The 144,179-nt window shown below is 41.1% G+C and overlaps 2 protein-coding genes across 3 annotated transcripts; both read right to left on the reverse strand.

Annotated features, from left to right (window-relative positions):
• Positions 1 to 1,621: 1,621 nt before the first annotated feature.
• NEK7 (NIMA related kinase 7) lies at positions 1,622 to 119,177 on the reverse strand. Of its 2 annotated transcripts, none has more exons than XM_060232351.1 (10): positions 118,905 to 119,177; positions 80,692 to 80,774; positions 72,753 to 72,893; positions 61,638 to 61,700; positions 59,233 to 59,343; positions 30,063 to 30,171; positions 28,545 to 28,652; positions 23,734 to 23,828; positions 17,785 to 17,898; positions 1,622 to 6,784 (listed from the first exon to the last, which is right to left on the reverse strand). In XM_060232351.1, the coding sequence occupies exons 2-10, from the start codon at positions 80,746 to 80,748 to the stop codon at positions 6,674 to 6,676; spliced, it is 909 nt and encodes a 302-aa protein (XP_060088334.1). In that variant the 5' UTR covers positions 80,749 to 80,774; positions 118,905 to 119,177; the 3' UTR covers positions 1,622 to 6,673. The 2 variants fall into 2 exon arrangements, with proteins under 2 accessions (XP_060088334.1, XP_060088335.1); XM_060232352.1 differs by lacking the exon at positions 118,905 to 119,177 and adding an exon at positions 114,074 to 114,152.
• LOC132567803 (c-Myc-binding protein-like) lies at positions 85,492 to 85,894 on the reverse strand. Its single transcript, XM_060233485.1, has one exon. It carries the CDS (start codon positions 85,892 to 85,894, stop codon positions 85,526 to 85,528), a length of 369 nt encoding a protein of 122 aa, XP_060089468.1. The 3' UTR covers positions 85,492 to 85,525.
• Positions 119,178 to 144,179: the final 25,002 nt, after the last annotated feature.

Consider the following 144,179-nt stretch of genomic DNA (forward strand, 5'->3'; position numbering starts at 1 on the left):
ATTTTCTGCATTTCATGTGTGACACCATTTTCTTTTCATGTTGCTTTTCCCTAACTTGTATGTTCCTAGTCCTATTGCCTTTTTAAAATGTCTTATGCTGACTGATTACATTGCTTTACATTGTGTGATCCACCTTGAGCCTTGGCAAGGAAGGTGGGCTACAAATAAAGCAGATTAATAAAGTTATCTGAAACCGTTATATAGAAATCAGTAGGCTAAGACAGAATTGGTATAGGGAGGGTTAAATAAGCAGCCCTGCAATGAAGTAGGGAAACCCCATTTATAAGCCTGGGGAAGGAGGAAAAAGTGCATGGGCTCTGGAGAAACCTTTAAAGGCCAGTTACAGTTGAGAAAGACTTCTTAGCATAGGACAAAGATATAAGTGCACTATTTAGCCCTGTGGAAGAACTGTTATGAAGTCTAGGGAATCAAGAGGAAGGTTTTTACTATTAAAAGACATTACCAGACAGAAACAGTTAGTTTAAGATAGAGAGTATCAACATATGAGTTAATCAAAATGATAAAGAAATATATATGAAATAATAGGTGTAACTATGTTCATTCAAATTTTGACTGAATATGATCACATGTTGTCAAAATGCATAGAGGGGGAGAAGGTATGAGTGAAATTGACTGCACCTCTACCTCCATGTAACTGCAGTTATCTATGGCTGCAATCACACATACTAAATAATGCACTTTCAATCCACTTTACAACTAGATTTTACTGTGTGAACTGTTGGAAAGTGCACTATTTAGTGTGTGTGATCGCAGCCTCAGTCTGGAAGAAGTATATGCCTGTAGACAGCATCTCCTTGATCAGGAATGCTGCTTTTCAAATGTTCCAGTTATGAGGAGAGAGCCCATATGTGTGTACTATTCCTTTGTGTGTGGATACTGTGTTCACAAGGTAGGGCTCACACAGAGGCAGGGCCTTCTATGTGTGTTGACTGAACAGGCAGCAGGGGGTCATGTGAACAGGACTTAAAATTAACTTCTTAATCCATACTCATGTTGCTAAAATAGTTTTCCAGTAAAGGGGCAGAACCCATGCACTTTTATCTGACCCCCCTTCTATGAGTGTTGACTGATCACACAGCAAAATGTCATATGTACTTCCTAATCTATTTGCTCATGTTGATAAAAGTTTTCAAGACTAATACAGGTTTTTAATAGTTTTTTAACAGTTTGTTTTTAAAGAAGCTGGTTAAAATCTTATTAGCCACAGCCTGGGAAATTGTGCAAAAAGTGATTTGTTCCTTAACTTGGTCTTCACAATAAACTCAAGCAAAGCTGATACTGTGTAGTGAGAAGTTAAGGAAGAGCTCTGGGTGGTGGCAGTAAGAAAGATCATCTGCCTCATTTCACCACGAACAATGGCGCAGTAGGGGGGAAAGGCCATTTCTCCATCAATACTAATGTCCTGCAATCAGCAGCAGCCATTTTAGGGTGACAGCAGGAATAGATTATTAAAATATTCCAATACAGTTGCTTTGAGGACTTCCCTTCTTTACTTTACATCTTTAACTAAGCAGATCCATTTCCCAAAAACAATGAATAAATTGTTCTATTCTCAGTTAATATTCTTGAGGGAGACAAAAAGACACTGAGGTTGTTTAACTTTATACTGTACTTAACTTTTGTTTCCTTTATTTATATTAAGATATCATACAACGTATTTTTTCAGAACAAAGCAGAATCTCTGTGACAAAACACAACAAAATAATTTCATAAAGTCAAATCTATTACAGTACTACTGAGACATGAGGCCAAGGGAAAGCATACATGTTTTGCTTATTAAAGTAATACATTCATTTGAAAGAATAAGCATTCTTAATAGAAACAACAGTTTGGTTAAATAAATAGCATAAATTTTAACAGAGACATCCACAGATCTGTTGATTCTAGAATAATATTCTTGCTAATACCCCCAAAAGTAAGGTATTATTAAATTGTATTATTTCTATATACCGTAAGTATACACTGTTGGAAATCTTACTGTTAGATTACCTAGCAGTTAAGCATGTAGCTCTGTTAACAAGAAACATAATAGCTGCATATCCTGGCCTTTGTTTAGCCCCAAATTTAGAACAAGATGGAATTTTTGTCACTATGTCTACTACCACTGCACCTTAAACTATATACTTCCTAAAATTTATCTTATAGGTTTCTTTCAGTAGGTTCCTATTGTCCTTCAGGCTCGCTCTTTTTGTTACTTGCTCTGTAGCAAATAGTAAGATCATGTGTCCAACTGCCTGGCAACACTCTCATCTCATTTAATAGAAGAATTCATTAGAAAAGGTATCTACCATACAGCAAATGAGCACATGCCCAACCACACAGTTCTTATGAGCAATAAAAAGCCTTTGCAAGAGGGGTGGTAATTTCCATTAATTCATCCTCTCTCTGCTGACCCCCATGTGTCACCTCTGCTGTTCCTGGGGGTCTATTGACCCCCCCAGAACACAATCTCAGGGGGCTTAGGGGATTACAGCAGCAGGGGGAAGCAGGTAACTCCTGCATAAGGTCCATATATAATTGGATACACAAAAGTATCGCCAGCCTTTACAGATAACATAACACCATCTCCTTCCAACTTTATGGAGTTGCAGATCAAATTTTGCCCTGATACAAGAGAAGCGGAAGTATAAGCCATTGTGCTCCAATTCATTAAAATAGTCTTCTCCAGTAAAATTTAATAGAATCCCTCCCCAAGGAGTAGTGATACTAGCAGCAGAATTCACCATGTTGACATCCTTAAACATGTAATTACATCATTCAAATACATGCTATAGGGATGTGGAAGTGGATATTCTGCAGTGACAGCTTCCATACTATTGCTGCTAACTTACTAATTAGACCCTTGCTTGACCAGTTTTTCCCATAACTTGTGAAACAGGCCTTTCCCATTTAGCCTATGGGTTTTGGGCCTTTTTGCAATTCTGGACTGTGTGAAGAACAACACACTCAACTGACCTACTGGCAGGACTATTGTCCTTAATATAGATTTCCTCTGCTATCTCAAGTTATTTCATTTTTTGCTGCTGCACAATGTCCAAGACTGGCTCCAGGCTTGACCCTCTCTGCCTAATACAAGAGTGCCTTTCTGAGACCAGTGGCATCAGTCTCATGTATTTGTATGCTAGCTTGTAAAATCACATTATTGGTAATTCAATATAATTAAATTATCAACACTGGATTTCTTTTAAATAAAGGCACTCTTGCTTTTCAGGTGAACTAGCTGAATGTACGTCATAACAGTTTCCAATCCTTTGCAAAGGTATTTCTTTTTAGACACTATGGATGTTAAAAAGCATGCATTTTTAGCAAAGTGCACATCTGGACTAAAACTAGTTAAAGCTGCAATCTTATGCACACTCAGCTGGGAGTAAGCCTCGAAGAACTTGTGGTACTTACTGATAAGTAACCATGTATAAAATTGGGACTTTAAGAATATTTCCTGCAAACTGTGTTAAGCCGCTTGTACCCAAACCTTGATAATGCTGAAAAAAGGGAAAGTATATATTTTTTTAATTCCTGGAATATTTTTGCATAGTAATACATGGTAATGAGGATCTAGCAATTACTATCCTATTCTCTGCTTTAGCAAATGAAACTTTGGCCCTCCTTATATGTATATATAATTAAAAGCTCATCATGGAATAGAACTAATTTTTAATGCAAACTACTATATTGCTCTCAAATTCTGAATGTTGACATTAAAGGCACAATTGTGCTATGGGACAGGGCACCATTGCAATTAGAATAGTAATCTTATATGAACAAATGCTTTCCTAATACTATGACCCTGAAACAGAAAAAATAGTTGTGCAAAACTGCCCACTTTTGGCTATAAAAAATAAAGATGTATGAGCATAAACAAACTCAAATTCCTCCAATGAAAAGGTTCTGACTCAAGGTTGTGATGACCCAGCTAAATGCATCCCACAAACCATACATGACAGGTTCCGAAGGAGTCCAAAAACTTAAATGTTGCTTCCCATACGGGACTGACAAAAGCAGGGGGGGGATTGGTAAGCACCTGGTAGCTTACCAACGTGCTATTGGGCTACATTTTATTTGGTAGGTCAGAAACTGAGCAGGGTTGCTGTCATTAAACTAGGCTGCTGGACAGGAATGGAGCATCACAGACATTAAAACAAAACCATTTAAAGAAGCTTCTAAGGGAATCCTGTAGCCATAAAAAAGCTTCTGTTTACTCAGTTCTGTTGTTAAGTAGTAACACAATAAGGACTTGGTCAATCAGCACTTATTGGACATGATCCAAAGCACTGTGAGTTCTGTTCTGTTTGTGCTATGGAACTTTCACACCTTATCATCTTCTTGCAGCTCCCACCTCAACATTGATGCCTAGTTCAGGGACCCCCACCCCACCCCACCCCAGGAACAGCAATATGCCTATCTGCCAAAGCAAGTGTCCTTGGACAATGGAATATGAAGCTTGGATCTCATTGCCTCCAGCTGGTTAAACATATCTAGCTAGATTGGGAATAGGGATGTGTGAACATACCACTGTGCTACTCTTATTTAATCATGGGAGGGAGCCACAGTTCTGAGCACAGAGAAGAGAATCAGCTGCAAGTACAGCTGTTATGGCATGTTGGTGCTATGGATGCTACAAATGTGACTCTCCCTTCTAAACTTTTACCTACTGGCTCTTATACAGGAGACAAATGCTGCATATGTAGCCTCAGCAACACCATTGCCATTCCTGATAGGCTCCACAGCAACAGCAAGTGCATTGTAATAGGTAACATCAGCAGTTGTATTGGAAGGAGCATTTCTGTCTTACATATGCTTTTATAATGAACGCAACCAAACAGATAAGAATACTAACTGCATGGTGAATTAATAAAAGAAATGCTGCAGCATTTCTATCTGGTTTTCCCTGTTACCAAGCCACACTATCAAAGGCCCAATCTGACACTTCAAGGGACTCCCAAAATTTTGAGAGATTACAGCTCTGTATACATCGAATTTTGTAATTACAAAAAATCATGCTTTCACTAAAAAGAAAAACCATTCATGCCTACGCCCATGAACTTAGCCTGCCTCTACTTTAAATGTTTATGGCTACTGTATAAAATATATCTCTATTTTTAAACCTTGAGCTAACTCTTTTCAAGAAACAAAATAATGTTTTGTAAATTAAAATTAATACAAAAGACACACACATTGGTGATTTAGAAAGCAAATGTCTTCATTATAAAAGGCTATTCTTATAAAAGTTTGGCAGCCACACTGATTGCCTGTTGCTATGAGGTTCAGCCCTATGTATCTGAAATACATTCCTGTTGCTAGTTTACAATAGTGTAGAGAAAGCCATTTTGGGGTCTTTGACCCACATGAGGTGCTTTAGCACTTAAATCATTTTCCACATGGAACAGTTGTCACATGCAGGCAATCTCAAGCAGTCTCTATGCAGCAACTGTTTAATTTCTTAGTGTAAACTAGCTTTTAAAACTGCCAGCGTAACATGCAAAATCTTCCAAGATATTTCTTTTTTTAAAAAAGATGTAGGAAGAGGGACACAGAATGATAGCCTTTGGAAGCAAATTATGCCTCAATGAGAAGTACTGAATCACAGCCATAAGGATTTACACAAGCATTCCACACATACAGTGCAATCCTATGCAGAGTTATATCTTAGAAGACAATAACATTACATAGGATTGCAATGGGCATAACTGAGTCCTAAAGTAGGTACTTGTAAAATCCATAAAAGGTGGGCATAACTGAGTCCTAAAGTAGGCACTCGTAAAACCCATTGATTTCAGCAGAAGAGTTTAGAATGAGAGCTTTCTCTTTCAAAGAAGAAGAGTAAGAAGAATTTTGAAACCACTTAACACTGTGGAACTCAGCCTTGAAAACTACAGATTTGGGGAATGATTAGTCCTAAGGTCTATATGCTTGCACTATTCTCCTCCAACATGGCACCATAAACATCTGAAATTTTTTAGGGATGTGAATTAGGATGCTGTGCAAAGATAAAGAAACAAAAGCTCAACAGGATTATTTTTCAGTGTTGGACAATTTCTCCAAAAAGCATCCTTTCACATTCAGCAGCTGTGTTAAAGTTCAACAGCTAATAAAATGGTTTCTATCTGCATTTATCTTGACAAGCAAAACTGTAAACTACATAACTCATTAAAAATTCCTATTAATTAATTGCCTCCAGGGGAAAGGGGGGGAAAGGCAACAATAAATCCACTAATGAACAATAAATTCACTAATTGTGCTGATTCATCACATCTATAAATTATTAAAAACAGAGGAACTGATTCAAGAGTTAAGCTTATAGTAAACAAGTAAAACAACAATTCAGCTATGTAGAACTGAACAGCAGGACGTCATACAATTTTGGAAATTCATGTACTAATGTTTGTAAATTGCCAAAGTTTCCAGTCATTAGAGACTGCCAGTTTTCCGCTCATGCTTGTCAATTTAGAAATTTTTTGTATTCTACGAACTTAAAAAAAAAAATCCCTACAATATTTTAAAGTAACACTTCTGTAACAAAATTGTTAAATGGGCTAACTGCAAATAGTTAAACTGTAGGTAACAGATGGAAGTCAAGGTGGAAGACAGTTTCTGCAATAATTCTTGGAAATTGCAAGATTAGTTGTATCCTCTTCAGAACTTGATGAGTCTTTTAGCTGCTCGCAGTGAGTGCATGCATACGTTTTGCTACATCATAAACATAGGTTACATCTGGTCGCTTCTCTGGATCGGGGTTAATGCACATGTTAACTAATTGTCGCAGCTGGAAAAAACAAGATAAGTAACATGTAAAGAAACAAAAACAATAATAATTGTGTCACCAGGTGCTGGTGTTCCTCAGCCTCCCCCCATTTTGGTTCTTTAATTAGAAATACTGGGAAATACAACAATGTAGCAATAATGGATTCTACTAAAGGTGCACATTCTTGTAAGCATGATAGTCTTCTAGAGAGTTACAGTATTTTTCAACCAAATTTACAACACAATGATGCTATGCATCCATTTGCACACAGTTACCTGAAAGCACACTGGACTCTATTTATAGACGTTGGGGGCAGATATCTGGTGGTGACTGAACACAAGATTCATATACAAGCTATAATCCTAACCAAGGTCATTCTTTTTCTTTTTAAATTTTTGTTTACTATATTACAATCCAAAGTAATATACATACATATATAGAATGATTACTAAAATTACAGAAAGAGAAGGTATTACCAAACATTCATTACAACTACGAAGGAATAATTAATTTCAAATTAACAATTCTGTGGGAGAAAATAAGAGAAAATCTTCTACTTTATATTTACCATAACTGGAGTGTTGTTACTATCTTAGGGATCTCGCCATATTTCTGTAGGTATTCTAATATCGGATACCAGATAGAAAAAAATATATCTGAATCTGGGTCTATTAATCTTTTGTTCATTTCAGTTAGATTGGCCATTTTATATATATATATATATATATATATATATATATATATATATATATATATATATATATATATTCCATATCTTCGAATGCCATAAAGTTAGAGAAGGAGCTGCTTCTGCTTTCCATTTTTGTGTCATCATGAATTTGGCTGCATAAATTAAAAATGCTATTTTTTATGATTAATTGAGGATATTTTAGAGTCTTTCCTAAAATTTAGCAAAATGAACTCAGGAGCTAAATTTATCTGCACATCTGTGATTTCTAAAATTCTATTTATTATCTTCTTCCAAAGATTATTTGGACCCCAGAACCACCAGTGTAAGTAGGAACCTATTTGCTTACACTGTTTCCAACAAACAGGCTTAATTTGAGTATTTATAAAAGCCCATTTTTGTAGGGTAGAGTACCATAATGACATAAGTTTGAAATTCTGCCATCTAATCGAAATAACGCTAGTTATATTTTCATAAGCATTCCATATAGAATCCCAATCTTGAGGTGAAAATTTAATATTGCATTCTTTCTCCCATTTCTGCTGATTTCTGCACTGTCAATTTATTTTAAGGTATTCTCAAAGTTTGACAGTGGATGTCTTATTCTTTTTATTAATTTAATGGAAGAGGATAGGTATTGAAGTTGCAAATATTTGTACCATGGCATTGGAACCAAGGTCATTCTTATTGGATTTAAGATGTACAAATCCATGCTAGATTGTGGCATACTTATATGAAAGTAAGTTTTATATCTCTATCTATCTATCTATCTATCTATCTATCTATCTATCTATCTATCTATCTATCTAACAAGAGAGTGAGGAAGGCAGTAATGGGATACAATCTCAAAAATGACAGAATGATCGTGGTCCATATCCAAGGAAAACCATTCAATATCACAGTAATCCAAGTCTATGCCCCAACCACTGATGCAGAAGAGGCTGAAGTGGACCAGTTCTATGAAGATCTACAACACTTTCTAGAATGAACACCAAAAAAAGATGTCCTTCTCATCATAGGGGACTGGAATGCCAAAGTAGGAAGTCAAAAGGTGACTGACAAGTTTGGCCTTGGAGAACAAAATGAAGCCGGGCAAAGGCTAATAGAGTTTTGCCAAGAGAACAAGCTGGTCATAGCGAACACCCTCTTCCAACAACCGAAAAGGCGACTCTACACGTGGACATCACCCGATGGGCAACACAGAAATCATATTGATTATATACCCTGCAGTCAAAGATGGAGAAACTCCTTACAGTCAGCAAAAACAAGACCTGGAGCTGACTGCGGCTCAGATCATGAGCTACTCATCGCAAAATTCAGGCTTAAACTGAATAAAACTGAGGAAGCCATTAGGCCGTTCAGGTTTGAACTTGATCACATCCCTTATGAATATACAGTGGAGGTGAAGAATAGGTTTAAGGAACTAGAGTTGATAGACAGAGTGCCTGAAGAACTATGGATGGAGATTCATGACATTGTACAGAAGGCAGCAATCAGCACCATCCCAAAGAAAAAGAAATGCAAGAAAGCAAAGTGGCTGTCTGATGAGGCTTTACAAATAGCTGAGGAAAGAAGGAAAGCGAAAGGCAAAGGTGAAAAGGAAAGATTCACCCAACTGAATGCAGATTTCCAGAGAACAGCAAGGAGAGATAAGGAGGCCTTCCTGAAGGAACAATGCAAAGCAACAGAGGAAAATAATAGAATGGAAAGGACAAGAGATCTTTTCAAGAAAATTGGAGAAATCAAGGGAACATTTCGTTCAAAGATGGCCATGATAAAGGACAAAAATGGTACGGACCTAACAGCAGCAGAAGAGATCAGGAAGAGGTGGCAAGAAAACACAGAAGAATTATACAAGAAGGATTTCAATGTCCCAGACAACCATGACAGTGAAATCAATGACCTTGAGCCAGACATCCTGGAGAGTGAGGTCAAATGGGCTTTAGAAAGCATTACTAACAACAAAGCTAGCGGAGATGAGGGTATCCCAGTTGAGCTATTCAAAGTCCTAAAAGATTATGCTGTTAAAGCGTGCACACATTATGTCAACAAATTTGGAAAACACAACAGTGGCCACAGGATTGGAAAAGATCGGTTTATATTTCAATCCCAAAGAAGGGTAATGCCAAGGAATGTTCAAACTATCACACCATTGCACTCATTTCCCATGTTAAAGATCCTACAAGCTAGGCTTCAGCAGTATGTAGATCGGGAACTACCAGAAGTTCAAACTGGGTTTCGGAGAGGTAGAGGAACTAGAGATCAAATTGCCAACATTCGATGGATTATGGAGAAAGCACGGGAGTATCAGAAAAACGTCTACTTCTGCTTCATTGACTATGCTAAAGCCTTAGATTGTGTGGATCACAACAAACTGTGGCAAGTCCTTAAAGAGATGGGAGTACCAGACCACCTCACATATCTCCTGAGAAACCTGTATAAGGGTCAAGAAGCAACTGTCAGAACAGGATATGGAACAACTGACTGGTTTAGAATAGGAAAAGGAGTTCGACAAGGATGTATATTGTCACCCTGCTTATTTAATTTTTATGCAGAGTACATCATGCGGAATGCTGGCCTGGATGAAGCACAAGCCGGCAAATAGAAGGGGAAGACATGGAAGTAGTGACAGACTTCACATTTCTGGGATCCAAGATCACTGCAGATGGTGACTGTAGCCATTAAATTAAAAGACGTTTGCTCCTTGGGAGGACATCTATGGCGAACCTGGGCAGTATAATAAAAAGTAGAGACATCACCCTGCCAACAAAAGTCCATATAGTCAAAGCGATGGTATTTCCAGTAGTAATGTATGGCTATGAGAGCTGGACCATAAGGAAGGCTGAGCGCAGAAGAATAGATGCTTTTGAGATGTGGTGCTGGAGAAGACTCTTGAGAGTCCCTTGGACTGCAAGAAGATCAAATCAGTCAGTCCTAAGGGAAATCAACCCAGACTGCTCCCTGGAAGGTCAGATGCTGAAGCTGAAGCTCAAATACTTCAGCCACCAAATGAGAAGGGAGCACTCCCTGGAGAAGATCCTGTTGCTAGGAAAGACAGAAGGCAAAAGAAGAAGGGGACGGCAAAAGATGAGATGGCTGGACAGTGTTACTGATGTAACAAACACGAATTTGAGCAGACTTCGGAGGATGGTGGAAGACAGGAGGGCCTGGCGTGATTTTGTCCACGGGGTCACAAAGAGTCGGACTCAACTGTGCGACTGAACAAAAAAAGTTTTATATTCCGTAAGTTTTCTTTCTGAGTTCTCTAATAAGGTTCGTATATAAATGGGCCCAGTGAAATGTGCAAACTTCAGACTTCCACAGTGAATAGGTCAGGGACACAGTCCATCTTCCATGGGTAAACAAAGCCCTACACTTGCCTGGAGATGGCTCATGCCCAAGATTTTTAACACTCAAAACATGCAAGGTGCTGCAATGCAGAATGTTGTCTGGATGTTTCAGATTCCCTTTTAACTGAATCTCCCTGTGGCATCATAGTGATTTTAAAATGGTTTTGTATATGAGTTGCATGAAGTAAACAAATTACTTTCCATTTTGAGTAACTAGCTTGCAAAAGGGCTCATAGCTGAACTGCTACGGCAGCAGACACTGGGAGCTGAGACACCAGGAAGATGACATAAACTTTCATGATCATGGAGGCCAATAGCAATGCAGACTGACTTTTTAACATCTAAGAACTTCTGATGCATATGCTGAAGATAAAACATTGACTCCCATCTGAAACACATGATGACCTTAAAACATATATTCTAAAAGCACAACAATGGGCAACACTTTCTTTGGAAAGATGTGCAGAAAACTGATAATCTCTTACGGAATAGCCTGATAGATGACTATAATTGTTTTGCCTGTTCTTTGAAGCTGGGAAGCTATCCTATTAACATGAGCTCATCGCATCAGTAGCATGTGCCAGACCCAGGGGATTCTATCGTGAATTAGGCTGAGCTGAGCTGCTAGGATAGCAATATATTCTTGTCAGGTATGAGATGATCATCATGCTCTACTGAAGGCAGACTGGGACAGTAGTCAAGTTGGGGGGTGGAGAGGCTCCTGTTGCATCCCTGAACAGCATCCTCCTTCGGCTCTGCTTATTCTCCTTAACCTCCTCTGTGAACTTAGCACAAATGACAGTATTTTGCCTGGAGCTTAGCCTGGTAGTAGGGAGCAGCGGGACACATTTCTTTTCACTTTAACAAGTTTGTAGTCTCCAAGTAAGAAAAAAAAATAGTGTCCCTCAAGTCATAAAAAAGACAAAAAAAGAGAAAGAACCACCCTAAACCACAACACTGACACAGGTAAGATATTGTTTAGAAATTGCTGTGATGACAAAGAACCTAGATTTAAAACATTAAAATGTCACTTATCCAGAGCATAGGCATTCACCATCACTGTTCCAGTGAGCACAGTGGCCATGAGGGGCTTTGCTATATTGGTTGGAACAGGCTTGAATTTAAGAGACCCTCCCTGAGCTCAGTGGGTCACAGTACATGGCCTCAAATCTGGCACATTGTTAACATGGAATAAAATCTATCTTTAGGCATTAGGGTCACCATGGCTTTGTCCTGGTTGAGCTGCCTCTCCAATGATTTCTCCAAGTTAACTTTTTCCTGATTAAGTAAATTGGTGGCACATATTCCTATGTGCAATAAAGAAATATTAGTGATATTGTTGTGATGGAGGCAAGTCCCACTTCTCCACACCTGTTATTATTATTTATTGAACTTGCAGGGGTTATAAAATGTGTTTGCATGCAAGGCAAAATGTGTTACAATCCACCTTGCAAGAGTTCCAAAATGTATTTACATGCAAGGCACACAGAGATTGATTGTATGTGAATGCACACGAACACATACCCAAACACATGGACTGGATCAGTTAATCATCCATAGAGTAAACGGAGAAGAAAAAAGTCTACCAGGTAGTATTTGGATACCCAACGTAGTAGCTTTTTCATTAAAATTATAGTTTTCTACTAGAAAAATGAGAAAGTTATCTGAACATCAGGATCTTTACACAAAAGTTCTTATGGAAATCATTATCATTCTGTTGTTCTAAGGAAGATTTGTATGCTAAACTATTAGGAACCATCTACTGAAGTCCATGCCGGTATAAGAATAGAACACTGCAAGGTCTTGGAAGATAAGGATACTTCATCTATTTTGGCTTACATCCAGGACAGCAGATGATGCTAAAGGGCTCTGAACAACTTGCTCTGGATAAAGGACAAGACCAAGAAAGGCAACCTAGCACTGAGTTCCACTTCTAAAATGAAAAAAAGTTTTGTTTAAAGAATGATCCCTGGATCACATATTCACTAAGGCCTGCAGCATCCTTTTGTGGTGTGTACTCATCCACAAACTCCACCACCACTCCGATACTTTCTTTTGTGAAATGGATGATTCATGTCAGTGCCCAAGCAACTGATGCTTGGTTAGCATGGTACTTCTGATTTAAAAGGAGAAGGAAGCGCATGTACCAGGTCTCACCATAATGGGATATTTGCAGAGTTAGAGGAAAAGATCTGACCTGTTCCATATCATGTCTCAGTCACTTTAAGCAGGACCATGAATGTAAAATTAAGCTCATTTCCTGATTTGTTCATACACATATGCACAGTAGTTGCTTGCTGCTTATCTTTGGGATCAACATATACCCTCATTTTAACACACCTCACGGAGTTGTTGTAAGGATAAAGCAGTGGACACAAGAAAAAAGTAACTTGCTTTGGGTTGCCATGAAGGAATCTAAATGAACTAACAAAATAAATAACTTTTATCCATCATTTGATTATACAGCACTTCAGGACTTTCTGCAAAACTGGGAACAGTGTGTGTTGGAAACACAAGACTGCACTGAGGATATAGAGTGATCTGAAAGTTTTATGTGTGGTGATTAAACTGTCAGGCAAATATGCAAATCATCATTGCCGATAAATGAATGTGTGTGCGTAAACTCATCCTTATTTTTTTGAGCATTCTGGCCTGCAGGATTCCAAAAACCACTTTAGCAGCTTAGATATACTATGTTCATCAACAAGGTTAGAGTGACCTAATCAGCACTTAAGAGAGATATGGATTTGGGGGTACAAACTCATTACTAACAAATTCTTCCACAGCATTAAATTAAACAAAAAAAGGGTGCCCAAAGGTATCTTTGGCAGACCTCATCTGGTGGAATATCATCATAACAAAGCATGTATTCATATAGAGGAAAAGCTTTGCTATCTGGCATTCATGGGGATAGGTTAATCAAATGCCAGACATCCAATCTTATTGCTTTGCCCTACCCACTATCCACAGCAGAATCTGCAGTGACAAAACACCACACCAATGAGAAGGCCATGGCAACAGTCCCCACTGGCAGAACCCTCCCCACCCCAATCTTCATATGCAGTAGCCAGGAACCTTCTAGCGTCCAAGAAGCTCAAGACAAGATGAATGGGAAGTAGGCACCAAAGGATGATGTCAGCTGGCATCATTGCCTGTGAGAAGCCCCACAATGTCCTGAGATGGCCAGCTGGAGATGTGGGAGTGGACTGTGCACATGCTTGAAAAAGTAGAGGTACGCAGAGCTTGTCTTCTGAATGATGCCTGTTAATGAGACTGTTCTGGATAATCAAGTGCCTGATAACAAAGCTTATACTGTACTAGTTTTGTAGAATATCTAGGTAATAATCTATTTATCCATATGGAAGTCAAAGTCAGCTGTGTATAATGTTAGGGCACTCACTGTGATTGCATAGAGAGATCATTAAGGTCCAAAGAAATGCACCAAACAGGAAGCTTTTCAGAAAAACATTGGCTCATCAGTTTGCCCCCCAAATCAAAAATATTTAACAAAGGGGAGGGGAATAACCTGCAAGGAATGCAGGCTGTAGTCTTTGTAATATGTGTAGTTAGTATTGACTTCAGCATACTGAAACTATATTGAAATGTCCTGTCCTTCAGTTCAGTGGCTGTGCTGTTCTGAGAGGATTCTAACTGTGCAGGAGTTAAAGAAAAGCTGCTAGCACACTAGGTCTAAGGAACAAATGGAACTGTTGGAGAAACAGAGTAAAGGAAAGGAAGAGCCAGGTTTATCACAATAGAAAGCCACGGTGTGTGATAATGACTTGCAAGAGAGAATAGCATGTGAGAAGGGTGACTGGTATCACAAGGAATATCACAAGTACCTCCCCCCCCCAAAAAAAAAACTCTGCATCTTTTCTGTCTCCACTTAAAACACTTAATTAATTACACTACAGTTTGTAAATTCAGTGCTTTCTAATCAATAATAAAAGGCCCGGAGTCCTTATTACAGTGTGGCAGTTTGATCCATAATCAATCCCTGTAAGTTAGGTTGAATGCTCAAAACAAGATCAGTTTATAGTGAAACAAAAAACAAATACAGAGAAGATATAATAAAACAGATCTGAGGCTACTTTGTCATTAGTTTTAAAATATTCTTATGTGAAAGCACATAGAAACCATGCAAAGCAATTTTATTCCTTCATCAAATTTATTCGCATAAAAAATTCAAGTGGATTTCATTGTTCAGTGATCCCTGAACTCAGCTGCTGAACTGAGTGCACTTTTCAACTTGGATAACAGTTTGAAGTCTAAATTTTCTAGAAGAAGTCTTTAGGATACTGCTGCATTTTGACAGTTACACTTTAGCCTTTACTTCTTTTGCAGTTCCAAGTCTGTACAAGACTCTGAAAATGTAGAACTATATTATGAAATACAAGAAATCTGTACATATATTCCCTTTTTTAAAAAATAAAGTTTTATATCAGGTATGATTTTCCAGCGACAAACTCATTACAATAGTAATTTACCCACTCTGCTAATGGTATGCATGTCTTTTACTTATTTTGTTAAGAAATTATATCCATACTTATGACAGAAAACATATCCCGCTTTCTCCTAGGCTGTTACAAGGCACAATTATATTAAAAACAAAGGATGTTAAAAGTAAATCCCTCAATTTCTGACTGAAGGAAACACGTTTGTTCTGTGACCCCCCTCCCCTCCAAAAACTATGCAAACTAAGTTTTTTTTAAAAAGAGTTCCTAAAACCAAAGGTAGGATCTATTTCCCTTTCCCAGTACCGAGACCTTCTATTCGGGCCGGACTTTGATATTTGCCCCTTGGCTGAGAATCCATATATCCAACTTCACACTTAGCTGCAGTGAAGTAGCCCTGCAGGCAGGCCGACTTCAACGAACCACTAGTGGTATCATCATTAAAATCCTGCTGAAGGTCACCATGGCAACCGCCTGCTGAGGCTTCACTGCTGCACTCGGCATCTCCTAATCAGCTACCATGTGAAATGCAAATTCAGACAGTCTGAAAATTAGTCAAGAAGAATAGAGGATGAGGATGCAGATACGTGAAATATTCATGCGCTTCGTGGAAAAAGGAAGACAGCATGAATGACACAACAAAGAACAGCCCCTGACATTCTCGCTATCATTTTGCATTATTGTTCACACCCTACTGTATTTCTAGGCCTCCGGTTCTGAAGTTGCCTATATGAAGTGCCATATTTATATTCTGCAAAAACATAATAATTAAAAATGGCCACTGAAAAACAGCTAATTGGGAAAACCACATTAAAAATATGCTGCACATACTGTCTATTGGATATAATTATCTCACCTTGTAATGGTCTTTCTTTCAAAAAAAGACCCTCTTTATTCAAACTATAATAGAATTATAAGAATTGTCATATACGACAAAGAATTTTTTAAAAAAAGACCAACAAGTTCTCGTCTGCTCTATTAATTATCAAAAAAGTGAGAAACAGGAGATACTTGGACTAGAATTACAAATTGCTTCCCAGCTGTAACCTAAGCAGTGCAAGACTTTAATACTTACAAAACATATTTCAGAGAGGACGTTTATATGCGTTTCAACATTATCTTTAATTCATGTAACTAGAATAACTTCCTATAGCCTCTTTGTTGGTCTGCGGCTGCAAGGAGCTATTATTTTGCCTTGCCTAAACTCAAGCAGAATGTTACAATATACACTTGAACAAATATGCATTCTCTCATATACAAAAGAAAGAGATATACATATCTCTTTGTGTCTAGTTGTATTAGTTAACAATATAATACTTAACCTGTTCAGCATTCAAAATGTCCTGCTTTAAAAAAAAAACCCTTCAATATTTAACACAAAGAGAAAGATCACTAACACAAGTTTTGACACAGAGGACAGTTGTACGTTCTGAGATCACCACTGTCATGGCACATTTGTTCTCCATGTGGGTGCAGCAGCTACAGTGCAGAGGGATCCCCACAGGGCATAACAGAGACCTGTCCGTCCAGCACCCTCATACGGACTGCATAGATGGGCTCATACCAGGCCATCACAGGAAATGGAAACTTTGAGCTTGTATTTCTTGAGCAAGCAAAGTAGGAGTGCTGGCTAGGTATAGGGAAACTGATCACAATCAGCCTCCCATTATTTAATGATATGATGAAGCACCTGTGCATACTACATGGGAAAGGAAACAATGCTCTGTTATATGCCCTGTAAGAACCCCTTCATATGGAAGCACTGTACATATGCAGGGAAGGATCATGCTCTTTGTGTCCCCTTAGTAAGGGGTATGTTTATAATGTGACAAACAATTAGAAAATTATTTTTTTCCATGCATCCTTTAGTGATTTAGAAGGGCTTACACGAATGCAGATGAATTGTCTTTTGGCAATACATAACAATTGTTTGACCAGATCAATTCTGGCATTTAGACCATGGTGAACAAATGGAAATTCTCTTTCCAAATTACTGGAAGGTTATTTAGGGATTGTAGATTGCCACAGGATAAATACCTCAGAAAACACGCAATAGCATAGGATCATGATAATGTGATCATAAAGAATGTGGGTTTGGAACAGCAACTGCTTACCATGCTGTAGCAAACTAAGGTGCTAAGAGCATCTATTTTCAGTGATTTCTCCTTAACAATGTTCCTTAAATGTTAATCTCTTGCAGAGGATCACAGTCACAAAAGAAGACAGAGACAAGTATCATCTATTATGTTGCAGCAGTCTTTGCTAGCACTTGAGCCACACATAGAAATGTGCTTCAAACCCAGAACCAAGTTGATAGCATGCCACTTTCTCCACTTTCAGGGATCAGAACAGGTTCCTGTTACTCAAAATGGACAAGTCCTCTGCATTGAAATAAATGAGAACTGTGAACAGCTGTGGTTTGTGCCCCCAAGATTCCAGGACAAATGGGGAACTTTTTAAAAAGGGGCATCTCTGAATATAGGTAATTTATCTCAAAAGCCTCCCCCCACCAAAAGACATTATACTCACTTCTTCTGAATAGTGATCTGATGGAAGAGGTGGATAGTCACATTGTTCGATCTTTTTACATAAAGAGTATAAGTTCATTTTGTCACCATAGAATGGACTTTGCAATGCAGCCATCTGTTTGCAAGAGAAACAAAAAGACAAATACAGCCAAACACATTTAGTTCCTTGGAGACATTTTCAAGAAACCCTATATTTTGTTTATATGTCCAATGCACATTTAAACTGAACAAATACTCCATCATCTTTTCTGCTCTGCCATCAGCAGTTGTATTTATTTTAGAGCAACTTTTATTATGAGACATTTGTTTTTGAAATGATATATATTGACTATAACATTTAATATTGTTATGAACTGTTTACATACTATAGATGAATTAAAATTAGTTTCTGAAACCAGATTATTATGAACAAATGTTCATTTTGTAGTCCTTAACCTGCAAACAGGGCTTTTTTTGTAGAAAAAGCCCAGCAAAAAGTCATTTGCATATTAGGCCATACACCCCTGATATCACCATTGTTTCACACAGGGCTTTTTGTAGAGAAAGCCCAAAACTCATTTGTATATTAGGCCACACCCCCTGCCAAGCCAGCTGGAACTGCATTCCTGTGTATTCCTGCTCAAAAAAAGCCCTGCCTGCAAACAAAGAAAATGTTAAAATGCTGATTTATAGACATCAATCAATATAAATGTTGGTCTGCTTCCATACAACTTTGGAATGGCTTCCTTGTGTTTCTCAAAAATAATCTCCTACTCTAAGCAACAACCCAAACTACTTTTAGAGCTGAGAGGAGTTTCAAAAGAGCTTTATGATGTGGTATGGTACTCAGCAGTACTAAGAAAACTGTTGGAAAACCCCACAGGGTGTGTGCAGGCCCTTAGGCATGCCTAAAGTAGCCCTCTGGATCTTGGCCTTATTTCATCCTAAATACTAAGTTATGTTTCAAATAATATACCAAAACACAGCACAATGAACCTGCATGATCTAAAATTACAACAGCAGCAACAAAACAACTCTGAATTTCTACCCTGAAACATTTCTAGCAGTTAGGGCAGTTTTAAAAGATTGCCAAGTAAGAAAAGATCACCTCTCTATGTACATTGTTTAAATGGATATGCACATTTCCCTAAATCATCCATGTTGACTTGAGCCCCAGTTGCTTTTCTGGAACCAACAGGAAACTGGATATTCCTGTCTTGACACCTTCTTGGGTAAAAGGACAGATTTTTTAGCACTTTCTTTATTGTGTCCTAGTTTCAGAAATTTTAATCTCTGTTATTCATACATCTAACTTTTTAGTTATGTGGTTCTCTTTAATACAATTTCAATATCTCTTTAGCCAAATATGAAAAAGTGAGCATCTAAATTTGAGGTACAGAACCATTTTCTGTCTTAAAAGAACTCTGCTATACATAAAGGATACAGTCCAAAAATCTGCAGCTAGTGATACCTATTACATCTCAGAGAAATCAAACACATATATTGTAATCACATGTACAGCTACATATACAACAACATATTCTATCTAAGGGGAAATATACATATATTTTGTAAGGTGTTTTTTCCCCAAGAAAAAAAGAGAGCAGCTTTAAAATGTCATTAATACATCTAATACTTATTTCGCAACCATGTTAGAACCTGACATTTCAAAGGCAAACAAATACTGTGATGAAATTTCCCAACTTTAAAAGGATTTGTAGAAAGAAAGAAAAAAACCCGTTTGCATTGGCTTCTAAACCCTTTAAATCTCTGAACCAAAGCAGTGTGAGCACTACTTGGAGTGCAGCGCTGCCCCAAAGTCAGTCACCCTTTTCTACATGTGCTAATAAGTTTGATTTTGGAAGGACAATGTGTACATTCCCCAGACAGGCAGAGTGTGTGTGAAACACGCTAGTCCATGCTGTGCTACTCAGTGAGCTTCAGCAGGGACAGGACAAGCTGAAAATGGCTCTCATCTGTCTTGTGGTCTTCCAGATAGAATGTTAACTCTTTCATGACCAAATTCTACAGTCTTAGCAAGGGTACACTAATAAAAGGCCACTCTGGTGAGGAAAATGCCAAGAGAAATACAACACAAGAGAAGAACAAGAATACAAAAAAACCCCAACAACCACATTACAGCTGTGCATACTAATTAGGAAACATAAATACTCTGCTCATTTTTAAAACCTCACAAGAGCACAAGGGATACAAGTTCTGAAGGAAAACCCCATTTTCCAACTGTATTCCTCCTCCAAAATATTAAATCTTGAAACAAACGTAACTTGTGCCATATTTTTAAGAGTAATGACAAAAATCAAAGCTAGAAATTCCAATGACAGAATCTGCTCATATGCAGAAATTCAAAATAAATGCAAAGATACTCATTGCTGGTACGCTAGGTGTTCATTAAAAGTACTTTTGTTTGAATGCTGCAGTGTTAAAAGAGAGAAAGAGAGAGGGAGAAGCTGAATGTCCCCTAAGGAGTTAAAACAGGAATACTATATTTTCATGCATCTCCTGCTTTGACAGATGAAAAATGTCAACTGTCCTGTTTTTATTTTCAAGCTTTTGCACTATTCATCTGGTTCATTAGTGCATCTCGCTGCTGCCCCTGACAGCTGCTCGCCCTCTCCTCCCAGCAGCTGAATTTTTCAGGCTAATTTGATCCTCCACACTGAGACGATCGCTAGAATGATTGACTTGCTCCCTGACCTCCAGGGTCTGACTTTCCTGATTAGTATTCTGGGGGTGTCTGAGGGACGAAAGCCCACTGTCTGTCTTCAGGGCTGGTGGCAGCGCTCTCTCTCTCTCACTCTCTCTCTCTTTTTTTTGGGAACTGTAAGCCACCAACCTACGACCCTGTAAGGATGCAATTGCTGCGCTGAACAATAAAGGAAATGTGTAAAACCTACTTTTCCATGTAAAGGTCCATGTAGCGAAAGCATGGCATCTTGATTTTAATTAGTAAAGTCTACTTTGTTGCATATCAATTAAAACCAGTGATTAGAGGATTTTTAATATGTCTCAGGAATATTTGAAAGGCTAATTCTCTGAGTTTAAAATGAATCTTTAAAAAAATCTTAGTAATATGGTGAGGCTGTAATTATTGCTTAAATCGTAAACAATACACCATACAATAGCAAGGGACAGAAAGTAACAAATTTAGTTGAAAATCAAATTAAACTGCCAGAAATTAAGAGCTGAATTAAAACATTAACTGAAGAAAGATTTCATGGAAAGGTCATTAGGGACTTTATAGAGATCTCGTGAACAAATTTCAAGTGTTCCTTTGGTTAATTTGAAGAGACAAATGGAACTTTTAAATGCAAAAAAATAATGATTGAAAACAATTTAAAATTTACCTTACAATATACATGTAGGGGAAATGTTGCAATTAAAAATCCAGTTCATTGTATTCTTCAGTTTAAATATTTGTATTCTTTGTTAATAGAATTAAGTAGTTAAAATCTAGCTGCTTAGCTGAACTGATTTGCAAAGAGGCCTAGATTTACCTCTTCCCACCACTAATTTTTATAACAAAGAATCATGGCCACTGTAATTCCATTCTACAGAATTATGGCTGACTGAACTTCAGGTTAGTGAAGTCTGTTAACCATCAAACAAAATGGACAAGTTTGCTAAGTAGCTGTGATATATCCAAGACCCTAGCACCAGAAGCCATGTTTGTTAAGTCTGTAAAACAGAAACTTCCACTTAATAAAAAAGGGGGGGATCTAAATGCATGAATAGATGGTATCCTGATAAACTCTAATTATATGCAAAAGTACTCTACTGCATTACAGTGAGAATAAAAATAAAAAGAAAGTATTGTTAATGAAATGCATAAATGTTATGAGTGAATGCATCAAAGAAAACTCTACTTCACAGAACTCCCACAGTGAGTCTTAGAGATGTGCAAAGGAAATATTTCATGGGCCATTTTATTTGATTGTAAAGCATTTATTAAATTATTTCTTAAAATCTATATACAAAAAGTAACATGAGAAAATCTGTATATGAAGGACTTTTTCCTTCTCTGATAGAGAGCCCTCCAAAACAGACTAAACGCAAAAGTGGCCTACTATACAGCAGAAAAATCCGCTGTAACAGAATGAGACCACTGAGTGCACACAAATTTTTGCAGAGGTGCAAAGCAGGCTCCCTAGATCAGTGCCCTTCTACAAGAGCTTCCTAGTAGGAGATATAGCTCCAATTTTACAAGTGTCTTGGTTCAAAAAGTCTCATGACTTCTAAATCCTATTCATCTCCATCTGATAAATTTAATCTACATAAATTAACTATCTCAGGACCCAGACACTTCATTTTATTGATTGTCTTTAAACAGCTACAGGTTCATATCACTCAGTCACAATATCAAAGGGCAGCTGGAAGGTCATCTGCTGGAGTTATCAGTTTGATTCACATAATGTTTCCAATAGTTGATGGAATCATTATTTAATAGATGCTGATGTATATGGGCCTAATAATTTCTTTCAAATAGCTCTCATGTGTGCAATTCACATTGTAAAAATTAGAAGGCAGCACAACTGTTTGTAGAGCTATAATGGACCATGAAGTTAGAGTGAGACTCTCTGTATATGAGAGCAGGTAGAAACTTATTCCAGCACTTTAAAAAAGTAAAAATGTTTGTAGCACAAAGTAATGCAAAACTGATAAGTCACATATACAAATTTTGTGCTTGCAGGTGTTTATAGTGACTGAGAATGAATTCTGCTGAATCATGGAGGCAGGTGGTTTGTTACCTCACCTGGATGCTTTTGAAGGCCCCTCTGGAGAGCATTTGGGTTGCAGTTGTATAGCCCAGTGGGAGAAATCATAGCAGCAGCTGTGCATGTCCTAAAGGATTTAGTTGAACTTGGTTATCTTGTTGATTTCTGTATAATTAGCATTAAGCTACTAGAATGGTTGGAACTGCAATTAGCGTGTACAGGACCAGGAACAATGTCTGCTCACTGTATTATTTGATGCCAGTCTTCAGGAGGTATGGTTGTTATATATCAACTATACAAACAATAATGTTGTTCCTTTAACAGCGGTGCCGTTGTAAAGATTTTGACAGCTACATTCTAAGCAACACTTAAAAGGTACAGGAGTGTTGTCCCATATTGGATCCAATATTTTTAAACAGGAATGTCCTGCAAATGTGAGACTGCAGTGTTTCTAGGATTTCATTTGCAGAGAAGTTTTCTGAAAATCAATAAAAGGTCAAATAACCCTTGTCAGTTGTACTACAAACTTGGCATGTTCATTAAATGTCTGAGAAATGTTTCCATTTAGACCTGTTACCTTGACACAGCTAACCTTGGTGCTGAATGTGTGCTGCTAAGGAGGATATACTACAAATACAATTACTGCATTCAGACCTTATGGCAAACTATGATTAAACAGAGTTTCCATGATGGGCATAACACAGTTTTCCTGTTTTGCCTTCTTTCCTCTGTTGCTTCCATGGGGAGACTCCGGAGTTTGAGAACTCTTGAAACTAAATCCAGTTCCCCATGATGTTCAAAAGTAAGAGCATGAGCAAAAGGAAGTTTGTTTGTCGCCTGACAGCTTCTCAAGCCCAGAAGGCTCCATGGCACTCTGCATGGAAGGGAGAGAAAGAGTGAGGGCAGGACAAACTGTGATCTGCAGAAAGTCTCCGTTTAATTACAGCTTCTCATGACATCTAAATGCTGACTTCATTTCCACGTAAGATGAGGATCCATTACAAATCAAAGTGAATGATGACACTGTCTCATTGATCTTGATTGATCTTGAGGAATGCGTTTTTTGCTTAATTTTTGTCACTATTGGCATGAAAAGATTCTGTTTCCTCCAGTTTTGTTTCATACCAATTTATAACTAAAGGAATACAGAAGCAAAAACACAGAGAAGATCTTAAAAAGAGGCCTTTCAAAAGCAGCAGTCATCAACAGATAGCGCTTACTAAAATTGCCAATATTACCTCGTACAACAGACATCCTAGAGACCAGATATCAGATTTGAAGTTGTATCCATTTTCATGGATTCTCTCTGGAGACATGTAATAAGGTGTTCCCACTGTAGCAAATTCAGAAATATACTTTAATTAATAAACAAATTCTGAAAACATTGTCACAATACTTTCAATAAACAAATATTTCAAGAATTTGGTTGGGGGGAAAACTATTACTTGATGTAAGCTAATTAAAACAACTATTAGCAACATAAATGAGGCCATGCACATGGCTGCAGTAAATGATTATAAACTTGTGCAATGGCAAATGTATTTAAGTAATGTAACCATGCTTTTATAAAGTCAACTTTTATTATTAACGTTTTTGTATTTCTATTTTTGAAATAAACCTGCTATAAAATACAAGGACAAAATTATCAACAAATCCCACCAAAGATTTAGCAACATACATTCTATATTACTCAGTTGCAATTTATAAACTCATCATATAAAACTGTAGTATGGGCATATAGTAGAACATTTCCTCATCTGTACAGCATTTATTACAAATAAATTTCTCAGTGGTAGTGCAACTAAAGGGAATATCTTCTTCAGCAAACGAGACTAGGCCCTAGTATATAACAAGGATGACAAGCAAAGAACCTTGGTTTTACAGTGGCTAAAATCCTATTTTCTTTTTTTTTTAACCTCATCTTCATAATGTTTACAAAAATCATAGAATGCTATAGGAACAATTATTGCTTTAATGAAAGATTATTTAAATAACCATACACATTTTTGTTTTAAACCACTGGCAATTCCATTTGGCACACGCATTCTAATGGTCTCAACTTATGCAAAATTATGAAAAAATGTTATCTGCATGATTTTTTAGTAGCTGTTCCAATGATATGGTATAGTCTGCTATTTTGGAGGGAATGCAGGACTGAACATTTTGGAAGAGTTTTGACTTGTCCAGATGAGCATTTTTAATGCTCTGGCTTAGAATTTGTCACAGCTGGCTATTTTAATAGTGATTCTTTAATATTTAATGATGTGTTCAGCTTTCTTCTTGTTACCTAGGTCTAGAAATGTTATAAATAAATAAAAACATGTTATTTATACAAATGACACTCCCTTCCAAACAGAAGTATCTTTTAAATCTGTCTTGTGTCCTCTTCACCTTTCAAGTGAGGGGGCACATCTCAAAAATTTACATTAGAGTAATGGTGTGGATTTTTTCCACTTTTTTTTTTTAAATAAACTTTTTAAAGTTCAGCTTTATGAAGGCCAATATGGATGTTTCATCAGTGACAGTTCTCCTACCACTATGTACCCTTCCACTTCTGAAAAACCATTTATTTTGGATACTTGATTCATGTTCTGATAGCACTGCTATCATAGCAGAACAAATACTCTCATCACAACTGAGATGTGATAGTACACATTTTTCCCTAGACACCATCTCTACATAGTGAAAGAGAGGGGAGAGGGGACATTACAAGAAATAAAATAAATAAATTGGAATTAACACAACTTGCTTCCAAATAGAGGACTGCCTCTTATCATTCTGCTCAGCTACAGATGGGGCCTTCTTCTGTCCCAAGGTACACTTTTCTAGCAGAAGACATCTGGAAGAAGATGCTAACTTGGAAGAAGATGCTAACCTAGCTGAGTAGTAGAATACACATAAGTGCTTAAAGATGGTTAAGAACATTTTTGAGCAGAAAGTCACAAGTCAAAGTTTGGGTCCTATAAAATTGATTAAAAAAAACCAGATTCCGTTTTTATTTATACACTGCCTAAAATTGTATCAGCACCAGTGGCAACTGCAGTTGCTTCACATGTCAACATGTGTCCAAATCACTTCATGTGGTGGCCACTACCTCATGGAGAACTACATAAAGCAGCTTCCCACTTAGATTGAACTACTGGCTCTATGCAACTACAAACATGCAACATGAAAAATTAACCCTGGCATGATGGAAAAAAAACATAAATGTGAAATTTTAAAGAATCTATGTTCTGGCATGACTCTAGTATGGTGTTTCTGGGATCCATCTCTGCCCTCTAGGCATGATGCTGTTGCCTTCCTTACAGGGCAAAAGGTCATTCAAAATGCTGCTTCAGAAGGATGGGGAAACCTCAGGAAGGAAGGAGGTAAGAAAAACATACTCCCATGGTGGAGCCAGGCCCAAGTATGACAGACCCTAAGTCACTTTCCATGGTGCTATATTCCCAATAGTTTGTAAAAAAAAATGCTGTTCAAAAGAAACTGGAAAAATATGCTATCGTTTAGCACCATTTAGCTGTTTTCCTCCTTAAAGTATCTTTTAGTTAAAAGGTATGATTGGGAAAGGCCACCCAGCATTCTCAGCTCATAAACCACAAGGATTTTACAGTGTACTGATACAAACCCTGATGATGCAACATTATCTATCTATCTATCTATCTATCTATCTATCTATCTATCTATCTATCTATCTATCTATCTATCTATCTATCTATCTATCTATCTATCTATCTATCTATCTATCTATCTATCATACAGATCTTCAGTATGTCTAACAAGAGGGACGAACTGATGGAGGAGGATTTTACAGAATTGGCAGAGGCACCTGAAAACGTTTAAGATTTGAAAGTTTATAGTTTATGAAAAGCAAAGGTATCTTTAACCAGTAGTTCTCAGAAGCCTGCTGTTACATTAGGGGGTTGAGATGAGTGTGAAAGATTGATGATGGGGGAAAAAAAGAAGAGCAAATGCTTGCATTTTGCAGAGTTTAGCCTAGTATAACACCTTAACTATAATACAAATGGAAACTTTCAATAACTGCCTTCTGACATCACAAACAACAAAAAAAAACTGCTACATCACACAAAGTTCAGTTTAACAATAAACAGGAGACGCTTTAAAGAGTGAATAATACCTTCTTCCAGCATAAGCTTTTGTTAACTACTCCCAAGTTTTTTTAAGATGTAATGAGAGCATCCTGAGTAAGTATGAAGAAAATCACAATGAACAGCAAGGCCAAAGGGCCAAGAAATGCCAGAAATACTGGATAAAAAGCAATTATGTAAAAATAAAATCTGATCACACACACAAAAAAGACAGAGATCAGTTGTGCTAAGCTAATTCATTGGGGATTAGTCTATCTCTGGCTATTAACCAATAACTAGAAATGAAGTCTCTATATTGCCTGGATCAGACGTAACATGAAACCACAGTTTATTTTAACTACAGTTAGTTTGTAAAACCAGAACTGAGCTTGCAGGTGATCATGTAAATTCTGTTTTGCCTCAAGAAATGCTGGTTTCATCACCTTCACTCTTTTTTCTGCCTCTCCCACACTTATCAAGCTGGTATCTTAGCCTGAAAAAAGGAACAATGTCAAGGAGTGTGGGATTAAACCAGGATATCATGATTTATGTATTCTCTGAAAGTGCAAGGATGACTAACTGTAGATATTCAACCAACTTAAAACCATGGTTTCCAATTCTTGTTTGATATATTCTAACTAACCATAGTTAATGGAGTGGTCCACATCTGAATGACCACAAATTAATAACCACAGATTAATCAAACCACAGTTTCAGGCAATGTCTGAATCAAACCTATATCTCTGATTATTGGACAGTGGTAACAAACAACAGAGGAGGGGCCTCATTATCTTGTGCTGCTTGTGACCTTCCCACTAACATCTCGTAGGCCACTACAGAACAAATGGCCCTTGAAGTTTGGAAGGACTTCAGTCTGTGCTTCAGTCAGATTTTTGCAATGGACTAGTGCCAATTTGAGGAAAATGCATCACAGATTCATATGTGCTTTATGACCTAAAGGAATTCACAACAACTTTGCCATGCCAAAAACCCTCTTGATGTAAGGACAACTGGCTTTCTAAAATTGTATGTGGCAAGAAACCACTATCTGTAAATGCATTATAAACTACGAACCAACAGTGAATGAGGCAAAAGCAGTATAATATGCAGGTTACAAACAGCCTTGTATTCTTTCTTGGCATTTCCTATTGCTATTGTACGATTTAAAGGATTATAATGTATCACAAAGATGTCCTTTTCCTATTAAAGTTGGGTAACACAAGCCACAAATGCTTTGTGAAGCTGTGGCCTGCACGTGCTCACACACAGGCATCATTTTTATAAGCCATTTTCTCCACACAGGGCCAGGATCCACAGTGATGGTGGAGAACATTAGTTGGAAAGCACTTCTTTCTCTTACAGCTCCAAATTTGCCAGGCAGAACCTTGCTTGTTTGGCAGGTCTTAAAGGATTGTCTCATGTGGTGGCTTCCATCACTACTACTGGAGCTGCACTTTCAGCATGGAGACTACAGTAAACACTGTGCCTCCAGGCATGGTTGTGCGGTAAGCCCTGATGATGATGCATTCCAAGGGCTGGAAGCCTTAAAGGGATCAAGACCCATTTCAAATCACACTGAACCCCACAGTAAAGTAGAGCTCTGCAGTCTGATGCCTCAAAGCAACTGTTTAGAGACACTTCGAAAAACCAAGAGGAAAAAAAGATTGACTTCTACAGCAATGCCTAAGTTTTTAATAATCTAAGTGTTGTCAACAAGCTTGGTTTACAATAAGACTAACTTAAATACGAACAGACATTTTCACTGAAACATCCCAAAGGCTAAGAGCATTTTAAGGATGAAGCAATTTTTTTACAGTCCATACTATGCATATTTGCTAAAATTCATCTTTGATGCAGGAAATTCCATTTTTAAAAAAACAAAACAAAACATTTGTTCACTTCCACTCTTTATTTGTGAAATTAATTTCCACACATCATTATAAAATTATGGAACTCTTTCTGACCTAAAGAATGTGCAGCTGTGGTTTTGGAGCTAAAAAATCTTCCCAGTCCAAGGTCTCCAAGTTTTACTACTCCTGTAGCTGTAATGAACACATTTGCAGGCTTGATGTCTGTAAAGAGAGAATTAAAAAAAAACATGACAGAGGAAAATCTACCAACTGCAACATTATAAATAATGTATGACCAGTAATCTAATTTTGAGAGTTGTCTGTTGTTAAGCAGCAAGCAAATAAAAAATTGCTAGCATCCACTGTAACTTAGATGATAAATGGGTGTTCGGAGTCTCCACTGTTCAGGTTTGCACAGATCAGTTTTGATTGGTGTGGGCACAGCATTTGGTAATATGTTGGCATTTGTGTTTAACCACTGCCTGTTCTGTTGGTACTGATTATTCAAGAAAAGTTGGCCAGGCTGATCCAACTGGTGGCAAACATTCCCACTGAGGAGGGGAGATCTCCAGCTTTCTTCAAAGAGGTGATAAAACCTTTGCTTAAGAGGATCCCCTGCAATCTCAGGCCATGAATAAATACTGGCCAGTTTCAAATTTGCTGCTCTTAGACATAGTGATTAGAACCATTTCATTTTCTTAAAGAACCAAACTTTATATCAGGCAATTGTACTTAGTGGATCTTGAAGAGGTAACTCCTAGTTATGTTTTCAAAATTCAAATGAACCAGGATTACTGATTTTTCAGTTCAACAGAAACTGAAATTCATAGTTGTAAAGTGTCAGGTTGTAAAGATGGAATAGTGTTATCTAATCAAGAATTTGATTTATGTAAGTAAAATGTAGCTGCCTGGTCATATTAGGCCTAATTCCAACAGTCCAAAAATGACAATCAGATATTTCCACGCTCAGCCGGGGACTATTTCTTTGCATTCAACAAGATTTTAACAAGCACTAAGCGCAGTGCTACATCCCAGAGCCTATCAAATACGTCCCTTGCTTCTCAAGCCCCTCCTGTGAGTGCAGACTCATGCTGAGGAAGGTAAAACTCCTTTCCCATGTCAGTTACGGAGGAAAACCAGGTTTCCTTCCTTCACAGTTTTGTGACAGATGATTTATTTTAAATACTGGGAAGGCTTAAAAGTTAAAAAAAGAATTCTTCTAAGATCAGTAAAACCTCTTATATCTCATAAACAGAAACATATTTATGAATACATGGTAGACCTATTCAGAACCAACAGCATACAAAATAGCACGTAAGTGTATGTAGATTGTTCATTTAAACCACATTTTCTAACTTTCCAAAAGAAAAAGTTTTCTTCAGAGGACGAAAGCAAAGGAAAAGGCCAAGGCTTGGTGGCAGAATATCAGCTTTCCATATGGAAGATTGCAGGTTTGATTCCTGGCATCAGCCATTAATGTGCAATTACTATTTTATGTGCTCACCCACAAAATATTAGTCACTGATTCTTAAAGTAAAACAGCAAATGACATAACTTCTGTGACATAACTTCTGCCTTTCTTTTTATCCCAGTTACCATCTTTATGTTGTTAGTTTAACACAATTAAGTTACCTCGATGCATTACACGCCGTGAATGCATATGCTCTAAGGCGCTGCACAGCTGAACAAAATACTTCCAAACGGTTCTTTCAGGAATCAGTCGCTTCTGTTTCTTAAAGTGCTTTTAAAAAGAGAGAAGAGTATTTAAAATCCGAGTTTGTGAATCAGTAAATGTAGAACAACTATGACATATTTAACTATTAAAAGATAATATTTGTTAGTACTTTAAACAAAAACAATTAATCAAGAGGAAATGTTTGTATGTAACTGTGGAAAAATAAGTTCTTCGAAGAACTTTTTACCTTAATTAAAAAAGGGGGGGGGGGTCTGAAAAGGCCAACTCAGTCCTGATGGAATGGCCAGGAGCCAGTATCTATTTGGTATATTTTAATGTTGTCTTTCCATCAGGAGTTCACAGAAGCATTGGTGATTCCTTCCTATCTGCTCTGTTTTATCACAACAAGCCTTTGAGGTAGATTAGGCTGAGGGACAATGATTGGCCAAAGGTTTCAAAGTGTGGAGTTTGAACCTGGGTTTCCCCAGGTCTAGTTCAACACTCTCACTGGTTCTGAGAATTGCAATTGTGATTAAAGATCTACCCCTCCTAGACTCTCTTTAAATTCTGGAATCTACTTTAAGTTGTAATGCCATCAAAACCTTCCTTTCAGTTTACAAGTATTGCTCTATTACATAACATGCAGATAGTTTCAGAGGGTAGCCATGTTGGTGTGTTGTAGAACAGGTACATTCGAGCTGTATCTGACAAAGGGGGTTTATACCTCCAAAATCTTCTTGGTCTCTAAGGTGCTACTGGACTCAAACCTAGCTGATCTACTGCAGACCAGCACAGCTCCCCTCTGAAACTATCTTCACAGAAGGCACCTAAAATGAAAATCCATCATCAACTTCAGGAATAAAATGCAGAGAATGCAGTATACGGTTATCCTTTTTGAATTTGTCTTCATGTCAACCCCATAAATTAAGCTCAGGTGGGACACAGTTTATCAGTTCTGGCCCCACTCTGCTTCAGTTTATTCCTTGATTTCCGCATACATTTTTGTGCCTTTAGTTTTCACTTTAGGTTGTTTTATACTCTTTTTTTTCTGGCTCTTTTGATACCACTTTTACCCTTATCTTTTACTGGAAGCCAAGGCCTAATTAGCTTTTTCTTAGTGCATACTGTTTCTATCGTTTTCGTTGTCTCGGCCACTCCCATCCACCTCCAGTCCACTTTTAAATGACTGCACTGTCATCATCGTTAAACCACTCTCTCTCCCTCCAATACCATGATTTCCATTTTTTTAAATGCCCCTAAAATTGATATAATGCTGTAGTGTTGTAATGACAGTTTAAGCAGGTTCTCTGAATTCCCAGTTTTCATTTATTAAAAAAAAGCAAACCTCTGCACTTTCCTCATGGAGATATAAGGAAGAAGGCATGTCTCCATAAGGGAAGAGGCTAGAGACTTAGAGTTGTTGTTTTTTCTTTCCCTAAATGAAAGCTGGGAATTTAGAGAACCTGCCTAAACTATCATTACAATACCACAGCATTATGATATTTCAGGGCCGTCTTTTTAAAAAATAGGAGGGGGGGTTGATGCCACAGATAACAGCACCCTCCCTTAAATCCTCTTTTTAAAGTAATGTGCAGAAGAAAATAAACTGACTCCTCAACTGTAAAAATGCACAGGGAGGGCAGATATGTGGAAGAATCCTGTCCAAACCGACTTCAATGCTTATGGAATGAGTCCCAGGAAAATCAGGAGTCACTCCAATGAATGGAAAAAGTTCATGATTCATTTTACAGGTGATTAATCAAACCCAGTTTACCTAAATGAATAGTGGTTTCATTGCCTTCTTAGGAAAACAATCTTCAGGAAACATACTGTGTAAACAGCACAATTAACCAGTATCAAGCCAGGGTGTCTATAGAGTTAACCGTTTTCAAGCCAAAATTATTTCACAGGTAGCCCTCAAGTCGGGTGGGGGGATGATAGGAAAGCTAATCCATAATTCTCCATGCACACATGGCTAGTGCTAGCAGTCAGATGATAAGCAAGATGGTGAGGCACCATCATTGGTTGGGTGATGTGAGGTGGGGATAACTTCCATATCTCAGGCAATAATGAAAATACAACCGCAGTGAAGTCAGGATTTGCCATGTTTAGTCAGGACTCACTGATTGACTGCAGACCCAATTCTGGTATTGCTAATTTAGCACAGTTAAAATAGGCTATGGTTTTGTGTTATGTCTGAACTGATTCCCTGACTTCAGATATGGGTTTGACAGATCTTAACCAATCACAATTAGTGGAGTAGCCCCCATCCAAAGCTGAAACAATATCTACTACACTGCACTGGCTCTCATGTAATATTTAATAGCAAGCTACATCTACTTTGCCAGATATAGACTTATATATCTATAAACAATTTATTTCACATATTGTAATTTCAGGATAGCAAAACAACTGCAGTTTCTCTTTTACTGTAGGCTAAAAACCTGTAAGACTGCCAACTCAAAAATCTTGCAAACTTGGCAGATGTGAGGCGACTGTCAGAGATGTTCAAACTGAGAAAAAAAATGCTGCCCATACGTCTGCCACCAATTTTTCCTCTTTATGTGATGCTCTCCTCTGCTTGACAGGACAAGGTTCAGCAGGATGCAAAACAGGAAATTAACAGCTGTGCAATAACTGAAGCAACCAATATTTGAAACAAGTGCCTTGTAAATTACACTGGCAACATATGTCCTTAAAGTAACACAGCCTTGCCCATCATCATTCCAGTATTTCTACCCAGTGCCATTAAACACACGTGCACACATATTCAGTAATCCACAGTTTACAGCACAACTCTGAACCTAAACATATTTATTTGGTGCAATATTGGTTTTTGTGGAACTGGGATTAGATTCAAACAGAAAATAAGCCATACAGCACATTCATTCTAAAAATCACAGGGAAGTTATTTCCTCTATCTGAAAACTCCTTGCAAGCAGAAAGGCAGCATACCAGGAAACACAAATCTACTTAAGGTTTCCTGACCTTGAGAAAAAGTTCCCATCCCATTCATAGAGGTGTAATACGATTTTATTTACATCCAGGTCATGGAAAGCAGCAGCCACCCATTTCCATATGTTAATCCTCTATTAAAAGGACAGAACATGTTTCTGCAGGCTTGTTGGCAACTTCAGACCTATCCTAGTCCTATGCTAGCTTTCTGCCATAAGGGCAGGTGCACATGTAACAGTGCTAAATCCTTTTGCTGCAGTGAAGAAATCAAGAGTCAGTTATGGAACTGCGTTTTCCATGCATCCCAAATCCTTTCTCTATTCCTGGCAGCAATCGATCTTTCTTCTCTCATACTTCCCTCAATAGCGGTAAATGACAACAAGGGTCTCTGCTTAATAGGATGTCAGATCAAATTTGAAAGCTGTTCAAGTCAGCCAGTTAGTTTTCACTGTGGTTAATGTTAGTGTCAATATTAACATTTAGTTGCAATTACAGGTAGCAGGGTGGGGTGTGGAGATTTGCACTAGAAAAGACATGGGAAAAGATGGAGGAGAGAGCATGGAGTCCTGTAGGATCATGTGATGAAGTTGAGAGGAAGTTATACTACATCTGCCCTGACCCCAAGACAATATTATGTACCACGCAGAGTAAAATATCCTGGTGTGTGTGTGTGTGTAAACTTCTCACAGTATTTTTAAAGCTCAAATGAGGCAGTGCTTGAATGCCAGTTCCTTAAATGCTGTCTTCAGTCAAACCTGGATTGAATCCAAACAAACTCTGTGTATCTGTTCTCCCTGTAGCTGGGATTTGCATATCAGAGAATCGTTTGATGTCAACAAGAAGATAGAGACCAGGTTTCTTTTCATTTAAAAACAAATACACAACTTCAAGTATATGCATATAAAAGCAGACTTCCTTGTTTTAAAAATGAATCCTGAAAAGATTTTAATGATGCACTTTTAAACAAACTTCTCCTAACAAAAAAGCCTCCTTGTGATGCTTCCTGTACTTAGATTTTTCAGTTTACCCATCCCAAAATTCATTAGAACATAACAAATACACTTCTATCTCCCAATTTCGCTGTGGGGTGATACGATATTGGGGTATATTCAAAGCCCACATTTTCCTCATAAAACTGAGGTAAAATCACACTGTGGTGACTTTAATACAATAACAAAGTATTGATTAAACAAACCCCATAGTATATACTGAGAATTATGGCAAACATTCACTGCAGTCCTATACACCCCTAAATTCATTGAAGTCAAAGGGTTTACAAAGGTACAAATTTGCTTTGAGTTTTACCTAAGGAAGATTCTGGGGACTGTGGGATATAAATCTTTTAAAAAGAGATATTATTGATTGCAAGGCAGCAATCAAGTTGTGTGCTCACTTGGAAGAGTACAGTATGGCACCAGGCGAGCACCCCTGTACCTTCTTCTTTACAAAGCTATAAAAGGATAATCTTGCCACACAGCAAGCATCATACTTCATATCATACTTTATGAAATATGCAGTCTTCTACCATATAATGTGGGATTGGGCTCTCTCTGTTACAATGCCTCCCACTGAAATTTTTTGCCTAAGGATAAAGTTTGAGTCCAGCAGCACCTTTAAGACCAACATAGTTTTATTCTGGATATAAGCTTTTCTTTAGATTCAGATGCATGCATACAAAAGTTTATACCCAGAATGAAACTTTGATGGTTAAAGGTGCCACTGTGCTCAAACTTTGTTCTGCTGCTTCAGATCAACATGGTGACCCACCTGAATTAATATACTGTATATGAGACTGCCTGGTTCCTTCAGTTTCTATGTTCTGGAAGCACGTTTTTAAAAAGCTCTTCAAGGAGTAGTGCCAGGGATCAAATCTCTCCAAAAGAGGCCTTACTCAGCTTCAGGGACTGAACACCCTCCTTCCCTGTGCCATCATAAAGGTTGGAGGATGCTTGTGAACTTTAGGCCTGTTGGAAAATTCACACAAAGACCTCACACCTTTATGGAAGTGAGGCTTCCTTCAGGCCTACAGACCACTCGGTCTTCAACCTTAATTCTAGGATCATGATAACTACAGAAGTAGGAAATTATTAGAGGAAGACTCTAGTTATCCTCAAAACTAACATTGCTGTGAAAAAATACTGAAGGTTCATTTTCTTGAGGAAAAAATGTGTGGGGATATATTGACATTTTTCAAATATTTAAGTGTCAGAAAAGAAAGAAAAAACAACAATGAGCCCCAAGGCATTTTAATGCCATAAAGTCACTGTTGCATGAGCTTTTTCATCACTAGAGTTGCCAGAGGGTTTCAACAAAAATTCTGGACATGATTGATAGAAAATTTTTCCATCAAACACACACAATGGGAATAGAGTTGCCAACTCTGAGTCACGAAATTCCTGGAGACTTTGGGGGTAGAGCGCTGTGAAAGTAGAGGCTCAGTAAGATATAATGCCATCAAGTCTACTCTCTAAAGCAGCCATTTTCTCCAGGGGAACTGATCTCTGTAGCTTACCAACCCTTTATGGGAAGTTTATTAATGACAATCGGAACACAAAGCAGCTTATATCATTCTCCGTCTTCTCTTTCCCCAAAACAACCCTATGAGGCAGGTCAGGCTGAGATTATGCAACTGGACCAAGGTCACCAAAGTGAGATTCCACAGCACAAAAGCATAACTGTAAATGGGAAGAACATCACTTGGGCAGGACTATCAACAAATTTATTTTTGGGTGAGAACAATTTATAAGTTCTACAATTCACAACAACAAAAATCTTGTTAGCAGACTTGCAAGCACATTTATAACTATTTCAATAGTTATTTCCTCTCCTTGGAGCTACAATCCAGCAAACTGTTTGCTGATGGAGGGATCAGTTAACAGAGCATCCTCACTAATTCTTAGCATTCGTTACAAAAATAGGGCTGCCAGGTCTCTCCTGGCACCCAGCAGGGGGAACTAGGCAACATCATCAGCAACATGGCAATGTCACTTCCAGTGCACGCCAAAGTGATTTCATCATGTTGCAGCAATGCTCTGGAATTTGGGCAAAAACTATGGTAAAAGCTGTTTTTACTATACAGTTTTTGGCTAAATATCACAGCATCTTTCATTGCCAGCAAAGCAATGACAACACTCCCAGTAACACAGAAGTATCTCCCAATGACCAAGTTGCAGCTCCACAGATATCTGAAACAGCACTACTCTGAGAAACAGATTAGACTTGAGATCTTGTGGAATTAAGATGAATACAAAAGGAACAAGGCGCACCAAGTTTGACTATAACATGATTTTATCACAACAATCTATCTAGATAGTATTTAAGACGAAGCATCCCTTGTAAGCCAAAATGCCCTCAAAAGAGGTTGGGGAATTGACAGGTGGGCAACTTTGGCTCAAAAGGACTTAGAATCTATGTATACAGGATTCCACTTCCAGAAATTATTGCTAAATTTACCAAGGACATTAGTTAAGTAAAACAATTATGCTTTTATTACAGAAATTTATAGAACACGCATACAAGGTAATGGATACATATAACACACACACAGACCTAATAAAAATAGAGAGAAATGCACAGAGGTAACACAGGGATAGACAAACAGGGTGATAATTACCGATCGTAGTCTTTGAGGAAGGCTCCAATGGCGACAAACTAGGGCAATGGGGGCAGGGACCCTCAACTGATCAAGAATCGGGGATGTATCTAAACAGCCGGAATGGGGTACTGCTAGATGCACACCTGCGGGGAGCTGGGTCAGAGGTTATAAGCACTACCTTGAGCCCTTAGGGGATGGGAGGTGCAGGGGCGGATGACAGATGACCTCAGAAAAAGGGGAGGTTCCACAATGACCATAAGGGCTGGACTTTTGCGGTGTCCAATGGCCAGTTTATTGGGGGCACTTGATTGGGTACCCATACCTGGCCAATGAGCATACCTGACCCTGGTTACCTGATTGGGCCTTCAGGTAACAATGGGAAAAAGGGGGAGGCTCCAGGATGACCATTAAGGTTTCATTTGAAGACAGATCAGATAGCATCTTGGAACTATACTTGGATTCAGGCACATTCTCCTCCTCCTCAGAGTCAGTAAAGAACCCTAGATGCTCTTGGACCTTATGGCTGGATAGCTGTGGAACTGGAACAGTGTCAAGGTGGATACAACATCCCTGGCTGAAACAGACCTATAAAATACCCCACAATCCAGTTCATATGCAAGAGACATATGGAAGCAATAAGGCTGCCAAGGTACTGGTCAAAAGGCCATAGGCCAAGACAGCCGAACTGTTGGATCTGGTATAAGTAGAGGCCAGTTTTCCCACTGTGCTGGTGGACTGCTGCACCCCCCCAAGCTGTGAACCTGGATTTTCTAGAGCAGTGTAACCCATTCAAGATAGGGGAAGTCCCCGATCTACCTTTCTGCTAACCTAGAGAACCTCTTGTCTTGTCAGGATTAAGTTTCAGCTTGTTCACCCTCATCCAGCCCATTACTGACTCCAAGCACCAGTTCAGAAAATCAACAGCATCTTTAGAATTCGGTGGAAAAGAAAGATAGATATTGCAGCCCATACCTTCTGTTAATCTCTGCCAACCACTTCATATAGATATTAAGAAGCATGGGAGATGGAACCACCCAGGTCAACAGCCATGGGACAGAGCGGGAAGCCCCCATCACTACTGCCCCCCCCAGATAGGACTTGGACACCAAATACAGTGCACCTTAGAGAGATGCCACTGCTGAGAGGTGGCTCAGGAGAATACTGTGATTGATAATTAAGTCCACTGAGAGATCCATCAGTAGGGTCACATTATCCCTCTCTAGTTCTGAAAGAAGTCATCAACTAAAGTGATCAAAGCAGGTTTTGATCAAAATTTTGGCCTGAAGCCAGACTTAAGTGGGTCCAGAAAATCAGCCTCTTCCAAAAATGCCTAGAGCTGACAGGCAACAACCTGCTGTAGTACCCTGCCCAAGAATGGAAGTTTGGAGACTGGGTGAAATTTTTCCAGCATAACAGAAACTGGACTAAAATCAATAAAATGAATTTTAACAGGGATAAATGTAAAGTTCTGCATTTAGGTAGGAAAAATCCAATGCATGGTTATAGGATGGGGGAGACTTGTCTTAGCAGTAGTATGTGCGAAAAGGATCTAGGGGTCTTAGTGGATAATATGCTGAACATGAGTCAACAGTGTAATGAGGTAGCTAAAAAGGCAAATGCAATTTTAGGCTGTATCAGCAGAAGTATAGTGTCCAGGTCACATGATGTGATGGTATCACTTTACTCTGCTCTGGTAAGACCTCACCTGGAGTATTGTGTTCAGTTGTGGGCACCACATTTTAAGAAGGATACAGACAAGCTGGAACGGGTCCAGAGGAGGGCGATGAAGATGGTGAGGGGTCTGGAGTCCAAGTCCTATGAGGAAAGGTTGAAGTTGCTGGGGATGTTTAGCCTGGAGAGGAGGCGGCTAAGAGGTGATATGATCACCATCTTCAAGTACTTGAAGGGCTGTCATATAGAGGATGGGGTGGAATTGTTTTCTGTGGCCCCGGAAGGTAGGACCAGAACCAATGGGTTGAAATTAAATCAAAAGACTTTCCGGCTCAACATTAGGAAGAACTTCCTGACCGTTAGAGCGATTCCTCAGTGGAACAGGCTTCCTCGGGAGGTGGTGGGTTCTCCTTCCTTGGAGGTTTTTAAATAGAGGCTAGATGGCCACCTGACAGCAATGAAGATCCTGTGAATTTAGGGGGAGGTATTTGTGAGTTTCCTGCATTGTGCAGGGATTGGACTAGATGATCCTAGAGGTCCCTTCCAACTCTATGATTCTAATAGGAGGCAGGGACATTTTTTTTTCCAAAACAGGTCTAATCACTGTATCATATAACTATAATATAAATTGGACAAGCAGATGCCGAAGGTACATTATCTGAACATGCATGAGCAGATGTGAGATACTCTGCTGGCAAAGTAAGTGGGAAATTGATCATGGCAGGCCACTACATGGTCAGAGTTCAAGTCCGCAAATCACACAAAACAGCTCAACAGCATGCAGACACAATGATGGCGGAGACCTACTGTCTTTTCTCCATCATCTCTGCCACAGCATAGGCTCTAAGTCAGGGGTCCTCAAACTTTTTAAATAGCGGGCCAGTTCACTGTCCCTCAGACTGTTGGAGGGCCGGACTGCCGTTACTGTACAAGCCCGCGGGCCGTCAGTTCTCCATCTTCTGCATCTCTCTCCCTTCCCCACACCACACACCCCAGCCTGGGAACTCACCTCACCTCGGTATCACCTCACACTCTGTCTCCGCCGCCTCAGCCCAGTGCCGGAAGTGTGCATTGCTAACGCGAGTTTAGGTCGAACGTCACTTCCGGTCTGATTTTGCCATAACCCGGCGAGCCGCATAAATGTCCTCAGCGGGCCGCATCTGGCCCGTGGGCCGTAGTTTGAGGACCCCTGCTCTAAGTTGTGTTTGATCAGTTTCATTCTGAGTTTTCAGCCAGTGGCACTTTAGCCATGATCTCTCCCATTTCATCATCATCAGCGCCTTAGTGAACAAGGGAGAGGGCTTGGCAGTGTCTGGCAGGGTGGGGGGGAGAAGGCATTTAGGGGCAATTATGTCAATAACCAAGGCCATCTCCCTATTCCAGAGAGCAATCAGAACCCTGACAGAATTGTTAGCAACTGAGGTGGGGAAACAACCCTGAACACCAGCAGAAACCCATCAGGATCCATCAAGAGCTTGGGGCAGACTATCTTAACAGTTGCAGCACCCCTGTAGAGGGAAGAGGAAGCAGTAAGTCTGATCTCTATCAGGTAATGATCTGTCCATGTCATGGGACTTCAACTTCCACCTCTAGATCACCCTTCCCCACAGTGTAATAGACTAAATCCAGTGTGTGCCCTGCTAAATGTGTGGGAGATCAGTAATCATGAAGCAGGACCATAGTTGTCATGGAGGTCATGAAATCCTGAGCCACCCCTGAAAGCCTGGCAAGGATGATAAAGTAAAAAAAACCACCAGTCTTGGAGTTTCCAATAGTATGCCCAAGATCAGACACTTCAGGAAGAGAGAGGCTGGGTAGTGGGGTGGATGGTACATTAGCAGACGCCATACCCTGTCTCAGTCATGTCCTCCAGGACTACATACTTAAAACTAGTGGACTGCTGGCTGAGGCACCTTGATAGATGGAATCATGGTAGACCCATCCCTCTTCACTAGTCTACTGCTGTACAGAGAAATCTGGAGGGCAGGGCTGAGTCAAATTTACACCTCCAGCTCATCCAGACAAGACTCTGTAATGCATGTCAGGTCAGCCTCCCCATTCAGGATTAAATCCTGAATGGCAGTTGTTTTTTTCCATTTACTGACCTGACATTCAGCAGCAGAATCTTAATGCCAGGGGGCCAACACAACCAGTGGCCAGACCTCCTTCTCCTGGAACACCCCTGTCTGTATGCCACCATGTCTCTCACTACCCAGGATCAGGGGAATGGCAGCCCCATCCCTAGTGCCAGGGCTTTTTTTGAGCAGGAATGCAGTTCCAGATGGCTTGGTGTCAGGGGTGTGGCCTAATATGCACCTGAGTCCCTGCTAGGCTTTTTCTACAAAAAAAGCCCTGCCCAGGGTACATACCCACCAGCTCTCTCTTTAATAAGGAGGCAGCTGAAGACCAGGACCCCCGTCCTCAACCAACTCATGAATTCTTTGGCCCTCTCAATACCTCTGGCTCTATAAATGATACATCATTTGGGAGAACAAGAATATAGATAAGGTGTTCTAGGAGGGATAAGAATAACCTGCTCTTGTTTTGGTATCAGCTTGTGGTCAGTGACTATATGGAACTATGGCTTCCTTCAGATCCAAGCAGATCTTTTCCTTATCCTTGGTCTTTGATTTTGCCTTCTTAGTAGACAGCTCAGAGGAATTTCTCGGTGAAACAGATTGATGTTGAGGAATGAAACCTTTGTTTCACTTACCATAAAGATTCTTTTTCAGTTGTCCTGGAGTGGGACAGTCCTCACTACTGAGAATATATCCCAAGGGTGGGGACAGCAGCTTCCCCAGGCAGACAGTATGCTGCAGAACCCTCCTATCGAAAGCAACCTCTGCAGAGGCCAGCTTATTTATCCTGTAGTGTCTGGTAAAGGCATGAATCAATTTCCAGATGGCTGCCTTGCAAATAACTTCCAGTGAAGGAAAGGAGCTATAGGCTGTCAAGGTGGCCATTCCCCTCCAAGGGTGAGCTGTAATATTTGGGGAGGATCTAAATCTTCATCCTTATAGGCCTCCCCAATACAGCCCCTCAACCACCAACGTAAGGTGGAAGCCGCAAACTGCTTCCCTAAAGATGCCCTCCAAAAGGAAACAAGCAAGGCCTCAGTGGATCTGAGTCATTTAATTCTGTCTTGGTGGGAATGCAGGATCCTATAAACATTCAAACAGTGCCACTCTTTATTCCTGTCAAGTTGTGGGTCAGAATAGAATGAAGGTAGAACTATGTGTTCTGAATTATGAAAGAGAATTAACTTTAGAAATGAACACCGGAGCTGGGTGTAACACAGTCAATATTCCCTCTAAGCTGTGGGGTCTTGTAAGCAAAAATTCATGAGCTACTGACATTAAAGTTGTGAGCTACTGCACAAATTAGTATGCTCTGGGGCCATTTTTCCTGAGCTAAGACAAGCATGTGTGAGCCAGAGGCTAGAAAACTGTGAGCTAGCTCACACTAACTCACTTTATCAATATGAAAATTACATAATTTCATGTCTATGGACAAGACCCTCAGCTCTGAAAAACCTAGCTGACATAAACCCCAGTAGAAAATTTGTTTTATATGTCAGCTCCTTCAGACTACAGAAAACCATTGATTCACAGGGCTTCTTACATGGAACCTTGAGTACCCCATTCAGATTCCTAGTGGGTGCTATGTGCTTGTGGTGAATTAAGAAGTGCTGCCCTCCTTCTTCTTAACCTGTGGCTGTAAGACCAAGGACTTTCTCGTCTTCCTCCCCTTGATGACTGAAATAGCCACCACCTCTCTTGTTACAGTAGTGGAACTAAGGCCATTCTCTAGACCTGTCTATAAAAAAGGCCATGACATAACCCACTGTGCTGCCTTTTATCTACATCCCAAGACATACAAGAAGCCCTATTCATACGAGAGGCTTACTCCTTTAGGACTCTCCCGGCCCCAAGGATCGAGGGTATTGAATGTGCCGGTCTGGCGTGAGAGGTTGGAGAGGGGTTGGCGATTTGGCTGGTGTACCATCCGCCTAACGCACCAGCCAACGTCTTACCGTCCCTGACCGAGGCTGCAACAGGCTGGGCATTGGAGTACCCAAGGCTGGTAATCCTGGGTGACTTCAATGTCCATGCTGATGACTCAGCCTCTAGTCAGGCGACAGACCTAGTGTCATCCATGGCGACTCTCTCAACTTGTTACATCCCCCACCCACCAGGCAGAGCACATGTTAGACGGTGGATGATATAACCGCAGAAGCAGTGCCATGGTCGGACCACTTTGCCCTTAGGGCTCATGTGGATGCTCCACTCCAAACCCGTTTAGACGACGAGCTTATTATCGCTCGCCCGCAGAGCCACATGGATTCGGAACGGTTCCAAATGGCCCTATGGGATCCCTGGCCCTCTGGCGACTCTCTCGATGATCTGGTTGGTACCTGGCATAGCCGGCTCTCCAGAGCCATTGATGAGATCATACCTCGATGCCCTCTGCGGCCTCGCACTAGGCTGTCCCTGTGGTATACCCCGGAATTACGCCAGCTGAAACGAGGACTCAGACGGCTAGAGAGGCAATGGCGGTGTACTCGGGACGAAGCGACTAGAACATCTTATAGAGAGTTTATGAGGTCCTATGAGATGGCAGTCAAAGCCACAAAGAAAATATACTTTGCGGCTAAGATTGCGTCTGCAAATTCGCGCCCGGCACAATTGTACAGGATAATCCGGAATCTTACGACACGGCCACAAGGCAGGCCAAATGTTAAGGAATTAGAGATAGGCTGTGAGGTTTTTGTGAAATTTTTTGCAGACAAGGTCATGTTGCTCCGCCACGACTTCCCCGCCACATTAGATACAGTATGTGAACTCGAGGCCCCGTGCCTGTCTTCTGGTTTGATCCTGGATTGCTTCGACTCACTCAGCTTGGAGGAAGTTGACAGAATCCTCTCTACTGCACGTCCAACAACCTGTGATCTGGACCCATGTCCCTCCTGACTAATTAAAGCTTGCCAGGAGGAGCTAAGATGTCCTATACGGGACATCATAAATAGGTCTCTCTCGGAGGGCCTTTTTCCAACACCTCTGAAAGAGGCAGTGGTCTGCCCCCTCCTGAAAAAGGCTACATCAGATCCAGCGAGTTGGTGCATTACCGGCCGGTCTCAAATTTGCCCTTTTTGAGCAAAATTATAGAAAGGGCAGTGGCGTTGCAGTTGCAGAGCTTTCGGGATGACGCTTCCACCTTAGATCCATAACAGTCCGGCTTCTGCCCAGGCCATGAGACGGAGACAGTGCTCGTCACCCTCATGGATGATCTCCAGCGGCATCTGGATCGAGGTGGTTCGGTGGTACTGTTGTTGTTAGACCTATCGGCTGCATTCGATTTGGCCGACCACCAGTTGCTGACCCGCCGCCTCGCCGGCGCAGGGATTCAGGGGTTAGCCTTGCAGTGGTTTTCCTCCTTCCTTGAGGGTCAGGGACAAGGGTGGCGATTGGGGGAGAACTATCCCAGAGACACCTACTTAATTGTGGGGTGCCTCAGGGGGCGGTCCTCTCCCTGATGTTGTTTAACATCTACATGCGCCCCCTTGCCCAGATTGCCTGGAGATATGGGCTGGGTTGTCACCAGTATGCTGATGACACCCAGCTCTATCTATTGATGGACGGCTGGACTGACGATGTCCCTGTAAATCTGGACCAGGCGTTGCAAGCTGTGGCAGGTTGGCTTAGGCTGAGTGGGCTGAAGTTAAATCCAGCAAAGACAGAGGTCCTTTGCCTGGGTCGCGGCGGTCTGGGAGGGGAAATCCCCCTACCGGCCTTTGACGGTGCGTCACTGGTAGCAGTGCGCAGTGTCAAGAGCTTGGGAGTGCTACTGGAGTCTTCCCTGACAATGGAAGCCCAGATAGCAGCCACCGCTAAATCCGCCTTTTTTCATCTTAGGCAGGCGAGGCAGTTGGCTCGCTTCCTGGAGTGTGGCGACCTGGCAACAGTGATCCACGCAAGTCACCTCGAGGTTAGCTCTTAATAGTGTCAGATGGAGACTGTCCTCTATAACCACTCTTGGCATCCCAAATTTCTGACAAACCTGTAGAAAGACTTTCCAGTTGAGCATCCAATCTGTATGAATTACCATTTTTCAACTCAATCAGACCACTACCAAGTTGTTCTGACCACCGCATGAATAGCTTTTAGGGACTGAAGATGATGCTCTGCCCATCAGATCAGTTGCCCCATCTCCTTGTGTGAAGTCTGGAAACGAGTCCCCCTCTATTTCTGGACATAAGCTTAGGCTGGACCAAAAAGTGATGTTCCCTTCATGATGTTCTTGAACTGCATCAGTGCCAACTTTGATAGTACTCTTTTCCAGGAAGTTTACACTTTACTGCAACTCTGTGGGAGACCAGATCCCCTGAGTCATCTGGGAAATGTTCCCCCCCAACCCAATGAACTCACATCTGTTGTCATCACCAATCTCTGCGGACCTTCAGTGGTTGCTCCTTGAGGAACGACCTGGGACCATACACTACCGGAGATCCGATCTTAAGTTCACCAGAAAGTGAGGTCTCAGCACCTTTGTGTGTGTGTGATCTAGATCTAGGAACCTAGAAGGGGAAGAGGAACTGCTGAGGACTGTGAGCGTGAAAACCTGGCCCATTGAAGGATCTCCTAGCAGGGAACCCTCATGCCTGGAAGATGGACCGGAAGTACTAGCTCTACGGGATTCTCCCCCATTACCTGCGACAACAGCTGATGAATTTTGTTGTCTTTTTTGTGAGAAGAAGACTATCCCAAACAATGTCAATCTGAACCCTTAGGTGACCAATCAACTGGACTGGAATCAGAGTAATCGTCTTCATGTTGATGATGAGGCTGTGCTATCTCAGGACCTCCATAGGTCATCTGTAAGGACTTGAAAATCTGATCCTGGGAGACCACCTTGACTAGGATGTCGAAGGGAAAGGGAAACAGTTCCACTCCCAGCAGCTGCAGAAAACTATCTGGGAAACTAGAACTTCAGTGAAAAAAACCCAAGGGGAGGACTTCAGACCCAAAGGCAAAGCCTGATATTGAAGGTGAAATCCACTATTTGCAACTGGGGAGGGCAGGGTATGAATTCAAATAATAACAATAAATTGAAAAATCTGCAATGGTCCAGAGCAGGGGTGGCCAGACTTTGGCTCGGGAGCCATATGTGGCTCTTTCACACATACTGTGTGGCTCTTGAAGCCCCTACCACCCCATCTGTCAACTTGGAGCAGGCATTTCTCTCTTTAAATCACCTCTCCAAGCCAAGCCAGCTGGCACCTTGAAGAATGTATTTAAAGTTAAAGTTGCTTTTTTTCTACCTCTTCTTCCCTCCCATCTATTTGCCTTCCTTCCTGCTCTCAGACATCTGACATTCATGTCTTGCGGCTCTCAAACATCTCATGTTAATGAATTGCGGCTTTCAATCATCTGACATTTATTCTATGAGGCTCTTACATTATGCAAGTTTAGCCACCCCTGGTCCAGAGCTATAGAAATGTTGAGATATGCCTCAGATAGATCTATATGAGCCATGAAGTTTCCCTGCTGGAAAGCAGCCATGATGAACTTCAGGGTCTCTAGTCTGAATTTCTTGGTGACTACCCTTTGTTAATCCATTTTAAAACCGGAATGACTCTACCATCCCTGTCCTTTTGTGGACTATGAAGAACACTGAATACACGCCTTCAGGGCTTTTTTGAGGAGGAACTCCTTTGCATTTTAGGCCACACATCCCTGATGTGGCCAATCCTCCTGGAGCTTACAGTAGGCCCTGTACTAAGAGCCCTGTAAACTCTTGGAGGTTTGGCTACATCAGGGGTGTGTGGCCTAATATGCAAATGAGTTTCTGCTACAAAAAAAACCCCTGCATGCCTTGTGATTGCACTTGAAAAGGCACAGGCTCTATACCACCTGCACCCAGCTGATATAGAAAAGCCAGCTAGAGAGGATTGTGTTTGCTCAGGGGATCAGTTCTTGGCAACTTCCAGAGAACAACGGCAAGTACACTTTATCCCCAGAAAGGTGAGTACTCATTGTACCAACCTTGAAAGGATGTAAGGCTGAATGAACCTTGAGCTAGCTACCTGAACCCAGCTTCTGCTGAGATCGAGCTCAGCTCATGAGCATAGCTTGGACTGAAGTACTGCAGCTTGCTACTCTGCGCCACTGGGTTCCTTTGTCGGTGACAGACCAAGTGCCAGTACAATGCAAACCTGTGCAAATGACCCTCCAATTTTGATGCTGTGTGTGGTCATGGCATAGTCATGCTGAATTTTGTTTCTTAATTCCTTTGGAAGCTTGACCCTGTTTGCCAGAGAAGGAAGATGATCTGTTCTCTCTGGATTTGTGCCGCCACTTTCCTTTAAAGGGTTTGTTATAGCCTGGCTTGGGATTGTGTCTGTCAAAAACTTCATCAAAAACGGTTAGCGCCATTGAAAAAGATTGCTGCCACTTTAGCTCTTGTTGTATCTGGTATCTCCCAGAATCTGGTGCTGTTCATGCTGGCCAGGTCAGAAGCCCAGGACTCAGCTGCTCTAGTGAAGGGAGAACTTGTGACAGAGGCTCTAAAGGGATTGTCCAAGGTCTCAGGTCCCTCCGAAGGGTCTGTTCTGTCCTTTGGCCTGCCATCTGTGCCCATGGGAAGCACTGAGAAGGATGCAAAACAACTGATAGGCTCATCCACTGCTGGAAGTCTGAATTTCTTGGAAGCTTCTGGTATGAGAGAATAAAACTTAGCAAAAATAGAAGATTTTGGCTTTAGGTTTTGCAGGCTGTTCCCATTCGGCTTTCATCACTGAGTAAAAACCCAGCTGATAAAGGAACCAAGGTGGATTTATTTCCTGACTTTGGCAGTGATTTTATCAGAGCCCTTGGGAAATTCAGCATCCTCATCTATTATCCCGTTCAGGGTATAAGAGAGTTCCAGGGTTGCCAGGACTTTCAATGAGAGTCTAATATAAAGCTCCTGGGGAAACAGCCTGGTACAATCTCTGCTTCTTCCTCATATAATTCACCCTCTTCCTTAACAGAAGAGAAAGCTGAGGAACCCCCTCTAGATCACTAAACAGAGGGCTGCAATCCCTGGGGAACCTATAATCTCTTTTGTTCAATTTTTAAAAAATATTAAAATGGGTTAAAGAATTTACCCACACCTTTTTTCTGCACTGTTTCTTGGGCTTAAAGAGTCTGTCTCTGTTTTGGAGCCATTTTTACAAAGGTCCCTACAATCCTTCCTGATTCAGCCTACAACCACGAAGGTGGATTGGCTTTGGCACTGCCCCTGACAGATCCATGGTTTGACTCTCAAATTCAGTGTCATTATTGAATGAAGGGGAATTTGGCAGTTGGAATTCAGATGTTGAGTCCTTCATGTTGAATCCCTGGACTGCCACTGAAAGTGGAAGCAGTCTCTCAGTCTAATATAGTTAATCCCTCTAGGACCCAGGATCTGATTCAGTATAAGCAAGTTCATTAGATGGCTGTCTATCCCGCCCTTTTTTCTCACTGAAGGCCTGCTAGCCTGAGGGGAACAAAGAGGTCTTTGCGGAAAAAACCGCATCTGTCTCTCAACCAAACCAGAGGGATGGGAGGAGGGATTTTTTTTAGCCATTTGCCTATCAGGTTCCCTTTATAAATGAGTAAAACTGGGGCCAAGGCAGAAGAAAAGAGAAAATGCTGGGTTGGTGTCGAGGGCACAACCCTACCTTACTCGCAAGGTGCACCCAGCTTCATTGGGTCTGAATAAACTGTCTATGTCATAGTGAAGAGGTCCTCAGTCTTCTCGGCTAGTGCCTGGGTGACGCAGCTACAGAGACTGCTGCAAACTCTACTACTAACTTATGTGTCCCCTACAAGCATAGGATCACAAAGGAACCAGCCAGGAGGGCAGTGAAAGTAGAAATCAGTGAAGCTCTGAGACCACCTAGGAACCAGCTTGCAGCCTCAGCATCAAAGGAACCACGCAGCAGGCTGCCGTAGTGAAGAATGGGATACCAGAGAGGCTTGGGTACCTAGCTACCTTTTTGTCTGGTTCCCTGGTCACCTCAACTTCTTTCTTCTTATCAGGATCTTCAAGCTCAACAGACATTGCTTTTTGAAGCAATAACCTTCCTTGAACTCTGGGGAAAAATCCCTTTTCTTTAGTCCCCTTTTTAACCTCAAATTGTAACAGAGAAAAAAATGATGACTACAAGCTAGAAAGACCTTCTCCTTATGGTGGCAAAGAAGAAACTGAGAGAAGGGGGTGCCATCTTCTCACAGCACACATCTGTTTTGGGAAAACAGCATATTGCATAGTGTGAATGGGAGGGGCAGCCCTTCAGAATCTAGAAAATTGTTCTCTGCAGCAGATCTGCAGCACATGTGAAGTCCTGGTTAAAACAATTTTATTTGGTAACATATGGTAACAAATGATATTTCTTGCAACATTAATAACTTCTTTTATCTATCCCATATATTACTTTCTACCCACCCCTCCCCCCGTTTCTTGACCCCCGCCGGTGTTATTTAAAGTACTAATGTTTAAAGGTACCCTTAACTAATAAAAACAAAAATTAATATTCTTCTTTTTTCTAAGACTTAATCATTATCAAAAATTGTCCAATATCCTCCAGAAATCAAGTAATAACCAAATATAATTCAGACAAGGCGAAAGGATTTACAAAAGCAAATTTCGATTTTGATAAATTGTTATTAAGAGAAGAGGAGAAAATAATTAAGAAAGTTTATAATTATATGTTGCAAATTAAATTAGAAGACGAAGTGGTCAAAAATCCTATGGTGAAATGGGCGCAGAATTTACAACGTAATATTAGTTTAGAACAATGGTCCAATTTCTGGAAAAAGAATTATAAAGTGATAAAGCCAATTAATTATAGGGAAAACTTTTTTAAACTATTCCACAGATGGTATCTTACCCCGGTACAGATAGCTAAATTTAACCATGCAATGTCACCTGTATGCTGGAAGTGCAAAGTAGATATTGGTTCATTTTATCATATGTGGTGGAACTGTAAAGTGGCCAAAACTTTCTGGAAAAAGATACACTGTATGATAAAGGAAATATTAACTAGAGATTTTGTCTTTGAACCAGAAGTGATGCTATTATCATTTACTAAGAATACAGTTCCACAAGCAGAAGAATATATGGTGATTTATATTATAACTGCGGCAAGGATAGTGTATGCTAAGTACTGGCGTCAGGAGAGGGGCCCGAACTTGAGTGAAGTTATAGAAAAAGTCTTGGATGCCGCCGAAATGGATGTACTCTCAAATATGTTAAAAGGAGAGTCTAAAGATGACGCTGTTAGAAACTGGGGCAAGTTTTATGAATGGTATGAGAAAAAAGAAAATATTTCTATCACTGATAAAATTGAAAAAATTTAAAAATAATGATTATTTAAAAATTATCTAAAAACGTTCTGTTGTATTTATAATTTGTTTTCAGTCTTACAGAGCAGATAAAAAGTTGTGTAATTGTAATGTAATTGTAATGTAACGATTCAAAGTTAAACATTTTTTGTATTTAAGTTAAGATAGAAGCCGCTGACATCCTCCTCAAGGAAGTTTAATCAACTCTACTTATGCAAATAACGTGTATATACTATGTGACTGTAAGTTGATGAAGTGGGTGTATTAATGTTATTGATATTGATACAAAGAAAATAAAAAACTATTATGGCAAAAAAAAAAAATTGTCCAATATCCTTTTATTTTCCACTCTTTTTCTACATATCTTCTGAACTTTTTCCACTCCATCTTAAAAACTTCTAAATCATAGTCTCTTAAAATTCTTGTTAATTTGTCCATTTCACTCCATGTCATAACTTTTATAATCCAATCCCATTTCTCTGGTATTTTGTCTTGCTTCCACAACTGCGCATATAATATCCTAGCAGCTGAAAGCAAGTACCAAATTATAGTTCTATCTTCTTTTGAAATTTTTTCCATTTGTAATCCCAACAGAAAAGTCTCTGCAACTTTCTTAAATTCATATCCCAAGATCCTAGAAATTTCTTGTTGAATCATCTGCCAATACTTTTTTGCTCTTTCACAAGTTTACCACATATGGTAGAAAGAACCTTCATGTTTTTTACATTTCCAACACCTGTCTGGTATCTTATTATTCATCTTTGCCAATTTCTTAGGAGTCATATACCATCTATACATCATTTTAAAACAGTTCTCTTTAATACTATGACACGTCAAAAGTTTCATAGAGTTCTTCCACAAATATTCCCAAGTTTCCATCTGTATGTCTTTATTTACATTAATTGCCCACTTAATCATTTGAGATTCACTACTTCATCTTCCGTAGACCATTTTAAAAGTAATTTATATCATTTTGAAATTAATTTTTCGTTGTCTCCAAGCAGAACTTTTTCCATTTCTGTTTGTTCTTTTCTTATTCCTTCAGTTTTAATGTCAGTCTCCACCAAGCTCTTTATTTGTTGCATTTGAAACCAATCATATTTATTATTCAACTCTTCAGCAGTTTTCAATTCTATTTTGCCACTTTGTATTTTTAATAGTTGATTATATGACAACCACTTTTCCTCACCCGTCTCAGCTGTTATTTTTATCACTTCGGCTGGCACTATCCATAACGGTTTTCTCTCATCTCCATATTTCTTATATTTCATCCATGTATTTAGCAAGCTGTTTCTTATATAATGGTGAGAGAAAAAGCCGTCTATCTTTTTCCCCCCATAATACATATAAGCGTGCCAGCCAAATTTATTTCCATGACCTTCCAACGCTAAGAGTTTTTTGTTTAACGATATTATCCATTCTTTTATCCATGCTAAGCAAACTGCTTCATGATATAATTTTAAGTCTGGTAATTGAAATCCGCCTCTCTCTTTTGCATCTGTTAAAATTTTTATTTTAATTCTTGGTTTCTTCCCCGCCCACATAAACTCTGAATTTTTTCTTTGCCATCTATTAAATTGTTTACTGTCTTTCACAATCGGAATAGTTCGAAACAAATACAATATTCTTGGTAGAATATTCATTTTAATTGCGGCTATTCTACCCAACAGTGACAAATTAAGTTTATTCCACTTTAACATATCTTCATCCATTTTACGCCATAGCTTCTCATAATTATTTTTGAACAAATCAACATTCTTCATTGTTATCTCCACACCCAAATATTTTACCTTGGAGGTAACTTCACAGCCCGTTAGTCTCTGCAATTCTTGTTGCTTATTTATGTGCATATTTTAGCTAACAACAAAGGTGTGACTTGTATGGGGTTTTCATTTATAAACATATCATCTGCAAATGCTCTGTATTTGTAAATAAATCCTTTTACTTTTAATCCTTCTATTTCTTTATCTTCTTGAATTTGTATCAGTAATATTTCAAGAGTCATTATAAACAAAAGTGGGGAAAGTGGACAACCTTGTCTTGTACCTTTACTAATTATCATGTCTTCTGTAAGATCAGCCTTGCACGTTGTTCAGTATATATTGCTTTTATCATTCTTATGAAGCTTTCTCCCAGCTCCATTTTCTCCATTACTGCAAACATAAAATCCCAATTTAAATTGTCAAATGCTTTCTCTGCATCCGCAAAGAATAATGCTACTTCCTTTTCTGGATGTCTTTCATAATATTCTACTATATTTACAACAGTTCTGATATTGTCTCTTATTTGCCTTTTGGGAAGAAACCCCGCTTTATCTTCCTTTATAAAATTTATCAAATATTGTTTAAACCGTCCTGCCAAAGTTCTTGTATATATTTTATAATAATTATTTAATAATGAAATTGGTCTATAATTTTTTACGTTCATAACATCTCTATCTTCCTTTGGAATCAACGAAATAACAGCTTCCTTCAACGTATTTGGTATTTTGTTCTTATCACATTCATCAATTTCTGAAGTTTCGGGATTAACTCCTCTTTGACGGTTTTAAAAAAATTAGCTATATATCCATCTGGCCCAGGTGCTTTTCCATTTTTCATTGCATTAATTGCTGCTTCAATTTCTATTTTTTCAATTGGATTGTACAAAACTTTTCGCATATTTTCTGCTAAGGGTGCTATTTTTATCTTTTGTAAGTACTCATCCATCTTTCCTTTCCTTATTTTAACACCTTTAAATAACTTGGCATAATACTTAAAGAATTCTCTTTTTATTCCTTCTTGATCTACCACCTCTCTTCCATCCACCACAATTTTATTAATAATTTTACTTTCTCTCTTTTTCTTCAGTTGCCAGGCCAAATATTTTCAGGGTTCGTTTGCTCCCTGAAAGATTTCTGCTGCAATCTTTTCAGATTCTATTCCAGTTCTTTATTTAACAAATGTCTCATTTGTGTTTGTAATATTGTAATCTCCCCTATAATTTTCTTTTTCCCTGGCCTTTTTCTCAGTTCACCTTCTTTTTTCTTTATTTCATTTTGAATGTCCAATATCTGCACATGTGAAGTCCTAATGTGGCACTGCATACCAATTCCAGGCACTGATTCAGAATTTCTACTGTCTGACCTGGACTAGATGAAGAAGAAAACAGAGCTGGATGTCATCTGCATACTGATGTCTCATCTGAAGTACTCAGATCAACTCACCCAAGAGTTTCATACAGCTGTTAAATAGCATGAGATCACAGAGCAAAGAAACACAGTGCTGTAATACCTCTTTCTGGAAATGCTGTGTTAAATGGCAGAGGAAATGTAGGAGTGCAATTCCCCTAACTCCCAAACCTCTCAAGCTGATCCAGAAAAATACCATGTTAACAATAGTGAAAGCTTCTGAGAGGTCCAGGAGAATCAGCAGTCACATACCTGTTTATTGCCCATCACAAGTCATCCTACTTGGAAGTACAAGGCAATTCAGATACAAAACCAGGCTGGTAGCCAGACTGTAATGGAGCTATACTGAAATGGATTACAAGATGCTCAGTAATGGTAGAATGGCTTGTCTAACAGATTAGGCCCAACAGGCCACAGCAATCAAGATTTACTCTCAAATGCATGGTCTCAATTCTCTGCAACATATAGGAGATACCTGGCACACAAACTGATGTGAAAAAGGTTCCCTGAAGGGCTAATTTTATTGAACTATTAATAGTACCATTGTGGCCTATTCAGTATTTGGCTTGTTAAGGCATAGCATTCCATTGTATTACACTATGGAGATTCACAACACTCTTCCAACAAGAGACACCTGCTACCATCCTTACTGGACTCCAATGTACAGTCCATGTTTCTTAAATGTAATTATCACATTTTCTCCTCTTCATGTGACAAGCAGAGAGAGGCCTTTTCATTGTGTTATATATCCTTTCTCTTAAAACTATCATTTAAAGAGGCGAAAGAGGGCACCACTCCTCACACCTCCTTCCCTTCTCCCTATCCCATACACGCCTAAAACAAACTCATGCTGATCTTACTACAAAAACTATGAAAACATGAATACATTGTGACACCTTATACATATTTAATCATAGCCTGATAGGCTGTCATTAACTTCAAAAAGCAATCTGAGTTCACAATATTAAACAAGATGCCTGTGTTAACAGGACATCATAAATTACCCTCACAAAAAGGATGGGTAAGAAATACCCGCCAAGTGTAACGGGGCCAGAACTTGCTAAATATGACATTAGGTATCTCTGGGGTAAACCAGAATTAAAAATACTCCTCCGATTCACCAGTAGATTAACCGATGAATTCATTAAGCATTCATTACGGAGGAGGGTTTATTTTAAAATCTAATTATAATCAGACTTGGTCTCTGAACAGGACTCCAAGAGGTGATGGCATTGTTGTAAAGTATCCTCTGGCTTTTTATGACTCTGGGAAGATTGTGCAAGGCTACTTTCAAATTTATAAAAAGGGTAAATCCTTAAAAATATAATTTATATTAAAATTCTAGGAAGCTTATTTTAAATCGCTAAGAGCAAAACTGTTAAATTGGCTAAGAGTTAATGATTTGACAGCCCCAGGTAAAATTAAGGCATCAACAGGTCATAATGAAACCTGTCAGAGAGACACCTTGTATTAATAAGAGTTATGTCAAATAGGAATTTTCAAAAGAGAAAATAAATGCTCTACCTTGTAGCAAATTTAAGCATGTAGATTTAATTTACAAGCAAAATAAATACAATTTGATTATAAATGCTAACAGGACATTGCTACATCATATACATTTTTCACAGTCTTAGTTTAACACTTTCATCTTGGAAAGGAATATTCTTCAAGCTCAAAGATAACATAATTTTCTACTGTTTTGCTACAGAATTCCTGCAAAAAACCCACAAAATTAATATTTTTGTAATACCGGATGGGGACTAAATAAAAAGCATTCACTTGTTATAATATATGTATATTATATTATACGCACACACACCACAAGTTAGAAACAAATAAGCAGGTGTGGACATCAAAGGCCTTACAGTAGAAGAATGATTATTTGACAAGACAATAATTTAAAAATATTGCATTCCATGGAATGATGTGGTTATAGTATCTTGAATATGCATTTGAGCTCTTGGAATGACCTTATGCATTTAGTTGAAGAAAACTAATAGTTGAAGAAAACAAACAAACAAAAAGGTCTGTTCTATAAGTTAATCACAAGCAGGGGGAAAAAGGTTTGCACATTTTCCCATAAATATACTTTCACTCAGTTCATCCAATAGTAAACTTCTCATATAAAATTAGCCCTTCTCACATAACATCTTTAATGGCTACTGAAATATTTCATAATCTTTGGAATACATCAGTTTTTTAAAAAAAAAATAAAAAATGTCAGGCTTTAATGTGCTAAAATGATGAATGTTTTTGCTTAAGAGTCTTCACTAAGGCTCAGTTCAGACAATTCCAGTATGGTAGCCGCATTAGTCTGCTGCAGCAAAAAAGAAGTCCCAGTGGCACCTTAAAGAGGGACGGTGGCTCAGTGGTAGAGCATCTGCTTGGTAAGCAGAAGTTCCCAGGTTCAATCCCCGGCATCTCCAAAAAGGGTCCAGGCAAAATGGTGTGAAAAACCTCAGCTTGAGACCCTGGAGAGCCGCTGCCAGTCTGAGAAGACAATACTGACTTTGATGGACCAAGGGTCTGATTCAGTATAAAGCAGCTTCATATGTTCAACAACATTTATTTCAGTATGAGCTTTTATAAGAGCTCACTTCCTCAGACACAAAGGAAAGAAAGAATATAATTTCTGTCATTCCACAGAACACTACAGAATTTTTTTGGGGGGGGCGGGGGGAAACCATGATTTATAGGGCTGAAAACAAATAGGCTTGTGCACTCCTGCCTCCCCTCTTTTTCATGACTTTGCTTTCAAACTGCACTTTAGCGCTAACCATAACTTGCCATCACACCTGAAAACAGAAGAACATGGTCTGAAGTGGCTTTCCAATCTTGGCTTGGGAGGGGGAAGTGGTAACTATAGTTTTAACATCCCTGACAAAATATGATACGTACTATTGCAGAAATTTTGCAGCAACTTTAAATTTCAACTCCAAGGAACATATATGAACATATGAAGCTGCCTTATACTGAATCAGACCCTCAGTCCATCAAAGTCAGTATTGTCTACTCAGACTGGCAGCGGCTCTCCAGGGTCTCAAGCTGAGGTTTTTTACGCCTATTTGCCTGGACCCTTTTTTAGTGGAGATGCCAGGGATTGAACCTGGGACCTTTTGCTTCTCAAGCAGATGCTCTGCCACTGAGCCACCGTCCCTCCCCAAAGCCACCGTCCCTCCGTAAGGAAACAGCAAAGGTTGTAATCAAAGGTTCTAGGCCAAAGGCCAAAATCTGTATTTCTTGGTGGTCTCATGCTTGTAAGAAGAACCTTACTAGTATGATATCAGGCTCAAACAGACTTAATTAAGCTAGAATTTTTTAAAAAAAGTAAATTTGCAATGATAAACTTTAAAATGGGAACTTGGAATACATATATTACTATTATTTACAGTGAAAATTATTGGACTTTAGGGTTGCTGGCACCCCACCTTGGGGTCTTCCCCTAAATTATGCTAGTCCACTCTAGGAATCACTGAAAACTCTATGGTTTGACATAGCTCTTACCACCGAGTTTTATGGTTTTACTTAAGAATTTCAGGCAATTCCTAGAGAGGTGTAATACCACTTTGGGATTTCCTGTTGTCACAATGTCATCCCCATATGTTTTTTTCCACACATTCTCCATCTGGTTGCCAGGCCAGGCTTAGCGACCCTATCTTACAGGTAAACTGGGATGGTGTTTGAGGTCTGTAATAGCAGCAGCATTTCATTGCCTCTGTAATAAAGCAGCATTTCATTTTTGTTTTATATATGTGTAATGGACTCAGGCAGCTAGTCTGAGTAGCTGGAGACAGCTTGCAATGATTGGCTGGGCCATAACCAAGGTTATGAGGAATGTATCGAAATGCAAGAGGCTGACAGCAGAAAAAAATGCCTGAGTGAGAGGGGAGTTGAGTTCAGTTCAGACTGAACAGTTCAGTTCAGTCTGGGAACTGTGTTCAGTCAGAGAACTAAAGCTGGTCAGTTGTGGAAAAAACAACTGGAAAGGAGCTGAGACAGCCTGTGGGCTGAGTTCCTTGGGAGATAGAACAGTTTCTTTCTGTGAGAGAGTTATTGGGCAGAAGGGGGCAAAACCAGGCACCTCCTGTGAGGAAGAACTCTCTGAGGAGATCTGTCAGCACATCAGGGCAGATTCCTGGTCTAAATGAGAACACTCTACTGGGACTAGAGTCTTGCGGCTAGGAAGGAATCCCAAGAGTCAGACTAGAAATCCAGCTGGGTGGGACACACAGGATTGAGGGGCTAGAAGCGCAGTCAAAAGGTGTGAATCCTGAATGCTAATGTGTGAGTCTCAGGGAATGTTGATCTGGCACAAGTCAGAAGTCCTTATTGTGTTTGGCAAAGAGTGTGTGGATTTTTATTATTTTTATGATTTATGAAGTCCAAGCTGAGGACTATTCCATCTCTGTCTAGTGTTCCTAGTGCCAAGAAGGCACAGCCTGTTTTTTTATATGTATTCTTAAACCTGCCTGTTTGTATTTTTGAACTACTTCAGCCTGACAAATCTCTGGAGTTCAGAGATTGATTATTTTATATTTCTGCCTGCCAACTGATTTGCCTTTAAATAACGAATTAATATTATTTTACTCCCTCCCTTGCCTTTTGTGATCCAATAAATATTCCTTGTGCTTTTGAAAACCAATTTTTATATTTTCTGACAGAGTTTTCAGTCTGCCTGAGGTACTGAGGGAAGGTGACTAGGGTTGCCAATCCCCAGGTGGGAACACGGGATCCCCCGGTTTGGAGGCCCTCCCCCCCACTTTAAGGTCATCAGAAAGCGGGGGCGGGGGGGAAGAGGGAAAAGTCTGCTGGGGACTCCATTATTCCCTATGGAGATCAATTCCTATAGGGTATAATGGAGAATTGATCCACAGATATCTGTGGCTCTGGGAGGGCTGTTTTTTTAGGTAGAGACACCAGATTTTTAGCATAGCATCCAATGCCTCTTCCCAAAACACCCTCCAAGTTTCAAAAGTATTGGACCAGGGAGTCCAATTCTATGAGCCCCAAAAGAAGGTGCCCCTATCCATTATTTTCAATGGAGGGAAGGCATTTAAAAGGTGTGTGGTCCTTTTACATGTGATGTTCAGAACTCCCTTTGGAGTTCAATTATGCTTGTCACTACCCTGCTCCTGGCTCCACCCCCAAAGTCCCCAGATATTTCTTGAATTGGACTTGGCAACCCTAAAGGTGACAGAAAAATTTTATAGTGGTCATCCTCCCAAGCTGACCCTGACTGGTTCTTCACAACAGAATAATCAATTCCTTTATTGTGGAGGAACATGCATGCTAAATTAGCACAGGCTACAGGAAAAAAAGAGACCACAAATTATCATAGGAGGGTTAAGAAAGAAAAAGAAATCCAGGCATATTTCCTTTTACTAGATTTGTTTTGCATTGAAATAAAAATAGAAGAAAATAAAAAGAACAGATAAAAAAGATAAAGGCATGGAATGGATTGGTTGGACAGCATTGGTTGCAATAATGATTCAGTGAACCAAGCACTTACAAGACAAATGATGATGGTGCCTAAACCTGTGCTGATTGCTGAATATCTGGATCCCAGTTGTCTGGGAGACAAGCAAGTATTTTAAATAGTTCCTTTAAAATAAATTGCAGGAAGGGCAATGAGCTGAGTTAACATTGGTAGCACCATGCCAAATGGTCAATCTGTATTTCTTTCTTTGTGTTAGCGATTTCTGCTGTTTTGGCTCTGTACCAAATCAACAAACACTGCATGTAATAATCCAAGTGTTCCAGTAATGGCATTGTGCAAACACTGGTCCAAAGCTTTCTTATGTTACCACTGTTGTCACGGGAATCCCTTGCAAAATCTTTGCAGCTAGCAAAATCCATTAATACCGGAAGCAGTCCTCAAAGGCTCCCAGGCTGTTTTTAAAACAATTTTGTAATAAACATATTTTTAGTTCAGTTTGTTGTTGCCAAAATTTTAAACTGCAGCTAGTTTTTTACAGCTGAATTAGAACAGTAAAATTCTTAAAAAGGAAAATTTATAATGGAAATACTGACAGAATATACTATGGTGGCAAAATGCCAGATTTGGAGTGCAGTGCTTGATTTTGTCTCCCTTTCTGTCTTTCCTTGCACACACATACTGAGTGTGTAAATAAGGTGCAAACTTTGGCAGGCAGTTTACACATGTGCAGATCTCAACCATCTGGATAGAATTTACAAATCTGTTACTGGGAGAAAGATCACAATTTTATTCCTAATGCATTCTATGCAATGATCCAAATGCAAATTAAACCCCATGTAATTAAAAGCAAATAAGTTAAGTATTAAAAACATTGTTCATATTCTAAATAAAGAACTGATAAACTCTACTAAGGTTAAAAAAAAAACCCTACCTTGATCATTCTAGAAAGGTCACCAGCATCTGCTAATTCTAGCACTATATTTAATTCATTGTCTTCAATAAACGAGGCGTAGTATTTAATTACATTTGGATGATTCAATTGCTAGGAAAATAAACAGATATTTCAATTTATAGTTGAATAATCACATATGGAAATATTAGCACTTTAATTTGAAGATAAATCTTAAGTATCCTTCCTCATTTAAGACTAGAACCTCACAGCAACAAAAATGAATTCATTTCTGTAGTATACTACAACAATAGCATCAATATAGTAATTATTGTTTAAAGAACAAAATAAATAAAACAGAAGTTCAATTTATTTCAGCATAAGATTTTGAGAGTCAGAGCTAACTAACTTTGCCAAATGCACAGAGTGTCCATCTTGAGTGTAAGTAAAGTAAGGTAATTTTCAAAATTAGGCCTTTCTTCTAAAACAGATAGTAATTTTTGCTTAAATCTAGTGTTGCCAATCCCCAGGTGGGGGCAGGGGGCCCCCCAGTTTGGAGGCCCTCCCCCTGCTTCAAGGTCATCAGAAAGCGGGGCATGGGGAGGGAAATGTCTGCTGGGTACTCCATTATTCCCTATGGAGACTGATTCCCATAGGGTATAACAGAGATTTATCTGTGGGTCTCTGGGGAGGGATGTTTCTTCAGTTAGAGGCACCAAATTTTCAGCATAGCATCCAGTGCCTCTCCTCAAAATGCCCTCCAAGTTTAAAAAAGATTGGACCAGGGGGTCCAATTCTATGAGCCCCAAAGAAAGTGCCCCTATCCTTCATTATTTCCAAAGGAGGGAAGGCATTTAAAAGGTGTGCAGTCCCTTTAAATGTGATGGCCAGAACTCCCTTTGGAGTTGTAAGTCTTGTCACAATCTTGCTCCTGGCTCCACCTCCAGATATTTCTTGAATTGGACTTGGCAACCCTGCTTAAATCATAAGCTATCTCAAAAAAGTATATGTATCTAGCTTCTGGGTATCATGCAAACTCATTCCAGTATATTTGGTTAAATTCCTGCAATGGTTTAAAAGACTGATAGGATCACCATTTCTTTTTCTAACTCATTCTATGCAACAATCCAAATGTGTATTAAACCCCAGGTAATGAAAAGCAAATAAATACAAAAAGCAAGCTATATATCTATCCTGCAGACTTGTATCCGACACAAGTAAGGCAGGATGTTATGTTGCCTTGATCTGTGTCTACCCCTGAGCCTTTCCACGATTCACACTACAGCAAGCAACTTCTTGCCAACATTCCCATGTTTCTCTTTGTGCTGAGAACATCCTGATTACTGGGCCCTGGCAGAGATGGTGACTACTCTAGATTCTGGCCAATGCTAGGGAAATGCTGGTATGGTAAGGCAGAGTCAGATTCAGTAGGGTCAGCAAGGTGAGAGAGGGCCCAACAGGATAAGGCAGAGCAGGTCCATCCAGGGCCCCACAAGGCAATACAAAGGCAGTTGAAAAAAGTAAGTATCGCAGCTTGTTCCTGGTGCAGGGTGGGTGCACTTCAGTAGAAAGCCTAGTGTTGCTAGTCTGGTTCCCCGGTTCGGTGCCTGTTGGGGGCATCAATGGTGCCTTCTAAGAGTTTTTTATAAAGTGGGCTGGGCCAGGTGGGACATTTACCCATCAGAGTTCTTATCTGGCTGTACACATTTTTTAAAAAAAAAATTGCTTTGGCAGCTGCTACTGTAACACAGATATCAGTACTGCATGACTGAAGCTACAGGATGCAAGAAAATATTTTAAAATAATACATTCATTTTAAAAGGCATCCTGTTAAGCTGAGAGTCTGCCTGAAATGCTGAAGCTTTATGCATAACTTTACTCCCTGATATATCTTGGTTAACTCTTCCCTTTTGTGGCAGTCAGTTTGTGGTGGAGCTCATCACCCTGTGTCAGAATGCCAAAGGCACCAAGAGACTCAAAAAGGTTGGGGATCTCTGGTCTAGAGACAACCAAGAGTTTAAATAAGGGCAGAATGTGTCTCAGGCAGACTTATAAACCAGTATTAAAAGCATTTTGTAAGTGAGAAGCACTATAAACGTAAAAATTCTGACATTGATCTCAAGCCAGAATTGAAAAGGAATGTTGATTCGAGGCATACCTCTCTACCACTGAAGGAGAGCATACAGCAGCTCAGCTATGGGACTTTCCTAAACACTTTTCTCTTTCTGCCAAGTTGTCCTATAATGCTTTGCTGCTGCATGATAATACACTATTTAAGAAATCAGTATTATGAAGTTTAATAAACCCAAACTGACTGGTAGTCATTAATATTGTAACCTACATGGAAGGATTTCGTTACCGGACACTGGGAATTTCTTAATTGTTTCCATCATCAACAGGAAAATGCTGAATTTCACATTAATTCATATCATCTTTAACAGATTTACCTTAAGAAGATCTATTTCTTTGATACAGTCAGCACGGGCCTTCGCATCCATTAAATCAAATATCTTTTTAAAGAAAGGAAGAAAAAATATATATGGTTAGTTTTTACTAATTAAGAAAATCTGCAGAAAGTACATATTTAATGTAGCCAACAAGTATGCAATCCAACTGGTATCTTCCAAACTGCTCTCACTTGAGTGCTGCAAGAGAGCTGTGCCCCAAGAAATCAAATAATTAAATTAAAAGCTCCTGGGGATCCTGCACATCAATCTATGGAGGATGTTGTGTCTCTGAATAATTCACAGCTCTAGTTTTACCTTCTTGCAGTCAGCCTCAACTAGAAGGGGGCAACTGCCATGTTTCTGCAATTGTATTATTCAGTCTCTCCAATGCAGACATACAGATTTATATGAATCACTGCTGTAGGCTTGCCTCTCATGTCAGGAAGCATGCCCAAATCAATGACTCATACAGAAACAGTTCTACTATAGGACAGTAACTCTTAAAAAAACCTTGAAGACTGAAGCATGTCTTGAATTTTCACTCAGAAAATGAGTGCACTTCAACCATCTAGTATAAAATAAAACATGATGTTCATTTTAATGCATAATAATTAGTATTATTATAATTAAGATCATGATTTAAGTCTGGATATAATGTAGTGGTTCAAGAGCACCAAACTTTACTGAGCAGCTATTCCCATTTTTGCTCTTCGAAACAGACTCCTTTAACACTGTGAATACCTAAATACAACTGTACTGGAAACCAGGAGGAGCAAAAGCAAGCAGTTTTGCCAACAAATGTATATAACGCATCCTGAGTCCTAATTTTTTTTAAACCCTCTCAATGTAGAGATACTGATAGGGCATAATTTCAACTAGCCAGATAGTTAAGGAAAGTGGAAAGAGGCCCTTTTAACAGGAACACACTCTAGAAGTCTCTCACCTCCCTGTGCTACTAATGCTAGGATGATAGAAAGCACACGCACTAGGCTGCTAGTTACGATTCAGGAAGCTAAGTGGCAGAACAGAACAAAAAGCAAGATAAGTAACATGAATGGAATGTTAAGAGTAAAAAAATAACATCTGACTAATAAGAGGAGGAGAGGAAGTTCTAACTCTGTATATTCAGTTTTGGCTAAAAATTGCAATTCAAGCCAGAGTTGATGGAAAACACAGAAACAAACATTTACGACTTAGGGCTTAGAACATGCCTGGCAAAAGAGAAACATCCCAGTTTGTGTTGCTCCAAATCTGAAAGCCAGAATGAAGAAACCACTTCTGCTTAGATCACCTTGGCCTTAAATCCCAAGACCTGGTACTTATGATTAGCTGCCAAGGGTCTTTTGGGGGAAATGGGAATGTTCAGATGTTACTTTCAGGAAAACTTTTTACCCTGTAAAAGTGTTTTACCCCTTTAAAAGGGTGGCATGTGTAAGACAAGTTCTGTCAAAGACCACTAGGTTCTTGGATCATTAAAGAAAGAAAGATAACTATATCCCAGCCTCACCTCCTTACCATTGTGATTCAGCATTAAGTGATCCCAGCTGTACCATATTTATTTGAATATAGTTCTCTCCTGAACCTCTTTTTTGTTTCCAGAGAGAAGAATTGAGTCAGAGATTGCATTCAAACAAACCTAGTACAGCCTGAATAGAGATTTGGAGGCCCAGGGAGGGAAAATTTCTCCCCCATTCCCCAAAGGGTTCTCTTGCCTTTTTTTTCCCCCAGTAGGAAAAAAACAGTTTAGGAAAAATGAGGGGGGGGGGCGGACTATGATGAAACTCTTTTTTTCAGAATGATGAATGAAATGCCTTTTAGGTTAATGTTACAGCCTTCAGCACAGATATTCCAGTAAATACACATAACCTCAATTTGAGGCCTAAAGAAGAATACAGCCTCATTTATGAAATGTTTCCAAAAAGGCCCAGAAATTAGTAATCATAATTTGATATCATTGAGGATACCATTGCCACTTGACACTTTGGATCTATGGCCACATTCTAGAGATGAGTACTGTTACTATGTGTGGTCAAAAGACACATGGCTCTGAATGCGCCAGTGTGAATATATTTAGTCTCCAATTGGAACCCAAATCCACCCCAGAGTAGCCCTCCCATCCGTAGTTTTAAAGGGAGTTAAAAACAAATTCCCCTCAAGGAGAGAACCTGTCCATGTGGCATTGAAGAGGTAGAATCCATAGAACATGTACTGTTTTGTTGTCATTTCTATCAGAAAGTCCCGTCTAATGTAATTTCCCCTGTGCTTAATAATTGCCTAGGTCAGGGGCAAAACATGCAGTTCAGGGGCCGAATCAGGCCCCCGGAAGGCTCCTATCATGCCCCCGAGCAACTGGCTGTCATTTGCTTCCCTCTCCCTTTCTCTTGCTTCCTTCTGCATAACAGCTTGCTTTGCAAGGCTTGCTCAATCGCACAGGAGCTACAAAGCAAAACTTCTATTTTCTCCATGGGCTGAGGCTCCTCCCTTGGGAAAGAAGGGGAGAGAAATAGCTTGCTTTGCCAGGCTCTCTCAGTTGCACAGCAGAGCTACTGAGCCGAGCCTCTTTTCCTTCTATTGACTGAGGCTCCTCCCCCTCCTGGTCCGCTGAGGAAGGAAGGAAAGAGCCAGAGCTTCCTTTGCCCAGTTCCCTGGAACCCATGGGAGAAATACAAAGAAAGCACCTTTAAGACCAATGAGTGCTAACATTTTAAGCATGTTTTATTTTTAAAATATATATATTTTTTTATTTGTCTGTGTTCTTTATAAAATTTATATCTCCGCTACCTAATCTTAAATAGGTACACACATGGCCCGGCCCGACATGGTTCGGCCCAACCTGACATGGTCCGGCCCAACAAGGTCTCATTTATGTCAGATCCAGCCCACATAACAAATGAGTTCGACACCCCTGGCCTAGATTGCTCAGATGTCGATATTTTAAGGAAGCTTTTGATGGGTGTCTAAAGCCACAGGTTACTATTAGCTATGCTAAATTTTTCTCAGCAGCCTGTAGAATTCGTCGTGAAATTTTATGTATAGATTTTAAATGTTAGAGGTATCTAACCAGTGCCGATCTTAAGTTCTTACGTATGGATTTTAAATGTTAAATTTTAGAGATTTTTTTGGTTTTTTTAGACCAATTGTATTCTTAAATGTTTTACTGAATAGTTCTTGCTTTTGACTTGTACTGGCCATTGGCTGAATAAATTGAATGACTGATTGTAGCCTGAGTTTAAGGAAACCATCTGACTTGCCTGCATCTTCTAAAAAAGTAAAAAGAAGCAAACTATTGACTTGAAAGAATGCAGGTACTATACATCTAAAAGTTCTCCATTTGCTTCCAGTACAGATGAGGAAGTGATACACACAGCTGCAAAACCCATTTTCTATCTTTTATTAGTCTTGATCCTAAATATCCTACAGGAAGAAGGTAGCCTACAGTCCATCGCAGAGATGTGCAATTTTTTTTCTTGGTATTTTTTGGTTCATGTCTACCGGTAAAGTATTTGGATCTGGGATTTTTGGAAATCCCAAATCTTCTTTCAGGTCCAATAGACCGAACTGAAAAAATATAGAAGGGAAAAAAAGCAGTGGCAAAATCGTGAAAAACAGCCAACAGGCAGATCAGCTGGGGCTCTTTTTGAACAGTCCTTTTAAACTGGACTGCCCAAAAGAGCTCGCAAAGCCACTGCTCCTGCAGGGAAACCTACTCCTGCAGGCTCAGCTGTGGCTGTGCTAGGCAGCCCAGTTTAAACCAGACTTTCCAGCAGAGTCCACAAAGCAGCTGATCCTGCAGGGAGAATTCTCTGCTCGGACTCTACTGGGGCTATGCTGGGCAACCTGGTTTAAACTGGACTCCCCAACAGAGTCCGCAAAGCAATGGATTCTTCAGGGAGAAGTCTCCCTGCAGGCTCAGTTGGGGCTTTCTTTGGCAGTTCGGTTGAATAGCCCAAGAGCTCCAGCTGAGGCAGTGGGGAAAGTGCCCCCCCTGGTTGTTTAGTGGGCTGTCTTCTGCAGTCTCTTTAGACACTTCCTGTTTATAGGGACTGCAGAAGAAAGCCCCAAAACAGCTGCAGGAGCAATCTGCTCCAGCCCCGGAGCTATTCCGGGTTTGTCAGTAATTCCCAAATATATCCAAGATGTTTTCAGGAATTTTTTTGTTTTGTTTTCCTGAAAAATCTCAGATACATTTGGGATGCTGAAATACATCCAAAAATACAGATAAGGTGTTTTCTGGGAATATTTTCTGTTCAAGTAAATCCAAAAGCACCCCCCTGGGCCACCACTGAGCCTTCAAACTGTTGCAATTTTTGCAAAGAATACTCACCTGAGGGATATTTGGGTTTGATCCAGAAAGATGCATAAAATCTGTTATTATATATGGAATAAGAAATGGCAATGTTCAAACTGAATTATGAAAAGGAAGAGGCGCTAGAGATCATATCACAAATTTGCATTTGTAACTGGAGCATATGAGAGAATCTCAAAAGAAAATCAGCTTGTGCTTCATAGATTACAGCAAAGCTTTTGACTGTGTGGATCATGAAAAATTATGGCTGGTTTTAAAAGAAATGGCTGTGCCACAACATCTGGTGATTTTGATGTGCAACCTAAACTATGATGTAAAGACACTATATGGAGGACAGTATATGGACAAATGAGAAGCCCTGTGGCACAGAGTGGTAAGCTGCAGTACTGCAGTCCAAGCTCTGCTCATGATCTGAGTTTGATCCCGGCAGAAGCTGGGTTCAGGTAGCTGGCTCAAGGTTGACTCAGCCTTCCATCCTTCTGAGGTTAATAAAATGAGTACCCAGCTTGCTGAGGGTAAAGTGTAGATGACTGGGGAAGGCAACGGCAAATCACCTTGTAAAAGTCTGTCAAGAAAACATCCTGAGGTGACATCACCCTGTGGGTTGGTAACAACCCAGTGCTTGCACAGGGGACTACCTTTACCTTTATAGGGACAAACAGAATGGTTTCTAATTGGCAAAGATGTCAGACAAGAATATAATTTTATCTCCCTATGTATTCAGTCTATATATAGAACATATCATAAGGAAAGCTGGATTGGATTGTGATGGAGGTGGAGTGAAAACTGGTTGAAGGAACATTACAAAAGAGGAAGACCCAACGTGAGACAGAATAACGCCAACAAGAAAGCCACAGTTTGGAAGACCCAAGCAAGTCTGTTAATGATAGGACATTTTGGAGGTCATTAATTCATAGGGTTACCATAAATTGGAAGTGACCTAATAGTCTTTAACACATGTACACACCTCCAGAAAGATATATTAGCAAGAGAATATACTTATGCTGTTACTGTAAAGAGATCCTGAGCATGTACCCTTGCTACATTTCACAGAAAATTAAGGACCACAAAAGTAAGTAGACTATAAATGAAAGAAGCTAGCCCATCTGTGACCTAAAGGGTAGTGTGTGTGTGACAGATCCTGTGAATGCCAACTTCATATTTTTATTCTAATCTCTGGCTGCAGAGGGTAGTCATGTTGGTCTGCAGAAGAGCATCTAGATTTGAGTCTGGGGCACCTTGGAGACCAACAAAATCTTGGAGGTATAAGCAGGACTTTTTCTGTAGCAGGAACTCCTTTGCATATTAGGTTACACCCCCCCCTCCCGATGTAGCTAATCCTCCAAGAGTTTACAGTAGGCCTTGTAAGCTCTTGGAGGATTGGCTACATCAGGGGCATGTGGCCAAATATGCAAAGAAGTTCCTGCTACAAAAAAGCTCTGGGTAACCATTGATGTTTTATTTCTTCTCTCCTATCTCCCAGCTGGAAGATATCCACAATTTCTGTGGCTGAGTAACTTCAAGGGATGACACTACTTATACTGTGCTTTGTGCATTCACTGTCACAATTGAACCACAATTATCATACACTGTGGTCAACAAACCAGGTACAAACACTAACTGGAAAACCAACCAACAAAGTCTAGTTTCTCAGATGACTGAATTCAAATGTAACAACTAACCAGAATGTTATCAAACTACTTATCAAGATGTCTAATTGCCACCTCTGTGGTTGGTCAGGTTCCATTTTACAGGTGAACCTTATCTATACTAAAAGTTTTCTTCAGTCTGTAGAAGAAGATTTTACCCGTGGAGAAAAACACAGTTTTAAAATTGTATGGGGAGAGAGTGACCATTATTTTTTCAAGGAGTTTAGATGCTTACGGACATCCTTTCAAGTTTGTCCATGCAACACAAACACCTGGCACTGATTAAATTGATTGCCTGAGGAGAATTCCAAAAGACCCGATTACTATTTAAGATAAGTCGCTCTTTGTTTGTGGTTTACTATAGAGGAGCCCATTAGCACACTATTAATAAGGTTGTGTTACCATTTCTCTGAGCAATCCCTAACTACTGAAGTCTTGCAGTTTTATGACAAACACATCAGTTCTCTTTGGCTAATATCAGTCAGCAAAGGAGCTTCAAATGCTTGAGGAGTACTTTAATTGCAATGCTCCTAGTTACTGTTTTAGTCATCTACAATTCTCACTTGAAATGTTTTCTGCAATCTTTACTTTTCTCACAAAGAACCCAATAATACGTGGAAATGACATTAGCCAGCCTGAAACTGTGTGTCATATTTTCGACTCTGGGGTGACGTCGCATCATGACGTTTTCACGGCAGACTTTTTTATGGGGTGGTTTGCCATTGCCTTCCCCAGTCATTTACACTTTACCCCCAGCAAGCTGGGTATTCATTTTACCAACCTCAGAAGGATGAAAGGCTGAATCAACCATGAGCCGGCTACCTGAACCCAGCTTCCGCTGGGATAGAACTCAGGTCATGAGCAGAGCTTAGGACTGCAGTACTGCAGCTTTAGCACTCTGTGCCATGGGGCTGCCTGTCATATTAATAGCTACCAGAAAAATGTTGGACTTTAAGGTGCTACTGGACTTTTACTGTTTTCTACTGCCACGGACAGATTAACATGGCTACCCATCTTGATCTATACTAATACCAATTATTTTTTCATGAGGACTTTCATAAACTTGAGAACTCTTAATATAAACTTGTGCATTCCACTTAGTACCTGCACCCAAGTCTCCTGAAAACAATGAGTCATGTACTAATGAAGGCATCAAGAAGCCCTTTTAAAATTTCTTAAGTCTTTTTGTTACTAACTTTGGATGCATTGTAAATGCTGTTTGTTTCATTATCTGCATGTTGCAGCTGAATACAAATATAACCACTATTAAATACTGAGCGCAAGGCTGAGCTAGAGAGAGGTTGCAATCATGAAGGTTCCATCCATCAGAGAAGGGCAAGTGAATTGAAAGCAGAAGAGAACATGTAGTTAGTTGCGTTATGTCTTTGAACTACCTAGTTTTTCCTTATTCACTATTGCCCCCCAAAAGTTGCAACCTACTTGTTTGTTTGTGAGCACTTACAATAAACTTGTTACTGTTATATACTACCTGGGTCTGCACACTTCTTCTGTCACAGATCAAATACGCTTACTGGGAAGGAAGATAAAGGTGGATGTTCTAGGTGGGTGGGTACTCTAGGCCTTCCCAGATAGACCCATACCAGAGTGGTGGCAGCCTTTAGAGGCCATCCCTCATCCCTTGCTTGTGACAATTACCAAGAGTTTTGAACACAAAATCTAACAAATTAAGGCACTCTATATATTTTTGTGCAAGTCACTACATTCACATACTTTATGAAATTTTACTGATGCACTATAAATCATCTCCTCTGCACCCATAGCTCCAAAAGAGTTCTAGAAGATTTTAAAAAGGAGAAAAAATTTCAGGACTCTGTCATATTCACATGCTTTTTTTCTTTTGTATATGGACATTTAGGGAAGAAAATTCTGTTTTCTGATGGCAAGAACTAGGTTAACCAGAAGATGGTGGCAAGTGTGAGACTGGGCAAGGGTTATACTGAAGGAGGTATTTAAACTCAGTGATGGAATCTTTGGGGTAGGGATAGAATGCGGGGTATTTGCACCTAGGTGAGTATATATATATATATAGTTTTGGTAAAGGATGGGAGTCCATAGTGAGATTCATGGGGATGTGGGTTTTAAGTAATGGGTGTGGGGATTCTGAATTGCCACTGTGAGTTTCCATTCTAGCTTCCTGATGCCTCTGAATCCTGATGTGAGCCAAGAAATTACCTATAATAATGTAAGCAATAGAGAGATACTCAACCAGCCTAACAAAATAGCTAGTTACAGTTTTCAGCAGTATAAAACTAGAAATTCTTCTTTAAGATTAATTAGTTCTAATTTAATCCTCAAAAGGCAATTCACTGACAACGAACAATGAATAATTAATTCATGTGCTTAGATCAAAGGAATCCTTTTATGATCCCCTAAAACAAGGTATTAAGAGTTGAAATGAAAAAGACAAAACATGGAACTGTGTAAGGCGCAAAATTCTATGGATTTAGTGAGTAGAATTCTGGTGAACCGTTTCAGCCTTCTTTATTCCTGAGCAGATGAGGCTGGTTAAAAATTACAGAGTTCACCATCAAAGACAAAAACATACTGTTGCTGGGCAGTTATTTATCCTACAGCATTCTTAAGGGTTTTTTTTTAAGTTTAATAAAGCACAGCAAATTTTACTTAGCTGTGTCCATTTTGACACTTTATGTTGTGATTTAATGATACCCCACCCCACTTACAATACAACCAAAGAGCTTATAACTTAGATTTGTCTGATAGCTTTTTTTTAAGATACTTTGCAACATGTAAGCAAGTTGGAGACTGTTTAAGCAACATTTTAATGCTTCACAGACTTCCAGACAGAAAGTCTGCTGATGAGTAAATAATCTGATTTGAACAACTTTTGTAAGAATAAGTGGCAGGGTTTAATCCCATATTTTTGCTTAACTGAGCATAACTGATTCAGAAGGCACTAGCCAAAGAATGCTTCAGATGGGATGGGGTCCCAAACCCGGTCTACCAGAATACCACCATAATATGCTGCACTGAGCACCAGCAGCACAACAAGCTACCCCTGAGCATCTTGCTAAATAACAGGATGGATCCACACCACGGCAACATAGCAAAAGGGTGAGAGGACTGACTGAAACAAAATTACACAGGGACATTCTGTTCTTCTTGGGAAATCATGTGATGCACTAAAAACACATGGAATGGAGAGAGGCAAATAATCCAGAGAAAGGAAAATGAAGTTATGTCACTATTTATTAAATAGTAGGAAAAGAATTAAACCTAACAAGGGAGAAAAAGGAAAAGAGTTCACAAAGTAACAAAACCTAGAAAAGGTCCCTTTGCTGCTATTTTCCTAAGGCACTGAGACACTGAGCAGGGAAGAGCTTGCCTGCACCTAGAAGCAGGCATGCAAGGGCATATCTTCCTATCCAAATGAAGAGTGGCTGGTTCCCTAAGCAAAGCTTTGAAAGGCTCCATACTGTGGTTTGTTCATTCAGAAGACTACAAAAATAGTTATGGCCTTGGAATGACACATGACAGAGGAAGATGATTTTGTTGTACACAGATTGCCACTGAGATTGTTTTGGAGTATGTCACTTCCATTTTGACCATTGCTGTCTTACATACCTTGAAGATTAGGACAGAGAAGAGGAGGGGCTGTTCATAAAAAATACAGCTGCCTCCTGAAATAATTTGAGCGATGTAGTGAGTAGATGTTTCCCGCACAAGTCTATAGACTGGTTTAGTTCTATTGAAAGAAGGCTAGGGGGTTCCTCTAGCACTTTACGGGTTTTTAGAAAAAGAGAAACCACAATTCAATTCCAGTCTTACTAGGGGTTATTTTGTAAAAAAATAGGTGGTGGAGCTCATCCAGAGATTGTTATGCAGCTGCATATACTATTCAATGGACAAGGAGATGGAACTCTCAGAAAGGTTCAGGAGCTGTGCTTTTGTGAGCTCCCACTGAATCTGAGACCTGAGTCTTACAAATTTTCTGCTCATGACAAGGGTGATCCTGTGCAACAGATCAGCCTTGTTCTAACCCAGGGATGGCTAAACTGTGGCTTGGGAGCCACATGTGGCTCTTTCACACATAATGTGTGGCTCTTGAAGCCCCCACCACCCTGTTGGCTGTCCTGGAGAAGGCATTTGTTTCTTTAAACCACTTCTCCAAGCCAAGCCAGCTGGCGGCTTGGAGAATGCATTTAAAGTTGCTTTCTTTCTTCCTTCCCCTCCCCCATCTATTTTCCTTCCTTCCTTGTCTTGCAGGTCTAAAACATATCTTGCGGCTCTCAAACATCTGATGTTTATTCTATGTGGCTCTTACATTAAGCAAGTTTGGCCATCCCTGGATTTTAATCCCTAGGCATCAGCACAGCCAGACATGGCAGCATAACTGGTTTAGACTCTAGCCCCTCAAAAAAGAGGTTTCAAAAAGCTTTTCAGTTCCCTGATAACCAGGCAGCGGAAGTTTTAAAAGTTCTGCTTCCATTATAAAATTGTGTGCTTCTTTTGCTTTTAATCTATGTAGCATTTCGTTATAAAAATTCACCCCAACTTTGTACTTAAAAGCACATAAGGCAGGGTACAACAAAAAAAGCTAAAAACAGTCATATTAAAAACAATGGCTTGGCCCCTGAAGTGCTATCCCATCAATGCAGTGGTAGCTTCTCCAACAGCAGTTTTTCCATCTGTGAATGAGGAGTGAGACATTTTTGCTGATTCTGCTGTCCTGAGGCAGACTCACAGTTTGCTCTCCACACTGTTCCTTCGGGTCCAACGATCTGCAGAACCACAATTTTGGAGAGTACAAGAGGCTGCAGTGAGAAGAGGAAGGTGGGGAAGCTGTCTTTCTCTAGCACGACTGATCACATTGCTTAGGCTCCAAGTCAATAAAATTAACATAAAACAGAACTATTCAGCAGCAGAAAAACAATCACAACCTGAGAAGTATACCAAGAACCCACCAATTTAAACTCAAGATTGAAAAACAGATGCAAACATGAGAGAACCGAACTGCCGTAAAACCAAGGCAGACTATTACGATGAAGTCCAACACAGCGGATTTCTATACTGTTCTTCTCTTCACCATCCCAGTGGCCTCATTTATGTACAAGTGTATTTCATCAACACAACATAACCAGTAGCTCAATTCTTCATACATATCACTCTACAGATCCTTACCTGAACCTTTTTTAAGGCTACTGGCACACCGTCCAACAAGCATGTGGCTCTGTAAACTTCACTGAATTGTCCACGGCCAATCTTCTTCTCTATTCGAAAGTTGGCTAAAGTATTGTAGCCCATGTCAGGTCGCAAGGCTTTCTGCAGTCAAAGATTCAAGAACTTAGTTTTACGTTATATAGTGGAGTATATGCAGTCTTCACACTCACACCCCAGCAACTAGCTGTTCATTCCCTCCATTTTAATAACATGAATTTAAGAAATCTATACATACAAAGTTCAGCACTTGTGTGTTGGAGAATAGGGAGAACATTCTTTTACAGTTCAAGGCTCAGTTTGCCCAGCGTCTGGGCATGGTATTAAAATCAAATACCCCCAAACTAAAAGAGACTGTGGGAGGAGGAGGAGAGTTGAGTAATAGTAAATATACTTCCCAGAGACCTATTACCCCAGGGGCTCATCAAGATGGCTTCCCTGGTTAAAGTATCACAGAAGGAAACGGAGACTCAACCATTGAGAGTCAGGAGACAGAAAGGCCAATGATAAGCTAAGACTTCCCTGCTGCATGAAATGGGAAGACTAGATGTCCAATGGGGAGGTATCTCGTCATGGCTGGGGCAGTGGCCTCTGAGGCCAACAGAGAGAGATATTCACAGTCCTATTTGCATTTTTTCAAAACTGTATCTTCAAACTACACAACCAAGTAAATAACAGGAGGAGCATATTCTCTTAGGACTGAGTATCAAACCACAGTCTGAATTCCAGGAATAATGTGTTGTCTACTGAACCATCCAGAGACATCAACAACAGGTAAGCTCCCTTCAGGATTTTAGGGGAAGTGACAAGAATTATCATTCAACTGATCTTACAAACAATTATCTGAATACCTTATGCACTGCAAGTGCATTGCTGCAAATGAATACTCAAGTAAAAATTTATTATGTGACCATGAATATTGTTTAATCCCTTCTGGTTTAATAATTTAAGGTTCTCCTGGCTCAGGGCTTTTTTTGTAGTAGAAACTCCTTTGCATATTAGGCCACATACCCCTGATGTAGCAAATCCTCCAAGAGCTTAGAGTAGACCCTGTAATAAGAGCCCTGTAAGCTCTTGGAGGACTGGCTACATTGGCCGGGGGTGGGGGGTGGGGTGGCTTAATATGCAAAGGAGTTCCTGATACAAAAAAAGCCCTGGACCTGCTAAGTATTTAGGTCAGTCACAAAATCTTCTCAAATTTCTAGACTTAATAGAGACCTGCATCTACCAGAATACATATTGCAAGCCTCTGGAGGGATAGGAGATACTGGTGTGTATTTTCAGTGTGACCTCTCAGCCAATTTACTAGTGACTATGTGACAATTTACTAGTGACAATGTGCTCCTAGAACAAAAAGCACATTAGCCCTTGAGGTGGGAAAAACTCTTCTACTATCTAGTAAACATTCTTATATGACAAATACACAAGGATTCTTCAAGCAATCCAATTAGGTAAAGTAATCCAGAACCACAATAAGATCCATACTTTCGCTCTGTTCTTAATTTTATCTGTTAATATTCTTAAACATGGTATACATCACAAAAGTCACACAGAGCATAACAGCTAGCATTATTCTTTGGGCAGAAGGATGTGTTGTAAGGGGTAAACTGAAAGTCACTGACACTTAGGTTGCTTTCTATTCTGCACCCCGAGCGTTTTATAAACCACAGTACAAGTAACATCTATTTTTATTAAGGATCTGCAAAACGGCAACAATTTTGTCACATTTTGCCTTTGTGTTAGAATTTAAAAGCACAAACAGCAGTGATTCAAGAACCCTTGAAGTATGCAACTGGTCCTCTTTGAAATGTAATGGATACTGGAAATATGTCTAGGCTCTTGGCTCTCTGAAGCTCTCCGTCACACAACCAAAAATAAATGAATATTCAACAGAACCACCAGCGCCTGAATATATAACTGCTTTGATAGAGATGGCACTGCACAGATTCAATGATGTAAATTCAAAAGGAACCTATGCAGGCTTAATGAGGTGATCTGTAGTGTTTGTAGTGAAAATACAGAAACTTGGGGAGTTCTCATTATTCAAATGCTCACGTTACAGAGATGCAGAATGTGGCTTCATTAAGCTGGGGTGGGTGTGTGATCCCCCCCCCTTTTTTTTGAAGCCAGCATAGATTTCAAAATTTGAATTGGGAATTGCATCCTCTGTCTGTGCAGTAACTTGACAAACATTAGCGTGAACTACTAAGGCAGTGTGACAACCGCATGCTGAGAGCAAAGTCTCACTAATGTGTTTTGGCATGCAGGTTTGTAATCACACATTTACATATGCAATGACCTACATTTGCATGTCAGATCACACACTGTCTGGCTTTATTAAGACCAGGCACCTCCCTGTGTTTGGCGGCCAGAGTGGCGAGAGAGGGCCAGAGGGCGGTGTTTTTTTGGCAGTTGAGGGATGAACTGCCACCGAGGATTAGGCTGATATGGCCTGAGCATTAGACACTTCATTAGAGGTAATCTGTTTAACAGTGGGCAGTGTATGTAAACTTCACAGCCCATTTGCAGCACCTTCCCCCCCACCCCCAATGGCCTTTCTTCAAAGGGCAGTGCAGCTGACTGACAGCTTGTCTCATCCGCTCCCTTGTCCTGTCATACAATTTCAACGTGGAGACCTGACATGAGAAGCAACATAGCTGCACATCTCCAACTATCACCCAGGTCTCCCTCCCAGCCACAATGCAATTTGGAAATGGAACAGGCTTGCATATAATTGGGGCATTGGTAGGTCAGAGAACATATTACAGTACATTTTAGTCATCGTCAAGCTGCATTTTAACTATCACATTTTTAAAAATCAGCAAGGACTTGTACACGTCAACTAGGGTGATCTCTATCAACTTGCCATCTATATATTGATGTTTATCTTGATCATCAATGTGCTCTCACATTTAGTGCAAACATATTACTGGCTCCTTCCAACTATGGTTTACAAATCAGAAACCAAACACATGCTGCCCCTTTACTTTCCTGTTCTAATGTGAATTCCTTCCTTCTTTCTCATGTCATCCCCAACCATGGCTTACCATTAAAGCTGCACCAGTGGTAACCATGGTTAATGCTAGCTTGACTTTGAAATGAGCTTGCAAACTCCATTTAAGAGAAAACTATACATCAGTATTTTGCCACCATACCTGTAGTGTGTTGTGATCTTTAACTCTTCAGAACATGTGATGGACACTCACCAGGAAGTCATAATTGGCTAAACAACCATGTCTATTGCATACTCCTTCCTTTCACATGTAAGGGCAGCACACTATGGTTATAGAAGCAGCAAAACACAACTGCTGCATGACATGTGGGTCACTTCCAACTACAACTTATGTATTCAGACCCTTGAAAATTGACCTCTGCAGCATGTTTCTTTCTCTTATACAGAGTGACGTGGATCTTCTGAAAAAAATGTCCCATGCTCTAAATTAATTCATGGTAGCCAGTATGGTATAGTGAGTGGTTAGAGCGCTGGACAAGGACATGAGACCTAAGTTGAAATCCTCACGCAACCATAAGGTTTCAGTTAACTCCTCCCCGCCCCCCGCTCTGTTTCTCAGCCTGAACTACTTCACAGGATTGTCTTAAGGAGAAAATGAAGGAGGAAACAACCTCACAGAGTGTTTGTTGTGGGGGAAGAAGATAAAGGAGATTGAAAGCTCTGAGACTCTGATTCAGAGAGAAGGGTGGGGTATAAATCTACGGTCTTCTTCTTTCCAACCCTGAAATCCTTGGGGAAAGGGAAGGATAAAAAGTGAGAGACAGTTGGATTCAGATCTTATTGGACTTGTAAAACAAAGTGGTGGGGATGTTAATTTTAGTGGGAGTTTTAGTGGACGATATTGCTACTATAGCAGTGCCATGGTCAGATCACTATGCCCTTAAGGCTCGTGTGGATGTATCACCCCAACCCTGTTTAGGCGGAGAGCGTATTTTAGCTCGCCCGTGGAGCCTGATGGACCCGGAACGGTTCCTAACGGCTCTACGGGATGTCTGGCCCACTGGCGACTCCCTGGATGACCTGGTAGAGTCCTGGAATGATGGACTCTTTAGGGCCATTGAGGAGGTCGCACCTAGGCGCCCTCTGCGCCCCCGTTCGAAGCCGTCACCCTGGTTTAACCAGGGGTTGCGGCAACAAAAATGGGGGCTCAGACGACTAGAGAGACAATGGCGGCGTACTCGAGACAAAGCGACTCAAACATCCTATAGAGAGAGTTTGAAATCCTATGAGATGGCAATCAAAGCCGCAAAGAAAACATACTTTGCGACTAAGATTGCGTCCGCAACTTCGCGCCCGGCACAATTGTTTGATATAATTCGGAACCTTACGACACTGCCACAAGGCAGACCAAATTCTATTGAATTGGAGATTGGCTGTGAGGCTTTTGCAAAATTCTTTGCGGACAAGATCGCGTCACTCCGCCCCGACCCCCCGGCCATATTTGAGACAGTTAGTGAAACCGAGGCTCCGGGCCTGTCTTCGGATTGTGTTCTGGATGGCTTCAGCCCCCTCAGCCTGGAGGAAGTTGACAGGATTCTCTTATCTGCATGCCCAACAACCTGTAATCTGGACCCTTGCCCCTCCTGGCTTATTAAATCTTGCCACAGGGAGCTTAGATATCCTATACGGGATATCATAAATAGATCCCTGATGGAAGGGCATTTTCCAACGCCGCTCAAAGAGGCAGTGGTCCGCCCCCTCTTAAAAAAAACAAACTTGCCCTTTTTGGGCAAGTTTATCGAGAGGGCAGTGGCGATGCAGTTACAGACTTTCCTGGAGGATGCTTCCGTCCTCGACCCACTCCAGTCCAGCTTTTGCCCAGGTCACGGGGCGGAGACGGTGTTGGTCGCCCTGGTGGATGACCTCCAACGGCATCTGGAACGGGGCGGCTCGGCGGTGCTGATGTTGTTGGACCTGTCGGCGGCGTTCGACACGGTTGACCATCAGTTACTGACCTGCCGCCTCGCCAACGTGGGGATTCAGGGGTTGGCTTTACAGTGGCTTTCCTCTTTCCTCGAAGGTCGGGGACAAAGGGTCGCGATTGGGGGTGAGCTATCCCAGAGGCGAACGCTTGATTGCGGAGTGCCCCAGGGGGCGGTTCTCTCCCCGATGTTATTCAACATCTATATGCGTCCCCTTGCCCAGATTGCTCGAAGGTACGGGCTGGGTTGTCACCAGTATGCTGATGACACCCAGCTCTATCTATTTATGGACGGCCGACCAGTCTCCGCCCCAGAAAATCTAGACCAGGCATTACAGGAAGTGGCTGGGTGGCTCAGACTGAGCGGGCTGAGGCTAAATCCAGCGAAGACAGAGGTCCTTTGCTTGGGTCGTCGGGGCCCAGGGAGGGAAATCCCCCTACCAGCTTTTGAGGGTGCGCCACTGATAGCGGCGGACAAGGTCAAAAGCCTGGGGGTACTATTGGAGCCCTCCTTAACGATGGAGGCTCAGATAGCAGCCACTGCCAAGTCCGCATTTTTTCACCTTAGGCGGGCAAGGCAGTTGGCCCCCTTCCTGGAACGTGACGATCTAGCAACAGTGATCCATGCCACGGTCACCTCGAGGTTGGACTACTGCAATGCTCTCTACATGGGGCTGCCTTTGTGCCGAACCCGAAAGCTGCAGCTAGTGCAGAATGCCGCGGCCCGGCTGTTGTTAGGGCTCCCAAGAAGGGAGCACATCCGGCCGGGGCTCCGGGACCTGCACTGGCTGCCGATAGCTTACCGAGTCCGGTACAAGGTGCTGGTTATTACCTTTAAAGCCCTATATGGCCTAGGACCTGCCTACCTGAAGGACCGTCTCTCCCCGCATGTTCCCCAGAGAGTACTGAGATCGGGAACTCAAAATCTCCTAGATATCCCCGGGCCAAAGGAAGCCCGCTTAAAATCGACAAGGGACTGGGCCTTTTCTATTATGGCCCCCTCCTGGTGGAACCAGCTGCCGGAAGAGGTGAGGGCCCTGCGGGACCTCGCCCAGTTCCGCAGGGCCTGTAAGACAACCCTCTTCCGGCTGGCCTATGACTAGCTGGTACAAGAAACTGAGCGTAGTTATACTGGATGTCTGCTGCCCCCAATGTTTTAAATGTTTTAAATGGTTCAATGTTTTAAATGGTTTAATGTTTAAATTTAATGCTTTATGTTTAATGCCTATTTATGTTAGATTCCTGTGTTGTAAGCCGCCCTGAGCCACTTGTTGGGAAGGGCAGGATAGAAATCATAAATAAATAAATAAATAAATAAAATTTTGAGCTGCATAAATGTCTAAAGCTGGGGGGGGGAGGGTTGTAGCAGGAACTCCTTTGCATATTAGGCCATACACCCTGATGTAGCCATTCTTCCAAGAGTTTAGAGTAGAGCCTTCAGTAAGAGCCCTGTAAGCTCTTGGAGGATTGGCTATACAGAGGTGTGTGGCCTAATATGCAAAGGAGTTCCTACTACAAAAAAAGCCCTGGTCTAAAGTATTTCAAAACAGCAAAACTGAGGGGGGAAATTAAGTGTACCTTAATTTTATGTGGTTTTGATGTAAGTTGTTATATAAGGACTGGATCCAAAGAGCCATAAATGGAGCTCTGCTGGCAAGAAAGACCTTTCCATTTTCCAACCTAGAAAGCTGCTCCTGAGAGTTAGAGGAGCCTTAGGGATAGCAAGAGGTGCAGTGGAGGAGAGAGGACAACTAGACCCACCCCCCTTGAAAGGGTATACTTCTTGCTTTTAGCACCTTGGAATTACAGAGACATAAGAGTCACAAGCACATTCTTGTTATGATTGCTGAAGTCCAAGAAGCAACTTGCTGCACTGCCATCTTTTTCATTTATTCATAGCTGCTGCACCATTCTGCAGTAACTCAGTTATGATACATCATCCCTTAGTGCAACTTTTGTCAACAGGGAAAGAGTGATAACCTGTTAGCATTCCCATGCAATTACATATAAATTTGCATGTTCCAGATCTATATTGCATTGGAATGACATAATCAAAAAATAACCTCACACTGAAATCTGGCTTCCTTCCCGCTGTCAGATTTTACTGCTGATTCTGTGTACTCCAGATTCCAACTTCCATTTTTCAACTGTGGTATTAGGGAGTAATCAAACAAGTGATGTCACCCACATCAACCAGCAAGAGTTCCAACACCTGACTGAAAGTTCCATGACAGATCAGAGGATGACGATATATCTATCCTTTGTTCCATTGCAAGACTTAAAGGTACATAAGGCAGCGAGCCCATTGAAGCTAAGCAAGTCTGGGGAACACCATGTAAACTCAGGTTAATTTCATAATTGAAGAAAGGCAGGGCATAAATATGACAAAATAAACACATATTAATAGGCTTTAAAAAGCCACTTTGCAATGTTAGCGGAGAGCGATCACCAATTAGCAAACAGAGGATAACAAAATGCTCTGTATCATATTTGAAGACAAAGAAGTTTGGACGCACTATTATCTCAGCCTTGAAACACACAATTTTGTAGTGTTTCAGAATTTAACACATGCAATGTCTTTCAAAATTGTTCAGATTATAAAAACAATATCATGTTCAGGATTATTTCCATTCTCTTCAATGAAACTATCCCCACTCCTCCAAAAATACCTTTATTTAAACCTTTTTTTAAATTCTGCAAACAGAACTCTACATTCCATTACATTTTGTAGTCTATCCATGTCATTCTAGTCCTAGAAAAAGTAAATCATTTAGTGGAACAGTATAAAATTGCATGAAAGTCTAGTGCCAACACAGAAGATAAAAGTGGAAGGCATAAAATGGCACCTGTTCTAGGTGAAACGGAGATGAAAAACAGAAGCATCTTTTCAAACACACAATCTTTTATTAGAATACTATCCTAATGCAACCCCTTACTCCCTGTCCTTTGCAGCTCTTAGAATATCCTACCTGTGGCTGAAATTGAGGAACAGGAGGGCCTGGCATTCCTTGGGATTGCTCGTCCATTGCTTCCAATCACACTTTCGAATGACCTGTATAAAATTTCATGCAATTAAATCTTATTACTGGGTGCAACCTTTCCTCTTATTATTTCTATAGCACCATTATTATATATCACATACACAGACCTTACAAAATAATACAAGCACAAGAGTGATGCATGATTCAGAGACAGAGAACCCAGGCAAGAGTAAACAGGGGAAAAGTCTGTGTGAGTGCAGTTACATGTACTTAGGGGTTATTTTCTATAGAAAATGATGAGGGTGATGTTTTTCAAAACGACTTAAGGAGTCTGGGTGCTTATTTACACAAGAGCCATTGTGGTATAGTAGCTATTACTGGACTGGCCAGAGTGTTGAGCTAGGATTGCGGAAACCCATGTTCTAGTCTCTACTCTGCCGTGAACCTTACTTGGGTGACCTTGGGCCAGTCATACAACTCTCTCAACTGGGATAGGGTATAAATCTGCAATTCTTCTTCTTCTTTCCATAAAATGGAAGAGAGGAGTACACCATCCTTTGCTTGGTGGAGGAAGCATAAGGGTTTTTTTTTAAGAAGACCATACTAAATGAATAGTGTGTCATGAAAACATCCAGTGATCAGTGCCCTAATTAAGGGTAAATTTACAGATAAGTGTTCATCAAAAGAAGACAACATAACACAGCACTAGGCATTGCATGTAAGAACAGGCTGTGGAATATATATTGTGACAGGTTAAAGATATACTTGGAACTAAACATGCATAGGATTCTGTGTCAGTCCCAAATCCTATGCATACTTATGTCAAAGTTCCATTGAATGCAATGGGTCTTCTACCCAAGTAAATACATAAAAATCCTGCACACATTTGCTTGGATGTCCTGCAACTCCCACTGAACCAATCTCTGGGGTTCTTTATCAGTACATATGAACTGGGGTGGGATGTAAATTCTAATATGCCTATATAACAGAACAATATTTCTTATCAATTTTTCTCACTTCACAGGTGATAATTTTTCAACACAGACAGCTTCTATGTTCAAATAACATACCAGAGTTCAGGAGGGTGAGCCCAAAGTTCATTTGCTTAGCACCAAGCCATGGTTAGTGTCCATTTGAACCAAATGGTGCAAGACCACTTGAAAGTTGTAATAGATTGGTATAAATATCATATTTAGTGTCAGACAGAAGTCAGAATACCATTTGTTTTCCTGTACTACAGGTGATCTTATTCAGCACCTAAGAGTTGCAATGCCTACCCTATGGTAACTGTGGTACAACTGCAATTCATAACTCATTTAGTAAAAAATAGTCATTCTAGATGCTATGCGGTATGTGAATTGTGATTTCTGGACAATGTTAGCAACTAACAGCATTCTAATCCAATGTCTAGTTGTAAGACAGTTCCAGTGAGTTAAACAGATTCATTTGTGTGAGCAGGATTTCTACCTAGCAGTCCAATATTATACATATTTACTTGGGTGTAAGTCCCATGTAGTCACTGGGCCTACTCACAAATAAACATTATTATATTAGATTTATAACCACCCTTCCCAATTGGGCTCAGGGCAGTTTACATCAAAACACAAAACATGCATAGGAATAGAAACTTTTGGCCAAATACACACATGTTCACTGCCAAGTCAGTGCATAAAATGAAAATAAATTAAGGTTCTGTGCAGTCTGACTTTATGTGGTGAGAGAGCGTTTGGTGTAGTGGTTAAGTGCATGGGCTCTTATCTGGGAGAACTGGGTTTGATTCTCCACTCCTCCACTTGCAGCTGCTGGAATGGTCTTGAGTTAGCCATAACTATCACAGCACTGTCCTTGAAAGGGCAGCTTCTGTGAGAGCTCTCTCAGCCCCACCTACCTCGCAGGGTGTCTGCTGTCGGGGAGGAAGGTAAAGGAGATTGTGAGCCACTCTGAGATTCAGAGTGAAGGGCGGGATACAAATCCAATGTCACCACCACCACCATCATCCATCATCCTAAAATAAAGGTACTTAGGATTGCAATGTAAGAAACAGTGAATCCTAAATAGTTGTACCTTTTAAATCAAGTTAAGTCAATGGACTCAGAAGGGGGACTGCACTGTGAACAAATTGGCTGCTTCTATATAGTGCTGGGGAAGGCAATGGCAAACCACCCAGTAAAAAGTCTGCCATGAAAATGTCGTGATGCGACATCACCCCAGAGTTGGAAACAACTGATGCTTGCACAGGGGACTACCTTTACCTTTTTTATATAGTGCTAAATATGTCAAACACATTGCTTTTACTAACTTATAATAAATGTTTTAAAAATTCTTATCTTTTTTGGTCAAATCTGTCCTCTTTAGACACGAATTGTAATTGTATATGAAGATCAAGAACCATGTAAAACCAACAAATTATTGATTTACTTTTGCTGCTACAGTTTTCCTCCCGACATTTTGTTGCTTCAGTTCATGTAGGTTGAAACAGAATCAATTGTGAAAACATTCTGATCAATATATAAAAACTAGTTGCAAAGAACAAAAAGCTTTCTTACAGATCTTTATTAAAACCACACTAAAAATGTAAATATATTTAACCTTGAAATACTGAAAGATGACTACACAACTGGGAAATGCTATCAAAAGGAAAGCAGTTCTAACAGTCTTGTCACATTTTCCTCTCAAATTTAAAATCCCTTCCTAAACTAAAGTTCATTTTAGTTCTTCAGATATAGGTTTTATGCTTTCCATCTTTCCTGGAGTTTTTAAGCTGCTGAAACCCTTCAGAAGTAAAGTGAATATCAATGTTTTCACCTTTTAACTCTTAAACCAGAAGCAAAGTTTTTCTCCAGCACTATTGTTGTTAAAGGCCTTTGCACTTTCCTTGAACAACAGTAATAAAATTGCTCCATAGCAGATACTTTTTCCCTCCACTTTGCATCTCAAGACAATGGTCACTGGGGCCAGAAATCAAATGCCAAGATGGATACTACTTTGACACAAAGTGAGTTTAATGTTCACAAAGCATTATTTATTTATTTTTATTTATTTATTTGATTTATATCCCACCCTCCCCGCTGAGGCAGACTCAGGGCGGCTCACAAATTTGAAATAAAACAATAAAAACAAAAAACATAAAAACAATTTCTAAAAACATATACTGGTATCAAGGTTTCAGACAGCGATCTGAATGATGGTTAGCCATTCGAAGAGCTCCTGGGATCGCAAAAACGTAAAGAGGTACACCATTGGTGATGTTTCTATGGGCCAATCCTGCTGCTGCAGATGTTATCATTATAAAAATGCATGGCAGAAGAGTGCCGTTTTGCAGGCCCTGTGGAACTGTGAAAGCTCTCGCAGGGCCCTGATCTCTTCCGGCAGCTCATTCCACCAGCTAGGGGCAGCAACGGAAAAGGCCCTGGCTCTTGTTGATTTGAGTCTTGCTTCTCTGATCCTGGGGACTGTCAACAGGTTTTGAGACCTGGACCAAAGTGCTCGCTGGGGCATATGCAGGGAAAGGCGGTCCCTAAGGTATGCAGGACCCTGCCCATATAGGGCTTTAAAGGTAATAACCAGCACCTTGAAACGAATCCGGTACATTATCGGCAGCCAGTGCAGCACTTTCAGGACAGGCTGAATGTGCTCCCACAGAGGAACTTCCATTAACAGCCTGGCTGCAGCATTCTGCACTAGCTGGAGTCGCTGGATTTGGGACAAGGGCAGTCCCATGTAAAGGGCATTACAGTAAACCAGTCTCGAGGTGACCGTAGCATGGCTCATTGTTGCCAAGTCATCGCATTCGAGAAAGGGGACCAACTGCCTTGTCATCTGCAGATGGTAAAAAGCTGACTTGGCAGTGGCAGCTATTTGGGCCTCCATTGTTAAAGAGGAATCCAAGAGCACCCCTAAGCTTTTAAACCTTGGACGCCAGTGTGAGCTGCGCTCCATCAAAGGTTGGTAAGTGGACCTCTGGTCCCAAACCATGACAGCTCAGATACAGGACCTCCGTCTTCATCGGATTTAATGTCAGTCCACTCAGCCTGAGCCACCCCGCCACAGCTTGCAATGCTGTGGACAGATCTTCCGGGGTGGAGTCGGACTGGCCACCCATCAACAGATAGAGCTGGGTGTCATCAGCGTACTGGTGACAAACTAGCCCATAACTCTGGGCAATCCGGGTGAGGGGGCACATGTAGATGTTGAATAACATTGGAATTATCCCTGTTGACCTGTGCCACTGTTTGTTATTCAAGTTATCTAAAGCTCTGGTTTAAATATTTCTGCTCCCTTTTGTGAAGCACTCAGGTTTGTTGTGTTAAGATTAGCTCAGACCAGAAGTTTCCAGACTGTTTGCTGAGGAACCCCAGGGCTCTTTGGAAAGTTATCAATGGTCCTTCAATGAGAAGCAAGTGGTATAGGAACATGGGAGGGGTGACTATCAGTCCCAGGATGCCATCATGGCAGGGGTGCAGCAGTTTCAGCTCATCCGGATGCAGACTCATGACTGACTGCTCCTCAGTATAGTGTCAGGAAGGTGGTTTACCTTTATCATTTTTCATGTATGTCACTATTTGAAGTGGTACAGCAAATATGTCTGTTTCTCGCAAACGAATTCTGTAAATGATCTGTTTTTCAGGTTCATACTGATTTCAACCAATCCTTTGACTAGTTTAAATATGGAGTGTCTTTGAATCTGAGAGAGGGGGCCAAATTGGTAGTTTAAAGTTGCTAGTGGCCCACATCAAAATATGTCAATACTCATTTACCAACATGCACATTGTTCTTTTTTTTTGTGCTTCGAAATGCTTTTTTAAGTCACATGCAAAGGACCTTATTCTCCCCGTTTCTCTTCCTGAGGTGGTTCATATTGAATCAGCTTTGCCTTAAGCCTCTTGTTCTCTTCCAGTACCGCTTTGTACTTCTCTTTCGCCTCAGCCACTTCCAGCCGCAGGGCCTCAATTTCAGGGTTCTCTGGTGCCACAGCTGCCCCCAAGCGGTGCTTCAGGAAGTCAAGGGTGCAGTTGGGCTTCTCGGGCTCTTCGTACAGGGCGACCAAGACTTTGGTGAGTGTGTCCATCACCCCCGACTTTTCCAAGTAGTGCCGGAACTCTTCCCACTTGGAGTCAGCGGCCTTGCTGTTCGCCAGCAGTGCTTCCCTATCGGCAGCCTCGACTGCACTTGTGCCGGCCAACATGCACATTCTTTTATTTTACTTATGTACATTGCGCTTATACCCCACCCTTTTTCCAAATGCGGACTTTGTTCTCCTCTCTTCAATTTTATCACCATAACAACCCTATGAGGTAAGTTAGGCTGAGATACTATGGGTGGCCCAAGACCATCCAGCAGGCTTCCATGGGAGAATGGAAATTCAAACCTGGGTCTCCCGGATCCTAGTCTGATACTGTAAGCAGAGCTTTTTTTGAGCAGGAACACAGTTCCCATGGGCTTGGTGTCAGGGGATGTGGCCTAATGAGTTCCTGCTGGTGATGGTGGTACAGCAAATGAAACAATGGTGATGTCAGGGGTGTGTGGCCTAATATGCAAATGAGTTCCTCCTGTGCTGCTTTGTACCAAAAAAGCCCTGACTGTAATCACTATACAATACAGCTCCTCTGTTAACAGTTGCTCACTTCTGCAAGCCTTACTACCCTCCAGCTTCTTCTGGGGGGCATTTTGAAGAGGCAAGTGAGGGCTGTTGTATTGAGTGCCACTCTTATCATATATGTGTATCTCTCCCATTTTCTTTCAAGAGGAAAAGGCAGGAGAAAAACTAAAGAGGCAAAAACAGAAAGGGGTGTGTGTGCATGTGTGTAAATAACGAGGGGATCCTTCTCTGGTCAGCCAGCTTTCTTTCTTGGTTATATGTTAGTACCTGAAGGGATCCAGGTGTACTTGTTTGGCCTCACCATTATCAGAAATGACTTGAGATTTTTTTCCTGTGTGCTCTGGAGTGCCTCTCCATGTATATATCGCAAGGGAAGATTTGGAAGACAAGAAGAGCTTGATCTTCTCCTCCTCCTCAGTTCCCTGTTCTTTCCCCTTTCTGCCCACTGTTCTGAGACATCCCCTAGTTCAGAAACCCCCCTTTCCCCTCACTTAACTTTTCCACACCAAGTAGGATTGCAAGGCACAGACTGGCAACCTGCAGGAGAACAGGGGGATGACATGAGGGAAAAGCTGTGGGCAATGGTGTGACATTTTACCACAGAGCTTCTGGCAATTCCTCAAGAGGTATGACATCACTTCCAAATTGTCCCCAGAAGTGATATCACACCATCAGCCTGGCAGCCATTTTTGAAATTTTTCTGCTGCTGCCAGGAGGATGGGAGATCCCCTGCCCCATTGGGAAACTGGCAACCTGCCAACCCCCTACCATCAAGCCATGCTATAGAACGTTATCACATCTTGACAGGAAAAATGGAGACAGTCCTTTATAGGGCTAAGGTGATAGTGGGGGAATAGTGCACAACAGCACAGTAAAAATCAGCCGAGGCTACCATATAATGTTTTTTAAAGAGAGCATGATCATTTGAACCCCACCCCCCACTAAAACAGCTCCCAAAGGGGACACAATCCCTGGGTGGGAATTTGTTATATGTCCCATTGCATTAGTTTCTAAAAGATGTGGACACTGATGTTGTGTTCACACACTCACTAAATAACATGCTTTGCAACTGGATTTTTACTGTGTAAGAATGGCAAAATACACTTGCAACAGTTACCATGTGAAAGGACCCTGAATTTCATAAACTGTATTAAATACAACAACAAAAGAGGTGATAAAGCAGGAAAATTGCTGGCAATTACTGTATTTTCCCACAACACTTGGGAAACACATCCTCTTATTTAGGATGTGTGATGAAGTCAATGCTGGCAATTCCTTGCAAGATCCCAACATGATTTCTCATCTAATGCTCAAAAGTATAACAACACAGTGCAGTTAACACTTCCACGGAAAAATTAAGTCTCTGTCTCAGCAAGTCTTAAAAGGAACAATTTAAATATCAATTAGGCCTGCAAAGGAACTTACGGCCATGAACTGTCTTACAATCTGGGACCCACTAATTATATACCTCAGATTATATGAGAAGTTAACTGAGCAGGATATCATTGCATCTTTCTTTTCAAAGTACACTAACCAGAAAGGAATGAAGCCAGTGTAATGGAAAGAGTGCTGCGCTCATAGAAACTGAGCCTAAATCCCCACTTGGCCATGAAGCTCTCTGGGAGTCCTTGGACAAGTTGCTCTCTCAGCCTGACCTATCTCACAGTACTATTAAGGGAAGAAAACAAAATAACAGCATCATATTAGCAAGGGATGACTCCAAGGACATCCCATGTCAACTCCAAAGAGAAAGAAGGGGCTATGACAAAGTAATAGCTCAATATAATACCTTTGTCACCACTCACCAGTATCAGAGCTGAAGATGTGTGTGTTTTGACACTACTAAAGCAATTCATGAAATCTTAAGTGTAGACAAAGTTCTTTACGCCTCTGAAATAGGTGGTGTAGACAAAACAGAAAAATAGAAAACTCAAGACACATAAGTCAAGAAAGAAAAGTCCACCAGTTAGCCGCACCTTTTGCATTTTAACAGATGGAACTGTTTTCTGTTTTGGCGTGTTTTAAAAATGAAGACTAATATTTGAATCAGAACAACTGTTCCTAATAACTCCCATATCTCACCCCTTATCCTGCATATTAAAGTAACACCTGAATAAGGCAGCCATTTCCTCGTGGTCCTGCAGTCTGCTACATTTTAGTAAAATTGATACAGTAAATAAGAGGTTCACACTGTTAATTCCTTCATCATTTTAGCAGGTGTGAGGATAGTGCTGCACATTTACAGCTTTCCAAGGGCTAATAACACACATTTCATTACAATAGTTAATCACTTGCTTATCTAACCTGTTGGTTTTCAGAATTTCTGAGTTCAGGGAATCCTTTCCACATTGAGGCATGTTATAGGGAGTATGTACCCAGTTCAGATGAAACATGTATTCACGGCTTCATGGTCTTTCAGTTCAGGGATGCAGAACAATCTACTATACAATCAATGCTCATTTGCAGATGCACATTTCAGCAACTGATTGGTACTGTCCTGATTAGGGAGGGCTCCAACCCGCAAGCAGGGAGCAGGCCACTGGGGGATCCCCGACCCTGAAAAGCCCTGTCGGTGCGCGCCGTCTCCAGCGCAATGACATCACCCAGAAGTGACGTCATCATGCCGGGGACGCTCTAGGACTCATGCTAAAAACTCCATGGTACCATAGAGGTTTACCATGACCCCTAGAGTGTTTCTGGTGTGACAACTCTAGGAATCATGAAAAAACTCAAAGGTATCATAGAGTTTTATTGCAAGTCCTAAAGCATCCCTAGCATGATGTTCTCAGTGCAATGACATCACTTCTGGGTGACATCATCCCGCTGTGCACACAAACAAGTCCCCTGATGCAGTGGTGGAAGGACTTGGCAATCCTAGCCCTGATCAGGTAGTCAATTGGTTAGAGTGCTGGGCTAGCATCTAGAACAGTGGTGGCAAGTGCTGTCAAGTCAATGCTGGCTTATGGTGACCCCTCATGGGACTTTCAAAAGAAGAGATGAACAAAAGCGTTTTACCATTGCCTACCTCTGTGTAGCAACCCTGGCTTCCTTGGTGGTCTCCTATTCAAATTCTAACCAGAGCTGACTCTGCTCAGCTTCTGAGATCTGATGAGATTGAGCTAGCTTGGGCTATCCAGGTCAGGGCAGGATCTAGAGACCAAGGTTCAAAACCCCACTCTGCCATGGAAGTCCCTTGGATGACCTTAGGCCAGTTATTCTCTTGGCCTAATCTACTTCACAGGAATGTTGCCAGTTCTCCCTCCCTGGAGATGTTTAAGCAGAGGTTGGATAATTCAGGGATGCTTTAGGTCATTCTGTATAGTGCAGGGGGTTGGATTGGAACATCTCTAAGTTCCTTCCAGCTTTTAAATTCTATTCTATGAGGATAAAATGGAGGAGGGGAGACAACGTTGTAAGTGTTGGTCCCCAATGGGGAGAGAAGCAGGAAATAAACAAACAAACAAATAATGATCTTGTAATTGAGAAATCCTTGTAGGGAGTGTAAGTATCATTTTTAAAACTGAGGGCTTGAAGACAACCATGTTTTCAAAATTGGTTCCAACCCCTTTAGTAGATTAGTATCTACTAATTCTAATCTTTCAGAGTTTTTTTTTAATAAAAAACCTTTTATATTACAAATTCCTGGAGCAGGGAGTGTCACTTTCTTTAAATCTGCACAGTGCTAACCACAAGGAGAACATTAATGGCCTGCAGGCATTAGCACAACAAAAAATCTTAAACATCAGCTACACACTGTTTCTGGTTCTTCCCTGTTTAAATGTAACAGCATGCAGTCCAAGAATTGTAGCTGCTCAGCTACAAAGCATAGGGTACTCCCAGTTTCTCCAACTAAGGTCGAGCAAAGTTGGATCCATCAGCACATCTCATTCTTATTCCAGGAAAATGACAAGACAAGTGGTGTTTAGAAAAGAACACCACTTGTCTTGTCTTGTCTTGTCATGTTGTTAGCCGCCCTGAGCCCGCTTCGGCAGGGAGGGCGGGATATAAATAAAATTTTATTATTATTATTATTAAAAGAAGAAGAAACCAGGGAGTGGTGCTCTGACTGCTGTTTCCTCCCCACTTTCCTTTGACCACTGATATTCTTAGTTGACCATTAATATCAAAAGATTATTTTTTTCTTCCTCTGGTCCCACAAGTCCATTATTTTTATCCATTTCCACTAGAAGAACCTTCTACCATCTTTCTGCCCAGCTTCCACTAAAAATGGAAGGAAACTGAAAGGAAAGGTAAATACGGTCAAAACCCTTGGGGGAGCTTTGAGACTATTTAAAACTATAATCCTAGAAGCTCAGATAAAATACATACCACAAGTTAGGAAAGGCACAAACAGGCATAAGAAAAGGCCTGCGTGGTTAACAAACAAAGTAATGGAAGCTGTAAAAGGTAAGAAGGACTCCTTTAAGCGGTGGAAAACCAGTCCAAGTGAGATTAGTAAAAGGGAACACAGGCTGTGGCAAATCAAATGCAAGACTGTGATCAGGCAGGCAAAAAGGGACTATGAGGAGCATATTGCAAAAAACATAAAGACCAACAATAAAAATTTCTTCAAATATATTAGAAGTAGGAAACCAGCCAGGGAGGCAGTGGGGCCCTTGGATGACCATGGGGTAAAAGGATTGCTGAAGGAGGATAGGGAAATGGCTGAGAAGCTGAATGAATTCTTTGCCTCTGTCTTCACTGTGGAAGATGAGAACTTTTTGCCCGCCCCAGAACCACTAATTTTGGAAGGGGTGTTGAAAGACCTGAGTCAGATTGAGGTGACAAAAGAGGAGGTCCTACAACTGATGGACAAATTAAAAACTAATAAGTCACTGGGTCCGGATGGCATACATCCGAGAGTTCTGAAAGAACTCAAAGTTGAACTTGTGGATCTTCTAACAAAAATCTGTAATCTTTCATTGAAATCTGCCTCCGTTCCTGAGGACTGGAAGGTAGCAAATGTCACCCCCATCTTTAAAAAAGATTCCAGAGGAGACCCGGGAAATTACAGGCCAGTCAGTCTGACTTCAATACCGGGAAAGTTGGTAGAAAGCATTATCAAGGACAGAATGAGTAGGCACATTGATGGACACGGGTTATTGAGGAAGACTCAGCATGGGTTTTGTAAGGGAAGATCTTGCCTCACAAATCTGTTACATTTCTTTGAGGGGGAGAACAAACATGTGGACAAAGGAGACCCAATAGATGTTGTTTACCTTGACTTCCAGAAAGCTTTTGATAAAGTTCCTCATCAAAGGCTCCTTAGAAAGCTTGAGAGTCATGGAGTAAAAGGACAGGTCCTCTTGTGGATCAAAAACTGGCTGAGTAATAGGAAGCAGAAAGTGAGTATAAATGGGCAGTCTTCGCAGTGGAGGACGGTAAGCAGTGGGGTGCCACAGGGCTCGGTACTGGGTCCCATGCTCTTTAACTTGTTCATAAATGATTTAGAGTTGGGAGTGAGCAGTGAAGTGGCCAAGTTCACGGATGACACTAAATTGTTCAGGGTGGTGAGAACCAGAGAGGATTGTGAGGAACTCCAAAGGGATCTGTTGAGGCTGGGTGAGTGGGCGTCAACGTGGCAGATGCGGTTCAATGTGGCCAAGTGCAAAGTAATGCACATTGGGGCCAAGAATCCCAGCTACAAATACAAGTTGATGGGGTGTGAACTGGCAGAGACTGACCAAGAGAGAGATCTTGGGGTCGTGGTAGATAACTCACTGAAAATGTCAAGACAGTGTGCGTTTGCAATAAAAAAGGCCAACGCCATGCTGGGAATTATTAGGAAGGGAATTGAAAACAAATCAGCCAGTATCATAATGCCCCTGTATAAATCGATGGCGCGGTCTCATTTGGAGTACTGTGTGCAGTTCTGGTCGCCGCACCTCAAAAAGGATATTATAGCATTGGAGAAAGTCCAGAAAAGGGCAACTAGAATGATTAAAGGGCTAGAACACTTTCCCTATGAAGAGAGGTTGAAATGCTTAGGACTCTTTAGCTTGGAGAAACGTCGACTGCGGGGTGACATGATAGAGGTTTACAAGATAATGCATGGGATGGAGAAAGTAGAGAAAGAAGTACTTTTCTCCCTTTCTCACAATACAAGAACTCGCTGAGCAGACAGGTTAGAACGGATAAAAGGAAGTACTTCTTCACCCAAAGGGTGATTAACATGTGGAATTCACTGCCACAGGAGGTGGTGGCAGCCACAAGCATAGCCCCCTTCAAGAGGGGTTTAAATAAAAATATGGAGCAGAGGTCCATCAGTGGCTATTAGCCAGAGTGTGTGTGTATATAATTTTTTTTTTTTTTTTTTGCCACTGCATGACACAGAGTGTTGGACTGGATGGGCCATTGGCCTGATTTAACATGGCTTCTCTTATGTTCTTAATGCTGCTAGGGTTGCCAACTCTGGCTTGGGTAATTCCTGGAGGTGGGCAGTGCCTGGAGAAGAGTTTTGAGGAGGGAAAGGACTCCATAGAATGTGATCCCAGATATTACCCTCCAGTGCTGTCATTTCCTCCAGGGGAACAGATTTCCATAGTCTGGAGACCAGCTGTAATTTCACAGTAACTCTAGGCCCCACCTTGAGGTTGGTAACTCTTTGGCTATTCTCAGTAGCAGTGTTAGGTAAACCTGGTACTGCAACAAGCAACATGAAGAACCTAAGAAAAGCAAACGTATTTCCTCTTGCAATGATCTCAAATCAGAGATGTGAGGAGAAAAACTTTCCAGTGCTTCATTGCTCCGCACAGAATTCTCCATTCATTGTTTCATAAAATCAAAAACAAAGGATGAATGCCATTGCCAATGCTGTATCAGGCAACTTTGGTAGTTTCAAAGTTGTTTGTTTTTCATGTGATTATCCTGAAGAATTGTGAACAAAGACTTTTGTTAATTTGCAAATGAGGAGAAGATAAAAGCAAAAGTACATATAATAATCCAAATTAAAAATCAAGTTAGAAATTCACCAGATTTGATGTGTGGGTCAAGTAAAAACCAAAACTAAAGTTATTTACATATTTTGTCTCATTTGGTGGAAGGATGTTGGAGTCACCAATCTGACATGAAACTAACATGGATAGATGGTGAGACTTAATTGTCCTGCTGACTTCTTTGGAAAAGAGTTCCACTGCATTGAAATGGATGGGTGGACAACCATGTCCATGCATAATTTTTTGGGTGTACTAAAATTAGCAGGTCAACAGTTTTTGATGCCTTTGTTTTTCTCCTTACATTTAAACAGTGTGAGGGAATTATTCGTTTATTTCTTTATTTTGTTTTTATCCTGCCCTTTTCCTGGCAATCGGGGCTCAGGTTAGTTACCAATACACTAAAAAAACAAAAACAACCCATCTTGTACAAGTATTATTCCAATTTAAAAATGTCCACATAAAACTATGACTGTATTTGAATACTGCACTTAAGCGTTGCCTAATTCATTTCCCCCCCTAATAATATATTTCAGTTCACTATTTGTTGCTATTTCAGTTCACTATTTGGACATAAAATTAATATGGAGTACTTTAAAATTTTTGTATCCAAATAGTGTATATACCAAAATAAATATGCAAAATTAAACCACACTCTGTTTGGGGTATTAGAATTTTATCAGGGTTTTTTTGTGTGTGTGTGTGTAAAATTTTCAGATTTATATTTTTCTAGAAAATCCACGTCATAGTTTAGAGTTAATGTGTGGATTGGTGACCAGATTCTGATTCAGAATACCAAACAGCCACAAATCACTATACATCTGGAAGTGTTTTGAGAGCTTCTTATGTTGAACTAGGGAAGAGATCCACCTATCTGCACAATTTGATAGAGAGACAGGAATTCAGCCAAAACACTGGCATATAGACTTGCAATTCAAATACAAATCCATTCTTGAATTAATATTCCAGACAAGTTAAGCAACTTTCAGATATTATCCCCCAGCTTTAAATAGCCTCCATTATTCAAATAGAACACTACAAAGTTAAACACAGATGGCAAAAATTTTAATACTGCCACAACAAAGGGAAACCATCCCTTGGTGTTTTCTTACAAATGATTATTAAATGAATACTGTATGAAGAACTAAGAGATTATGGTTACCTCTTCTAATGTTATTATAAAACCAAATAAGTGTAACATTATCATGATGAATAGTAGTTTGCATTGTTTACTTGAGAGATACTTCTGTGTTACAACAAAAAAAGAGAAAAGGCTTGTCAAAGCTCAGTATTGCACTTTTAACTATCTAATTGATTACAATAGGAGTTAAAATACCTTTAAAATGTAAAGGTAGTCCCCTGTGCAAGCACCAGTCGTTTCCGACTCTGGGGTGACGTCGCATCACGACGTTTTCACGGCAGACTTTTTATGGGGTAATCTGCCATTGCCTTCCCCAGTCATCTAGGACTTTCCCCACATCAAGCTGGGTATTCATTTTACTGACCTTGAAGGATGGAAGGCTGAGTCAACCTCGAGCCAGCTACCTGAACCCAGCTTTTGCCAGGATCAAACTCAGGTCATGAGCAAAGAGTTCAGACTGCAATATTGCAGCTTTACCACTCCGCGCCATGGGGCTGATACCTTAACTTTCACTGAATCATGGTCAGTGTGTTTAACATGAAAAAGAACATCAGGCTGTCAGATAAATTCATGGCAGACGAGAAATTCCAAATGAGGACTTCCTGATTTCACTCATTATGTTACATGACTACAAGTTACAAAGTTCACGTAAGAGATGCAGCAAGAATTAGAACCACAACAGTATTTAACTGTGAAGAATCTACCAAATGGGAATTTTAATTTAGAGAATAGAGTTAATCACAGTAAAAAAAAATGTACTACCAATTTTGTGCAAACAGGTGCTCAAGCCAACTGGCTACCTGATTGATGCCAGGAATTCATATAAGATTGTACTCCTCTTTCATGAACTGGAAAAATTCCTACTAGTTACTTCCAGTTCATACACTGGAGCTGCATTCTCTCATGAATTTACAGAGCGTACAGCTGAGAGATGGTGTACTGAACGAATACTAAAAAAAAAGTCTCAAATTCCTATTTTACCATGAAGCTTACAGGCTTGTTTTGGTTAATTGCTATTTCTCGGGGCTTCTGTTTGGGAGGAGCTTGTATATGAGCTCCTTGGGGAAATAAGCTGCATATAAATACATACTCCTGCCTTGTTAGCCGCCCTGAGTCCACTTGTGGAAAGGGCGGGATAAAAGTTGAAAGTAATAAATAAATAAATACATTACACTCTTGTGGAAGTAGGCTTCCTGAATGAAGAATTATTTGTGGAAACAAGTAAGCAGCTGATTACAGGAACCAACTCCAATTCGATAGAAAAGGATCAAAGTTGGAAATCATCTATTTGATTCTTCTGGGCTGTAGATGTTATCCAAAAACAGAATAAGGACCAGTGGCGTAAGGAGGGGGGCGGGTCGCCCCAGGTCTGGCAATGCCAAGGGGCCCCTCAGAAGCCGGCTGCACTCGCCGCCTTCCCCGCCCGCGCACGGGGCCCGGCGGCGGTGGCGGCGGAGGCCGGAGAAGCGGCGGCGAGGCCGCTGGAGGGCCTCCAGCGACCAGTGCCGGCCTCTCCGACGCTTCCCCGGCTCCGCGACCGCCGCAGGGCCCCGCGCGCGGGCCTCCAGTGCAGGCGGAGGCCGGGGAGGGCGTCGGAGAAGCCGGCGCTGGTCGCTGGAGGCCCTCCAGCGGCCTCGCCGCCGGACTCGCCGCCGCCGGCCTCTCCGCCGCCCTGGAAGCAGGTAAGGAGGGCAGGCAGGGAGGGAGGGGGCCGAAAGCGGGGGGGGCGGCTGGCGGGAGGGGGCGGCCTTCCTTCCCTTCCTCCTTCCTTCCTTTCTTCCTTCCCTCCTCCCTTCCTTCCTCCCTCCTTCCTCCCTCCCTCCTTCCTTCCCTCCCTCCCTCCCTCCTCCCTCCCTTCCTTCCTTCCTTCCGGCCATTTTTTTCCAGGATTTGTTTTTGGTTAATTTACAGTCCTATTACCCCTACCTTTCTTGCCTGTGGATTATTTGATTATGCTGGTTTCAAAGGAATTGGCCAATTTACTACTAGAATAAATGAAAGAATCACCTTCATTTTCCTCAACAGTCCACCATAGCAATATGGAGAAAGAATAAATCTGAACTGCCAGCATAAAGTGCTTGACTAAGGAATGTCTATTGTGCCATTCATTACTGGGCTCTGGTGCCTGCTGTTTTGCAGGGTGAATGTATGTGAGGAAACGTGTGAAATGTAATTCATTTGTAGGAGTGATAAAGCCTGGTTCTTAGAGAACAAGCATATTGTTTATGTTACATCCAGCCATGATGCAGGGACTGAGGAGCTTTATATACTTTTTTTTTTTTTGGAGGGGGGGGGGATGAGTTAGTAGTTTGGTTGTTATGGAGAATCCAGATAATGCTCCCTGAGCTAGCACTTCCCTCCTTCCCTCCTCCCTTCCTTCCCTCCCTCCTTCCTTTCTTCCTTCCTTCCCTCCTCCCTTCCTTCCCTCCCTCCCTCCTCCTTCCTTCCTTCCTTCTTCCCTCCTCCCTTCCTTCCCTCCCTCCCTCCTCCCTTCCTTCCCTCCCTCCCTCCTCCCTTCCTTCCCTCCCTCCTTCCACCCTCCCTCCTCCCTCCCTCCCTTCCTTCCTTCCGTCCGGGGCTCTCAAATATCCGATGTTCATGTCTTGCGGCTCTCAAACATCTGACCTTTATTCTGTGTTGCTCTTTTGTTAAGCAACTCTGGCCACCCCTGGAGTAGACAATACTGACTTTGGTGGACCCAAGCACTGATTCAGTGTAAGGGAGCTTTGTGTTTGTGTCTTCTGGTGCAATTTTGATCTCAGATCCTGTATTTACTTCATCAGTATATGGGATAAGGCACTTTCTCAACTGTGCTGCATAATGCAGCCTATTTATTTTGTCCTGTTTGCTCTGTTGGCTCTATCTGCGCCACCTTCATCACTTTCGGGGTGTGGATCCCCCAGTGGGGTGGGCTCCCGACTCCCTCCGCCGGCTGTTTCTGATAGCCCTGCGCCCCCTCTTTCATTTGATATGTGTCCCGTGCGGGTGCCACCCTCCCGCCGGGAGATGCCGCAAAATGAGCCCCCTTGAGGCTTATGGCGACAGGGCTCGGGGGAAGCGAGCTAGACTGCTGTTCTTTTGAGGGGTTATAGAGTGTTTCGAGCCCGTCCCTGTGGCATCGGTCCCATCGTTGTGGGACCCAGGGGGGCGGCGCAGCGGCCCGCTGAAGCAGCCTGTCGGTCACTTCCGGGTTCCTGTCCTGCATCTTGACCTGTGTTATTAGTGACAGGCTGCTTCGGTGGGTCGCTGCGCCGCCCCCCTGGGTCCCACAACGATGGGACCGATGCCACAGGGACGGGCTCGAAACACTCTATAACCCCTCAAAAGAACAGCAGTCTAGCTCGCTTCCCCCGAGCCCTGCCGCCATAAGCCTCAAGGGGGCTCATTTTGCAGCATCTCCCGGCGGGACGGTGGCACCCGCACGGGACACATATCAAATGAAAGAGGGGGCGCAGGGCTATCAGAAACAGCCGGCGGAGGGAGTCGGGAGCCCACCCCACTGGGGGATCCACACCCCGAAAGTGATGAAGGTGGCGCAGATAGAGCCAACAGAGCAAACAGGACAAAATAAATAGGCTGCATTATGCAGCACAGTTGAGAAAGTGCCTTATCCCATATACTGATGAAGTATATACAGGATTTGAGAACAAAATTGTTTCCGGCGGTGATATTTGGGGGATTTTTGGGGACGTCACAGGAAGTGCTGTGAAGTCACTTCCTGTTTCCGGCAGTGGCATTTGGGGGAAATGATGTCATTTGGGGGAAGTGATGCCACAGGAAGTGATGTCACTTCCTGCTTCCGGCAGGTGGCGCGGGGGAAATGATGTCACAGGAAGTGATGTCACTTCCCGTTTCCGGCAGGTGGCGCGGGGAAAAAATGATGTCACAGGAAGTGATGTCACTTCCTGTTTCCGGCGGTGGCATGACGTCACCGGAAGTGACGTCACTTCCTGTTTCCGGCAGCGTGCACACATGTAGGGGGGCCCACGTGAATCTTGGGCCCCGGGCCCCGAAAGCCCTAGCTACGCCCCTGATAAGGACAATAGCTGTTTGATATGGCAAGGTTTCTTTTCATTGATACAGTCAGGGCTTTTTTGGTAGAAAAGACCCAGCAGACACTTATTTGCATATTAGGCCACACCCCCTGACACCAAGCCAGCAGGAACTGCGTTCCTGTGTGTTCCTGCTCAAAAAAAAAGTCCTGAATACAGAACTTTTAATACTTCTGTTGATTTACAGCACTGTAATCATCTCTATAATATTCCTGAGTGGTAGCAAACCATTTTTTTTACAGGTCGGGAATGGAGACCACAGAGATGATGGTCTATGGTGTTTTCATTGCCATGGTGGCTGCCATTTCAAGTCAGCAGCAACAAGGCTACCATAGGGTGCATTTCCCCAAATTTTCCCTGTCCCAGCACTTGTAGTGCATATTTCTTCTTCTCCCATGCTACCAGGGGACTTTATAATTGTTGTTTCTTAAAAGAAGGCAAATGAAATGCTATTTTAACATTATAACGATCAATGGTGGCCAAACTGCGGCTCTTACACACATATTGTGTGGATCTCAAAGCCCCCACCACCCTGTCAACCAGCTTGGAGAAGGCATTTCTCTCTTTAAATCACTCTGCCAAACCAAGCCAGCTGGAAGCTTGGAGAATGCATTTAAAGTTAAAGTTGCTTTCTTTCCACCTCCACCTCCCTCCCCTATCTATTTTCCTTCCTTCCTTCCTTGTAGCTCTCAAACATCTGATGTTCATGTCTTGCAGCTCTCAAACATCTGATGTTTATTCCATGTGGCTCTTATGTTAAGCAAGTTTGGCCACCGCTGATCTAGCTGTTAGGTCCTATGACCTGAATTGCTAACTTTCTTTTTTTGAAAATGCCTCTAGCCTCTTTCATCACAGAGATATAAAGACAAAGGCATATCATCACACCAAAAAAGGGCTAGAGGATTACTTTTCCAAAAATATGAAAGTTGGAAATTCAGAGGACCTGATAAACAGATTGTTCTAATGTTGGAGTTTGTTGTCAGTTACAGTTCTTTTAAATAGATCCAACTGGACAGCCGTGTTGGTCTGAAGCAGTAGACCAAAGTAGGAGTCAAGTAGCACCTTTAAGACCAACAAAGTTTTATTCAGGATGTAAGCTTTCATACGCATGCATACTTCTTCAGACGACATTCCATCGTCTGAAGAAGTATGCATGCATTCAAAAGCTTACATTCTGAATAATTCTTTTAGAGCTCTCTGGTGACACAGGGAGAGGGCAAATGATTATTGTGATGACTGTGGAAGGAAAAATGGTGCTTATGTGAGTGGGGCATGGAGAAAGCCTAACTTTCCCATCCACATGGTAGCCTCACCCCCAGCTTTGCTAAAATCTCTCCTAAAATATCAGAGCAAAGCAGATTTAGGAAAGACAACAGGAAAGCTGGGGAAAGCTGGAAACTGCACAGCTACACCATGATGCTGTTAGGAATGGGGGATCTGCTTCCCATCAGCAGCAAAGCTGGATGAAATACCAGGCGACACAAGTCAATCAAGATCACAGCTGAGCCGGTGAATACAGAACTAAGGTATATTCCAATTCCAACACCAAGAGACTCTCACTCTCCAACAGTTACACAAAGATTTGTGAAAGATGCATTTCACTTTCACACCCAAAATCCCTGGAAATGTATAAAATAGATGTCACAACTGTCTCAGGGAATCTTTTCAGCAATTCACCAACCATTTCCTCTTTACCGAGTTCATTTCCTCTTTACTGAGAAGGCTTATCCAGTTCCAGAGGTTACATAAATTGTTTTGTTTGGAAAACAATTCCTGTTAGTCTAGCAATTCAATAACTATAAATTGGTTTGACCTTGACCAGTTGCTCAGGGCTTAGTTATAGAAACCACTGAAAGAAAACTCTGTCAGAAAAATACAGTAAGCACATTTATGGAGAGGAAAGGTGGTTGTACTTTTTAAACATTTGTACAAAACTCTTACACTGGGTTGGTCTTGAATGTTTATTTGTGCACTTTTCTTCATTCTACTATAAAAGAATAAAAACTTATTATGTCAATTTATTACTAATGTCTGCAATGCATCAGGCACAATAAAAACAAAGTCTCAAGAGTTTTAAAAAGCTTTTTAAAAGTTGAGCATTATTAAATAAATATATATGAAAAGTCTCTCTTCTATGGCTATCATTTGATTATAACATCTGCCTTTTAAACAAATCAACTTGTTAAAATGAATGTATGTATTATAAACTTAACACATTTTCTTTATTCCCTTTAACAGCACCACACAAAAATAAAATACTTAAATCTCAGTGCCTACTGATTAAAATTTGCCATCCCCAATCAAAATTTTAATTCATTAATCAACCAATTCAGCCAGTTACATCTTGCAGCTATAATCTCCTGTCCTGAAATATTACACTTGGATGAACATAACCTCACCCTATATTTCATTAGACATTTTCCCTCACAATTCTACTAAGGTGTCTTCAAAAAGTTAATAAAGGATAATACTGCCTCTTTTTCCACAGAAAGCATACAGATTTTATATCCTCAGCCTACTATGGAAGGTAAAAAAACCCTTTATGTTTAGCTAGGAAAACAGTTTGCTATTAGGCCTGATACATCCTCAAGATTCTAGTGAGCAAAACATGGGGACTTGTTATCTGAAGAGAAATTTACACAAACAATCTTGCCCAAAGAGTATTGTGCTCTTTTCCAGCAAAATTAAGTTCATGGTTAGAGGTTTACATGATTTTGGCAGCTTGATAGGTTCTGCTACCCGAGGTGACACTTCATTTTAGGAATCCAACAATAGTTTGATTCACTGTTAGCAGAAACCACTGCAACACCAAATGAACTATTAAGCACTGTTCCTGAATATATTGAAAACATTTTCAAAGCAGCTCAAATATTTTAAAAACAGAATTAAAACAGAACAAAGCTCATTTTGTTTTTTAAGAAAAACCTTCATTGGCTTAAACAACCAAAGCCAGACAAGCATGAATTAGTTTAACAGATCTGAAAACCACACAAAGACTAGCACCTCCTGACTACTTTAGATAACTTCATTGGAAAGTGGCCATAGACCACTATCACTTGGTTACATTGAGTAGCACTCAACTATAACATCAGAGAAAATGTGTACCGGAATCTCTTAAGAGACAAGATTGCTTATGTAATCCTTATGGCCTCGAAAGAGCCAGGTAAATAGACACAGCGTTGTGGATCCCTCTCTTTTCAAGAACCTGAACCACATTTAAACAAATAGTTTTTATTTAAAGTCAAATAAACAAGTGGTAAAGCCCCAGTAGCTTCAACAAAATACAGGAATAACAAAACAGATTGAATAGTCCCAAAGTTGGGGGAGGGGCAGGGTCAGAAATAAGTTTCTGGCTCTAACTCACAAAGTATTGGGAACAGTCTGGAAATGTTAAATGTGTTATATAATTGGTCAAATGACCATAATAAAGAATGATTGGTTGGTTTGGAAAGCTCACCCTTCCTCTCCACCTGAAAAAAAAAAAATCTTTCCCCCCTCACAGTAGAAGTCACATGAACATGGTGAATCTGTGCCCCATGCCAGGGGTCCTCCTCTGCCACCACTTCTCTCCTCCTTCCATAGGTTTTTCCTTCCTCGTAATGCCTTTAGACAAATTCTCCATTCCCTCCCAAATAAACACCTCAGGTTTCAGTCCTCCTTTGGGAAAAATTGGCCCCTCTTGTTGTCAAGCAACCTCTTACCCAATGCCTGTAGAAGTCCACTCCCTCTAGAGGGCAGTGTTCCTAGACCAGCACAAGGATCTTCACTCTATGAAGATAAGCAATTGTGGCCATTTTGTGCCTGCACACACAACCATGTATCAGAATTCCAAAGGTGCCCACAGGCTCAAAAAAGCTGGGGACTACTGTGCTAGATCCACTCACACCTACACAGGTTACAAGAGAGAAACTTGTTCATATCTTAATGCGGCTTCAGAATATGTGCTCTACCTCGGCAGAAAGAGGTGGGTTTCTAGACCTCTGGTTTGGGCCTCAGGAACTGCTCAACTTCAAAACCTGGTGAACAATAGTATTAGGATAAGTGTTTTCATCCTAATTTATTGCAGTAATACCTGTGAATGAAACACCTACCCACCAAGTCTTCCTAAGATTTAGTTGGCTGTTGTGTTATACAACCTAACTATACAATATTGAATCTCCACTTATGGTAGTATGTCTACAGCCTAACAAACACAAAAATTGATAAAAATGGATTTACTAAATCTAAATTAGTTAAGATTGTGCAGCCCCAGAGACATTTCCTGAGCAAGCCCCAAATATGTATTGCAACTACGTATTTCAGATTTTTTTCTTCCTTTTTCCTTTGTCTTGGTATTTAGTAGGAAGATGCTTCAGCTCCCTCTACCACAGATGACTGCAATGCACACACAAAAACTGACAGAGGCTTTGACTGGCATTACTGAAAGCCAACTAGAATCTCAAAAGCAGAAAACCAGCGGAAATACTATTCTTCTATTACTTAGATTAGAAACTCTATTTCCTAAAGAAGAACTTTATTCTTGGTGAGACCAACCATCCAGAGCAGGGATGCTGAACTCATTTGTTATGAGGGCCGGATCTGACATAAATGAGACCTTGCAGGGCCGGGTCATGTCAGGCTGGGCGATGTGTGTACCTATTTAAGATTAGGTAGCAGAGATATAAATTTTATAAAGAACACAGACAAACCCATGTATATATTTTAAAAAACTTAAAACATGCTTAAAACGTTAGCACTTACTGGTTTTAAAGATGCTTCCTTTGTATTTCTCCCATAGGATCCAGGGAACTGGGCAAAGAAAGCTCTGGCTCTTTCCTTCCTTCCCCAGGGGACTGGGGGGGCAGCCTCAGTCAATAGAAGGAAGAGAGGCTTGGCTCAGTAGCTCTGCTGTGCAAGTGAGAGAGCCTGGCAAAGCAAGCTATTCCTCCCCCCTTCCTCCCCAAGAGAGGCGTCTCAGCCCATGGAGAAAATAGAGGTTTTGCTCTGTAACTCCTGTGTGATTGAGCAAGCCTTGCAAAGCTAGCTGTTATGCAGAAGGAAGCAAGATATAAGAAGAAGGAAGCAGATGACAGCCAATTGCTTGGGGGCCTGATAGGAGCCCTCCAGGGGCCTGTTTCGGCCCCTGAACTGCATGTTCGACACCCCTGATCCAGAGCATCTCACTCATTCCTCCAACTCAGGCTTGTACTTTACACCAACAACATTCCATTCATTTCAATGGAACAATGTTAACATAAGCGTAACTTTCCCAGTTCTTAAAATAAATTTATAAAAGGGAGTTATCACAATACATTTGATTTAATTTTAAGATTCAATTATTTTTCCCTCAAGAGTCTCTTGTTCTACCCTTTCCTCTCACGTAAATCTTTTAAAAAATACATTCCTTCAATTTACAAGGCAAACAAACAAATAACAATGATTATATGTCACTCACAAAGCTATGCGCTACACTTTTTGAGAAACATATGAACATATGAAGCTGCCTTATACTGAATCAGACCCTTGGTCCATCAAAGTCAGTATTGTCTACTCAGACTGGCAGCGGCTCTCCAGGGTCTCAAGCTGAGGTTTTTCACACCAATTTGCCTGGACCCTTTTTTGGAGATGCCAGGGAATGAACCTGGGACCTTCTGCTTACCAAACAGATGCTCTACCACTGAGCCACCGTCCCTCCCCTCATGACTCTCTTCTCACAATAGAAAAGCATGGAGGTTATTACAGACTGTACAGATACTAATGCTTTTTCCCTTTTGCCAAAAATCATTATATCAGCGCTATTTATTTATTGATATACAGTAGGGTCTTATATAATGCCTGTGACCTATATAGTAAATGACACATACATACATGTAACAAATGATCTAACATTCTTTAATTACGCGTTTCCCCCACACAATACAGGTCAAATTCAAAGACACAGACACACATGGAGAGAAGTTTTTACTAAGGTAGTTCTGGCTGCTGAAGAGTCAAATCCCTGTTTGGTTTACAGGGTGGCTTGTCTCTTAAGCAGCATCTTTATCTTGTCCTTCTCCCAGGGAGCAAGGGGTACCATGCATGGTTCTGTGTGTGCACAGATCTCCAGCAGATATGCCTGCCCTCTGTTTAGCTACAGGCAAAATGATTTTGTCAATGATGCCAACCCACAGACTCTATGCTGCACATACATGCAGAGTGCTAACCTAGTTTTATATGAGAATCATGCTCCAGGGCCACTGCCTGCATACAGAACCTTTGCACAATCACCTGGATTTTTCTCAGATTCTCCTACTCAACAGCTATCTTTAAACAAAAAAGTTTGGAGGTCCTCTTGTAGCACTTTTCTCACAAAACCCCAAACAGCTTGTCTGACCACTCTTGGATATGTCTGGATGGTGTGCTTGCCTATGGGCTGTACACATAATTCTAACAAACTCCTTTTATTCAGAGAACAAGTTGGTGAGCCAATCAAAGTTTACTAAAACCAATGACAGTTAAATCACAATGGTATATGGAGTCTAGTCTGAAACCCCAGCACAGAATGTTAGCTTAAGAATGCAACTTAAATTATGCCCTGAGACCTTATGAGGGCAGAGATAAGTTTGAAAATTATAAATGGCAAAAATTAATGAATACTTGAAAGCATGGTGGCAAATAGTACAAGGGGATTAGTTTCTATGATTTATTAATCTCTTAAATTCTCTAACCAGATAATAAGGTTATATAAGGACCTGCATGTAGTAAAATAAAACACATCTTGTTTGCGATCCGCAGTTCACATACATGAAATCTCTTATACAAACTAGGTTAATTATCTGCAAATAAACCACAACCATAAATTAGCCACAACCAACTGTTGGCTCATGATCTAGTAATAATATAACTCCTCAACACAGTGGATTTTGTAAACTTCTTAGATAAAATGTATTAAAGGGAATGGCTTTTTCTACTAGTTCCAAGTTTACAGAAGGGTTGGGCAACTTTTTGTGGACAAAAACAATACTGTAAAGCCAGATCATAACAACTAATATGCACATATAATTAAAATCAGATCCCCATAGCTAAAACACACATGAAATTAACAAAAACCGGAGGGTTATAACTCTTTTATTTCATGAATGCCAGGCTTCAGCTAGTGGATGTAGCCTGTTAATTCTCTGATATTCTTTGTGAATTTAGAAAATACAATCACAAACCATCTAAGCTTTTTAAAAAGACTAAAGCGACTCCCTTTATTTGCTCTAGCATATACTGCCATCTCAGTTTCCAAGTGATTCCCACTAGAAAATACTGCTTTTGCTTTTGAATAGGGCTAGGCACTGAGGCATATGCTGCATGCTTTGTTCCACAGCCCAGTTCCTCTCCCTCGCTCTATTACAGGAAACCAAAACAGTCAAGAAAGCTCACTTGCTTTGCATAATTCTTGGGGATCTCTAGTGAGGCTGCCAGCTCTTCTCTTCCCTTCCCAGCACACAAGATACTACCCCTCTCCTCCCCTCCCTCGCTCAAAGCATGTCTTTAGTGCCTCAGGCCAGCAGCCACCGCCTGGCCCATGTGAGCAACCCCCAATTTCATTCAGCAGCTGACGTCAAAGAGAAGCAAGCACTTCTTGGTTTTAATGGCTTTTCCTTCAAAGCGTGAGACTTTTATGCATTCTGGTTAGCAGCCCTTGTACTTTTAACATATGCAACTGGAAAACTAAATTTAGAAAGGAAAAGCAGAAGGTTATTTTCATGTGAAGACTTTAAACCTTTTCACTATAAAAGGGACTGGTGGAAGGACTCACAGTAGTTGCTATAAATCAGATTTTTCTTACTCTCCATACATACAAACATAATTGTACCCAGCCATACACATTACTACAATATTTAAAGTGCTAGTTTACCTTTTTCTTTCTTTCAAATCGCTATAACAATTTTGGGCTTTGTTTCGTTCATAAGCTTTTTTGGGGGGGGGGTCCTCATAGTTTGATAAGAAAATCTGAAGTACAAGATGTAGGGAGTTCAGATTTATGTCAGGGAAGAACTACAAACAGGAAAACTTTCTTTTCCACCAGTCATCTCTGCATGAAAGAGAAGAAACTACCATTCTTGCTGTCCTCTTATCTCTTCTGCTGTTTTGTTTTGAGCACAAACCCTAGTCCTTAAAATATAGCCAAATATATTTACTCTCTGCTTGTAATACCTTCTGTGGTTTGGTTGGGGTGAGGAGTAGGGTGAGAATGTGTAGATAATACATTAGTGCAGGGGTCCCCAATATGGTGCCTGTGGGCACCACAGTGCCCACCAACACCTTTTCTGGTGCCTGCCAAGTGTTTTTAGAAGGTGGGTGGGGCCAAGTATGGCTTTTGCCCAGGAAGACTTCTGAATGACTAGATGGTAGGGTTGCCAAGTCCAATTCAAGAAATATCTGGGGACTTTGGGGGTGGAGCCAGGAGACATTGGGGGCGGAGCCAAAAGCAAGGGTGTGACAAGCATAATTGAACTCCAAGGGAGTTCTGGCCATCACATTTAAAGGGACAGCACACCTTTTAGAATGCCTTCCTTCCATAGAAAATAATGAAGGATAGGGGCACCTTCTTTTGGGGCTCATAGAATTGGACCCCCTGGTCCAATCTTTTTGAAACTTGGGGGGTATTTTGGGGAGAGGCACTAGATGCTATACTGAAAATTTGGCGCCTCTACCTCAAAAAACAGCCCCCCAGAGCCCCTGACACCCGCAGATCAATTCCCCATCATTCCCTATGGGAATCGTTCCTGGAGGTGCATAATGGCTATGGGGGTGGAGCTTCCCCCGCCGGCCAGCTGGCTGGGGGAGGGGGAAAGCCTGTAAAACCAGGGGATCCCCCGCTGGGACCTGGGGATTGGGAAGCCTACTAGATGGAGACTTGATTGGCTGAGCAGAATTTTTTTTTTAAATGTTGCTTTGGCAGCAGCTGATAGCACAGCCCAAGGATCTACACCATTACTCAAGTTAAGCTGTGGCAGCCATTTTGTTGCTGTACCCACCATGTTGTGTCAGAATTCCAAATGTGTCCACAGATTCAAAAAGGTTGGGGGCCCCTGTATTAGCATATATCGTGCAGAGCTAGTGTGCAATCTGAAAACATGATTTGGGCTAGATAATGTTATTTTCCCATCTTCATCTCAGTCCTAATGTAAATGGTTAGGAACACTGCCTGTTGAATGATTCTGACTGAAATTCTGTACCTCCTCTCTTTCAGGTAATTGACCAGTGTGGCAAAAGGCAACAGCTGAATGGCCCTCAGCTCTTAGCCCATGGCCTTCAGTGAGCTGAGCCGGCAAACCCAGTAGCAGCCCAGGAGCTGTGTTGTATTTCCCTTGTCTAAATTCTATTTTTGTGTTTCTTTGTAAACTGCTTTAGTCTCCTGGGTGGAAAAAAGCAGGACAGAAATAAATAGATTCATAAACTATGCCAGGGTAGGGCTGTGAGGCTCAATTTAGTACCAGCACTCAGGTCCTGCTAATTCCCCTTCCCCAACTCCACAAACTGAAACAGTGTGAGTCTCCTTAAATAAACCTTATTTATTACTATAATTTCTTATTATAACCTCTGCATTTATCTTTACTGCCTTTCAAGCCCTTCAGTAATGCTTCATTGCACACTTAAAATATCCACATTTCTGGAGTATGGATCATTGCTTTGAATTGGTATTCATAGGATTATTGTATCCTGGAGAATGCTACTATTGCTGAGAATACTGTCTGTGCCTTTCCCAGCATTAAAATCCAAGAAAGCAGCTCTACAGGTAGAAAGGATGCAGAGGACACATTGTTTCTCCTCACTAGTGCTCAAACCTATTTTTGCTGCACTGACTCTATTTAAGGAAAATAGGGCTACATTCACATGGTCTGGAGAACACGTGCTTGATATACACAGTTAACAATCCATCCTTTTTTGTACACAAGAGTGAATGAGTTATACCAGAACACAACTGAGGGATTACTTTTTGAATGCTTCGTTACACATCTCCCTGCATATAGAAAATTAAGATAAAAGGGAAAGGATGGACTAATCCTCTCTACTACTATGCTATTTTCTACCCAGAGTGATTTTTTAAAGATAACCCAACATTCAAAAATGTAATCTTTCACATATAATCTAAAGTGTAGCAGTCCATTCTGCCATTTTATTCTGTCCTATCCTTAGTTTCAGCCTCATAGGCTGATGAGATAACATTTAGAACTGAAGCAATAATGTATCCATAATAGTAGCTTTCCTCCATGGAAAAAATAGTTGGATCTTAGCAAGGAGAACATAAATGAGAGAAAGAACAGCAACAGTTGCAATTGCTGGCCAAACAAAGGTGATTTCAATCACACTGTAGAACATCCTATCCTGGGGTAAGGGGAAGAGCAGGAATACAGTCCTGAGAGAAGAACTGATCCAACTGCATGGCAGAAGGTCAAGCAACGAGGGTCTGCTGAGGAGACAAAGGCACTGACAGTCAGTAGTAGCACTTTGTGGAGTAAATGCCGCCTCTGGTATAGATGTCTCCTTGGGAGAAAAAGCTTCCTCAGGAGTAAACCAAAACAGAATTGGCTTTCTGGCTGTGAAGGGACTGTTAATCTTATGAGTTGGTTGGAGAGCCAGTTTGGTCTAGTGGTTAAGTGTGCGGACTCTTATCTGGGAGAACCGGGTTTGATTCCCCACTCCTCAACTCACAGCTGCTAGAATGGCCTTGGGTGATCCATAGCTATCGCAGGAGTTGTCCTTGAAAGGGCACCTGCTGTGAATGCCCTCTCAGCCTCACCCACCTCACAGGGTGTCTGTTGTGGGGGGAGAAGATATAGGAGATTGTAGGCCGCTTTGAGTCTCTGAACCAGAGAGAAGTGTGGGGTATAAATCTGCAGTCGTCGTCTTCTTCTTCTACAGCATTTGTGCCATTAAAGTGGCATCTCTGCAATTCTAATCTGTGTTTGCCTGTGCTGAAGCTGCAAGAAAATTGAATACTCTAGTAGAGGAGGAAAACTGTTGACTTTACACTCACATTACACTATTGAAGCTTTTAAAGTAAATCCACCATATTTGAGAGAACAGTATCAGAGAGGTCTGTTCCTTATATTTGTGTAACAGAACCCTTCAGCAGTGGATGTCAATGAAAACAATGTGTTTTTCTTTTATGGTGCCCCAAAAACTGCATTTGGTTTTAGATACGCAGTCAGATTTATTACATAACATATTATGAACCCTGTGTGTTTCAAGATGTGTCAAGTTCTTTTTCATGGGAAATGCAAATGAAGCACTAAGAAACAGAGTTCAGCCTTGATGAACTAATGTCATTTTCTGGTACCTGGTCTGGAACTACAGCAAATGTGCCAAGACTTCCATAATACAAAGGTGTTTAAAAGAATATGATCAGGAAGTAATGCAACAACTTCTGTTCCTGACACCTGCCTGCATGGTGCACAGAATCACAGCTAGATCAGTCAAGAAGTCATAGTGATTTCCCCCCCAGCTACTCAAAAAAGGGGGGGAAAGTAGCTGGGGAAAAGTAGCATCTGTACCTATAAAAAGAAGTTTCAGAACCACTATAACCTGCTAACTGCTCAGTAGTATATCAGCAGACTAAAGAAATTAATTCACTGCAATTTTTAGAATGGTTGTACTTAAAAATAACAGCCGTTTTAGATACCTTCTTAATCACCTAGTATTATAATATTGCTTTGATTCAGTTGATGTGAAGGTCTGCAGTCTGTGACAGTTTAATTCAGGCCCACATAACGTATGACTACAAAGCTAAAGGCAACCCACCAACCATATGTCGTGGCCCACCAGGGGCTTGATAAGCCTGCTTCTGCTTGGGACTACAAAATAGGAGGTTGTCAAGCATCTGGCAGGCCACAATACAAAAGAGATGGGTCGCAATTTGGTTTAGTGGGTCATAAGTTATGTGAGCCTTGTTTAATATCTTCATCTGTTTCAAAACATATTTTATGAATGCTTTCACTTGTATGCTAATAACACAAAGAAGATCAGTATCCTCCAACTTTTATGTCATTCCTAACTGCCTTAGATTAAACTTTCTGTCTGCTGTACTGACAATATATATGTATCCACATACACAAGCACAGATAAAATATTTTCATTTCTTCATCTATAGAGAACTGATATAGCAGGAAACAAGTGACCTTGAGGTGGGGAAAAACACACCAATAGCAGTGGGCAGCAAACTCATTAGAGGAACTAAAGAACATTGAACTGTATTCCTCCATGCATCAAAACTTTCTGAAGCATCCAACTGGAACATACAGTTAACTCAAAAGTCTCCTGGAAAAGAATATAGATCTTCAGTCCCTAAATGACAATCAATTAGGGTATTCTTGGAACACTAGAAAGAAGCCTTTAATGTAAACATTTTTGATAAAATACTGTAAGTAAACAACTTTCATTTCTTGAATAAATAAGCACCAAAGATGCTTGCTTTAAAAATATTAAGCTTGCTGGAAAATGATCAAATATACTTATTAGAAATACATATGCCGCATATTCACAGTGCTAAGCAAACTACATGCAATCCACACAAATATGTTTCCTCATTAGTATCTTATAAGATAACTAACACATCAAGATAATAAAACCACCACAGGAAGGCAAATACTTTGTTTCAGAAGAGGCAATAAATGATGGGATGATTAAAGTTGATTAATGGGCTTTTGCTTCAATATTTTTCTTAGCTTCTTTTTATAAAAAAGACAAAGAAATATCGCCAAAACAAATTTCTGTACTATAAGAATGTTATAATTGGATGAAAAATAACGCATTGTCACCCAACGAAAACTGGCAACACATAAATCATTACAAGGAATTCAGCATTTTAAGGATATTAGAAGAACCCTAGGACTGCACTGTAATTTTTAGCATCCCATCAGTCTCTGGTTTTGAAGGGTTCTTCCTGCTTTCATCTGTACGCTTCAATAAAGCTAGACATGACCGAAGATATTTGTCAAAACACACATTTGATATTCCTTTCTTTTAAAGGTAAAAATTAAAGAACACAATCCTTTGAAGAGTTAGGTAAACTAAAATGAATAAGCATGTCTATCTCTTCATGGGATCAGGCCATATCACACACAGACTGGGAGAAATTCAACACAATTCTGCTGCCATTAAAAATGACCTATTATAAATGACCTTTGAACATGATGCTTTAGTTACAGCATTAATACTGAAAACTAAGGTATCTAATATTTTTCTAAATATAATTCTAAATTGTAAATTGAACTAATCTGCATTACATTTCAGTGATTAAGCATAGTCAGTTCATGGTCCAATCCTATGCATTTTTAATACTCAGAAGCAGGGCTTTTTTGAGGTGTAAACCAAAATGCCCTCAAAACGAGGATGGGGAATTGTCAGGTGGGCACTTGGCTTAATCAGGATCTTTTACCTGTGTATACAGGATTCCACGTCCAGAAATTAATGCTTAAAATATTAGGGACTCTAATTAAGTAAAACAATTAAAATTTATTCCAGAAAAATATAGGCTTACATACAAGATAAAATACTCATAAAATCATTCATACAGTCCTAAGAAAAACAGAGAGAGATATAGAGACAACACATGGGTATACAAACAGGGTAATAATTACCTATCAGTCTTCAAGGAAGGCTTCAATGGCGACGAAAGAGGAGGGGGGAAATGGGACCCTCAACTGGCCAAGAATCGGGGATGGATCTAGACAGCCGAGATAGGGTACTGCTAGATTCATACATGAGTGGAGTTGGATCAGAGGTTAAATAGACTACCTTAGACCCTCAAGGGATAAGAGGTACAGGGGTGGATGACAGGTGGTCAGCTGGTACATGACCTCAGAAAAGGGGAGGCTCTGCAGAGACCATAAGGGCTGGACTAGTGCAGTAGCCAATAGCCAGTTAATTGGCAACCCCTGACTGGATGCTCATAGCTAGCCAATGAGTGGACTTGGCCTTAGTTACCTGATTGGCTGACCAGGTAGCAATGGGCCAAGGGGGAGTCTCCAGGATGACTGTTGGGGAACAGAATGGGGGAAATTACTGGGTGGAGGTGTGCTTAAGACTATTAAGTCTGACAGGATCCACGCCTAAGATAAGCTTGATTGCCTTATGCAGAAGTTGAAGCAGCTGTTGGATACGTGAGTCTCTTGCTTTGCTGTAATGGAGTCAGGAAAACAAGATGGATTCTGGTGGTGTTAGCCTTTGGTTCATGGAAACAGGCTGGACACTGTTTGCCTGTACAGTTCATGGCAGCATGGCTTCTTCCACTGCAGTGGCCAAGACTGGGCACGCAAGGAGCAGCTGGAAACTCGTCTGTAGTTCTGGCTAACACCCATCCAGAGATGTAGAATGCTGCTGCAAAGCTGAGGCTTATAGTATCCACATAAGCCTTAGAAACCGTGGGCAAAGTCCACTTCTTAGAGCAGATGTGTGCGAGTCAAAACTCCAGGCACCCTGGCAACCATACTGCTGATCACAATGTCCATGTGTGTGAAAAGTGGAGGGCTTTTTCTTACACAGGAACGCAATTCCCGCTGGCTTGGCAGAAGGAGGTGTGGCCTAATATGCAAATGAGTACCTGCTGGACTTTTTCTACAAAAAGCCCTGTGTGAAACAATGGTGATGTTAGGGGGTGTGGTCTAATATGCAAATGAGTTCCTGCAGGGCTTTTTTCTACAAAGAAAGCCCCACCCAGAAGCAACTACTGAGATTAGGACCTATGTATAATTTCTCTAGTACTGATGTCAACCCATAACATGTGCTCTCATGTACCATCTCATGAGTCATAAAAGGAAATGTCTATTTTTTTTAAATGAACTGTCGCAAACAGATCACATTATGGTAATAAGTTTACAGGCAGGGTGGGGCTCTTGGATCCCAGTAAAACATATCTATTTAGGGTTGTCCTGGTCTGGAGACCTTCCCCTGACTTCAGGGTTATCAGGAAGTGTGGGGGGGTGAATGTCCTCTGGGCACTCCATTATACCCTATGGAGACATATCCCCATAAGTATAATGGAGAATTTATCGATGCATATCTAGGGCTTTGGGGAAGCTGTTTTCTGAGGAAGAGGTGCCAAATTTGCAGCATAGCATTTGGCGCCTCTCCTCAACCCCGCCCCCCTCAAGTCTCAAAAAGATTGGATCAGGGGGTCCAAATTCTATGAGCTACAAAAGAAGGTTCGCCTACCCTCCATTATTTCCAATGTAGGGATGGCATTTAAATGGTCCCTTTAAATGTGATGGCCAGAACTTTCTATGGAGTTCAATAGTGCTTGTCACAACCTTGGTTTTGGCTCCACCCCCAAAGTCCCCAGATATTTCCTGAGTTGGACCTGGCAACCCTATCTATTCCCTTATTTGTTTATAGCCCACTTTTCTCCCTGATTGGGATCCAATGTGGCTTTTCACATTGTTCTCCCTTTGACCACTTTGACCGGCCCTTCTATGGCAGATTGTGGATTCTTACCCAGTGAGCCCAGGTCTTAGTCTGACACTCTAACCACTATGCCATGCCAGCTCTCCTAATCTCCTTCCCTGCAATCTTTTGGCTCTAACCGAATTTAATTAAAGTTACTTCTTGCTAAAGATATGTAAGTTTGCAATCTAAGTCAATTCAGTACTGTTACAAAATCTTACTCCTTTTTTAGCTCCAGCCTTCCCACACTTACATCATAACTCTTCGTTGACATTTCTGGTTTTCCTCTCTGCTTTTTTTCAACTAAACGGGAACTTCTGGAAGGCTCATCTCTCACTAGCAAATGAGATATGTGCTGTCACTGGAACATCCATTCACCAAGAACGGAATCCAAAGGAATAATGAAAACAAGAACCAAATGTATTTTGAAGTATTTTGCCTTTTAAAGTAGTATAAATGGAATGGTGAGAAAAGAGGTGCAAGAAATTTCACCTTTTACCCTTCTCATAGTTAATTTAACAGACAATATTCATTTCTAATAATGTTACAAAATCAAGATTCTATAGCAACCGTTATAATAGGTATTTTTAACACCAACCACAAAACCCTCCTCAAACAAATACCTTTAGAAACTGGTATTTGCTTCAGTTTAATTCAAGGGCCTATGTACACACCCATTTATCCTTCAATTACTCATTTCCTTATATTCATTTATATCAGGCTGAGCACTAAACCGAAACCAGCCAACCAGCTATGTATGAAGTCCCACTACTACCCAATCAACCTCCTTAGACTGCATAACTACCGGGCTGTTTTTGGCTTCAAGAGGGAAAATTTACACAATGGAAAGATTAATCTAATGGTATCAACAAAGTGAACAAACCGCTCCCATAAAATCTTCAACTTGGCAGGCGCCCCAGAAGCACTGGAAACCTATGTTCCAAAGACCTAACTACATGGCATCTTGTTCTCAGGTACATCCCCATAGTCTGCAAAAAATAGACATGCTGAGAATTCCTGGATTAAATCTTATTCCCAGGTATACAGGGGCCCACATCGGATCATAGGGAGAGAGGTCTTAAGGATCTACTTCACAGGATTGTTTTCTCCATCTGAAATGGCTCCAGGGAAACTTACATGTGGCCCAAATCCTTCAGGGCTCTTTCAGTTTAGGCCAAAGGTGCAGCAGTGAAGCTTAAGCACCTTCTTCCCAAGGCCCTAATATAAATTATTTATTTACTTCATTTTACCTGCCTTTCCCTCACTGGGGACAGCTTACACTGTCTCTGTTTTATGCTCACAATAACTCTGTGAGGTAAATCAGGCTTGAGACTGTATGACTAGGCCAAGGCCACCCAGCTAGTTTTATGACAGAGCAGGGATTCAAACCTAGGTCTCCCAGATCCTTGTCCAACACTCTAACCACCTATACCATACATGCCTAGGAATCAAGATTATTCTCACATGCCTGGGAATCAAGATTACTTGCGGAAACTCCCAAGACCCATGACAGACCTGGACACAAGTATTTTGTAGTTAGGGCCTCAGTCCATGTAAAAGATGAGTGGGAATGGTACAGTAGCTGGAGTGTTGTCCTAAGATCAAGGAGGCCTCTATACTGCTATGATGTTTGCTGGATGACCTTGGGCCAGCTACTCTCTCTAAACCTAATCTACTTCACAAAAGGTTCCAAGGATAAAATGAGGAAGAGGATACCATGTACACCTCCCTCTGAGCTCTTCTATGGAAGGAGAAGATAAAATTATAATAAATAATCATGTTAATTTGACTTCCATGGCAGCATCTCTCAATTGCTTCACTCCCACAAACAAGAAAACTGACTTGTATGGCAGATGATGGAGGATAAAGATGAAAAATGGCTTGTTGTCTTATACTAGCTGAAAGCTACTATCTAGGAAGACAGAAATTGGTTATTTGTTGTCCTCATTACTGATACTATTAATACTAAAATTACATTTTATCATGTTCTAGGAAAAAAATGCATCTACATTTAAATACCACACATCTGTATAATTCTCAGCATGTAACATAAATCAAGTTCCTAAAAACTTCTGAATGTCAACACTCAACTTACAAATGAGAAAGTTATTTGATGGATGCCATAGCAAGAAACCTGGTACCCTCAATGCACAGCAACCAAGAAGGTCTGAGCGCCTGCTCCGGCTGCAACGCCACTGAGGATGTTCTCCGCAGCTGAGAACGAAACGTCTGGAAGGAAAACTTTCTCCAGTAGAACACGGCACTTGATCCTGAAAGATTCTACAAACCCTAATGATGTTACCAGCCATGAAAACCTGAAATCTTTGATAAACCTGGTACTGTACTATGCAAATAAGTAAAGTTGGAAGACATACAATGAGTATCAGGTACAAGTTCAATAACACACACCAAGAGTCTCCATCATGGTGCTCAGCCACCCCTTTTCTGGCAACTGCCAAGTGTTTTTGGAAAGCTGGCACAACCAGGTGGGTCATCTACCTAGCAAGGCTTCTAACTGGCCAATTGATATGTTGGGCAGATTTTTTAAAATGTTGCTTTAGCAGCAGCTACCACCACAGCACAAGGATCTTCTCCATTTTGTGGCTGGCTCTGCCTCTTTCAGTGCCGTTACGTGGCTGTGCCTGCCCTGCTGTTTTAGAATTCCACAAGGTGTCTGCAGGTGTCAAAAAGGTTGGGGACTCCCAAGATACAAACTCTGAAAATGAAAACAAAAGGAACCATTCTTCTCTGCCAGAGAAATAGTAATTCATTCCTTCATGACTGTGTGCACACACACACAGAGCAAAGTTGCCATTTTCTGCAGATACAAAACTTGTCTAAAACAGGAACAGCTTTTATCTCAGTGTGGCTTTCATACATTGTTGGACATCCATACTGCAGTGGTTTTAAGTTTCTGTAGAATGACTGCAGTAGCTCTGTTGAATTCTTACTAAAACACCAGTGCCGACAGCGCTGCTGTGAACTATGTCCAGTTACCCCAGCTTAGTGAATGGGAAAGTAGGACGAGGAAAAAAAGTCTAAATACATACCATCATGCAAGAAAGATAGATATAGATGCCATTCTTTTAAAAGTGTGCTGCTCCTTAGTCTGAGCTTTCCCCGCCCTAATTCCTAGGCTACAAGGCTCACTAGGAACAGAAGTTGTGGGAGTGGCCCAAAAGGATAGGATAGGACTATGCTTTGGAAATAAACACTTTTATTGCTTCCAAGGGTGACTTGCCTGGCTTCATCATTAACAGGGGTTCAGACACAGGCTAGGATGGTACTATTCCAGGGGCCATTTAGAACAATACATTATTTACTCATTTATTTAGTTATTTATGGCACATTTTTCTCCCCAGTGAGGGCCAAAAGCAACTCACAATATCAGGCAAGATAAAAATTCACCAAAAAAACGAAGTTTCTTTTTGTTTCTTTATTACTGCTTTTTTGCTCTCACTCTATTATATTTTTTTGTTGTGATACTCTACTTAAGCTAGCTGGTGAATCCTTTAGGGCAAATATGCAGAGTATTTAAAATAAATAAATATTATATGGAGCATTTACACAGTGAAGTGGTATAAACACAGGAAAAAGGAAACAGCATTCCAGCCATTCCAACTATGGGGCATAATAGTGTTTGGGGGGACACCATGCATTAAAGAAGGGATGGTGGGGAAGTAACTACTTGTGTAGTTTCCAGTCAAGATGTGTTATGATCTCTGCCCCCCCCAAATGAAAGCATTGCCTACTGGGAACAATGGGAGATGCTGGCATGCCCATAGGATAATGGGGGACAAGAATGACAATTGACTTGCATTTGCCCACTGAAATATAATAGAGTGAACAAAAGTTGCAACAAAAACGCAGAATAGGCTTTAAATGAAAGTGCCTGAGATGTACTGCTCTGGGTCTAGAACAGGGGTCCCCAACCCCTGGGCTGTGGACCAATACCGGTCCGTGACCTGTTAGCAACTGGGCCATGAGTTGTATAATTATTTTATTATATATTACAATGTGGTAATAATAGTAAGAAAATGACAACATTGGATTTATATCCTGCCCTCCATTCTGAATCTTAGAGTGGCTCACAATCTCCTTTATCTTCCTCCCCCACAACAGACACCCTGTGAGGTGGGTGGGACTGAGAGGATTCTCTCAGCAGCTGCCCTTTCAAGGACAACTCTGGGAGAGCTATGGCTGACCCAAGGCCATTCCAGCAGCTGCAAGTGGAGGAGTGGGGAAACAAACCTGTTTCTCCCACATAAGAGTTTGCATTTTTAACCATCGCACCAAAATAAAGTGCACAATTGCATCATCCCAAAACCATCCCCCCGCCCCCAGGTCCGTGGAAAAATTGTCTTTCACCAAACCAGTCACTGGTGCCAAAAAGGTTGGGCACCACTGCTGTGATGTACATCAATGGAGCCCATGCAAGTCAACTGGCATTCCTGGATCCCAATGAAACCAATGAGCCTTCAAGTCTCTCCCATTGTTCCCCACAGGCAATCAGTACATCCCTATTTTCTCTATATAAATTCCGCATTGACCTTCATTTAAAAACACGCGTTGTCAGACTTAAAACAAAAAAACCAAGGAGCCCTCCAGTACAAGAAGGAATGTAAGCCAGCCGCACAGGATGCTGCGGAATAAAGTGTGCTCGGCCGAGTAAGAAGCAGCATCAGCGACCCGGACGAGCCCTCCCTTCCTCACAAAAAAACCTTTTCTTCGCCAAGATAAGCCGCGCACAGCGCAAGCGCGCCGCCTCCACCCCCCCCCCAGGTGGAGGGGAGCAGCATTCATGGTCACCAATGGGACTCGGGAACGCTTATCAGACTAGCCAATGAATACGAGCTAGAGGCGGAGCCGGGCTCTCCGGCTGTCCCGGGTGAAGTAGCTGAGACCGGGCGGTTGAAGAGAAAGAAGTTTCTTGGATTCGTCAGGCGGCCAATTTCTCAGCCATAACGATGTCCTTACTGAGCGCCATTACTCTTCACGCAGCCTCTCCCCCTTCTTCCCCCCTCACGCGAGGCAAGCGTCGCGAACCGACTCCCTCTCCCCTCCAAAATCCCACTTCAGTTTACCTCAGTTTGAGCTGCCGCGCGCTCCAAAATTCGTTTTTCCGCTTCAGATGTTGCGGCTCGCCCGTGAAGCGAAGCAGTGCAGGCGGAAGGAAGCGCCGTGTGACGCGACAAAACTCAAGCAACTTCTCTTTCCTTTCCCCCGCTGCCGCCGCCGCTGTCAAGACTGTAAACATCCCGGCATCCCCGAGGACAAGAAGGCGGGGCGGGGCTGAGCAGATACCCTCCCGCAACGCCTACCAGCCTTCCCTCCCTCTGTCGGTCGCCGGGCCTCGCTTCGATTTAGGCGCTTTGACTTTATTTAGGTGCCCTCTCAGCAGCCGAGAAGGTAAAAAGAGCCGGAGGGCAGCCTGGAGTTGGGAAACGGGAAGCGTATTTTGTGGGCGGACACACAACTTGGCCGTAGGCGAAGTCTCTTTAGGAGTTGATATGATGGAGCTGGCACAGTCGTTATAATGGCCGTCTTTCTGCATATTGGTTTCCCTCTTTCACTGCAAAACCCTCGCCCATTCACACAAGTGGCTACCGTGTCAACTGTGTAATGTCAGAAGAGGTGACGCCTGGAGGCTCATGGTAGATGCATTATAAAACCCATTTTGTGGCTTTTTAATTGACATGTGCCCCCAGGGGTCATTTTGTAGAAAAAGAGGTGCCAGAGCTCATTAGCACAACTCATTTGCATATGCCATACACTCCTGACATCACTGGAAGATGTACTAAATTCTATCAGTTCAGCATCTTAACTTAAAACGCTTCTTGAATTATAATTGGCATAATAAACCTTACTCCCACCATACTTTGTAAAATTCCTTTCTCCTATGGGGCCACAGTGGCAAGATGAAAATTTCCATCCACCTGCTTTATATATTTTGGTTATTTTCCCATATTTTGTGGGGGGGAAATATTAGAAAGTTGGACTGGATGGGCCATTAGCTTGATCCAACATGGCTTCTTTTATGTTCTTGTGAGGACTCGAGTGCTTACTTCTAAGTAAGCAGGTTCAGGCTGCATATCCAGTGGGCGCAAACTCCACATTATTGAAGCCACCGACTTGAGCCCATTCCCCTGACTGGGTGCAAAGACTAAAGCATGCTGTGATTTGGCGACTCCCTCTCTTGCCTTCTTGGTGGGTATCTGAGTCTGGGAGGGGTGGAACCAACTGAAGGCAGCATCGGAGCATGGCACTGTAGCTGTGCCTCTGAGCGCACCTGCCACTGCACAATCCTGCCAGCAAGGGAGGGCAGGCTGCAAGTGCCTCCAAGCACACTCGCCACCGCACTGCCCCTTCCCTGCCATCCACCCACAGCACTCCTGGTAGGCAGCAAGAAGGAGAAGGGCAGTGGAGAGACAGGTGGCAGCAAGGGTGAGCATAGTGGTGAGGGGAAGGAGCACCAGGCGTGGCGAGGTGGCGCACAAGGGGTGCTTGCCCCATGGCCAGGTGGTACCCTAGACATCTGTCTACCTAGCCTGGTGGGTAGCGCCAGCTCCGAGCGCTTCCAAAGGCACATGCCGCCATGCTGCCTCCATTCAGCTTTCCCATGTCTGTGCTTCCAGCACAGGTCTCCCTGCTTTTGCTTGCTCTCTCTGAGGGCTGGAAAGATATCTTTGTGCAGTCACTATGTCACTGGGGGCTGATCGAGTTGCACTTTGGCAGGAGGCTGTGGTGGTGCCAGAGCATTGCACTGACGTATCTACAGGTTGTGCAGGTTTATCTTTAAGATGTACTAGTGTAGTGGCTTGTCTGTACCCTGCACACTTTTGCACCTTTGCTCCAGCATTGTGCTGGAACTTACATCATGGTTGTATACACGTTATATTCTTAAACTATACCGTTTTGAAGTGGCTTTGCAGCAGGAATGAATGCAAGAAGCATGATGTAAGCCACTTTACATATTACAGAGAAAAAAAACATGTGGAAGAGTGCCTCTCAGTTATTTGAACATAGGATATTTAAAACTGCGTGAGTTGCACTTCCAAATGTCTACATTTTTAACATCTAAATACTTTCTCCAGCCTCATTGCAATACACTGTGTGACTTGTAAGGGCACATTGACATTACTTTCCCATGCACAGAATTATCACATTCAGGTCTTTGGAAGAGTGTGTATAAAGTGATGTATGGACCCATTATGCTGAGAGCATGATGTAGCAAATGTGGAATGGCTTGCACCTATGCTTATTTGCAAAATATTTAGTTTGTCAGGTAAAGGTACATCCTGGGAGCCAAACTGTTCATTAAATAAACAAAAGTACTTTAAGCACACAACAGTTTTTCCATGGAAGTATTAGAGACCAGTCTGGCGGCAGGGGGAGTTCATCGCAGTCTATTTGTGGTAGAGTGAGTCATAATAGTGTTTTCACTATTTTGTGGCTAAACATTTAATATGGAGATAAATATATTTCTCCATCATAAAATAATATCTACCTCTGAAAAGCATGATTCTCATATTACTTAAAGTTCTAAAATGAATGAACTGGTATTTCTCAGTATTTATATGAGATTTATTTCCTTAATTTCATTTTATGAAAATATCTTCTCCGATGCTCTAGGCAACCTCTTTAGTTTTGAAAGCAACTATATATGCCATGTAAGCAATGATATCTCTAACAAAGGCCCTAAGGGAATTAGTAAGTCAGTCAGACTTTTTCCAGAGTTACAGGAAGCATTAATAATTCAGCAAACATTCTGTTTAATATAGCATTTAAGTAACTGGGGATAGTCAGCTAAAGAAACAGCCTTGAATGTGTTGGAAAGGATTGCAATTCAGGCTATAGCAGTGGAAGTTCCACTATAATGTTTTTTAAAATAATCTGCTTCAGCTAAAGTGTACATTTCTAGAAGTTCTTAACTCTTTCGTTATCTATGTGCTCTTTGCTGCTATTTACAGACCTTACAAACTGTATCATTCCAATCTTAGCTGTACTTATGCATATTAACTAATTACGGTAAACTGTTGGTCTTAAAGGTGCCACTGGACTCAAACTTTGTTCTGTTGCTTCAGACCAACACAGCAACCTACCTGAATCTATTATCATAGTCAACAGTATAATGTAAAACATATACAAAAGCCACTGCGGAATAGTGGTTAGACTGCTGAGCCATGATCTAGGAGACATGATTTCAGATTCCTACTCTGCCATAGAAGCCTGCTGGGGACCTTGGGCCAGTCATACACCCTCAGCCAAACCTACTTCGTAGGGTTGCTGTAAGGACTAATTGGAGGAGAAAATGCTATAAGCTACTAGGAGTCCCAGTTAGAGGAGAAAGACATGGTATGGATGAAGTAAATAAGTAAAATTAAGCACTGCTAGCCTTCTGGTAGTATATGAGGGATAATTTCTGATAGGTGTAAAGACACTAGTTAATAAAAATCAGTACAGTAGAAAAGGGCGCAGTAGCACCTTAAAAACTATTGTGGCAGGGTATGAGCCTTTGAGAGTCACTGCTTATGAAAACTCATGCCTGCCACAAATTTTGTCTGATTTCTTGCTCTTTTCTACTGTTACAGACAGATTAACATGGTGACCCATCTTGAAATATCAGTACAGTTACTGCCTTGTCAATGAATATACATTGTGGCAATAAGTAAATACCGCTTCCACATCATGCCATATAGCCTCAATTTCTGCTAAATTTACAGCTTAGTTCTGAGACCTACCAGATTTTTAAAAAGACCTGCATAGGGATGCTAGTCCCCAGGCTGGGGACAGGGGATTTCTCAATTTTGTGGGTTCCTTCCCACCACTGGCTGGTGGGGAAGTCCCACCCAAAACCCCATCCCCAACAGCAGCCACTAACAGCTACCCCTTTCCCTCCCTTCCTGTGAGATTTAAAAGGTCCTCCAGCTGATTGGCAGGAGCACATGTCCTGCTGATCAGCTGGAGGGGCTTTTAAATCTTGCAGGAGGGCAGGGAGGGGGGTGGCTGCCAGCCACATGCCTGAACTCCACGTGAAAAATTGAAATGCAGGTGCATGTGGCCCCCGCTTCTTGCCAAAAACATTTAAAGGGACTTTTAAAATGGTTTAGGCAAGAAGTGGGAGAACACCTGAACTGCAGGTGGCGAATTCACCGCTTGGAGTACAGACATGCAGGCACTGGTCCCCAACGTGATGATGTCACTTCTCTGTGATTTCATCATGTTGAGAATGTTCCCACTCCCTCTAGAAACACTGCCCAAAATTGTCTACTGGGGACTAGGAAGGACCTTGCAACGCTAGAGGTACATGATGATTATATTCTGTAAATTGCCCACTCTTCTCATAATACTTAATGTGATAACTATTTCTCCTTCCTCTTCATTTCTGTGATCTACCTGATTCCTTGCCCCAAATACTGCCTTCAGTTCTGAGTCTTGGTAATAATGTGAAATGGAATTTCAAATAAGCATCCACAAAACAAAATATATTTCATATTATCCTGGCTGCAAAATAAAGGATTTTATTTTATTTTATTTTATTTTATTTATATCCCGCCCTACCCCACCGAGGCGGGCTCATTTTATAAACAGTAAACATTTACATCAATGATTGCTTAACCTTCAGTAAGCACTTCACTTTTTTATTTTTTATTTTATTTTATTGCATTTATATCCTGCCCTCCTCTAACAGGCTCAGGCGGCTGAGTTTTTTTAGTTTTAGTTTCATTTTTAATTTTTAAAATTAAATTGAATGTGCCAGTGCCATTGGTGCTATCAAGTTGCAGCCAAGTTATAGCAATTTCATAAGGTTGTCCAGGCAATAAGTGCTCAGAGGTGATATGCAACCCTGGACTTCTTTTCCAAATTAATATTTCTTCCCATACAGAAGAGAGCATCACATTTTTCCAGAATATAGAATGAAAACATTAAGCTCCCTGAGGTAATTTTCATAAATTAGTCCAAGAAAATGTAATCCACGTCTCTGCTGACTTCTCTCTACTGAGCATGTTTCTTTGCTGTAAAAAACCCCAAACATTTACATTATGCTTTTGACCAATCAATGGGGATGATTGCAGGGGGAGAAAATCAATTCACAAATCCGTTCTTCTGGAATATAAATCTAAAGAGACTATTTCTGATCTGAACTGTAGGTTGCCTGAAGAACAAATAAATACCACTTTTTAAGATTTAGAAAAACAATAACTATTGCTTGCTTTTCAGACATTACTTAGATCAATGATCCTCACTCTGTACCTTACAGGGAGCCACATTCAAAATTAGCATCAACCACAAGAGCCACATGACTACTGTATGGTTTGTCTGTCTCCACCACTCCACTGAACATGCCCAAGTACAATAATATGAGATAACTTAATATTCAATGTACAACTATAACCTTTCTAATTACCAGTCTGCTTTTGAGCATCTAGAGTTGTCTCTTCTTGCTACTGCTGAAATATAGCCAGCCATTACTTATTCTGGAAAGGGGAGTAAAATTGCCACCACTCCACTGTGGCAGATTTGCTCTTTTCCTGGGCATCTGCAGGGATGGTTTTACTCTTTGTTCTCTGTGGCCAGCTTGCTGTCCTTCCAACAGCCACCTGGGCAAAGGCTATGAAGAAGGAGATAATAAGCTGGAGAAGATGGGCCCTTGCATCCATCACACAAGGCTTGCAGTTCAGAGAGGCTTGCATTTTACCCATCTTCCCGTCCCTTTGACTGCGGCTGGTCAAGGTGGGAACTACATGCCAACCACAAACCCTACTGGGCAATAGCCTTGCTCAGTGGAGCACATGTTCTAGTGAATAGGATGTAGTTCCCAAGTGTGTGTAAGTGTCCTCCTTGTTGGAAGCAATAAAGATTGCTGAAATTTCCAGTCTCCTGTGGCTTATCTGGATAGTAAATTTGCTACTACACACCATCTGCAGATGGTACTACATAGAATCAAGCTGAAGTTTGCAGAAGGGCTTTCTGGTGGGGAATCCTGCACTGAATAGAAAGGATAAACAGTTTAAGTCCCCCACCCCCAAACAAAGTTTCACTGGGAATTTAGGAGAAAATGGGAGCAGAAATTAGAACTATATCTACGAGTTACAAGAGCTGAGGGTGGATCAGAAGGTTATAAAATTGTTGTAATACTGCACTACATAAGAGGCAAGGCAATGGAAATATATACATTTGCAGAGCAAAGACCCTACCAGGGCTCAAGCATCAGCAATGCTCATGGAACCCAGAATTCTAGCAGTTCAACACAAGAAAAAACAACCAAAATATCTTCTCAGCAAAAGCAAGCCACTGTTGCAATCCTTTCCAGCAGAAGGCTTTTCAGCTGCAAAGAATAATTCTTGCAAGAGAAGAATTGCAGATTTATACTCCGCCCTTCTCTGAATCAAAGACTCAGAGCAGCTTACAATCTCCTTTATCTTCTCCCCCCACAACAGGCACACCCTGTGAGGTGGGTGGGGCTGAGAGGGCTCTCACAGCATCTGCCCTTTCAAGGACAACCTCTGCCAGAGCTATGGCTAACCCAAGGCAATTCCAGCAGGTGCAACTGGAGGAGTGGGGAATCAAACCCAGTTCTCCCAGATAAGAGTCCACACACTTAACCACTACACCAAACTGGCATGTTCACAGGCCACAGCAGTGCTATCGGTATGAAGGGAAGAATCATTTTGCAAAAGTGTGCAATGCACAACAGAAGTCCTCTTATCTTGCTAGATATATGAATCCTCTATTCATAGGACCAATGACTGCACACCAGCACACTAAGCTGGTATTACAGAAAAATTTATTTCCATATTAAATATTTAGCCAGAGAACAGTGAAAACAGCAGGAGCAGATAAATCGTTCACTTTCAGATCTCTCCCACTTATTAATTCTTTCTTGTTGACCCATTTGCACAACAACATCATTGGTCAATAGGGGCCTGAACGCGAAGCAGCTCTTAATGAAGTAGCCAGCACAACATCCCTGATCTTACTGAATTTCTATCCTACAGAATAACTCAAGCTTCAAGCTAATGTATCCAAGATAGACTGGGGACATGTCTGTTCCAGAAAGGGAGACCTATGCATGCCTTTTCCCTTTGAAGGCAGAACAAAACTACTCACAAATATAAAAGGAGCTTTTGGCAATAGTCTTTGCAGTATCCATGTTCCATTAGTATGTATTTGGTGCCCAAGTGACAGTCCAAGCTGACCATAAGCCATTAAAAGGTATTGTGCCAGGCCAAATGGTACAGCTCCAGCAAGATTGCAGAGCACATTATTACAGCTGTGGAAGTAGGGCAGTCAGATTAACCAGAGAGGATTGTGAGGAACTCCAAAGGGATCTGTTGAGGCTGGGTGAGTGGGCGTCAACGTGGCAGATGCGGTTCAATGTGGCCAAGTGCAAAGTAATGCATATTGGGGCCAAGAATCCCAGCTACAAGTTGATGGGGTGTGAACTGGCAGAGACTGACCAAGAGAGAGATCTTGGGGTCATGGTAGATAACTCAATGAAAATGTCAAGACAGTGTGCGATTGCAATAAAAAAGGCCAACACAATGCTGGGAATTATTAGGAAGGGAATTGAAAACAAATCAGCCAGTATCATAATGCCCCTGTATAAATCAATGGTGCAGTTTCATTTGGAGTACTGTGTGCAGTTCTGGTCGCCACACCTCAAAAAGGATATTATAGCATTGGAGAAAGTCCAGAAAAGGGCAACTAGAATGATTAAAGGGCTGGAACACTTTCCCTATGAAGAAAGGTTGAAACGCTTGGGACTCTTTAGCTTGGAGAAACGTCGACTGCGGGGTGACATGATAGAGGTTTACAAGATAATGTATGGGATGGAGAAAGTAGAGAAAGAAGTACTTTTCTCCCTTTCTCACAATACAAGAACTCGTGGGCATTCTATGAAATTGCTGAGCAGACAGGTTAAAACGGATAAAAGGAAGTACTTCTTCACCCAAAGGGTGATTAACATGTGGAATTCACCGCCACAGGAGGTGGTGGCGGCCACAAGCATAGCCACCTTCAAGAGGGGTTTAGATAAATATATGGAGCAGAGGTCCATCAGTGGCTATTAGCCACAGTGTGTGTGGGGTGTGTGTGTGTATATATATATATATATATATATATATATATATATATATATATATATATATATATTTGGCCACTGTGTGACACAGAGTGTTGGACTGGATGGGTCATTGGCCTGATCTAACATGGCTTCTCTTATGTTCTTAAATACAAAAAAGCAAAGACACATTTATAGCTGACATGCTCTCAGGGGCCTCCATAGATACATCTCCTGTTGATGTGAAACCGTTGCTGGAGGAATGGGTGATTTATGGCCTGCAGGGTGCAACTCTACTCAGTGATCACATGCTTAATCAGTTGCAGAATTTCACTGCAGCAGATACAGACCTGCTAGCCCTAAAGATCATCATATCAATGGCACAGGAGGTGCAAGCAGGTGAGGAAGAACTCCATCCTTACTGACCACTCTGAGACAACATCAGATCTGAAAATTACTTATTGTTGATCATTCCACAGGATGCTAGAAAAAGCATGTTGAAACTAGTATGTACCACACTAAGGAATTAATGAATCTAAAGCATGTGCTAGAGCAGTGATATATTGGCCAAATATGAATAGAGAGATAAGAGCATGGGGTTGGTAACTGCCAGCCATGCCAATAACTCCAACCAGCCGGTCACAGGGAACCAATGATTCCACATGAGATTGCAGACTGAAAGTAGCCACTGACATATTTCAGCTACAAGAGTAGAGTACAACTACTTTTCCAAGTTCCTAGAAGTTGTTCACCTAGTTGACAAGACAGCCATGACTATAGTTGTGAAGCTGAAGTCAGCATTTATCTGACATGGCATTCAAAAAAAAAATAATCTATGATTATGTACGATTTTGAGTCTGGGATACCCCAAGTAAAATGGGCAAGCAGGGTACACTGTTCACACCATCAAGTACATTATCCAGAACAAGATGGTACATATCCTCATCCTGCATTGCTAAATCTAAGGAATACACCCATAACTGGTTTGGATGTTGCTCCAGCCCAGTTGCTTATGGGGAGATTGTTGAGTATCTTACCAGCAAGCCACATCCCGGAGTACCATCATGGTGCATTCTAGAAAACAGCAAAAGCATCAGAAGGCCCTCTATGATAGATACACAGCACTGATGTCCTCTCCCAAGACAGGATAGGGTAAGGATATCAACAGTCACAGAGCAGATGCCAGCATCAATAACTGAAAAATGAAATCAGCCACACTTGTATGTGGTCACAACTCTTCAAGACCACAGCTACTGAAGGAACAGAAAACACCTTTGGAAAGATTGTTCTTCTCCTAATGGAGCTTGATCACAGAAACTCAAGTGTCAGGAAGTGAAAAGCCTCTCATTCAGGCATCACTTGCATCGGAAAGGGGACCTGCGCAGGAGATGAATGCTCCCCCTGCAGTGACAGGAACAACTGGTATAATCAGACGAACGCAGAGTGCAAAAGTGGTGAGGTGGCTTGCAAAATTCAAGGGCTATGTTATGGGATAGTGGTAAAGACTAATCCCAGTAGTGAGTTAAGTTACTAGTGACTGCTAGAGTTAAGTACTAGTGACTGTTGACTCCAAATTCTAAAGTGGTTGATATGTTAACAATTGATATGATGACAGTGATAAGATGACAGAGCCTGAAGAAGGGGTGTGTGATGTGCATATGTGTGTATGCCTTTACACAAGCAATTTGATTTCTCCTAGGCCTGTATAGGAGAGGCCTTACTTAATTCTACTTCTCTGTGTGTAGAATATAGTTCCAAGTGTGTGTGTCTTTCCTGTGGAATAAAGAAGCCTGTTGCTGAAGTTGCCAGAATCTCCTGTGTGCTCTCAGATACTACACCTTCTATCACTACCTTTCCAAACAAGTGAAGGCTTTTTTGTTTTGCCTGGTGTTTCTTCAGTGATTCTCACTGACCCTTCCTCCCATTCATGTGGATGGAAAGGAGACTTAAAATATAAATAAAATCAAAGAACCATATGTGGCTCTGAAAGCACTGAGTGATTCTTGCTGATTTAGTAAAAACATTATCTTTATACAAACAGAAGACACAGAAGAAAGCTTATGGAAACTGCTTAAAGCCTTGATCTGCTGAGCGCTGATATCCTTTCTCATCCAAATTTCTGATTTTCTCTTGTTGCTGTTATTCCTCTTCTCCCTTATTCCTATTTACTTATTTTCATCAAAATGTCACAAGCTTCCATCCCAGGTTTTGAGGTTGTTGAGTAGGTGTCTAATATTCTGAACTAACCGGCTTGAAAAAGAAAAGCATTGCTAGACATTGCTTAAACATTGCTAGACAAAGCCATGATTTGCTGAGGGTGTCAGATTATTCTCAGTAGCCTGGATGGATAAATACATAGCTAATCTGAAAGTCATTACACACCTTGCACAGCAGGAAATCCAGGCAGGCTATTAAGGAAGCAATCCTATCAATACTTAATTCAAAGTAGCCCTACTGAACACAATAAGATGTTTCTGAGTATATATGCTTGTGGTTGGGCTCCATGTGACTACAGAAGTTAGAGCTGGTTACATCTTTCTGGAAAAGTATGATACAAGATTCCAAACATACATCTTTTGCTTCCACACTTAAAATATATTAAGTATCCACCTAAAACTATAATGTGTGCAGCAGCCTTGTTTCAACCAGTACTCTTTCATCACATGGGTTTACAGCTTTGCTGCTATTTCTCAAAGAATCTGTGTCTTGGAATAGGCCTGCTTATCCCATTTGCTGTTCCTGGCTCTTGTAAACTGCCTCTTCTCTGCCCTGGGGCCCATCTGCCACCTTACTTGGCAACACTGAACATGGCAACACTTTTTCTATCTGTTCACGTGCATTGCATCACTTTTTCCTCAGCCTGATCCAATGCCATTCACTTAGAATTCAAGTGTTAACTTCAAGAATCAATCCCTACCTAATGCAAACATCATGAAAAAAGAGCTCAAATAAAAACATAAAAGTTAATTAACACCATACTCAGATAAAGCATTTAACTCTGTATTTTATTTGTGTACAGATTTTGATTTGTTTCTGGGTGCTCATAAAGTTTGTGTCCTTCAGCTTTTGATGTTCTGTTAGCCACCTTGAGTTTGTGATATAAGACAAGGCATAAATATATTAAATAAACTTTACAAACACTGTACAAAGCTATTTTCAAATGTATTACCATCACTTTTACGATATTTGATCTTGCAAAATAGAGAATGCTTGTCAGTTCTGAGAGCAAGCAATAAAAACTGGAAAGATAACATAGTGCATAGTACTGCATGTGTATCAAAGCTAACCCAGGATTGGATGTGCAGTCAAATGGTGGATTACAGAGGCATTGTGTAGAAAACAAGATTGAAAGACTGACACAGTTTTGAATATTTGGCATATGGTCAGATAGTTTAGAAAATATATGTCTTGTTTCTAGAACTGAGCTTGGAAACAGGAATGGGCTCAGAAAATGGCATATTGGAATTTATCTGCATGATCATCAAGTTTCCTTCAACTTCATAACTTCCTAAATCTCAAGAAATTCCAATGTTCGTATGAAGAAGTAAAAAAGAAATCAAAGAGGCAGGTAAAATTGCTTAATGAATTATTAATGAATTATTTCTGCAACCCTCGGGTGGCTTGGGTAAGTATATTAACTCTATTTAGTATTTATAAAGTGCTTTAGAGATTCCAGGTGTTTTGCATATGGTATGGGTTGGATCTAAATTAAATTTTCTATTAGCAGATCAGAATTCTGCTCCTCCTCCTATGCAACCCACTGATTTCCACAAAATGCAGCTTTTCTGGTATAGGGAATCCTGAGGAATGATAGGGGGGATCTGCAGTGGGAGAAAGGAATGGGTGGAAATTGCCAATAATCTGGATCTAATTATATACATCATTAATAAGTGTGGACCCTGGGGAATGGTCACTCAAGAAAGACCTTCAACTAATCACATCCCACTTCAGTCTTCTGTTGGTGGATCTCTTTGCATCCCCATTGAATCAAAAACAGAGTAAGCTTTTAAAGAGCATGGTGTGCTTCATTTTGTAGCCAACAATGAAATTAAGGGAGCCGTGGTTGAAAGATTTAGGAAAAGAAAACGTTCCCTGTGCAAGCACCAGTCATTTCCAACTCTGGGGTGACGTTGCTTTCACAACGTTTTCATGGCAAGCTTTTTACGGGGTGGTTTGCCATTGCCTTCCCCAGTCATCTACACTTTTCCCCCCAGTAAGCTAGGTACTCTTTTTACCGACCTCGGAAGGGTGGAAGGCTGAGTCAACCTTAAGTTGACTACCTGAAAACCCAGCTTCTGCCAGGATCAAGCTCAGGTCGTGAGCAGAGTTTAGGACTGCAGTACTGCAGCTTTAACACAGGAATTTAAAGTCAAGGATGTGGCATCTCAGTTTTGTCGGAGTTGTGCATTATGGTTATGGCCAGCTAAAATGAAGTATTTTGGAGTCACACTGCATTTCAGTTTGAGATCTGTTCACCATCTGCAGTAAGCACAGTTGAAAGTTCAACAACCAGTCACATGTGTGTAAACTGTTTACATATTTTGATCATGTAAAGAAAATAGTATTATATGTGTAATATTGCATATTAATGCTTTCCCATCGCTTCTCTGTCTGTGTTGCTTCCCTGTCTGCTATTTGCCACATTCTCTAAATACACAGAACATTAATTGCTCACATTTAGTGATTTAAATTTGCAAAGTGTCTCCCTATGTCCTGCTTAATTCTGTGATCTTTAACCGCAAAGACTGGCAGATGGCAAAGGCTAGAGATGAATCTACACACATTCTCACATCATCTCATGAGAGCTGTAGCCCCCCCCCCCCTTCTTCCTCCCATTCTGCCAAACGCTAGGTAAGATTTCTTGGGACTGAATGTTTTTTTCTTGGGACTGAATGTTTTTTTTTAAATAAATGTTTTGTTTTGTTTATCCCATCATGCCTGCCAAGAACATTATGCTTGGTATTTGTTAACAGAAAAGGGAGACACTAATTCAGGGAAGACCAATCTGCAGCTATGTGACTCTTATTTTGCATTATAAAGAAGAGCTGTTCCAATTCACTGCCTGTAGCATGACCCTGTAGCATATGAATCAACATATACATGAAAGCCTGTAAATGTGGCTACTGTACAGGTACAAAGTTGCTCAAAATGGTGCTTATTCAAATTTTGAAGGGGGAAAAAACCATAAAGGTCATCCAGTGAGGGGCTCAATTTGTAATGAAAAGTGCAATCATAGCGAGTCCAAGTATTTTGCATGATCATTTTAAGATTTTCAGCATCTGATATTTGAATGGAAGAGTTAAAAGTAAGACTCGGGAAATGCTGAACTTTGGCTAGATTGTGACCTGTACTAAGAACTTAGATACTATAAGAAAACTGCAGGCATTTTTCCTTGGTAATTACCAGTATCTACCAAAATTCTAGGATTCTATCTGGAAACAGAACAGATACCCTACCTAATTAAATATGTTGCAAATCATGTGTGATCTATTACAGTAAGCTGAGAAAGATGATGTGCAATTTAATTTAATGTGCAATGTCCCCAAGGTAATTAATTATCATGTGTCAGTGTGTGTAGTATAGCCAAGAGATTCTAAGATTGACTGGCAGCCAGAAGTTCTAGCTTTTTCAGCATTATGCACCACTAGGCAAGAGATGTTTCAGAGGTGGATTGCCATTGCCTGCCTCTGTGTCACACCCCTGGTATTTCCAGGAAGTTGCCCATCCAAATACTAGCTAAGGTTAACCCTGCTTAGCTTCTGAGGTCTGATGAGATCGGGCTAGCCTGGGCTATCCAGGTTAGGGCATACAAAAGTCATGGATATTTTTCAAAGCATAAAATCATATACTGGAATCTTCAGTGTCAAATACTGTTTTTGATCAATGAATAAATCCTTCTTCCTTCCACTGTTGTTTCAACATGAGTATAATCTACATTTTTAAAAAGCTACATTTTTAAAGCTGCATTTTTAAAAGACTAAATTTTTAAAAAGATGTACAGTATCGTGCAGAATACACATACCCATAGCCTTAATATTTTACTGCCATTGTAATCCAATAAATATGAAGGTGTAAGGATGCAAGAAAAAAATAACTCATTAATGCAAAAGGTATTTCAGATGAGGTGACAAAACGAAAAATATTGCTGTTATAAAATTTGCTGAGCTTTGCCCCGAATACATACATTCCTATACAAACCCGAATGCATAGTAAAAGTTGCCTGTTAGCCTGCTCTAATTTCTATGTTCTAATTCTTTTGCTCTTTGTTGTTCTTTTTGTAGCCGTTTGATATACCGCACTGATGCTTTTAAAATAGTTCCTTTGTTCCAGTGCATATCACTGCAGAAAGTAGATATAATCTTTTCACAATTGTGCACATCAGCAAAATTCTAAGAACATACAGTTTTGGATTAGATTAGAAAGAACAAGATGACAGCCAAATCTCTGGGCATAACCCATACTTCATCAACACCTTTTAAACAAAGGTACTTCCCAAGGCGTATCCAGAAGTATCCCCAATCAGTTCCTATCATGCACAATACTACAGCTACCAGGCCCCTCCACCTCTCCAGCAGGGCTTCAGGCCACATTACACTCAGCAATCCCAGCCCAAGAGGCAGAATAGACAACAGGGAAGAAAGAAACACCTTCCAATCCCATAGGGACCAGCACTCTAGAAGTGTCCCATATGTCTGACTAGGTTCTGACCATTGGTTTTTGGATATGTTATCCAAGTTGTTTTATAAGTGGTGTCAAGTTACTGTTGATGCTTGGGTGTTATCCATAATAAAGAGAGATTTTTTTTTTAATTTTCAGATCATTCCCTCTGCTTGAATAATCTCCAGCCCAGTACTGCAAACCCACCCCCTTTCAAATGCAGGAGGTCTCTTTTCTGTTAGCGAAAGGAGAAATTACAAAGCTCACTCTTGAGGAACAATCAAAGGGCTTCTTTTCTACATATTTTGCCATTAACAAAAAAAGGTGGGATAAAATATGTAATCTTTCATTGAAATCTGCCTCCGTTCCTGAGGACTGGAAGGTAGCAAATGTCACCCCCATCTTTAAAAAGGGTTCCAGAGGAGATCCAGGAAGTTACAGGCCATTCAGTCTGCCTTCAATACCGGGAAAGTTGGTAGAAACCATTATCAAAGACAGAATGAGTAGGCATATTGATGAACACAAGTTATTGAGGAAGACTCAGCATGCATGGGTTCTGTAAGGGAAGATCTTGCCTCACGAACCTGTTAGAGTTCTTTGAGGGGGTGAACAAACATGTGGACAAAGGGGACCCAATAGATGTTGTTTACCTTGACTTCCAGAAAGCTTTTGATAAAAGTTCCTCATCAAAGGCTCCTTAGTAAGCTCGAGAGTCATGGAGTAAGAGGACAAGTCCTCTTGCGGATCAAAAACTGGCTAATTAATAGGAAACAGAGAGTGCGTATAAATGGGCAATTTTCGCAGTGGAAGACAGTAAGCAGTGGGATGCCGCAGGGCTCAGTACTGGGTCCCATGCACTTTAATTTGTTCGTTAATGATTTGGAGTTGAGAGTAAGCTGTGAAGTGGCTAAGTTTGCAGATGATACTAAATTGTTCAGGGTGGTGAGAACCAGAGAGGATTGTGAGGCACTCCAAAGGGATCTGTCGAGGCTTGGTGAGTGGGCGTCAACATGGCAGAGGAGATTCAATGTGGCCAAGTGCTAAGTAATGCACATTGGGGCCAAAAATCCTAGCTATAAATACAAGTTGATGGGGTGTGAACTGGCAGAGACTGACCAAGAGAGAGATCCTGAGGTCGTGGTAGATAACTCACTGAAAATGTCGAGACAGTGTGTGATTTCAATAAAAAAGGCCAATGGCATGCTGGGAATTATTAGGAAGGGAATTGAAAACAAATCAGCCAGTATAATAATGCCCCTGTATAAATCTATGGTACGGTCTCATTTGGAATACTGTGTGCAATTCTGGTCACCGCACCTCAGAAAAAGTCCAGAAAAGGGCAACTAGAATGATTAAAGGTTTGGAACACTTTCCCTATGAAGAAAGGTTAAAACGCTTGGGGCTCTTTAGTTTGGAGAAATGTCGACTGCGGGGTGACATGATAGAGGTTTACAAGATTATGCATGGGATGGAGAAAGTAGAGAAAGAAGTACTTTTCTCCCTTTCTCACAATACAAGAACTCATGGGCATTCAATGAAATTGCTAAACAGTCAGGTTAGAATGTATAAAAGGAAGTACTTCTTCACACAAGGGTGATTAACATGTGGAATTCACTGCCACAAGAGGTGACAGCGACTATAAGCATAGCCAGCGTCAAGAGGGATTGGATAAACGGTTCTAGGAAAAAGGCACAACGGAAAAATGCCCAAAGAAAAAAACCCACTGACATAAATGCTCACAGGAAAAAAGACCCCATGGAAACATGCCCACATGGAAAGAAGCCCATAGTGAAAGTAGCCCATATAGAAAAAAGTCCTCATGGAAAAAAGCCCCCTTGGAAAAATATGTAAAGCACCATAGGTTTTTATCATTGTGGATAACCATGAATAATATTTTGTTGTTGAAGTCCAATTCAAGAAACATCTGGGAACTTTGGAGGTGGAGCCAGGAGCAAGGTTGTGACAAGCACAACTGAACTCCAATGGGAGTTCTGGCCATTACATCTAAAGGGACCACACTCCTTTTAAATGCCTTCCCTCCCTTCTTTTGGGGCTCAAAGAATTGGACCCCCTGGTCTAATCCTTTTGAAACTTGGAGGGTATTTTGGAAAGACGCACTGGATACTATGCTGCAAATTTAATGCATCTACCTAAAAAAACAGTCCCCCCAGAGCCCGAGATACCCATGGATCAATTCTCCATTATACCATTTTTTTTAATTAATTCCTATTATGTTTATTGGTTTCTTCCTTCCAGATACTTGCCAAAGTCAGTCCTGCTTATCTTCTTAGATCTATGAGGCCTTAACTACCTTTGCTATTTAAGAAAGAGAAGCAGGAGAAGGAGGCAGGGGGAAGCTGAAGGGGAAGATATCATAATTAACATAAGAACCCTGCTGGATCACACCAGTCTCTACAGTTGGGGACCAGAGATATAAAAGGATTAGCCTGGTGTGACCCAGGCCATTTACTGTCCAGATCCTGAAGAAAGCAAGACTTTTTACTTAGGTAAGTTCACCGTGCTGAGGGGGGGAAATTAGATATTGGGAGGAATTTATTTAGAAGTAGCATGGGTTTGATTTAGTAAAGCATGGTTTTTCAAATTCTGTTTCTCACTCATAGGTTTTGGGGGGGAAATAACTAGTATGTCTGCAGAAAGGTCTTCAAAGCAGTCAGGTATCTTTTTTGTACTTCTTTAGAATGTATTTTGAGAAATGTGTGCTCCACGTGGTTTATTTCAGTGGTTCCCAACTTTTTTGGCACCAGGGACTGGAAGACAGTTTTTCCAGGATTTTTGGTACCAGGAACTGGAAGACAGTTTTTCCAGGGACTTGGGGGGCAGCACTGGGGTTCTTGCCAACCCAGGCTGCCTCCCCATCCCTGCCCCCCATGGTGGCCTGTAAATGAGGTGTGAGCTTATCAGCAGAGGTTTTAAATGAGGGGGTCGGGAAAGTCACTGCCGCGCTGCCCTTTCGCTTCCCATGCAAAGTGAGGCAGCCTCAGAGTGAGGCTAAGCTGCCTCTTTCATCTTTCACACATTTCAAAATGTGTGAGCTGGAAGCTAAAAAACGGTGAGCTAGCTCAAACTAACTTAGCTTAGAGGGAACACTGGTGATCATTTGTCTGTGGTTTTGTTTTTTTCTCCTAATGCATAGGCAGGTCGCTTAGAGGTGAAAAAGAGGAAATATGAGACGCTACATGACATAGTTGCCACTTCTGTGCAGCAATAAGAGCAGGTGGAAGATAAATTTATTTACTTAAAGAGATTGGCTAATTTGCAATGAAGAATTATATCTGAGTTATTGTTGTTGTTAAATAATTGTTGCTTTTATTATTAGGGTTAGATAGTCTTTTGTCATGGTCACTGGGTGTACCACAATGTATTAACATTAAAAAGTTTGACCAGTTGTAAATTAATAAAGTTATTTAATTTTATTTAAATATATTTCTATGTAGAGTTCAATTTCTGTTATTATTTTTTCTTAATAAAGTTCATTGATAACAAAATGGTCACTTTTTGTTGCATGTGAATATGACATACTTTAATCCAAAAATAACAACAAAATATTATTAATGGTTATCCACAATTATAAAAACCTATGGTGCTTTACATATTTTTTCATGTGTGCTTTTTTCTATGTGGGCTAGTTTCACTATGGGCTTTTTTCCATGTGGGCTTCTTTCCATGTGGGTTTGTTTCCATGGGGGCTTTTTTCCCATGAGCATTTATGTCAGTGGGTTTTTTTTCTTTGGGCATTTTTCCTTCTGCTTTTTTCCTTTGGGTTTTTTTTCCGGTTACCTGGATTTAAGATCCCTGGATAAACATTTGAGCATCCCAAAGTTCAGGATATTATCTATAGAGGACGCGATGTCCTTTACAGCTCTCAACATTTGGTTCACCACACTAGTTTTAAAGAACACATACTTCCATATCTCAATACACAATGACAGCAGGAAGTAATTGAGGTTCAGCTATTTAGATACCACCTATGTGTATGCATTGCCTCCCTTTGGGCTCACAACAATAAGTATGTTTCAGAAGTTATAGTTCATTTGGAGTTAAAAGGTTATACAGTGTACTCTTACCTGGATGACTTCATCAGTGGCTCCCTGGACAGGCAGATGAAGAGCTTGAGCTTGATGCTGCACACTATTAAATCACTTTGGGTTTTTTTTGTAAACTGAGAAAAGTCCCATCACACTCCTTTTTAATCTGTCTACTTCAGTGGGGCCTCTTTAGATTCCCTAAAAGGGAAACATAATGTTGCCACTTGTTAAGAAGTTTCTGTCCAACAGATACTAGTCAGCCAGACATATACAAAGACTTCTAGGTTATATGGCTTCCACCACTGCAGTGGTTCCAGATACTTGCTTATGCATCAGGGCATTGCAAAATTGATTTATATGGAGTTTCAGTGGCAGTTCCAAACCTCACTGAAGAAATTATCTGACCCGAGAGTCATTGTAAGGTCTCTCCTTTGGTGGTCTACATCAGAGAACCTCCTCAAGGGGGTCCAATCTCAGAATGCCCACCTCTTCACTGATGCTTCACTCACAGGCTGGGGTGCTCACTGTCAGGGACTAAAGGTGAAAGGGACATGGACTAAGAAAGAATTCACCCCTCACATTAACCTGTTAGAGCTGAGAGCCATCAAACGTGCTCTCGCTTCTCTTACAGAGATCATCAGAGGAAGACATGTTCTGTTAGCAATGGACAATGTCACAGCAAAGTTCTACCTGAACAAGCAGGGAGGCATGGGATCCCTCCACCTGTGCAGAGAAGCCACACTCATCTGGCAATGGGCAATAAGACACAGGGTACTACTGACAGCTGTTGATATAGGAGGTCTAAACAACACAGTAGCAGACAACCTAAGCAGGGACACAAGCGCAGAACTACAGTGGGTCCATATCAGACTGCTATCTGGCCCCAATCTTCAAGAAACTGAGGAGGGGGGTCCCCAAGGTAGACCTATTTGCATCAGTAGACAACAAAAAATGCCTTCACTTCTGCTCCAGAGCACTACAGACATCAATTCTATGGGGGATGCCTTCCAATGTCAATGGCATGGCCACCTCTTTAAAAAGTTTCCCTCTATTGGTATCCTCCACAGGTTAATTCCCAAGATAAAGGCAGACCAGTCATCATGCATCTGTCTAGCCCCTTCTAGACATATTTAAACTGAAACTACATTGGTACTAATGTGTTTTTTTAGCACTTGGACTGTCAAGAAGCCATGAACAAGTCATTATTCATATCTGGAATTACGAGACATTAATAACATTACTAGAAATTCTGTACTGATGGTCATAATGAACACCTAAGGCAGAATGCTGAAAAAGGGTACATATTGTTCTTGAAACTTCAGAGAAGGAAGTTTTCCTCATAAATTGAAGCAAATTTGTTAAGTTTCTAGAAAGCTCGCACTTGCTAGCTGAACTTATATTACATTCGAAGCCATAGATACAAACAGTTTATTCTCCAAGGAATTTGTACCAGTTTTGCTCTATTGATTAGATGGCAGGTATGCTGCAAGACCTGCACAAACAGCACATATTCCATCCACATGGCTAACCATGTAACTTCCATGATGTGACTAGCAATGTGAAACCATGAGACTATTCCTAAATGTAAATCTTGTTTGGAGAAACAAAGCATAGGGATAATTCTCGATAGCAAATTAAATTTCTGTATTTATCTCTTTCACCGTTGTATTTATCAATAGCTCTATACTGAATCAGGTTTCAATATATTATTGCTCATTTAGGGCAAAAAAAAAAGGACGGGGAGGGATGGTTGAGATCTTCTGTGATGGTGCACATTCTAATACAGATCATGCTATAGTCAAATTTAATTTTCCCTGAAATAATAAAAATATTACATCTCTGTTTCTTCTAAAATTAATAGTTGTATAAATAGGCATCTATATGACAAAAGAAAAGTACCATTACATTTCTGTATGTTGAAAGAATAATCGTAGCCTGGTAAAAATGCCAAGGGAGCATATATTTATATAGATCATAAACATAAATCATCAGAACAGCTAGAATCAGTTTTGTCCTGTCACCCTTCTCCTTACTTCCTGTTAGACCTCTAAGAATGGTGCAAAAAATCTCCTGCAGGGGAAATTTACTGGCCATTGACCAGTGTACTGAGTACTTACTCTGCCTTGCCAAACAATATCAGGTTGAATCTTATCAACACTGCTGTAGAGTCACATAATGCCATAATGTTCAATAGCATTCCCCCTAATGGTAGTACTATCCTCCCAAAAAAACCTTCCTCCCCTCTGCTTGAGGAATTTCCATTTTAATGATACAGTCAAAGCAGTTCTCAGTGAGGACCATACTGTGAGGAGCGGTGAGCAAAATGACATAGACACCAAGCTTGGAAGTAACAGGCCACAACTTTATGAATTACAGGTTCTTCAGGTCCTGGTGCAGCATAGGCTGGGAACAACAGGTGCAGCTGACAGCCCAACTGCTGTCAGCATCTTCCCCAACCATCCTGTTGGGGTAACTGAGGGCAAAAGGCTGGTATTAGGGTTGGAAGCAGCAGAAACTGCTTTTCTTGCCATCACCATCCTCCTGAAGGCATGGCCAATACATCAGTCCTAAGGCTGGCTGTTGTGCCACACCGTCACCCAGAACCCCTTAAGGGGACCTCCTTTTTGGTCATGCAGAGAACCTCTGCACAGCCTGCACTATGTACCCCAGCCAGTGCCTACATGCCAGCAGTCAGTTGCTGTGGGGAAGGCAAAAAACCCAGAGCCTATGAGACAATCAGAGCCCTTGGTAAAACTCCTTTCTAGTCCTGTTAACCAGAGACCCCTTGCAGGCCTAGCAATGGATGAGTAGCCCACTGAAAAAAAACACTGAAGCATGGGATGGGAGGGAAGAGAGAGTTTCTAAATGTCCAACACACCTTTCTCTTACTCCTCTTCACTCTGAACCAGGGAGAAGCCTGCACCCTCCAGGTGTGCTGCCTCACCTTTTCCATGATTGGTTGATCCTTACGCCATGTCTTCAGAAAACTGGTTGAGAACTGCCTAGTTCACAATTAGTGCCAGATCCAGTTGCCCAGAGTTATCCTTGCCTCCCCCTTGGGCACAAAAGGTGCTCGAGCGTATTTTATGGGGACTTTACTTGTGTCTGGACTGAGGACCAGCCCAGGGGGAGGGGAGAGAAGGATGACACAGACACTGCTGTGGAGAAATAAGGCACAACTTTATTGATTACAAGTTTTTCAGATCTTGGCGAAGCTTAGGCTGGGGACAGCAGGCATAGGCATCTCAACTGTTGTCATCATATTCCCCAACCCACCTTTTTGAGTAACTGAGAGCACAGGGCTAGTAATAGGGTATTCTCCTTGGGGCATGGGCATTGTGTCAGCCACAAGGTTGGCTGTCATGTCACCCTGCCTTCAAAACCCATTAAGAGGATACTCTTTTTGGTTATGCAGGGAGCACAACCTGCAGTATATTACCCAGTCAGTGCCTAAACACCACAGGTAACCACCAGCTAAGCTTGCCCAGCTGCACCCCCAAACAAAACTGTAATATGCATATCAGTCCAGTTTTGAGATTGCCAAGTCATACTTCATTGCCATCCATTGCCATCTAGACCACCTTGCCTGTGAGAAATTTCGAGATGCTTTGATCACCCCCCACACACACCATGAGACAAAACAAAGGCCTAAAGTATCTTGTTGAATATCCTCCATTCACAATCAGCTCTCCTGGGGTCCTGGGCACCCTACCACTCCCTCATCTTCAGGAGCTCTGACCAAATGATCTTGATGTCTGTGAACCACTGCAGTCCTTGTTCCAGATCAGCTTGGGCTCTACACCACAGGGAGACACCCAACCTTATACCCAAAACCCATTTGCCCAGCTGAGTGACAAGTGCTGGTGAGCAGCAGCCTCGGTGAGGAATGGCATCTAATTTTCTCAGCATATGCCTTGTTGTTCCAGCCTCATGATGTCCAATGCTTTCCTCAGCCTAAGCTGGGATCCCTGTCCTGATTGCACTGCATGAAGCTTCCCCCAGTGCACAATATTGTGCCCACAAATCCACACTGCCTTCCTTTTAGCCTATGTATCTAGATAAGCAAGAGAGTTAAAGATAGGCCACCATGTTTACAGATAGGCTACCATGCTTGTGGGATTTGTATGCAGGAGACTGCCACCTGCCTGTGTTTTTATTGTACACCTGGCAATCCCCAGTGTGCTGCTGATGGTAGCCCTGATCCTGAAGGAACGTTTCCCAAAGTCAGATGGTTAAAAGCCCACTGAGGACAGAGTAACCTGGAATGCAGATTAAAACTGAAATCTAGTAAGGGGGTGTCAGTTTTGAGGTATTAAAGGACAGTGGCTTTCTGGGCAGTGCCCAACAGAAACAGAGGCCTCATCTGATTCTAGATCTCAGAAGCAAATCTCTTCCACACCAGAAATTTTGAATGGTCTCCCCTGCTGCCATTCTTTCTTTGCTACCTCCTGGAATGTGGTTCTCCACAGATTAAAAACAGTATTCCTGGTGCCATAAATTCTGTGGGCTGCAATAGAAAAACATCATTTTCAATACAAGGAAGAACCATATAGGCTTTCTGCAACACCACACAAGTTTACAAAGTACATGGTTATTAAGTGGCTGCCCACCTTCATCTATAAGACATCACCATATACCCATATAAAAGACCTCTAGAGAGCTCAGCCTATAAATAAAGGAGGCTATTCCAACGATGCTATAACTCTTTGTTCTTCTGCCTATCTTTATTTGGAAACTCTTCTGCTTTGAAAATCCCTCCCAAACATACCTCCATTCTTCACCTTTCCTTCCCTCTGAGTTAATCCAGAAGCTTGCTTCAGGCATCTCCACCTACCTCCAAACCCACAAAAATCAATCTTTTGTCAGCTTCAGCAGTGTATTAAGTCTTGACATACTTGTCATTCCTAGTCCTGCAAAAGCAAAGTACAGGGTTATCAAAAAAATAGGAATGTATTGTAAGCTAGAAGCTGAAAACAGCACCTGAACCCACAATATAAGAGAAATACGACAAGCATACAAATATAACTAACACTCAATATGCCAATAACAATTGTATAAATACAAAGGGATAAAGTTGTAATATCAATACAAAGTGGATCAAAAAAAAAATGTAAAAGGAAGTAAGCACATGACAGACAGATTGCCAGGTCTCCTGACTATGCAATGTAAGATGCAAAATAGCATTAGCTCCTGGAACTCCTAACCTTCAGGTTAGTGTGCATCTGAGATCTCCTTAGATCTTCAGGCCCCTGCATGCCTGCTACCAGACAACATCTTCATGTAGAAAATTATAGGTAATATCTTCCTCTATTTTTCAGTATTCTGTTTTTTGAGATCACATTTCAGTATGGATAAATATTATGTGAGTACTGGGAATGGAGTCAGATAACGAAGTTGCAAAGTTCTTGATTTTTAACTCTAATTATTTTGCTAAATTCCTGTCTCCACCTTCATTCCAGTGTTATACTGGAATCCCATCACTTTGTTCAAAATATCCTTTTAAAAGTGTGTTTTTTGTATGAGTCCAGGTTTGGGAAATTATTTCACCAGATGTTAAAAAAAGAAAAAAGTCTCCCCTCCCTCTCCAGTTTGGAAAATTTGCATCTCTAGCTAGACTGTCCATAGTACTTGTTCCACACAGTTACCAGCACGTGTAGCTGTGTCACATTTAAATGAGGGAAGAGAAGATATATGTAACTAGGAAGACAAATTGCAGCAGTACCTTACATACAATTTTGGTCAGAGTCCCAAATCTGGAAACTCCAGCTAGTGCAGAATGCTGCACCCAGGCTGTTAATGGGAGTTTCTCTACAGGAGCACGTTCAACCTGTGCTGAAAGCACTGCACTGGCTACCGATAGTGTACCGGATTCGTTTCAAGGTGCTGGTTATTACCTTTAAAGCCCTATATGGCCAGGGTCCTCCATACCTTAGGGACCGCCTTTCCCTGCATATGCCCCAGCAAGCACTTTGGTCCAGGTCTCAAAACCTGTTGACAGTTCCCAGCATCAGAGATGCGAGGCTCAAATCAACGAGAGCCAGGGCCTTTTCCATTGCTGCCCCTAGCTGGTGGAATGAGCTGCCGAAAGAGATCAGGGCCCTGCGAGAGCTTCCACAGTTCCACAGGACCTGCAAAACGGCATTCTTCCGCCATGCATTTTCATAATGACATCTGCAGCAGCGGGGTTGGCCCATAAAAACATCACCAACAGTCCACCTCTCCATGCTATCGTGATCCTAGGACCTCTTAGAATGGCTAACCACCAATCAGTTCACTGTCTGAAACCATGACACCAGCACAAGTAGATGTTTTTAGAAATTGTTTTTATGTTCTATGTTTTTATTGTTGTTTCATTTTATTTGGTCACACAAATGTGACTGTGTAACCTCTAATCTGTGAGCCGCCCTGAGCCTGCCTTGGCAGGGAGGGCAGGATATAAATCAAATAAATAAATAAGTAAAACTGGCTCTCCTGGGCATTGCACTGGCAATTTGATAGGCGAATGCAGGATAGGGGACTATCAGAGCTGATTAGCTGTGCCCCAGTGGCCTAGGATAGAATGGCACTTGCTCATCCTTGGCACAGACCAGATG

Source organism: Heteronotia binoei, chromosome 2 (assembly GCF_032191835.1).
Source record: "Heteronotia binoei isolate CCM8104 ecotype False Entrance Well chromosome 2, APGP_CSIRO_Hbin_v1, whole genome shotgun sequence".
Lineage (NCBI taxonomy): Eukaryota > Metazoa > Chordata > Lepidosauria > Squamata > Gekkonidae > Heteronotia > Heteronotia binoei.

Excerpts from the sequence above, each read along its gene's own strand:
- NEK7 (XM_060232351.1), bottom strand. The coding sequence starts at position 80,748 with ATGGACGAGCAATCCCAAGGAATGCCAGGCCCTCCTGTTCCTCAATTT. Across the intron at positions 72,894-80,691 it reads TTCCTCAATTTCAGCCACAG|AAAGCCTTGCGACCTGACAT; the intron begins GTAGGATATTCT and ends CTTTGACTGCAG. Across the intron at positions 17,899-23,733 it reads TAGGATGTCTGTTGTACGAG|ATGGCTGCATTGCAAAGTCC; the intron begins GTAATATTGGCA and ends TCTTGCAAACAG.
- LOC132567803 (XM_060233485.1), bottom strand. The coding sequence starts at position 85,894 with ATGTGCATGTTGGCCGGCACAAGTGCAGTCGAGGCTGCCGATAGGGAA.